The sequence below is a fragment of the Dermacentor variabilis genome, chromosome 3 (genome assembly GCF_050947875.1).
Source record: "Dermacentor variabilis isolate Ectoservices chromosome 3, ASM5094787v1, whole genome shotgun sequence".
Taxonomy (NCBI): domain Eukaryota; kingdom Metazoa; phylum Arthropoda; class Arachnida; order Ixodida; family Ixodidae; genus Dermacentor; species Dermacentor variabilis.
Genome location: NC_134570.1, coordinates 130,893,837 through 131,015,732, shown reverse-complemented (window position 1 = coordinate 131,015,732; position 121,896 = coordinate 130,893,837). Strand labels below are relative to the sequence as shown.

Here is a 121,896-nt window from a genome sequence, read left to right as displayed (position 1 = left end):
TTTTTCGCACCGAGTTTTTAAGAAACCGTGCCACAGAAGCAGCTTTTTTAGTGCCAAAATTGCTGGCGATTGGTCTTCCCCTATTTTCAACCGCAGTGATATTGTGCGGTTGCTGGAACCCAATTTCGTAGCGCATTTCAGGACCAGATCTCGGTTCGGTGAAGATGACCGCTTATCTTTTATTCGCTTGGTTCCTTTCAACATTCCTCCCAGTGTCTGAATCGAATGGTGCAATTTTTCTTACAGGCAATTCGCACGTCTGCAAGCAGTCTTACTAGAGATGCTGAATAATATCTGCCACAAGCGAAATTAAAGGACGTCTGTTCGAAGTAGACAGCAAACTGCGTATGCCGTCCTCGCAGTTGCTTTCTGGATAATGTAAATTTTTGGTTCAATTGGTGTTTATCGTATTATTGTGCCAAAAGATGGACGAATGATGTAAAAGGGAAGACACAGACACTCATGTCTGTACTTTCACGTACTCAGAGAATTTTCTGCCAAATACCTTAATTTCCAAAGTTCCTTTGGGTGCTAAAGGAGGTGTCCTTACGCGTGAAATGTGACACACAAAATCAAATTTCACACGTTTTTTATTACCAGTTATCATTTATAACTAAGTGCACCCACGAGGCATGGTTCAGTCCACGGCTTGCACCTAGGCGGGAAACAGACTGCTTGTGGGCCCGACCCTTCCCACGTGATCACGGCGAAAACCATTGCTTCCCTGATGGCAGAGCACCAGGTGGGATGGGGGCCCGACCTTCTCTATGGTGCCCTGCAGAGGGCGCCACGTGGGACGCTCGTTGTACGCCGCGCCTACTACGCAAGCGGCCAGGCACTGCATGTTTTGCTCGAAGCTCGCTTCGGTCGTGGTAGTTGCAGCGTCGGCATAAGGCTCGCGCATCCCGGATTGTCGCACCGGAACAATCTTGGATGCCTCCAGCTCCATACCAGGAACGCCACGGTGACGGAACGCGACGGTGGCGTGGTCGAAGCCACTGGCGATGTTGTGACCATAGCCGTACCTGAGTGGTTCGCCTTCGTGGCCTGAAAGGCTTCCGTTTTTGGAGGAGCCTCCTTCGCCTCCTGGGTTACGGGATAAAGAAAATTGCCCTTAGTGAGACACGTTATGCACTGCTTTTGAAATAAAATATCGATTGATTTTCGTCTCTTTATATTCTAGGAGAATCAGTGGATTATATGTCACTTGCAGCTATTAGGTGCAGCTGCCGCAAGGGATGTTTGTTCCATCCTTTAACGAGAAGGTTAAGTTCTCTCTCTAGGCAAGTGTGCACGGTCATTGCGCTGATACCCAACCAGTTTGCGCGCTTGCTCCTTCCACATGGACAATTAAGTCTTGATGTCGGAACTGAGGAGGAGAAATAAACATTTATTGACAAAAAAAAAGAGAGAAGGGAAGGGAGTGGTGCAGGGTGGGTCCCTATTCCAAGGCTCCAGTGGCCATCCCGACCCGCCCAGCTTGATCCAAGAGGACCGTCCGGGTCTCGGGGTCAGCAAGAGCGAGGATGGCCTCCCAGGGCTCCCTTAGCAAGTTGAGCACCAAATGTGAATACTATGAGGTCTCTTGGCGTACTCCCATGTTACGTGAGGCAATGACGCCCAGAACACGCACCACGGACACGAGTACTTCCACAAGGCTGTGTTTAGTTATGCTGTCGACCTAAATATACGTAGGTATGCGTCTGACTTGTTCTATATCTCTGCGCCTCCTTCACATTAAGTAGTTTGTGTGGTAGGACCTACTGTTGTCGGTTCATTGTTGGTGCTGTAGTATATTGCGAATCAGTAGGGGATGGTCTTTTTGATCGTTGTATCTCCAGCTCGGTTAATAAAGCCTCGCGCTATAATGTGTGCCTGTTCGTTTCCCGATATACTCTCGTGGCCAGGACACAATAAAATTGCATGATTTTTCAATGTGTCGCCTATGATTTTAAGGGCAACTTGTTGTATGTTGCCATGTAGATACATTCTGCATGCCACTTGTGAGTCGCACATTATTAAAACTCAGCTGTTATTCTGAGCTGTCGGGACACAGAACTGTGAAAACGCTGCTCTGAATACTGTGTGGCGAGCACAAGCTCAGGGCTTTGCCACTGGCGTTCCGGACCGAGGACATCGCCTGGAAGACGCGGAAGACACCGTCTGAAAGAAATTTATTCCAAGAAAAATAAACTTTTTTCTATTTCTTTCTCTTTCGCGTTCTCCCGGTTCTCAATCCGCGTTTGAAACCGATGCACCCTATCGGTCCCCGCTCGGTTCCTTTCGTTCACCTGGGTCCTCCGATGTCTTCGACATGCACTTCTGCTGCTTCCCAGCGCCATTTACGGTGCCTTCCTCGTCGTCCGGAATCAGCTTAGCCGTAGAACTGGTAGCCGCGACTTCACGGTTTCCTGGACTTGAGCGTGGCGTCGGGTTCTTCGACTCGTCGCTCGCCTGCTGCCTCGAGGAGCTGTCCGGCAACTGACGGAGTGCATGAAGGCAGTGTGCCAAAGATTAGGTGGTGGTGCTTCACTTTGATTTATTTATTTATTTATTTATTTATTTATTTAAAATACCTTACAGGCCATATGGGGGCATTGTGTAAGGGGGGTACAAAATCAAGGGGGAAAAGAAAGAGTAAACAGCCTTCTAAAGTGTAATACAAAAGATACGCCTCAATGCAGGGCTCATCAACATTACTACCAAAAACATGCAAAAGGAACAACTGAAGTAATGAAAGGCCACAAAGGTACACTTAAGGAAATAACACGACTAAAACTCAACGTAAGGTACTAATACTATAAAGTAAAATACACGAAAAATGAACCATATCAGGGAGTACAATTCTTGAAGGGATATTTAGGGAAACAGACGCAAAAAGCTATAATATACACAGGGCATACAAGTGAACACGTGACGCAGCATAAAATAGCAATTCATAGGAGCGAGATAGCAATGCATCAATAAAAAAAATCACAAGAAGTTCAAAGCACATTGCCAAGTGTAAGAAACAAGATAAAGGGATTTGTAAGTGCTACTATGAAAAATGCTCGTGTAGGAGATGACGAAATTTTTCTTGATCTGACTCGGAAGCAATGTGATCAGGCAGATTGTTCCACAAGCGAATGGCCGTAGGGAGCGCGGAAAAGTTAAAAGCATGTGTCGTACCGTATATGCGCGCAAAACTGAAGTGGTTATTTAATCGGCGAGACGTGTTCGAGGCGATCTGGATATGTAGTGTGGATTGTGTGGCATTGTAAACATATTTGTGAAACAAGGATAACAGAGCGATATTACGGCGAAGAACTAAAGGCTGTATGGAATGATCGAGTTTCATTTGCGTTACGCTGGAGTGATGGCTATAATTACGTGTAATGAAACGGGCAGCTCGGTTTTGGACTGATTCAAGCATGTAGATTAAATATGTAGGATGCGGGGACCAAATGAATGATGCATACTCGAGCTGTGGACGAACAAATGTCTGATAAGCCAATTTGCGAATGTTGGAAGGTGAATTACCCAGATTACGACGTAGGTAACCTAATGTCCTTGAAGCTTTTGCGCAAACGGCTGCAATGTGGTCTGTCCAGGAGAGGTTTTCGGTTAGGTGAACACCCAAATATTTATACGATACTGTATGTAACAATTCTTTATTATTGACGTTGTATAAAAAATGTGGGTTGTCACGCTTACGACTAAAAGAAATTACCTGACATTTTGATACATTTAAAGCCGTTAACCAGGTGCTACACCAATTATGAATTAGGCTAAGGTAATTTTGAAGGGCCAGGTGGTCGTCAGTACTGTTAATTGATCTGTAAATAATGCAGTCGTCAGCGAAAATACGTAAGCGAGAAGAAACATTAAGTGGCAAATCATTTAGGTAAATTAGGAAGAGTAAAGGGCCCAAAACGCTGCCCTGAGGCACACCAGAAGTAACGTAAGTAGGAGACGAAGCGATATTGTTAACTACTGTGAACTGTTGACGATTCGAAAGAAAATTACGAAGTCATGTTAGAGTGAAGGAGTCAATTCGAAGTGCAGTTAATTTTGCAATAAGGCGACAATGAGCTACACGATCAAATGCTTTGGAAAAGTCAAGAAAAATGCAATCGGTCTGCTGGCTATTGTTCATGTTAAGGTGCAGGTCAGTCGTGAATTCGAGTAACTGTGTCTCACATGATAATCCTTTCCTGAAACCATGTTGATGGCGAAAAAAGAAATTATTGGACTCTAGCTGATTATAAATATGAGAAGCAATTATATGTTCGAGCATCTTGCAGCAAATGCAGGTCAATGAAATTGGACGGTAATTTTCCGGGGACTTTTTATTCCCAGATTTAAATATGGGTATAATTTTGGCCATATCACAGTCATTGGGCAGCTGTCCCGATGACAAAGACCGCTTGAATATATGGTACAGAATGTTACTGGATATAGAAATGGTATTTTTCAATATCCTGGAATTAATATTATCAATACCAGATGAAGTAGATAACTTCAAATTATTAATAAGACATGCAATTCCCTCCACCGAGATTTCAATACTTTCTATGAATTGCCAGTCATAATCAGCAACATCAGGTACATTGGTATGATCCTCGCGGCTGAAAATCGACGAAAAAAAACGTAATAAACGCAGAGCGGCATTCATTGTCAGAGAGAGGAGTATTTGTATCGCTATGTAAGGCTATCCGGTTTGAGTCACGGTCAGGTGATATAACTCGCCAAAACTTTTTCGGATTCGAATGCAAGATAGAAGGTAAATCTGTGAAGAAATATATATCTTTAGCTGCAGCTAAGGCGGAGCAGTACGTTTTTAAACAAATCCTGTACCTTTCCCACGAAGGAGCATTATTGACGCGTTTAGCGGTATTGTACAGACGTTTCTTTTTATTCCTGAGCTTACGTAGGGCATTAGTAAACCAAGGATTTGTTTTGTCATTTGTTATCGAGATCAACGGGATATATTTTTTAATTAGAGCAGACATTTTATTCTTGAAACATACCCAGTTATCTTCCACCGAGCGATTATAAAAAGAAGGAAGTAGCGTGCGGTTGAAAAATACGTCAAGTTCATCGTTTATTTTAGAGTAGTTTGCTTTGTTATAATCACGTATTATTTTCTTTGAGATCCCTGAAAAAGGTAGTGGAACACTGATTGTTACCTGAAGTAGATCGTGATCACTAAAGCCGTTTAGATGAATTACGGATTCAATCGTTTCAGGAGTGTTGGTGAGTATAAGGTCTGGAATGTTAGTACCACGGGTAGGTTTGTTATCTCCTTAATATATGCAAAAAAATTCTGGGGGCTCCTCATATGCTTGAGCGAGATATATACGAAAGCACAAGCGATGCCCCTATCGCTGTCTGTATAGGTCACTGGTATGCGTATACACGTACTGCTTGAATTTGTCATTGTGTACACTATGTGTACTGGTTATGGTTCATCCGCAAGCTCCATATTGAGCAACGACCGATTATAGTGCACGTTACTCGCCCAAAGGGGCCTCCGAGCCCCACTCCGGTGCACGCAAAGAGACATTGGGTGATTATACGCACGGATTAAGTTGCCATCATGTACCCTCGCTAGGACTTGGCGCACGCTGTTCTATGGGGGTCCCACTTCGCCACTATCGGCGTTTCCGAATGAGCAGCGCGTTGCTAGGGCGTTCCGGCGGCATGAGCCTTCGTACTAATTCGGTACTGCGACAGCGTCCACCGACATCTCGAGCAAAACACTCCTGAAAAGCAATGCTTGCTATATTACCGGAATTTCTTGAGCCATGAGCTACTTAAGATTATGAACCCAGACAGGATGCATTGCCAGCTGCTGGTTTGCCGTGAGAGTTGCCATTTTCCTGTAAATATGCATTTCTTGAAAAACAAAAATTGTAGTCCATATTGGAGGAGCATGAAGCTACAGGTAAAACCTTTGGGTAAATTTGTAAACAGTAAACAGTAAACAGGTAAATTTTGCGTGGGTTCATGTTAGAAAGTGTAACCCGGACCATTCGATGCAAAACACTAAATTTCTGTACTAAACATTAAAATAAATTATTTCTAGAAATGCCACACTTGGCTGAATGACAATTTTTCCCTACCCATGAAACTTCTTCCTGCATTCCCATTTTCGCAGAACTGATTTGCCATGTTCAGTGCGCCGGTGCATCGAGTGGTCGATAAATTAATGTGTTGCCATAAGAAACTGGCATTTTCTTTCTTTTTCTGCCGTTTTAACCACGTGTCATTTTTTCTGTAAACCATGTTTTTGTTGTATATAGTGTTGCTCTGCGAATCTGTTACAACCGTCCCGTTGCGCATTTTTTTTTTACATGCACGGTTGATTTGTTACGAGTGCAAGCTCCATACAGCAATTATGTGTATTGGCAGTGGATAAGCGCATAGGGAGGGCCCGCTATGTCGTGTACGTATTTAAGCACAACACCTTACCGTTTCATGTATTCCCTGACGAAGGCAAGACCACGAGAGAAATATAGGAAATAAAGCATCGTATTTTTACCTACGTGCATCCTCAACCTACAAGTTCACACACACACACACACACACACACACACACACAGACACACACACACACACACACAGACACACACACACACACACACACACACACACACACACACACACACACACACACACACACACACACACACATATATATATATATATATATATATATATATATATATATATATATATATATATATATGTACACATACCATGGGTCCCAGCTAACATTAGGCAAACTGACTGACGTAACTGACTGACGTAAACTGACGTAACGAAAAAAAAAGGAAACGGTACGCGGCTGAAGGCGCAGTTATTAGATATACGGCGCTCGGTCCTCAAAGTCGGACGACCGAACACCGTAGGTCTTAAAATCTTATCCTGCACCGTGTTTTCGCGAGGCCTTTTTTATTTGAACAGTTTGGATAACGCTAGCTGGCATACCCTCTACAGACAGAATGGTCTGTAGGATACGCAGGTCGCAAAATCATTAACCGTCTGCTGCAGAACTCCGATATGATTCCTAACAACTATTTCCTAGCAAATCAAGCATGGTTCGCACTACGCAAGTGTCATCTGGAGTTGAGTCTGCTCAATTTTTTCCAAGTCAGTCCCCTATACTTATAGCAGCAACTATGTCGTCGCACTATGCAAATAAACGACGCTGTGGTGAGACATGTCGTACGATCGAAACTAAAGTCGGAATGCTACGGAGCACCTTGACTCCGTTCCATATGGCGAACAGGTGACCCTTGAACCAAGCCGTGGTCACCGTGGGGATGATGGTGAAGGGCACGAGGTAGAGCAGCGCCGGCTGCGCGTTGTGCATCAGCTCCAGCGCGGCGAAGGTGGCCACCATGCCCAAGCCGTAGGCTGCAGAAACAGGACAAGTGAAAAATCCATGTAGGGGCAGCTTGTTCGATTACGGCTCATGCTCTCCTCTGGAATTCACTGTGTCACCGTATGCCTGGAAAGTACTGCAATGTTTGCCTTCACGGCAGCTCACATCCCACTGTTGACTTGCTGCTTTCTGGGAGACACCAGAATGCCATACATGCGCGTAGTTTCCATGGTGAAGAACGCTGCGTATGGCAGATCGGGCCTACTATATTTCGCGTGAAATAGTCAAACTGTTTTCTCTAGATCTAGATATTGGGTTAAAAAAGGGCCAAGACTTATTTTGCGCGCAAGAAAGAAAGGGAACAAAAACTTCAATGGGTCTATCAGAGGAAGGCCTCTTTAATTAAACCATCTACTTTTACGTATTTAGATATACTACCAGTACATCTTTAGGCTATTACACGAAGTAGGCGGCAATGCGAGTAAGCACGTTTTTGTTAACAAGACAAAATTACTTGCGAACAGCTGTAGTGACTACTGCGAAAAAGTCAGTCATTTGCTCTTTCCAAAGTTTGGTTTGCGGCCTCTAATCTTCCGCGAAACTTATAATTTACTGGCACTAGTAAGCTATCACCTTCCCTGTAAATGATCAATGCCTTGTCAGTAATATGTTCTTCAACTTTGTAACCACTCGTTGACCATGTCGGCGAATACTTATCAATCTGAAGCTTACTGCGAACTGACACAAACTCTGTGCAGAGTAAATATCTGCAAGCGCAGCCATGTTGGATGACGTCGCAAGTGGCACCGAAATTACAGTAATCGACTTTCAGGTGTGTCGTTTTGCTTCGATTTGTTCATTGCATTTAATCAAAGCGATGTCTATAAGCCACCTGTCTTTTGAGCAATAGTGTAGGTCTACGTTCAGAGGCCCTTCCGTACGCCTTGCTTTAATGATTTATTCTTTCAAACGCGTAAAATTTGCTGCACAGTATTTGCTTGGTTGTTCTTGAACAATAAACGCGACATATTTGTGCCGAGCCTTCTGTGGTTCCCACGGCTGTCGCAAGCAAGCGCACATGCATTATTTAAAAACTTTTTGTGCGCAAACAGACATGGACAAAGAAGAGGGGCCACTCAAGGACGAGCACTTTCTAACAGATGGTTTTATTTTCGAAAAACTTCCTGCTTAAGTACCCACAGGTCTGCGCGATCTAGTCAAACAGAGCACGCCTATAGCGCGTATAACTCTTGAGATAAAATGCCGTGGACCAAAACCATGCGGTCAACATAAAAACTTCAAGGCGCATGTAACAAACACTTACGACGAAAATACGTTATAGATGTGATGACAACAGCCAATTTTCTTTATCCAGCAATGAAACAGAAGGATGGCTGATGCATTTTCCTTTTGTTTTTCAATCCCGTGCGCTTCCACCATTTCTCTCGCGGTTTGATTCTTATGCCTGTACAAAATTACGGTGCTACTAAGACACGGTGAGCAATCGTGTTCTTGACAATGCATAGCCAAATGCGTACCAGGGCGACCTTTCAGACTAGATAAGTGTTCCATTAGCCTCGTGTTGATGCATCTCGAAGTCTGCCATACGTATACCTGACCACACGTCTAGGAATCTGATAAACAACGTTTTTCACGCAATCAACAAATTGGTTCTTACTCGGATGTCTGACGCGAAATTCATTCTTTGCATCATCCTTTCTTTCGAACTTATTTTTAACCTTAGAACACACACTACCTATTTTGTTTTTTGCCGAAAAACAGGGAGCGCACATGATGCCATTATTTCTTATTCTCGTAATCACTTAGTACACAAAGTCTGCCTTTCTGGGAAGAGTAAGTCGGAAAGAGAGGTAATCTGACGAAAAGCATGCCAACCCCCCCAAAATATTGCTTTCCTCAAGTGCGCCCTAATATCAAGAAAGATGGTTCAAGCTGCGACGACGTATAAGCATTTTCACCATTTTGTAGGCGCATTTCACGTGTCAGCTTTTTGTTAACCTTGGTGTATCGACAACCAAAAGAGATCGTAACAGCTGCTTGTGTACTTGTGAAAAATAACGTTATCTTGCAGCCAGTGCTCCACTATGCATGGTTAAGAAGAGTGTCATCAGTCTATATCAGTCTATATCAAATCAAACAGACGATATTGTTTCACGTACATGTCATACACATCGACAAATTCCAGGAAAAACACGGGGAATGTGGCAGATGGAAATTCAAGACGACAAGCAAAACAAGAACAAGGTGAAAGCAGGAGCCAACGTTTGGACTAGTGGCCTTGTCTTCTTCAAGGCGGTGCTTCAAGACCTTGCAAAAGACAAGTCCACTTGTCGAAACGTTGGCTCCTGCTTTCACCTTGTTCTCGTTTTGCTCAACATCTACAAAGCGTTGTATACAACGATATATCAAACTAGTATATGTTTGCGACAATCAATCAAAGTCACAGCTGCGACAACGCCACACGTGGCAGTGTTTAGGAATGTTCCCACTACTTACAAGCGCTCGAAATGTAAAAGTAGAATTTTTTTCCAAGGGCAAGAAGATCGAATGCGTGGCAGTAGGACAAAAGGAGACCTGCGATGAAACATAAGAAAGCAGACTGTGGCTAAACACCGCAAACAAGCGAACATTTATTACTGTTATTGCTTGATATGCAATGATTATAGCGTGAATGCTGTCATCTTTGTTAGGCAGTTACTTTCTCATCTATCCACTACTCTCCCTGTAAGAAAAAGCAGCTTGTCCCTTCCCTGATTGCGAAGCCCTGGTCTTCATAGGAAGCTTTGGATTTGTAACATTTTTTATCCGCTTGCCGCGATTCCGTGACGTACCGGTTCTGAGCTACCAAATTAAAACTGGACATGAGCGAGCGAAAGCCGGATTCCGACGACATGTGTCAGCGTACAACAGACATATCGGCGCGCCAACACCTCTCACTTGAAAAAGAAAGAAGAAAAAACAAGGCTCTACAGATGAACTTCTCAGCGGAGCGTCTCCGAGAAATTCGATTGCGCACATTCACTTGCATCCGTTGTCGCGTGCGCATGTAATGTCTGTTTTATAGATCGCCAAGTACGCTCCACACTAACACTGTCTTCGGGAAACTCACTGCTATCTCCAAGTGGTAATGGCTTGCCGCAGCCTAACACGTGGTCGCGTACTGGGTTGCCGGCCGCAGAGGCGGCATTCGTGGGGGGCGCAATGCTAAAAAGGTTCGTGTAGCGAGCAACGGGTGCATAGCCTGTTGTTTTTCTCTCCAACTGAAGTTACTCGCCTGGTGCCAAGATGTCACCGAGACCCAGGATGGAGAATTTGAGCAGGAAGCATTTCTGGTAGGGGCCTCGCACGATCCGAGGAAATTTGATGACCATGGGCAGCGTCTCCATGACGCTGCCTCCTTTGGCCACCTCGACCATCACGCTCTCGCGATTCTGCACGCCGTTGGAAAAAGATGGATTGTCGCACTAGGTGCGGGACGCGGAAAGGTTACCACGTTGTTCACCAGGGAGGAAACAAAGCTTCGTAGGTGCGCCAACAGCCGAGGGATTAATGAGTTCACGTCGCATGTTTAGTGACTTATCTTGCGTCACGGGGATAAGTGTCTTGTCCGCTTGTTTAGTAAAAAGGGCGTTCATGGCTGATATCGCGACGAATACACCAAGAAAGTTATACACGGGGTTTCCTAGAGCAACTAGTCTGAGTGGTGTGCTATAAAGTGACGCGAAATGTTACCACGCATTAGGCATAGAATTCTACCGTGAGGTAAATGACTTGCTTTTACCTGTCAATAAATTAGTGCCGGACGCCGTAGTCAATAAATCAGTGTTACCAGCTTTCAAGGATAGCGCTACATTTCTAGAAATGACGTGACCTTGCCTCCAGCTTCAAGTGGTTAAAGGAAAGTCGCTGTTACGTTCGAAGGGTGAACCGCAGTAGAATAACATATGAAGTAATTAAGGGTCACACTTTTACTCGCAGGTTAAATTGCGGCCAATTGAACTTTCGCAGCTGCTGACATGAAGTTCCAATTGGCCCGGTTAGCCATCATTGAACCATATGAACAGAGCGTAGTCGATAAATGGGAGCACAAGTGGTAACAGGGCTTCATTCGCGTTCGTGCCCGCGTTCGCGTTCGCGCCCACAAGAGCTACGCAAGCTCACATGACTTCGCGCTCTAGTACGAAGCTGCATGGCGGAATATAGAACTAGTGCCGCACAGGAACACAGAAATGTTGTGGCTGCAACGCCAAGTGTTCTTACCGCACGTAGAAATGGCGTGATGAACACGAAAAAGACGTCGTAGATGAGCAGCAGGCTCAGCAGCAGCGAAAGGAGCTGCAAGAGCAGAAAAAGAAGGGAAAGAGTAAAAGAACATGAGAAGGAGTCGGTGTGAGCAAAAATAGTGCCTCTTGAACGCGGGAATCAAAATCTTTAGGTGTAGCACCGGCTTCTCTGGCGCATGATCAAGGGCAAGGTGTGGCGAGTTGTCGCGCATGGCGCATGATACTATCAAAAAGAAACTACGTATAGCAGTGCTCTTCTCAGCACAATGCAAAGCCAGACGTGCATGCAGCCGGCACTCATTCGGCGGGGTAGCGGGTCTAGGAGGGTGCTTTCATTGCTACGGGCCCATTCTCAAGAGTATGATTTGTATGCATGTAGAAATGCGTGACCGAGGACGGGTCACGTCTTTCTTTTTCTTTTTTGTTGCGAAGACATCAAATGGCCGCTGGAGCGAAATAGCCGGTGTCCGTAGCAGCTAAATGGCACATAATTTCCCATTGGCTGCAACGCCACGTCACCAGCGCGCGCCTCGCTCTCGAAAGCGGGCGCGCGGAGCGTCTCTCTCTCACCCCCGTGGGCTTTGCGTAGCTGCTGCGTGGGCCTGCCGGCCTTGGTGGCCGCTGCTGCGTCCTCTGTTTCTCGTCGGGCAGGACGCCGGTGTCAAGCGGCGTTGGCACCACAGTCTGCTGCTGCCTGCTGGCTCGCGCAGCACGTACCGCTATGGTAGATTACTCGCAGCGCAAACCTCGAAAGACACCTCAGCGGCGTTCAATTGGACATTAATGTTTTCGCATTCGCAACTCAAAAGAAAGGCTTAAGTGTCCGCGGATTAATTTGTTCGAATAGAATTTTCTTGCATGTCATGTTGCAGATAGCATTCTAAGTGCTTTATTTAAGGGGCGGGAACATCCTGTACAAGAAATTGCAATGTCTAGTTATCTAATCAAATCATCCAGTAATTAACTTCAACAGAATTGCAAGACATGCGTTTCAAATGAGACATTGCAGCAGAGGTAATAATGAAGTCATGCGGCTTAATCGAAATTCTAATATGTTTAAAAACAGCGCTAGAAACGTACACCGGACAATAGAATAGAGGATGGGACGCAGACGGCGAGTTTTAGCGCCGTTTTTAAACGTTATAGAAAACCACCAACTCGCCCAATCAGCCGTTTTTCTTCAGTTTGAAATTGCAAGACCAGCACAAATCCGATACGAGATATCCGCCTCGAAAACTAAAAAAAAAAAATGTAGTGTGGTGTATCTAACTGCCAAGACCAGGCTTTTGGGAAACCTAACTACAACGCCAATGTATTTCGTAGCACATTTTAAGGACGAATGTCTGTAAACTGGGCCAGTCTTGGATTATAGTATTCAGACGAACTTCCCCGTTCACTGCTGCCTGGCCTCAAATTCGAAATTTCAAGCGTGTGTTATTAAAGGGGCCCTAAAACAATTTTCTAACTAATCAAAGAATGGCCTCCCTATTCACGACCGTCGTCCCACGAATTCCTGGCCGCGAAGTTTTTCGATTCCTTTAAGTATGAGCGGAGTTGCTGCACCGATAAGCGCCTTTGTCTCTCTTTCCGTCCTCGCTAGGGCATCGGAAGTTACAAGGGAGAAAAGAACCACGGTGTCAAAGCCCCCCCTCCCCCCCCCAAAAAAAAATTTGGGCGTCTCGGCGGCGAAATGATTGTCTCGATATGTAATCGATACCGCTCTTCTAACGACGGGAGGCGGCGATGACATCGAGGCGCCCTACGGCGAGAAAGCTCGCCGCGGCCTCCCGTGGCAGCCGCGGTACAGGATTCGCTGCGCAGCACAACCGCTGCTATCTCACAGCCAACGCGCAGCCTACGCAACTACGCGCACTTGTCATGTGTAAACGGCAGTTCAAAAATGAGACAATGTTTCGCTGTTTTCCTATTTTTTGTTTGAGATTGGATACACATGCATTTACTAAGTATTTACTAAGCTAATTGCAAATAGAATCAGGAACACCTTAGACTTCTGTCAACCGAAGGACCAGGCGGTATTTGGTAAATGCTACTCAACAATAGACCATATTCACACTATCAGTCAAGTGATAGAGAAATGTTCGGAATATAACCAACCCTTATATATAGCTTTCATTGATTACGAGAAAGTGTTTGATTCAGTCGAAACCTCAGAAGTCATGCAGGCATTACGGAATCAGGGTGTAGACGAGCCGTACGTAAATGTACTCAAAGATATCTATATCGGCTCCACAGCCACCGCAGTCCTCCATAAATCAAGCAAAAAAATCTCAATAAACCAAGGCGTCAGGCAGGGAGATACGATCTCTCCAATGCTATTCACAGCGTGTGTACAGGAGGTACTCAGAGACCTGCATTTGGAAGAATTGGGGATATGAGTTAATGGAGAATTTCTCAGTACCTTGCGATTCGCTGATGATATTGCCTTGCTTAGTAACTCAGGGGACCCATTGCAATGCATGCTCCCTGACCTGGACAGGCAAAGCAGAGGGTAGGTCTAAAAATTAATCTGGAGAAAATTAAAGTAATGTTTAACAGTCTCGGAAGAGAACAGCAGTTTACGATAGGTAGCGAGGCACTAGAAGTTGTAAGGAAATAGGTCTACTCAGGGAAGATAGTGATTGCGGATCCGGATCAAGAGACTGAAATAATCAGAAGAATAAGAATGGGCTGGGGTGCGTTTGGCAGGCATTCTCAGATCACGAACAGCAGGTTGCCATTATCACTCAAGAGAGCAGTGTGTAACAGCTGTGTCTTACCAGTACTCATCTATGGGGCAGAAGCCTGGACGCTTACGAAAAGGGTTCTACTTAAATTGAGGACGACGCGACGAGCTGTGGAAAGAAGAATGATGGGTGTAACGTTAAGGGGGATAGGAAGAGAGCAGATTGGGTGAGGGAACAAACGTGAGTTAATGACATCTTAGTTGAAATCAAGAAAAAGAAATGGGCATGGGCAGGACATGTAATGAGGAGCGAAGGTAACCAATTGTTATTAAAGGTTACGGACTGGATTCCAAAAGAAGGGAAGCATAGCAGGGGGTAGCAGAAAGTTAGGTAGGCGGATAAGATTGAGAAGTCTGCAAGGACAACATGGCCACAATTAGGACATGATCGGGGCAGTTCGAGAGGTATGGGAGAGGCAATTTACCTGCAGTGGGCGCAGCCGGGCTGCTGCTGCTGATGATGATGACCCATATACGCTTCCATTATTTAACTCAAGATTAGCGAATATATATTGCTGCGAACGTTCTCGCAGTCACGAAACTAGCCATTAGCGTGGGTGGGCCCAGCGGCTTGCGATGACGCTGCATGACGACATTGCGGAAGAGATAGCGAGTTTTTTTAATGTTTTGAAGCGTTATTGCAAAGTGCCTGCTTCAGGCATTACGACATTTGGCTCACATGTATACAGCAGTCTCTACGACAAATCGGCAACGTTTCCTACTACGCGTATGTTGAATAAGTGTTTCCTGATCCCTGTATTTGAGTATTTAAAACAGTAATGAGTGAGTTCTCTAAAGTAGCCACCTGAAAATTGCAATATGTCATGCAGGCAATGTCCGCATCTCCCGATGATTAAGCTATCCTTTGAACATTAGCTACTGCCACATGTGCGTTCCATAAAAAATATCTCAAGATAAAGGAATATTTCCATAACATATATTTTTTAGTCCTGTTCACGTTCCAAATGCCATCATGTTTCTTCCTGCACCGAACTGTTTAAAAGCACATGGTTTTCTTTGCTGGGTGAGAGAAGTGAAAGAATCTGCAGCCTTTGATCATCATCATCATCATCATCATCATCATCATCATCATCAACACTTATTTATGCGAATTGCAGGACGAAGGCCTCTGCCAGCAATCTCTAATTAACCCTGTCTTGCGCTAGGTGATTCCAATTTTTCATCAGCGCGCACCTAGTTTTCTGCCGTCCTTGACTGCGCTTCCCTTCTTTCTCACCCATTATGCAACTCTAATGGCCCACCAGTTATCTGCCCTAGGCAATACATTGCCTGCCCAGCTCCATTATTTTCTCGTAATGTCAACTAGGATATGGGCTGTCCCCGCTGCCTGTCTCATCCGTACCGCTCTCTGCCTGTCTCCTAACGTTATGCCTAACATTACCCGTTCCATCGCTCCTTTCGCGGTCGTTTGCTTGTTCTAGAGCTTTTTTGTTAACCTCCAAGTTTCTGCCTCATATGTTAGCACCGGTATATATAGAATGTAACGAATGTACATTTTTCTTCCTAACGTACAGTGATTAGCTCCCACTCAGGTTTTGGTAAGCCTGCCGTTGGCAACACAACCAGTTCTTATTCTTCTGTAGGTTTCTTTCTCATGGAGAGGGTCCGCTGCGAGTAATTGACCTAGATAAACGTATTCCTGCATAGACTCTAGAGGCTGACTAACGACCATGAATTCGTGTTCCCTTGCCAGGCTATTGAACATTACCTTTGTCTTCTGCAGAATAATATTCAATATCAGTTAAGGGCCACAATCATTTGTACGATCTCATTTCCAGGGTTGCTGAACAGGACAACCCAATCTGCCAACCGAAGGTTCTTGAAATAATCCCCATTGACTCTCACTCCTAAGCCTTCCCAGTCTAATAGCTTGAATACTTCTAAGCACGCCGTGGATAGCACTGGAGAGGTTTTGTCTCCTTACCTGACCCTTATATTGGTAGGTAACTTTCCATTTTTCATCTGGAAAAGTAATGTGGCCGTGACATATTTTACTGTAAATTGATTGTGCGCACGGAGGAGTGGTTGCGAATGTTTTGTATTGAAGACACGATTGTCGAGGGTGATTAGTGTAGATTGGCCATGGGTGACCCGGATACACGGACCAAGTGGGTCTTGCACTTCGCATCGACTGTTGTGACCAGATGAAATAACCCCCCTTTGCTGACGCATTTACATGCTCAACTGTAACGTTGGTGTGTACCTTCAAGTTGGGAAGGTGGAAGCTCTTGAGCATGTTTATGCAGAATGCGATGCCCAGCACGTCTTGCAGAATCCAGCCGAATGTGTCGTTGCGTCGCAGTAAGAACCAGGATATGGCCACGAAGATACCAAACGCCAGCAGCGCCACCTGCCTGACCTCCATGGGCGTCTGGAAGCAAGTTGGGAACTTATTGGGAACCCTGGAAGACAAGAGTGAGTAGAATGCATGATGAATGAATAAACTGATAGCAACAACGTGCCTGCTGACATGGTACACGCACCAGCATTTACCGCACACGAGAGTAGGAAAACCACTCTCCTGGAAGGAAAAGTTGAGTGCGCTGAGACAACCAGTGAACACACCTACACGGGCAACATCAGGGCACCTTAAACATTTCGATTCTAGCATTACATTTTATGAACTTTCTTCGCAACTCCTTGCAGTGCTAACACTAGAACGGTATTTTGGTATAATCGCTTCGCTTTGTTTTGATAGCTCTCAGTAGCGATGCATTGAATTCTGTGTCGCCATGGTTCGACAGGCTCGGCTACCTATAGGCATTACTGCAAAATGACGCAAAATTGCATCATATTGGCGGGTACCTAAATTTTTTCACAGTGTTGTAATATTGACATACGTGCATTGTTTGCCTTTCTCCGGTGATCGAGTTTCACCGGCTAACCACTGTTACAGAGTTATCGCTCGGTATTTAGGCGCGCCTACATGCTTCTGAACTCACTCGAATGTAGTGGGTTATTCTCGTCTGGTCTAATCTCGTCTAATCAGAATGCATGAGCGATGTGTATAGTGCTGTGCATTCTGGAACGTACATGAGCATCAGTGATCACAATGCAATGTACAATAAGTCATGCATAGATAACCGACGCACTTGACATGTAGATAAGGATTCGGCGACCTACGATTGTGTTCGTCACCAACATTTCGTGGTCGGAATGTTACTCTTCTTTCGGGGCACAAGTTCGCCAAATAGAGAGTTCGTTCGGTGAACAACAGTTTAACTACTGTCTGCTTGTTCACCATCAACACAACCTGGCAAATAAAGTGTCTGGATAAACATTATAAAGTAGGAGGAGAATAACGGAGCTAAATGCAGAAAACAGCTGCGTGCGCTCCTATGATTCAATACATTATGCTTGCTATCCGACGTTGACGGCTCCTGTGAAACAAAGTCTTTTGGGGCACTGTCGCCGCTATACGAAAAACGACCACATACTTCGACGTCCCGATGTTGATTCGGCTGACGAGAGGTTCCAGGCAGGAGATCAGAGCTGCCGCCGATGCCAACGCGAAGAGGACGACAATGAAGTACACTGCATGACACACCGATATGTAAGGGGATTGCTACGACAGCATTTGCGAGCACATTTCTGAGTATTAACGGAACCGCTGATCAGAAAGGCCGCTGATTAATGGGGGATATGTTACTCGAAGCCAGGAAACATTAGACGGTTGACTTGTCGAAGGCGGTTACCAGATTTTTGCAATAGAATTGCTCTCGACATGTTTAAGCTCGTGTACTGATGCCTGACACTAAGCCTAAATTAATGAATTAGGTCAGTCAACATATACCTTGGGGTGGGCAATCCGGGCGAAGGACAACAATAAGTAGACGATACCAGCGCTCGTATGCACTATAGTATCGTCCACTTCCGTTTGTCCTTCGTCCGGGTTGCGCTGCCCACCCCAAGGAATATGTTGCGCTTGCTCTGTGAATTCAGGTCATTAAACTTGTCTCGAAAGAAAATTTCACGAGCTTCTAAGCAAAGGTAACACAATGGTCACACACGAGCACATAAATTGACTACTTTACCGTTTTAACCAATAACTGTCGCAGTTTTGGCCGAGAGGCAGAGCATCGATTGCGATAGCAGATTAGTAAACCGCTACACGAAGTAAGGATAGTAGTTTTATCGGCCGTCTCAAATTGGACACATTCGCTTGGTAACTGAATTATCAAGCGCGGTGTGAGAGCGCCACAAGCGAACATGAACAAATCACACTCGATGAGCGCGCACACACGCTGTCAAAACGCTTGTTCAAGCGCGGCAGCAGCAGCGAGTGAAGTGACCTTCATGCTATCTATCGCTTGGACGCAAAAGTGGCGAAAACACTGCGCGCACAAAGATATGAGATGTGTGCAGATCCCTTTGAAGATACGGCGCGCGCAGCCGCGCAAAGTATGCACTTGGGTGCGGAGTCGAAGCCGGCCCCTCCTTTCCGCGCTGCCTTACAGCTTTCCTCCCTATCGAACGTGAGATTGAGCCGTGATCGTCAATTCGCCTTACGCCCGGCCACGAAATACGCAGTTGCTGCCCCAGCAGAACGCCGTCCTCCATCCCTCCCTCACGGCCTTTCGCGCAAGGGAAGATGAAGGAGGGAGCGTTTGTACTCCCCTTTCGTTCTGAGCGCGCACCACATTGAGCAGCTATCGCCCCCCTTCCTTCGTGCGCTTTCACTCGCGCATACAGTGTACGACGCGCGGTGTTATCGCCCTTGGACTTTACAGGGAACGAACATCACGGCGATGCCGAGGGCGACGGCGACGGCAGAAATGTGCCTGGAGTGTCCATACCTTTGCTTTCGCCATTAAAGCTCAGGAAGAAATCTGCGGGTAATAAAAATTCTACAGTAAAGACTAAGGAGCACTAGACATTGCCCATTTTCGCCGTTGAAGCGCACTTCAGGCTAACGCAGATCACGCCATAATTTTACCACGCGACCGCCGAATGCACGGCGCGCCAGCAACCTTAAACGGCAAGAAGCGTAGCGTAGGCGACAGCATACGCGAGACCGGAAAGCCATCCTCCAGTGTCACCACTGTGTATACGCTGCTGCCTTCAAGATGACATAGGTATTGCCAGAGTTATCTGCGCGGCTTTGTTCAGAAAAAGCTGCTGTGAAAACACGCGTACGTCAAAGATATGCCCGTCTGTGGGACGCATTTAATTCTTTGGTATTCACTCTAGCCAGCGTATGCGCCTTATAGTAATTCATCGGCACGTATTATCTACACGCAGCACGCACAGGGACGCACGTCCGCGAGCGCGCACATAGACACAACACATGGTCTGCTACATGTTTGTGGTTGTGCATGTTTGTGGTGTGGTAAAAAAAGAAGGGCCTAGATAAGAGAAAGTTTTGCGTCAGGAGCTGCTATCTAAATGCACTTGAATGAGAATGTTGTTTTTGCACCGAATTTGATGGAACTTGCTGCACTGAAAAGATAAAGCAAAATGCATCACCGATTGCAGGGAACAAGTTGTTTTATTACTAACATTTTGTTTACTAAACGGCTAGAGACTGTATTCCTTCGGAAACCGGATGACATTGATATTATTTACTCGGAATTTAGCTTTAATGCATGAATATGTTTTTTCGACAACCTACACAGAAATTGTATTAATTACGTGGAAGCTCTTAATACATAATGTCTGTCCGCTTTATACGGTCTAACATATTTATTCGGTTTACGGGATTACGATATCTCATTTGGTCCAGAGTTAGCATATGTTAGTTCACATTTATTGATAAATATTTAATTTGACAGTTTCGTAAACGCTGCAAAACTTAAATCAAAATTGTACCTGTTACGAATCTAGGTTTTCCTAACAGGGGAAACAAATTGCGTCGTAATGAAATTTCTTGCTGTCCAATTAAAGCTTTTTCGCCGTTTACATACGTATCTGAACAACAAATTTTGAGTTGGAGGAGAGCTAGCGCTTCATGCCTTCCACGAAGCACGACTCGCACCAGCCACGCTATTATTATCTCACACTGCAGTAGTTCTTTCGCGACCGCACTGCTAAATTCGGATCGGTGCCGTATGCTTTTGTAGCAACGCGCAACGGCAACGATCGCAATCGGGTGGCGATGTTCTTACCAAGATATCGATAGAAGTAGTAGAGCATGAGCAGCATGACGCTCATGTGCATGACGAACATAACGACCAGCTTCGGAGAGAGGGGCACCGTAAACTCTTCCTCCATGTCGGCCATGCTCTCCGTGAAGTCCGACTGTTCTGGGGGCACGCCAACCGACACGGTCGCCTTCCTGCGTTGCAGTGCGGCGGAGGTGCATCCCTGCTGTGTTTTCTGTCGCGTTTCATTAGAACCTTTATTGCTATATTGTTACGCTAACTACCACTGTACGTAGCGACAAAGACGTTAATTTTTTGCCCCACGAATACTCTAACGTCACTTGCTTACGTCGACCGCTGAATCGTGAACGGCGCCATCAGCTTTGAACCGAAACGCTCCTGGGCGCTGGACGTTCCCTTAAGGTTCAGTAAGTGGCATTCTGCTGGATCAGTAAGTGGCATTCTATTGAAACGCGCCGAAAGAACATAAAATGATAGTGTTTGAAAGGGTCTCCAATCGGACAGCACAGCTTTCGCTTACAGCGCAGCCTGCTTCACAAATGAGTGACACTCTTGACTCGTCGCTGAAGTCCGAAGGAGAACACTGATGTATACGTGTACATTGCAAATATGAGATAGATAAGACTTGTTAGTTTTTTGTATCATGGGCTAGTTGACTGATCGTATGGCGAACAAATTTGCGAAGTATGAAGCAACTCTAACGCTTACTTCTTTCTGTCTGGTTCGCTTGGCCTCCGCAGGCTCTTACTAATCTTCTTCGGCCTTTTGAGTGTGGTAGGCGCCGACGGCTTGGGATAGTACCTGCGAGAAAGAATGGGTGGTCGGCGTACTCAACGCAGCAGTTTCAAACACTTGCTATATGAGTTGATCGAGCGCAATGTTACTTCTTCAAAACCATTCTTTTTCTCATGTCATTCACTATAACTAGTGCTTGTAACCACTGTTGTTGCTTAGTGCTTATGGCTTTGTGCTCCTAAGGTTGAGGCCGCGGCTTCCATCCAGTCCGCGGCAGCCGCAGTTGAATGGGGGCGAAATGAGAAAACTCTCCGGTACTTAGGTTTAGGAGCACACTAAAGAACATCAGGCGGTTAAAATTAATCCGGAGTCTCTCACTATGGCACGCCTTAATATTCTAAAAATGCCAGGATATTATTATTTTTTTTTGTACTTGGGATTTGTTGCTTATATACGCATGGTTTTGTGAATCCGGTCTCATGGTTGCAAACTGAAAGACGACGCCAACAAGGATGCGGCAACCAAAGGCTCTTCTTGCCAACCTCGCCTCCCGCTAACACTGGACATCCGAGCTTATTTTCGGCTGCGGAAAAGAAAGCATAGCATAGCGGCAGTCCGGAAGATTACGGGTTTCACAGGTTGCTTTTGTTCAAGAACTGTAGCAAAAGCTTCCGTTTATTTAAAGGGTTAATTAGAGGGTTAATCAAGATGTTAGAATTGCGGTGCAGCGAAAGACGAGGTACGATAGAAGCTACACACTCTGACGCACGTTACGGGGCCCTTCGGAAAGTCATGGACGTTGCAAGCTAACGAGCGCCGTACCTGGGAAGAATCGCGTGTGCATAGTATTTGCACTGAGTTCTCAGGTAAAATGGCCGAAACTTCTAACGAAAACACGTGCTCCCTTTTCCTCATATTTAGCCTCGCCAACAATCGTGACGTCCCAGATCGTGGCTGCCACGTGAAAGCTCCCGCCTGCAGCTGGCAAATATTCAGCAATGGTGCGAATGACATACTCGGGGATTTCTGCGAACTGCAGAGTGCGCAAGATAGCAAGAAATGAAATGAAGTTGCTTTTCATGATGCAGACGTCACGTGACTTTCGTGCCTTTCAAAGGAGTAGGCACAGGGACGAATTTCGCTCGCGACCGCTGGTTGAGACAGTGATAAAAAGCCTCATACTGCGGGAACGAATAGCTCGCTTCCTCGCCATCATCTCGCAGCATTTCGCTCGCTTCTGTCTCCGCTATTATTAAGTTATGCTGAAAAACGAAGTCCTGCAGAAACCATCTACGATGATTGCCTAAGTAATGGGGGACGCATCGCACAGAGCGTACACGCACGTTATTCAAATTCTATTACATCATCATTGACTTCATATGTTGTGCCCAAGACGGCTATTAAGAGACAGTGCGTGTTGATGTACCATACCTAGAGTTAAATGCCCTTTGTCAAGTATAAGCGCAGCTTACCATTCTGATGTCCCGGGTTAAGTTCCTTGCAGTGTACTAAATTTGCTCTATTCTATGTTTTACACCGTCATCATATCGAGGCCAGACAGGTACGCAGCCAATCCAAAGTGGGAAGCGGTAAGCAAAGAATGATGTCGCACTAAAATTTTGCAACCCACCGTAGTTGCTCAGTGGCTATGGTGTTGGGCTCCTGAGCACGAGGTCGCGAGATCGAATCCCGGCCGCGGCGGCCGCATTTCGATGGGGGCGAAAACACTCCACGTACCTAGATTTAGGTGCACGTCAAAGAACCCCAGGTGGTCGAAATTTCCGGAGTCCTCCACTACGGCGTGCCTCATAATCAGAAAGTGGTTTTGGCATGTTAAACCCCACAATTAAATTTTTTTTTTTAAATTTTGCAGCAGAACGCTTTCCAGCGCGGCAGCGATTTTGCAACTTCCATAGTATAGGAGAAATTTCCTATGAGGCCTACGAGGGGCACATTAAAAAAAGTCGCCATCCCCACGCCGTTTGTGAATGCCGTCACTTTTACACCACAAGCAACGGAACGATGGGTACTTACTTCCCTGTTGCTTGCACCACTGCTAAACTCACCGATACAGTTTTCTAAGCCTCTTTCTGGCATACCTACATAGGAAGCGCCATACAAGAGGACTTAGATGAGTCATACAAGTGGTTAGATGAGTCGACATGGTGTCCACGCTCTATGTCTGTTTGTGTCGACGACGTCTCTGTGGACTAACTTACACTTCAGCGCTTATCAAATAGACCGCAAATGCAAATATAGGTAGACCTAAAGTTTTAAACGAGTAAATCAAGACACCAAGACATCAAAACATCACTCTTACTGATTAAATAGACATCCGATAAGTGAGGATATGATCAACAAGGGAGGAACGAGCGCAGATTGGAATGATTGACACCAGCACTTTGAAACTACAGATGCGGCTACCGATGACAATTTATGCGCATTACAGCCAAGTAGTGATCATAAAATCATAGCGGGCTTATCACCACTCATCGAGCATACATAACATATATAAGACGCATGCCCCATAATATATAACCGTATCGGGCTTACATGCACGAGAGCACGGCCATAGGAATCTGGAGCTATACGCTGTGCGATCGTGGTATACATCTATTTCTGCGTTAGGTCTGGCGCTCCTAATCGTAGCATGCAATTTTGAAAACAAGCAGCAGTGCCTATAAAAACTGCACTATATATAAGACTTTGAAAGCGTTTCATTCCGAAACCTTATTGGTAATTTTATTCCAAACTTCTCAAATCGTGAAGCACACTTCTAGGCCATTATGTGGTGCTTGCGCACACTCGGACTCATACAAACTGCTCTGTTACCTCTGTCACTTTACACACTTTGATCTAGCGTGGCGCCATCTTGTTGTAACCTACTGAACATACATATGGCTAAGCCCAAAGGAAAAGCTTCTCTGACAAGACCGGCGGCGAAGCGCTCCTTGCGAGTTCGTTTTGTTGCCCCCGAGGGCAAATGATCGTAAGCGGAATGAGATCAACCGCGAACGTTTAGAAGTTAGAAGAGTCATGTTAAGAAACTTCCATGGACCGTCCATAGGGAAACTGGAAGGAACAACCGAAAGATAAAGAAAAAAATCGAAACTACGAAGGAAGCTGGGAAGGATGGAGATAAAAGGAAGGAAACAACTAAGCACAGCACGCGAAACGTAACATAACTCTCTTGTATGGCTCCTGTGTTGGCTTCTATTGTATCGTTCATGTTGCTTTTCCGTGACATTGTCACTGAGGTTGTGCGGATAATATTTGGCAGTGCTTAAATTGGTTTCCAGCTCCAAATAAAAGTGGCACGTAGAAACTCTTGTAGATGCCTCACGAATGAACTATTTCGGGGTAAATAAAAAAGATGAGTGAACACCAACGTTACTCAAGTTGCTCACTGTAGAGTTCAATTTCTACGCTATACCGAGGTGTGGTTAACGTCCTCATTTTACACATTTTTGGCCCAGTTGGTTTCACACAGTCATAGGACGCGCATCCTCTCGTTCTTCCTTCTCGGCGTCATCGAAGCGTTACGTTAGCTATAACTGCCACCAATTCGTAGCGCTGGTTTTCTTGGACGCTGTAATTTATTATCCGAGAATTCTTCCCGGAGACCTAATAATCTGTATACCAGGATCTCTTTATACCACATCAGAGATCGCCGAGTATGACACATCATGGGAGCCAAATTGACGTGAATATGCGCGCGCACACAACGGACGGATACAAGCTGCACTCGGCTTTGTCGACGTTTCCTCCGAGGATAGATACCGGATAAATAGCGCCACAGAGGCTAGGCCATGGGCCAAACTGTTGCACAATACTTGCAGGTGCTACGTCTCGCGAAGAAGATGTCCACTCACTGGTTGTACTGGGTGATGCCGGACCAGTAGGAGCCTGTCATGACCGTGCAGACAGCGATTAGCCAGATGACCAGGAAACTCCAGTCCAGAGACGTCGAACGCGTGAATAGCTTGGCCATCACGGTGCCGTTCGCCTGCTTCTCCTCATATTGCTGTGTGACATAAAACGCAACGTGAAAAGAAGCCACCTGAACTTCATATGTACTTGGCACAAGCGCTACTTCTCGATACCCTCACGTCCCCCACTATAAACGGTCAACTTTGCACAACACCTTGTCTCTGCAGTACCGGTCACTCAGCATTTTCACCACTATCTTCCGCAGCCATCAATTACGAGCAACCGCACGCCGCCTCATCGTTCTTTTATTCGTATCTTCTTTTGCCTAGCGAAATTACTTTTCTAAAGAAATCACAAAAAATTCAGGCTTTCCCTAATTTACAGAATGTATTACCATATGCCACAGCTCCGATTTCATCTACTTTCCATCCACTTACTTCTGCGCGACTTGACCATAGTAACAAAGTCGGTGCCAACACAAGTGGCACTAGGGCTTAGCTGTATTCATTAATCCCCTGCAATTCGGAGGACCGCAACTACCTTCGTTGGGTCTACCGCCTTTACACAATACATTGTTCGTTTTCTTGAATCAGTAGCTGTACTAACGACACTGGGCAGTGGGCACGGTGCTGGTGAAAGAAGACGACGAGAAGCGCTGGCTTGCCCGTTTCGCTATAGCGGCGACTTGTTTCGGTCTACCGCTGCAAACCTACAACTAGTGCTGATAGCCCCAATTGTATTTGGTGCAGGTGCGCGGTTTCTCTTCGGCGTTCTGGAACTCCGCAGTCGGACCACCAGCTATTGAAAGCGATCACCCGGGACTGCCCCAGGCTGCTGCTCCCGTGCCAGCTTATAACCAGTAATTTAAATCGCTTCTTTTTTCAATCCCACAACTCCCTTGTGTAATGTCGTTGGGCGTTGAGGGTACAAATAAATGAAATCAAATGAAACCGTTCAAGAAGAACCTGAGAATTTTTTATGCACCTGGCACTTGCTCTTTTGTTGGTGCTCCCAGAAAAATCCGACTTCGTTCATTGGGGCTCTTTCACATACATTAGAGAATATAGTGCAGAGCCATAGCTAGCCTTCAGCACATAATATGGTTTAGTTGGTTAATAATGTAGCAAATTATTGTTCATAGGCGTAGCTTTGTTTTTAGTATATTGTTGTAGTACATTCATCTTATCCTTAATGTCCACAGGACAGAGACAGCAAAGCCACTCACCGCTATCTGGCGACCCGTAGAATTCTTGACAAACGCAACAATTATGTCTAGCTTCTTTATGGTGGTGATCGTGTCCCTTACCTAAAAAAGACGCGAAAGAAGTGATTGGATGAAGCTAGATTACTTCGATGTGCGAAACGTATTTTCGCGAGTACAAGAGAACGCCATGTATGCTGTCAATGTAAACAAAAAGCAACGAAATAACAAAAGCAGTGCAAAGAAATTAAAATAAAGAAATAACGAAAGAAAGACAGTCATGCAGATTTCACGCGCAATGGAAATCACTGTTATGCGAGGCAGTTGATGGGAGCTGGCTCGTATCGATGCATAATCCTTCACTGTCGTGGTAGTACATAAGAGTTACCGCCACTTCACAAACGACGTTACAACGAAGGGAATGGGCTCTCTTTTGTTCATCATTCTGGAAGTTTTGCCGTAGGATCACACTCAAACGCACGCGCTTCTTTACGAGTCATGGAAGCCTCACGAAAAGGAGAAATTCATATCAGTTCGGGAGTTTAAATATAGTCTCAGTGGTAAATCTGCAAGTCTCTGGAAACAACTATAGCTCATCTTTGATTTCGTACGGCCGTTTCTGCAATTTCGTCACTTTAAAGCTTTGCAGTACAGAACTTCTACCGGCCGGGGTGGATCTGTGTCTACGGCATTCTGTTGCTAAGCGCGAGTTCTTGAGTTCGATGACTGAACATGGCGGGGGCCGCATTCTGGTGGAGGCACGATGCAAGTTTGCTGGTATGCTATGCTTTACGGGCACGCTAAAGGTCGTTACGTGGCCCTAATTTATTATGAGCCTCATAGTGTGCGTGTTTCCCTGGGGCGTTAAACTGTAAAAAGCCAACCTAAAAAAAACTTGCACAGCTTGGAACACAGTGACACAAACCAGAATAAGCAATCGCGTTCCTAGTGTCAATGCCCAATGGCTATGCACTGCCCCTTCGTTACATGTCCGCAAGTTTTTTTTTCGGTCTTCATGGTGTGGATGGCAATAAATTCAATTTTCAGTTCGTTTAATTGGCAACTTCGGAAGTACAGCCCATGCTTACAACTGAGGTGATTACGACAAAGAAGCCTTTCCGATTTCGTGATGCTTGAGATTGCGAAATGACGGATGAACTGCAACGTCCCATAGCGTTAATAACGATACTATAAGGTAAGGTAAACTTCAACGGGCGCGATTCTGACGCGCGTTCTACGACAGTGCCTTACCGGTCGTTTTTCGTTGTAGGCCATGACAATGGCCGCGGCCTTGGCACTCTTGGCCTTCTGGACGATGTCGTCGTTGGAGGTGTTGTCGCAGCGTTCCATAAGCACCACCTTGCCCTCGAAGCTACGCCGCTCGTAGTCACACTCGGTGTCGTTGAGCACGTTCAAAAGCGGGCGGTATTCCTGCAGAAACAAAGCCCATATGTCTCCGGTCGCTTGGTTGTTTTCGGATAAATGAGGCCTGCATTACAATATCTACTTGACGCGTGAAGCGAAAAGTAACGAAATCTGTAGCCCAAATTTGTATAGTGCTAGTCAATCGCTGTGCTAAATTGCATAAAACAAAATTAAAAAAAATAACAATCTTATATGCTGGAGAAATACACCATGGGTTCCTGATTAATCAATGCGCTCCACTTGTCGAACAAGCGTTCCTTATGATCTTGAAGTTACGTGCTGTACGATTCACATGTACAAAAACGACTCGCACACAGAAAAACGTCAGACTAATGTGGTATGTATTCTGTGCATATGCACGGAGATCAGCTACTCCAGGTGCCGCTTTCATGGAATTTCCTGGTGGAACAACACGGGGTGGAACAACAGGCCGTTGAGGGCTGCGTTTACGCTCGTCGTTCTTGTCTCTGCTGTGGCCAACTTCACTCTCCTCTTGTTTCTACCTTTTGTCCCACGTAACTTGAGCCATACTTTAATAATACGCAAATGCTACGTAGCTGGATAGAACCAAGGTAATCTTGTTTGCCTTCGCATGGAGATACTGAGATTATTTTTTGCACTCCACCTCATTTCATAATTTGTCTTAATTAATTATTGAACTTTACAGATACTACAATAAGATGAAAAATGTCAATGAGAAAATTGCAGAGCAACATGAAAAACTCCCTATACAGCTTCTCTTGCACAATACGTGCTGCATAAAAGTGTACTTCCAAGCATGGGAGAAGCCCGCGAATACACGCACAGTGGCTCAAGCGGTCAATCGCACGGAACTTTTTCGTGTATTCGCGGACTTCCTTGTGGCGAATGGGTCAAGTTGTTCTTGGAGTGTGCCCACTTCGCCTGTCAGTCGTGGAACGTCAGAAAACCACCAAAACACACCACATCAAAATGACGTCTACGCATTGAAGATGCATTAATATGCCCAATGAAACTGAGCGTTTTTTCTGAATAGCCAGAGGTTTCCCCGCTCCGCAAAAAATAGATCTCTACCCACCGATTGATCTACCACTGGGCACTCGGAGTTGCTCTGAGAATGGATTGATTTGCGTTTATTAAAAATTTTTGCGTGGCAGTATGAGGCTGTCTTTCGCCATGCCGGGTTTGGGAAGGGAAATCTTGATCCAAACACCATGACGTCCTGGAGCAGAGTGCACAGGCCTGCTATCTAGGAGGCCTTGGCTTGGCGCATTTTGATTTGGCCTTACCGAGACACCGTTAGAGCGCAGGTGAGAGCTCGCGCGGGAAGAAAAACGCGCGTTACACAGGCTTTCGTTGATTACGAGAAAGCGTTTGATTCTGTCGAAACCTCAGCAGTCATGGAGGCATTACGGAACCAGGGTGTAAACGAGCCATATGTAAAATACTGAAAGATATCTATAGCGGCTCCACAGCCACCGTAGTCCTCTATAAAGAAAGCAACAAAATCGCAATAAAGAAAGGCGTCAGGCAGGGAGATACGATCTCTCCAATGCTATTCACAGCGTGTTTACAGGAGGTATTCAGAGACCTGGATTGGGAAGAATTGGGGATAAAAGTTAATGGAGAATACCTTAGTAACTTGAGATTCGCTGATGATATTGCCTTGCTTAGTAACTCAGGGGACCAATTGCAATGCATGCTCACTGACCTGGAGAGGCAAAGCAGAAGAGTGGGTCTAAAAATTAATCTGCAGAAAACTAAAGTAATGTTTAACATTCTCGGAAGAGAACAGCAATTTACAATAGGTAGCGAGGCACTGGAAGTGGTAAGGGAATACATCTACTTAGGGCAGGTAGTAACGGCGGATCCGGATCATGAGACGGAAATAATCAGAAGAATAAAAATAGGCTGCGGGTGCGTTTGGCAGGCATTCTCAGATCATGAACAGTAGGTTGCCGTTATCCCTCAAGAGAAAAGTGTATAATAGCTGTGTCTTACCAGTACTCACCTACGGGGCAGAAACCTGGAGGCTTATGAAAAGGGTTCTACTCAAATTGAGGACGGCGCAACGAGCTATGGAAAGAAGAATGATAGGTGTAACGTTAAGGGATAAGAAAAGAGCAGATTGGGTGAGGGAACAAACGCGAGTTAATGACATCTTAGTTGAAATCAAGAAAAAGAAATGGGCATGGCCAGGACATGTAATGAGGAGGGAAGATAACCGATGGTCATTAAGGGTTACGGACTGGATCCCAAGGGAAGGGAAGCGTAGCAGGGGACGGCAGAAAGTTAGGTGGGCGGATGAGATTAAGAAGTTTGCAGGGACGGCATGGCCACAATTAGTACATGACCGGGGTTGTTGGAGAAGTATGGGAGAGGCCTTTGCCCTGCAGTGGGCGTAACCAGGCTGATGATGACACAAGCTTCTGAGAGTTAATGCGAAGGTGACGTGGCGTTGCGCTGATGCTCTCTCCCCTTCCACAAAAACTGACGCGCTACTGCTGCAGCAGGTCTACCTTTTCACCCGCTCTGCTCCGTCGAGCTGCACTCGTAACGCTACGTCTTAGCTAGGAAATTTAGGTGCCGTTTTTCGCTTTTCCAGACGGCAGACGCCGGCTTTTTCGCTCAATGGGCCGTTTGGTGTTTTCATATCAAAAATATACTCAGCAGAAACAAAATAGCCAACTTACAAAAGTATTTGAACGCAATACGAAATACTGTGAATAGTATTTCGTTAGTTTGAAGGCACTTGACATATATTACGTATTTCACCATCAAAGGCAAGCTCTGCATCACTGAAACGCTTTATTCCCTTATGCAAAGCCATGCATCAAGCTACGAAAAGCGGTGGTACACCATGGAAAGGGCTGTTTTCAAAATATTGCATTAGACAGTTTGCCCCTCTTCTTTTTGAATACATCTCCGCGGAAGCTGGAAAGCTGCTCTTAGAATCCGTTCAACGCCACAGCGACATCATGCTTGACAAAAATCTCTGAAAGACAAGGTGACATTTGTGCCCCATCGTGATCGCCCCTGTCGTGCTCAAGGTAGGCGTGTAGCTCGTGCACAGCTACACTTTCACTGCTACCCGCGGGTGGAAGGTGAACGCGTGTTGCACCGAATGCTGCTGCTTCTTTTCATTCAGTGTGGAGCAAATCAGCTGAATCAACGATGCGCTCATGCCGACAAATCGCCGACAGTCCTCACACACACACACACAAAAAAAAAAATGCACAGAAATAATCACTCCATTCGTGTTCCGTTTGTGGGATATCTGTCACATAATCGAAGCCCGATGATGGTTCGCAAAACGCGAGTACCTGTCATGAGCCAAGCATTTAACGAGGCAATGGATTTTTGCATCCACAGGCATTCAGTTCATGTTGAATTATCTGCAAATATGTGTTAGAAAAGGGCACAAAATAGCTCGACATACCATTTAAGGTTACAGTAACAAATATTTCGCAAAACTATTCTTAGAACACGGAAACTGTAGAAAACTATTTATAATAAAGAACATTGAGGACACTATTTACGACGCGTACAAGTCTGTTCCTAACGAAACTGCTTCTACGGCGACTCTGCCATTCCTGAACGCGCGGCACCGCCACGTATGTGTAACTAGGGCGAAGAAGGGACGAAGCGGCAACAGGCATCGTGCAAGAGCTTGTTGTCAATCTCAGAGGCCAAACACAAGACTTCGCGGTTGAGACTACGTGCACCAGATGTCGCCAGCTTTACAAGCAGCCGTTCTCAGCAGTATACTTTTCGCGAGTCTCGGGGTGTTGCGTTAATACAGACGCCGGCTTTGGACTGCAGCATTGTCACAAATACTATTGCGTTTCTGATATTTCTAAGAAGTTTTGTTCATCGATGAGAAAGAAAGAAGTCATTGCTTCACCGAACGCGTGTTTACCTTTCGGGCTCTGGGTAACCTACTGAAATATTGAATGTCAGAAATCCAACTTTGGGCCCTACGATCAACACAGCCATTGGCGCTTGAAGTGGCGTAAATTCATCAAAGGCCAGAAAACGCCACAGCGCCGTATGACACGCATTGCCCCTTTGCTTGCAAATGAATAATAAAGTAAGCACAAAGTCTGTTTATAAGCTAAACGACCGCGCCAAATTTGCATTGTTTTAACTCATGATCCCTTGCGCAATCCTAATTTCGCGTTCACCTACAACCGAAATACCATAATCACGCGCCCCCTTCGAACATACATAGTACCTTCTTTGCGTGCCTCTTAGCGATGCTTCATTTCAGTACTTTCCCTTCGTGCCATTTCTTAAACTGTGTCCTGGGAGTAAATACGCCGTGTGTGGATCGTATGAGGAGGCGGATCCGTCCGTTTTCTCATCGACCAAACGATTTTAAATCATAGATAAAATAAAATAAATACGACAACGCCGTGTGCATTCAAGTGCAGTTCTGTTCTTCCGAGATATGCCTTCGCGTTGCTTTGGTGTGTTCAGTAAGATTCTGTCAGCTCCTGCAATGAACTATTCTCGCAACCTGCACAGCGGTTGGCTGTGGACACAGGGCATGTGTCATGTTCACCGTCTTGTTTTTTCTGATCCATTCCGGAGGCTTCCCGAAGGAGTAGCACACGGGCTACAGCTTCGGCCTGTTCGAGGTCGCGGGTTCCATTTACAGCCCCAGTGTTTGCATTCCGACATAGTTAAATGCAAGAATTGTTTGTGTGCCCAAAAATGGGCGCACCTTAAGCCCATGCGGCCAAAATTAATCCGGCGCCCTTCACTGCTGTCTCTCTAACAGAGCCTGTTTTGCGTTTGGGCATTAAAATCACTCACTAAATCGACTGATTTATCAGTGAATAAATAAATAAAGAAATCACGTGGCCACATATTCCGTCAAGTTACCTAGGACGTAGATAACCGTCACATTGGGGGAAAGTACAGCGCGAGAATACCGGTCTGTTGGGGCGCGAAGAAATAACGCAAGACGGTCTCATCAGAAAGTAGCAAAATGATTTCCTGCAGGAAATGATGACATATAGAGCTGCAAAGAAGGCACACGACACTGTGCTTTGTGTTCGATCGCTCACGTTAGGAGGGGCGGGGGTAGGCTAGGACGTGCCTGGTTGAGATGCTCGGTGCAAACAGCGCTCTTTGAAAAAAAAAAAACGATGGTTGGCCCTCTATTACACTGCACATCTATAACATTCGTATAAGCTTTCATAAGCGGGACGAACCGATTAGTCGGGCTCCAAATTTATGTCGCAAGGACGTAAACACTAAACCCAGCCGGCACGAGAAAGTGTCATATCCGACGGAGTCAACCTGTCTGCACAACGTGTAATTTAATGCAACCATTCTGTCTCACAAAAGTACGCGTAAGTGTGGTCTGACTGAGCTGCGACAGAGCAGTCGATTGGCATTTCTCGAAGACTTCATGCACTTTTCGTTATGTACATCCGTATCTTACGTCGTTCACGCCAACTTAGGCCACTGGGCACGTGCCCGAATAGACAACTTGAGAATAAGCAACGCAGGTCATTGGGTATGTGCAACTGGGCACGTGACGATAATCACGTGAACATTGTTGGCCAATTTTCCAGAATGGGTGTGAGCTCTTGGTAGGCGCCCATATACAGACAAGCAGAACAAGAGGCAAAAAGGGAAAACCGGCAACAGAATATTGAAAAAGTCAGCTACAGAGACGTGAAAAAGTGGGCAAATCACAGCCGAGTGTACACAGTGAAGTGCGAAGTACAAAATGGGATGAAATCTTGCACTGAGCAAGACGCGTTAAGCCAAAGTAAAGTGAAGAAGATGTCAGCAACAGGAAATTGAACATGTCTGCTGCCCAAAAGGGAAGAACTTCCAACACGGTATGTCGCTATATTTCTTAAATGCTAATCGCATTAATGTCAGCGTTAATCGTGAGATGGCCTATGGTGTTAGCCAACCAGCAGTAATTGGGAACTGTGTTTCGAAGTGTCTATTGTTCGCTCAACCATTTCGGCTGTCAGTGCGATGTCGACCGGGCAGAAACGCTTCATGCTGACATGGTCATGCCGCACTTTGTCAGCTCGATTATTGATGCGACCCATTAGTCCAACTGGTGTAGAATACGAGCAAGAAATTAGTCCGCTCTCCGGCACTTGTAGAAAGGAGAATTAGGTGCTTCTCACTAGAACACATGACACCTGCTGTCTTTGTCATCATTGTGCCTGTTGAACAAGCTACAGAAGTACACTTACTACTCTGGAGATCCATTCCTGCCTACCGCACAGTAACGGAGCTCAGAGCTTTGTACTGCTGCCGACCATATCATTTCCATGTTTGAACGGGTGGCAGTTTGCACGCGTTTTCATTTCACAGGGTGGACTGAAAATGAAATGGAACTGGGCACAGGCAAAAACAAAGTAGGCTCATACATACACACCTAGCTGCTTTGCGTGTATGTGCCTTATTTGTCGGTGTCCAATTCGCCTTCTTTAGTCTTCCAAGTTTCTGGCGACATGAGGACACAACTTTGTTTTGCCAATGCACTCCAGAACATGTACGAGTTCTCACCGCGGTCTGTGCACGAAGGCGTCTCGAACTATGAAAATATAACTTTTAGCAATGCTAGTAGTACATGGCAAGGGCAAGCCACCAGTGCTTCTGAGGAGTATTCATTATTTTGTTCGCTGGCGATTCCAAAAGACTTTTTGCTTTTCTTGATGCAGTATCTAGGCCTTGTATGGGTGCTGAACACCACAGCTACAACTTTCAAGTCGAGAAGAGCCGTTTGCAGTGCAAGAAGTGTGCACGCGTGGAGACATCGGCGGCCGAATTCACTAAGCGAATTACGAATTTTGGTTTAAGAAAAATCTTACGAAAAAAAGGGTATTCACAAAGCTAAAGCTGTTCGTAAGATCAGCAAGCTTGCATTGCTCACCGCTCCAAAAACGAGCGCTGTGGTGCAGGTGCGAACTTCAGTGTCCACGCCAACAGTAAGCGTTAGTTAATCCATAAAACCTAAACAGTCGTCGCAGCTGCCGACATAAGAAGAAAGTTCTTCGATAACCGGGTAGCTTACGAACCTAATTATGCCTGTCTGCAAAGCTCGAGCTGATGCGATTGAGTGATGGAAGGCGCTGTAGTGGCTGATTGGCCAGAGACTATCTACTGATAGCAGTGGATGGCGCGTGGTATTTGCAGCATTCGGCTGACAACTAAAATATCATTTCATTTATGTGTAACTTTCATATTTAAGTTCAGTCCCAGCGCACATATCCGCAACTCTTCAAACTTGGACTCTGCTTCAGTGACAGTTCCGGGTTTACATGCTTTAATTATCCACAAGGAAAGCGGAAAAATACTTATCGAGAAAGCCGTCAGCCAAGGAGGCACAATTTCTCCAATAATATTCACTGCATGCTTAGAAGAAATATTCAAGTTGCTACACTGGGAACGATTAGGAGCCACGATTAATGGCGAATATCTCAACCCCTTTCAGCGTGGCGATGACATTTGTTCAACAACTCTGCGGACACAGTGCAACAATTCATTGAGGACGTTAACCGAGAAAGTATAAGAGTAGGCTGAAGATTACTATGCAGAAAACAAATGTTATGTTGAATAATCTGTCAAGCGAACAAGAAACTCTAACCGGTAGCCAGCATCTAGAATCTGTGCAAAATTAAGTTTATTTGGGTCATTTATTCATATGGAGCCATGATGATGAGAAGGAAATTTACAGAATAATGAAGACGGGTCGTAGCGCACACGGCCGGCATTACCAAATCACGACTGAGAGCTCACTGCGTACGTTGAAAAAGATAGTCGACAAGCATTACATTTTTTCAAATACTATTATATAGGACAGAAACTGAGAGGTTAACAATGAAGCTTGAGAATAAGTTAAGGGCCGCCCAAACAAGCGATAGAAAGCGAATCTTGAAGAGGCAGCGCAATATGACGAAGACAGAAGGCAGGAACACACAGGACAGCGCTGTGTGTTACTGCCTTCTGTCTTCGTCATATTGCGCTGCCCCTTCAAGTTGTTCAACCAGTTCCAACTCGCCCAAATGTCGATCCTTCTACACGATAGAAAGAGAAATGGTAAACCTAACACTATGGCAGAGGAAGAGAGGGGTGTGGATCAGAGAGCAAAAGGCGGTAGTGGTAATTGAAATTAAAAAGAAATGATGAGCTAGGAAGGCCGCGTAATTCACCGGGCTTAATATTGGTGGTCCATTAGAAATACAGAGTGGGCGCTAGGGGAAAACAAACCTGAAAAACAAACTCTTGGCCTGCTGCGCTGTTGAGGATGGCGGGAAATTAGGCGGAGTAATGAAATGAGCAAATCTAGACATAACTTGGAATCAGCTAGCGCGGATCAGGGGTGGTTAGTGATCGCTGCAAGAGGCCTTCGCGCATGTAGTGAACCCAAAAGAACGCTGATGGAGTTTTACATCCAAAATTCGCGCGGAATTTTAACCGGCTGTTGCTCTTGAGCCACAGTTCGCTTCGTACTGCGAGGCCACGTTCACATGTTTACAGAACACCGTCAGGCGTCGCTTGGATATCACCACTCCCACCTTGGTATCGTACTATGTGCGCACTGATTGCTCAGTGTGACAAGGTCAACGACTTAAGCCGATTTGATGCGAAACTAGCGAGAATATTGAACCGCTGTGTGCTTCACATATGGTGCTGTGCAGTATTCTGACGTGCACTTGAGCGTGTGTTCTTATCAGGCTGGTAAACTTATGGCAGTGTTGGCACTGATAATTGTGGTGGCGTGGACTGATTAGCCTTGACTTCTGCGAGGTGCCACTTGGGCTGTGACATACAACGTATTAGGGGCTGCAGGCCCTGGGGTCATCAACTTATGAGTTATTACCGGTCTCTAAAAGTGAAGTATGCGCTCCTTTGTGCATTTTGCCTGTGTCGGAATGCGGCCGCTTGAACCTGAAAAACAAACTCTTGGCCTGCTGCGAAACGTCATAGTGTTTTATCAGCTGAGGAAAAGTCAAGAAGAAGCGATAAATGCTTATGCGATGTCAAAGTGTGATAGGAAGCGAAACTTGCACCTGCGGATGTTACGAATTCTGTCATAATATGGGAGCGTCGGTAGTCACGACTTCTTTCTGCACTTTTTCACGGCTGCTGTCATAGCTCTTAGTGCCCTCGCGTTGACGCTCGACGGCCTCGTCGACCAGCACCTCAGATGGTGCCGGCTGCCGAGGCAGCTTATATTGAGCCTATGCGCATCATTAGAACAGCACCGCCAGCCCTGTACAGCGCGGGCACATACCGTGCCGATGAACATACGGGTGCTGGTCGCCTTGCCTCGGGGCCACGTGAACTATATGCAGCTTTATATTTACTCTTTCCGTTATTAGTATCGAAATTGAGACATATACTGGTTTCGTAATATGGTGGTGGTGGCGGTGGTGATGCTACTACAGGCGGGTTAGCACTGAAGACTTGTCCGGTAATTGCTCCACTGAGCGTCTATTCCTGCACCAAATATGCCACGATGGGTCCATTAGTTCCGTGTCTCGCAGAAATGCAAGAAGAATGCGTGACACTTTAACCATGTATACCTGGTAACGAAGCTTGCATAGAGGACCATACGTTCAAAACATGGCGGTTCATTGGCGGTGCATGGGGCTTAGCGCGATCTGTGTGAGGCTGGAACACTTCCGGCGGAACATAAAATAATGTGACGCCATATCCGTTAAAAACAGAAACGACTTCGATTTGTTCTCAAAGGCGCGAAATTTATTTTGGTAGCCTGCCATTAAAGCTGCATTTTGAAACTCCCCTCCATTCGACATGACGAGCATACCGAGATTTCAGCGCGGAGTGAGATGCAGTAAAAGGTCAGTCGTACCGTCGAAATCCTACCCCTGCACAGAACGTACTTTCTTTGGAGGGGGGCGAAAGCTTTGGGTGGAGAGTCCTGATCCCACCGTCAGACGCCACCCCGTCCGCCACCGCAGCCGCACCGAAGCAGCTAAAGTAAACAATTATCTGGCGGTCGTAGCTCCCTACTTTTGACTGAACAGGTCAAGAAACGATGATGCTAACCGCGCCATCAAATTCAGACAAACGTCGACAAACAAAACAACACAACGTGCGAAGGAGGCGTATTGTAAACGGTGAACTTTACGAGCGCGCCTTTCTGCACACCAGGAGAGATGCATTGCATTGCAAGTGATAGCGGCGTCAACGACCCGCCCGCTCTTACGGTATAGGCACAAAAAAAGGTATTTATTGGTAATGATTAAGCAAAATAAACCTGTCTTTTCTCGTCACGCTCTCTTAAAATTGAATAGTAATCTTATTTTCCCTGAATGCATGCTATGTCCTTTTGCTAAATGTGTCTCGCTTTAAGAAACGCCTTTTTTCCCCCAATGTTTGTTTCATCTTCACATAGTCGCGCTTCAGTCGCTGCTCCCATAACCAACCTTGCTCCTGTGAGTGACAATTCGTTATGAACCGCGTTTCGCCCGAAGCTTCGTGACGTATTCAGATCGACCTTGCTTCAACTGTCATTCTTTTGACGGCAGTGACGTGAACAGGCGAGCTCGGTTGAGTTTGTCGGCTCTGAAGCAGACGCCGGGAAATGAAAGCTGTCTAATAGGGGTGTGTAGTGATTTGCCGTAAGAATATAGCCTCAACTACACATGCGTGATGCGCGATCACGCTATCAGTTGATCGCGCTTCTTTCATTTCTTGTCGTTTAATCCGAGTTTCGCTTCCTGCTCGCTCTCGTACGACGCCGCAAGTTAATTGTGCTGCCACATCGGATGCACGCTTATCTTATCGTAAGAACTTTCTGGCCAAGAAAATGCGTGCGAACAGCGCCGCTTGGTGAATTCCGCCCCTGATTTCTCAGATGGCGGATGTGAATAGGCTCGACACCACCAGAAGCACGGTTAGACACGGGTCGGTCAGTGCGAAGAAACCTGCTGAAACAGTGTTCTGTTTGTAATGTCCCTGCCGATATGTATCGTCTGCTCGAATAAATATAAGAGCGGCGCAAAGAAGCGCCCTGGCGGACGCGCATACTCACGGCATCTTCTTCGTTCTTGGCGATGTCCTTGATGGCCGGCACGTAGAACGCGCAGTGCACCTCGGGAGCGGATGCGTCGGCCGCCTTCACCAGAAGCACGGCGGGGGCACCGGGATTTGCGCCGTGCGCCGGATGCTGGGCGACCGTGATGAAAACGATTACGAGGAGGATCAAGAGAACACGAAGTACGAACGACAGAAAAAAAAAACAGACTGGGACACCACAGGGCGCATTCTGCTTTAAAGCCTGCGAAAACTGTTTGCCGCATAGCTTAGCTCAGACGTCACGTGATAAGCGTCTTACAAAACAGATTGATATCGCGGGACGCATCAAGAGTGTATTTCGCAGGAAGATCGCCGCATTTTATGTTTTTTGCTAGCCGTAGCAAGTTGTACGAAATTTTTTACGAAACCAAAATTGTCACTTCTTACGGTGCATTTAGACCTGGAGCGTGTTGGGCACTGCGTCGTGTCCTCTGAGTGAGGGTTCTGTTGGTATAGACACATATTCGGCAGAACTACAGCTAAAAAACACGTGCTGATGTAGCTCTCCAAGTTGGTCTAGAGCCACCAAAATTAACGTGGCATCTTGGGAAACTGAAGTCATTCTTTTCACTATAGAATTGTTACTAGCCTATCATTCGACAAATTTTATTACAGTACACTATATCACGCGCCGTATATTTTACAACCGTGTATCCGTCCGCCTCGGTCATTCACTATATGCAGTTGCTGCTCATACGCATACTGGCACTTTTGCATCCTATATTTATCCTCAGACAGAGATGAGAAGGACCATTGGCACGTTATTGTGGCCATTGCCAGTTCATTAAGGTGGAAGAAGTTATCTCGCATCGGACATTTTAAAACAGTAAATACCATACGATATGTTCAATGCTGCGACCCCGTAGCTTATCTAATAGTTTATCTCCTATAAGTGCCTTTGAAGCAATAAAGTGAAATGCTGCAGTCTTCAATGATGCGCTAGCTAACATTTGAAAGCTCCACCTTTGGTTAGCCATAGATAAGCGCGATGTCTGAGTAGTGTTGTAATCGCGCCGCTGGCACGAGTTGTTTTGGTCGTACCGTTGGCGCGAGTTGTTGGGAACTCGGCGCTGACGCCCGTTGTTGCACCTGGGTCGCAAGCCCCAAGGGTAGCGTTGGCCTGGCGGCCTGGGGTACAACTGGAAGCATCCGAAGGTCCCGGCAAAGCATGAGTCGACTGGTAACAACAAAACAACTTGTTTATTCTAACATCGCAAAGAGTTGGCGGTCAGGTTGACCGAAGTAGAGAGACGGGAGTGCACTTTACTCAACAGAAGAAATCGGAGCCCTCCTTTGGCGTCCGGGGGCAGCTGCTTTTATACTCTCGCAGTTGAGGGCAAGAAGGAACCCCTCAATAGACGAGCACGTGACTGTGCCGCTCGGGCACAATGGGATAAGGTGACGCATACTGTCGTGTCGCCGCCGGTCGGGCACATTGGGGAGGAGAAGGTGGCTCACACTGTCGTGTCGCCGCCGGTCGGGCACAATGGGGAGGAGAAGGTGGCTCACACTGTCGTGTCGCCGCCGGTCGGGCACAATGGGGAGGAGAAGGTGGCTCACACTGTCGTGTCGCCGCCGGTCGGGCACAATGGGGAGGAGAAGGTGGCTCACACTGTCGTGTCGCCGCCGGTCGGGCACAATGGGGAGGAGAAGGTGGCTCACACTGTCGTGTCGCCGCCGGTCGGGCACAATGGGGAGGAGAAGGTGGCTCACACTGTCGTGTCGGCGCCTGTCAGACCCCTTCGCTTCACAGTTGTTGGGGGCTCCTCTCCCCGGCTGCCGCGCTTCGACAAGCGTGGGCACCAATATGCACATACACTCACACACGCACATGAAGACACGTGGCATCGGAACATGCCTGGACGCGCTTGGCGGGGAGGCGTAGCGGCGACGCCGAACGGGCCAAAATGTCTGCCGCTTTGTTGCAGCCGCGCCGGCTAAACCGCGCGTCGTAGGCGAAACGTAACAGACCGCCCCGCCGGGGGAAGGAGATCCCGATGGACAGGGGACTGCATCCGCTGTCCGGAGGGATGTCGCTCGATGATGCTCATAACCGAAGTCGGGCGTCCCTAGACGTTTCTTGAGCGCAGCGCACAGAGAAGGCCTCGTTCTCTCGTTCAGGTTCGCACAGCACACTGCAAAGTGACTTCGGGAGAGTTCACATTTTTGTTCTCGTTCCCGGCAAGCGTTAGAACTACGCTGAAACTCAACCGCTCAGTCAGCAAGCACGGCACAACCCTCACTAAGCCCTGCCAGGCTCTTTCCCCTTCTATACCACTGCCTAGTTCCTTACAGTAGTCTAGCAGCACTTAGAACGCGTCCACAAATTGGAAAATTACACTAGAAAGCATGTCATCACTTTGAAACACTAAACAAAAGCAATATGTTAAAAATCCTGCCTCAGGAAGAAAAACATCAGTAACAAACAATTTTGAGGCTGATTCCTACGTTAGGGGCTTCGACTTAAGCCATCGGCGTTACCGTTGAGACTCCCCTTTTTGTAACGCACCTCAAAGGAATATTGTTGCAAAGCGAGGCTCCAGCGCAGGAGGCGGCCATTTTTGGGAGAGATGGTCTGCAGCCATTGGAGAGGGCAGTGATCCGTCTCAATGATAAACCTCGAGCCGGCTAGATAGCATGACAATTTCTGAACGGCCCACACGAGACATGCACACTCTTTCTCGGTGGCGCTATACGCCTGCTCACGACTGGTCAGCTTACGACTAGCATACAGGACGGGGTGTTCTACTTCTCCATTTTCCCGTTGGCACAGTACAACGCCCATGCCTCGCTCACTAGCATCGCACTGAACAACGAACCCTTTTGTATAGTCTGGCGATCGTAGCACAGGCTGGCTTGTTAGGGCACTCTTTAGGGCGCTAAAAGCTCTTTCCTTTGTCTCGTCCCAGACGACTGTTTGAGGCTCTGTTTTTCTTAGAGCATCCGTCAGGGGAGCCGCGATATCAGAGTACCTGGGGATGTACCTCTGATAGTAGCCGGCGACACCTAAGAACGACCGAATATCGGTCTTCGTGCGCGGTTGCGGGAAGTCTCGCACAGCGGCCACCTTTATTTCAGAGGGGCGGCGACGACCCTGACCAATCACGTGACCGAGGTAGACAACCTCGGCCTGTGCTAACTGGCACTTGGAGCCTTGACTGTCAAGCCCGCTTCGCGCAGGCGGGTTAGCACTGCCCGCAAGTGTGCCATATGCTCAGACCAGGATGCGGAGAATATCGCTACGTCGTCTAGATACGGTAAAGCGAATTCTTGCTGTCCCCGCAACACTTTATCCATGAGGCTTGAAAAACAGTATGGCGCGTTCTTCAAACCAAAACTCAACACTTTAGGACGGAATGTTCCCATTGGTGAAATGAACGCCGCATACCTACTAGCCTCTTCTGTAAGTGGAACCTGCCAATAACCCCTGACAAGATCTAGGGTGGAAATAAACTGAGCGCTACTAACTTTCTCAAGGCGCTCCTCGATGTTAGGGATCGGATAAATTTGATCCTTAGTGATGGAATTAAGCCTGCGGTAGTCGACGCAAGGACGAGGTTCCTTGCCCGGTACCTCAACTAAAATCAAAGGGGAGGTATAATCACTCTCACCTGCCTCAATAACACCGAGCTGTAGCATTTTCTTTACCTCAGCCTCCATAATATCGTTCTGGCGGGGTGACACCCGGTATGCCTTGGATCGTACTGGCTCTGGGGAGGTAAGTTCTATATCATGAGTAAGTACAGAAGTCCTACCAGGCCTCTCAGAGAACAGACCTTGAAACTCTTGTAAGAGCTGGTGTAGTTCGGTTTTCTGTTCACGCGACAGCGATGCTCCACTGACTAAGTCACTAATGACTTGACTGGTGTCTTCCCTGTTCGTCACTGAGCCTAGTCCCGGAAGCTCGACCGGAAGCTCTTCAGGAACGTTTACCATCATGCACACCACTGCTTCCCGTTGTTTATAGGGTTTGAGCAGATTACAATGGTGAACTTGCTGTGCTTTCCGCTTTCCTGGCAGACTCACCACGTAGTTAACGTCCGACAGTTTCTGAACAATTAGTGCTGGGCCCTCCCACTGCACGTCTAGTTTGTTGTTTAGCGATGTGCGCAATATCATGACCTCATCGCCCACCTCAAAACGACAGGCCCTGGCGGTCCGATCATAATAAACCTTGGCCCGCTGCTGGGCCTTTGTCATTGCTTCACCTGACAACTCCTGTGCCCTTCTTAAGCGTTCGAGGAGCTTAAGCACGTACTCCACCACGACTGGGTCGTCGCCCCTGCCTTCCCACGATTCTCGAAGCATGCGAAGCGGAGACCGAAGCGAGCGACCGTACACCAGCTCAGCTGGCGAAAACCCCGTAGCCGCATGCGGCGCGGTCCTTAATGCAAACATCACCCCAGGCAGACACAGCTCCCAGTCAGTTTGATGTTCAAAACACAATGCTCTCAACACGCGCTTCATGACGGAGTGGAGCTTCTCAACGGAATTCGACTGTGGGTGGTACAATGAGCTGTGTAACAGCTTTACCCCACACCTTTCGAGAAAAGTTGTCGTCAAAGCGCTAGTAAACACTGTGCCCTGATCTGATTGGATTTCCGCAGGGAAACCAACTCGCGCAAATATGGACAGTAGTGCATTGACTATCTCAACTGAGCTGAGTTCTTTAAGCGGCACTGCTTCAGGGAACTTTGTCGCTGGGCAGATCACAGTCAAAATGTGTCTGTACCCCGTGGCTGTTACCGGCAGAGGTCCCACTGTATCAATAACGAGCCGTCTAAAAGGCTCCGTAATGATAGGTACCAACTTCAACGGCGCCCTCGATTTGTCCCCTGGTTTGCCCACCCGCTGACAGGTGTCACATGTCCTCACGAAATGGTCTGCGTCCCGAAAACACCCTGGCCAATAGTACTCTTGCAAGAGACGGTCCTTAGTTTTCTTAACTCCTAGGTGTCCGGACCACGAACCCCCATGCGACAAGCGCAACAGATCCTGACGATAGCATTGAGGAACGATCAGCTGATCGAACTCCACTTCCCTGCGGTCTAGATACTTCCGCTACAGGACTCCACCTCTTTCCACAAAGCGAGCATTTTTCTTGGCGATACCTTCCTTGACATTGCAGCGTATGTTTTCTAGGCTGCCATCCTTCTTTTGCTCGGCTATCAAAGCCGACCGGCTGACTTTTAGCAACCTATTAAGTCCGTCTGACGTAGGCGCGATGAACAAATCGGCAGATAGCTCTTCTAACTTTCCCGCATCGGGATTTTCCTCTCCAGTATCTGGTGCCTTTAACGTTGCAGACTCAAGTTTATTCAGTTCGGGCGTGCTCTGAATATCAGCTTGCTGCGCCTCTGACCCTTTCTCATTGTTTGATAACGTCGGCCCCGCAACTACCGCCTTTGCAGCGAGCTCCCGAACCTTCGATCTGGTTAAGGCCTGAACGCTAGCCTCACCAAACAAAAGCCCCTTCTCGCGCAGGAGGTGATCGGACCTGTTTGAAAATAGGTACGGGTACTGGGGGGGCAGCATAGATGACACTGCCGCCTCCGTCTCAAGCGCTCCGAAAGGTCCTTCAATAAGCACTTTTGCTACCGGCAGACACACGCTATGAGCTTCCACGGCTTGCTTGATCCATGCGCACTCGCCCGTGAACATATGGGGTTCTACGTAAGACGGGTGAACTACATCCATTGTAGCTGCGGAATCGCGAAGCACTCGGCACTCTTTCCCGTTCACGAGGAGGTCTCGCATGTAAGGCTCGAGAAGCTTCATGTTCTCGTCAGTGCTGCATATTGACAAAAACACAACTTTTGGTTTTGTTTCCGGACACTGCGCCGAAAAGTGACCCGGCTTCTGGCACGTATAACACACGCGCGCTTGCCTCATCTCAAACCGCTTTCTGTCCGGACACTGCGCTGAAAAGTGCCCCGGCTTCTGGCACGTATAACACACGCGCGCTTGCCTCATCTCGAACCGCTTTCTGCGTTCGGCTTCGGCTGCCGCCGTCTCCTTACGTTCTGTCGGACTGCTTTCACTCGCATCCGCACTACGTGTGTTCCCCTTTGCTCTCATGGGTGTGAACTTCGGCCTCTCAAACTTCGAGCCAAATTCACCCTTTTGACCGTCCTTAGCTCCGCGAGCCCGACGCGTCACAAACTCCTCGGCTAGCTCAGCGGCTTTAGCCACCGTACAAACGTCTGGCCTATCCAAGACCCAGTACCGCACGTTCTCAGGTAACCGACTATAAAACTGTTCTAGCCCGAAACACTGCAGAACTTTATCGTGGTCACCAAACGCTTTCTCTTCTTTGAGCCACTCCTGCATGTTTGACATAAGCCTGTACGCAAACTCTGTATATGACTCACTTTTGCCTTTCTCATTTTCCCGAAACTTCCGACGGAACGCCTCCGCTGACAGCCTGTACTTTTTTAGCAGACTCGATTTCACTTTGTCGGAATCCTCTGCCTCCTCTCTATCCAAGCGAGCGACTACGTCGGCCGCCTCGCCGGGTAACAAAGTGAGCAAGCGCTGTGGCCACGTTTCCCGAGAGAACCCCTGCTTCTCGCACGTTCGCTCAAAGTTAACCAGGAACAAACCAATGTCCTCTCCAAGCTTAAACGGCCGCATCAGGTCAGTCATTTTGAACAATACGCGTTCTCCTGCACCGTGTGCCTGACTTCCATTACGAGCGCGTTCCATGTCTACCTCAAGACGCTTCATTTCCAAAGCGTGTTGACGGTCGCGCTCTTGTTGCTCTCGCTCTTTCTGTTCTTTACGTTCACTCTCTTCTTTTTCTTTCTGTTCTTTAAGTTCGCGCTCCTGTGATTTTGCAGTCTCCCTCTCCTCAATGGTCTCAAGGCATTCCGACAGCTCGTCATCCTCAGCTTCTAACTCAAGAATAGCCTTTAGCAGTTCAGGTTTTCTGAGTTTGTCTGAGACATCCAGACCCAACTCTCTTGCAAGCTCCAGCAATTTCGGTTTGCGCAACGACTTCAAATCCATGGCTGCTCTGAATGCTGCTTTCTCTACTGCTTACTATTGTCTTGCCGCAATCTAACCCGGCAGCAACGACAACCACAATTACCAGCTCTGTTTCTGACACTAACAAAAGCCTGGCAAAGCTCAGAAGAAGAAAGTCCCGCACTCACCAAACCTCGTAGCCAAGAATCCAGCGCAGTCGTTCCGCTGCAGGCAACCAGTCATCACACAGGGCTCGTTGCACTGCTCCCGGATGGTCGTTGAGCTGCTCAGCATAGAGTCAACTGCATCTCTTCGCTGCTGGCCTCCGTTGTCGCGATCTCACCGCTGGCAGACAGTTGTTTGAATCCCACCGATGGCACCGGTTGTTGTAATCGCGCCGCTGGCACGAGTTGTTTTGGTCGTACCGTTGGCGCGAGTTGTTGGGAACTCGGCGCTGACGCCCGTTGTTGCACCTGGGTCGCAAGCCCCAAGGGTAGCGTTGGCCTGGCGGCCTGGGGTACAACTGGAAGCATCCGAAGGTCCCGGCAAAGCATGAGTCGACTGGTAACAACAAAACAACTTGTTTATTATAACATCGCAAAGAGTTGGCGGTCAGGTTGACCGAAGTAGAGAGACGGGAGTGCACTTTACTCAACAGAAGAAATCGGAGCCCTCCTTTGGCGTCCGGGGGCAGCTGCTTTTATACTCTCGCAGTTGAGGGCAAGAAGGAACCCCTCAATAGACGAGCACGTGACTGTGCCGCTCGGGAACAATGGGATAAGGTGACGCATACTGTCGTGTCGCCGCCGGTCGGGCACAATGGGGAGGAGAAGGTGGCTCACACTGTCGTGTCGCCGCCGGTCGGGCACAATGGGGAGGAGAAGGTGGCTCACACTGTCGTGTCGCCGCCGGTCGGGCACAATGGGGAGGAGAAGGTGGCTCGCACTGTCGTGTCGGCGCCTGTCAGACCCCTTCGCTTCACAGTTGTTGGGGGCTCCTCTCCCCGGCTGCCGCGCTTCGACAAGCGTGGGCACCAATATGCAAATACACTCACACACGCACATGAAGACACGTGGCATCGGAACATGCCTGGACGCGCTTGGCGGGGAGGCGTAGCGGCGACGCCGAACGGGCCAAAATGTCTGCCGCTTTGTTGCAGCCGCGCCGGCTAAACCGCGCGTCGTAGGCGAAACGTAACAGTAGGTCTATGAATCTAACACAAAAGCGGGTACACAAGAACGGTTCTTGCCTAACTGAGTCATTGTGAATAGACACCTTTCAACTCGCTTCAGCAGTGAACGTTATCTACAGTAACATTGTGTTTTCCTTCATTCACTTTGCTATTGCCCGAGCAGGGATTCAACCACTTCTCATGCAGAGTAAATGCTCTGTTCTAACGCGTAGGACCGCAGATCGTTACTTTATCGCTTTACTCACCACTGCGAAGGCTGCAGTGAGGATTTGGACGCAAGCCGCCACCAGCAAACGGGGAGACATCTTCTAAAGTACAAAGCAAATGCGCAATGAAGATCGCAAAAATGACCAACGTTCCACTCGACTAAGAAAGGCCGTCTTCTTTCTCAGCAGGGAAGCGCGTGCTTACCGGCACGCAGTGCATGTGGCTGATATCACAATGATGATGATCATAATAACCTTAAGTCTATAGGGCACCTACCCACTCTGGGGAAGTGGCCAGGAATAGGGCGGATTTTAGAACTGAGTTTGCGGTAAAATTTTAGAAGTATTTAATAATTGCAGTAATAGAGAGCGATTAGGATATATAAATACTTTAGCAACCCGTCATTCTGATATGAAACAGAAAAGGAAAGACAGAAAAGAGACAATGAGCGATGAATAAAATGGCCGGTATCATTCTCACATTTCTAGGCTAGCTGTGCGATGCATGGAGTTCTTCCCTTAACCCTGTAAGGTCCCAACACATTTACTCATCAAGGAGCATTAGGGAAATTTCTTGCTTTGTTGCTCGCAATGGAAGGTAAAATCGTGCAGAAAAGTGCAATGAAATGTTATATATGACCTAGAAAAATTATTTTAGTAATTAATGAGTCAATAATTGGTTTGCTGAACTATCCTCAATTGGCAATCCGGGCGAATTTGCTCTAGAGTATCAGAAACACTGCTATTGGTTATGTGTCAAGTTCTCCGTGCTTAAGTCAGAATTTCGAGGCGTTAAACTCAGTGTAGAATATACGCTTTATTAGGCATTCCTAGATTAATGTTGAATGAATGAAGGAATCAATCAATCAATCAATCAATCAATCAATCAATTGTTTACCGTGCCCATGAACAGCCATAAGGTGTGAGTGCTGGCGCACGCATAGATGAAAGTAAAATGGCAGGGCAATATAAGTAACAAAAACAATGAATAAAAAGAACAATCTTCAAAAGAGAAGTGCACATATAGCAAGGCGTAAGGTGAATACAAAAGAAAAAGGAGGAGAAGGGCAGCTGAACAGTATGTGAATGTATGACTCAACAACGCAAAGCTCGGTAAATAACATTGACAGCGACTTATGATAAAGACTAACGTCACGAGAATAAGCGTTGCGAAGACTCCCTATTCTCTGGACAGTTAAGTGTTTATGATGACAGGTTTGATTGTTGTATTCATATAGCAGGTTCCGGCCAAGTACTGCACCAGGGTGGCCAATCCTGCACTGGTGAGGGAGTGCGTTACTGGTTCTGCGGGATCAGGCCGCACTCCAGGCCGGTTTGTGCAATTCTATCAACCCGCGGATTTTTTTAATCCGGTGTAAAATCGCGCGGCACCGAGATTTGAGCCATGGTCCCCTTGCACGCGAGGCGGATGCTCTACCTGCAAAGTATTTGCTAAGGTAATCGCAAATAGAATCAGGAACACCTTAGACTTCTGTCAACCAAAGCACCAGCTAGGATTTCGTAAAGGCTACTCAACAATAGACCGTATTCACACTATCAATCAGGGGATAGAGAAATATGCAGAATATAATCAACCCTTATATATAGCTTTCATTGATTACGAGAAAGCATTTGATTCAGTCGAAACCTCAGCAGTCATGCAGGCATTACGGAATGTAAATGCCGTATGTAAAAATACTGAAAGATATCAATAGCGGCTACACAGCCACCCTAGTTCTCCATAGTTCTCCATAAACAAAATCCCTATATAGAAGCGCGTCAGGCAGGGAGATGCGGTCTATCCAATGCTATACACAGCGTGTTTACATGAGGCATTCAGAAACCTGGATTGGGAAGAATTGGAGATAAGAGTTAATGGAAAATACTTTAGTAACTTGCGATTAGCTGATGATATTGCCTTGCTTAGTAACTCAGGGGACCAATTGGGGACCAACTCAGGGGACCAATTGCAATGCATGCTCACTGACCTGGACAGGCAAAGTCAGAAGTATGGTTCTAAAAATTTATCTGCAGAAAACTAATGTAATGTTTACCATTCTCGGAAAAGAACAACAGTTTACGATAGGTAGCGAGGCACTGGAACCGGTAAGGGAATACATCTACTCAGGGTAGGTAGTGACCACGGATCCGGATCATGAGACTGAAATAATCACAAGAATAAGAATGAACTGGGGTGTGTTTGGGAGGCATTCTCAGATCGTGAATATCAGGTTGCCATTTTCGCTCAATATAAAAGTGTATAATAGCTGTGTCTTACCAGTACTCACGTATGGGGCAGAAACCTGGAGGCTTACGAAAAAGGCGCTACTTAAATTGAGGACGACGCAACGCGCTATGGAAAGAAGAATTATGGGTGTAACGTTACGTGGATAAGAAGAGAGCAGATTGGGTGGGGGAACAAACGCGAGGTAATGACATCTTAGTGGAAATCAAGAAAAAGAAATGGGCATGGGCAGGGCATGTAATGAGGAGTGAAGATAACCGATGGCCATTAAGGGTTACGGACTGGATTCCAAGAGAAGGGAAGCGTAGCAGATGGTGGCAGAAAGTTAGGTGGGCGGATGAGATTAAGAAGTTTGCAGGGACTCCATGGCCACAATTAGCACATGACCGGAGTAGTTGGAGAAGTATGGGAGAGGCCTTTGCCCTGCAGTGGGCGCAGTCAGGCTGCTACTGATGATGATTACAGGCAGGAAGATCGAAAGGTCTATGTTCTCTGGCGACCCTATGCGGAATACGAAACATAGTACAACTGAGCAGTTCAAGATAGATAAGGATGCCAGAAGAAGTTCGAGAACACACAGAATATCATCGCGATTACGTCGGCTGCGTAGTAAGGAGAATCACAATAATGGAGCAGTGCTACAACAAGGTCCAGCGATGATGATGATATGTACTTCGAAACTCTTTCTGGACCCGATCGGTAGTTTCGCTGTTTCATGTAGAAGTGCCATTCCAGACGACCGACGCGTATACGAGTTGAGAGAGAGAGAGTACACTTAACAACAACAACAACAACAACAACAACAACAACAACAACAACAACAACAACAACAACAACAACAACAACAACAACAACAACAACAACAACAATAATAATAATAATAATAATAATAATAATAATAATAATAATAATAATAATAACAATAGTAATACTGTTTATTTTACGCGCCCGGAAACAACCTTAATGTCTGAGTGCTGCCGCATGCATACATTAAAATAAAACAAAAACAAAAACGGCAATATCACTCCCGAACAATATAATTTAAAAAAGCAATGAATAAAAAGAACAACTCAAAAAGGTAAAGCTCGGAAAGCAGCGATGACAGCGAGTTATGAAAAATATCAAGATCATGAAAAGCTTTATAAAAACACCGTTTTCTGTGGACGATTGCGTGCTGTTGATGACAGGCAGGGACATGGAAAGGTGTATGTTCTGTGATTATCTTGCGCGGAATGCAAAGCATGATACAACGCAGGAGCTCGGGACAGGTAAGGATACCGTGAAGAAGTGTGAAGAGAAACAAAAGGTCAGCACGATCACGTCTGCATTGAAGTAGGGGCAATGACTTTAATCGAACAGTGTTAGAATAAGGTCCAATGTCGGCTGTTGCAATACGGTGAGCATATATGCTTAGGAACATTTTTCTGGGCTAGATGAATAATGTCAGTGTTGCATCAGGAAAAACTATTGCAACGATGGACGCATATTCAAGCTCCTTCGATATTCCTCGATATTCCCTCGATAGTCTGCAAACAGAACCAAAAGAGCGCATACCCCGCGCTGCATAGTGTTTAGTGTGAGCAGAAACATTGTGTGCGCTTGATCACTTTCGTCTTGGCTGCATTCAAGGAGAGGTTATTATCTTTGCACCATTTAGAAAAAGAAAGCAGGTCCGACTGCTGGGTGCGACAGCCATTAACCGCGTGAATTAAAAATTTCGATATCATCGGCATAGAGAAGCAAGGAGAAGTTCCGAATAACGGAACGAACGTCATAATTAAAAATTAGAAAAAAAAAACGCGCCGCCACGGTTTTTATCACTTGGTTAATTCCGACGGTTCATTAAACGACAGCTCGGTAGGCTGCCGGATCGTCGGTACGCAGTTGCTGCTTGTGCTCGGTTGCACGAGCCTGTTCTCGTGCCCGGGCTGCAGCATTGGCACGGCGTAGGCGAGCTCGGTGCCGGTTCTGCTCGTGGCCTACCCATTTCGGAGTCGGAGAGAAACTGCTGCACGCGCGCTCGGCTATGACGGAGAGCAACAACGTCACCACTTGCGCAGCCAATCGCGTGGCTTTCTTTCTCTCTTTTCTTTTTGCGTTATGCACATGGGACTACGCCGTAGGAGTTTTCAGAGTACAGGCGACGGACGGACGAGTAGGCTAGCCATATACAGCTTCGCTCTAAAAAAGAGTGGTCCTAATACTGATCCTTGAGGTACGCCGCTAGTTGCCATGTAAAAAAAGAAAAAAAAAACGTTTGGCCATTGAGGTTGTCACAACATGATCGATCAAGAAGATAGCTGCGCAAGAGATTGGCAATTGGCGCGTCATCACAGTGGCGTAAGCTTGATCAGAAACAGTGGGTCGCAGACTACATCAAAGCCTTTGCTCAGGTCACAGTTAACGGTGTCGACTTGCCCCCTTTGAATGATCGGCACGGATATCTGATTCGTGATAGTGGTGCGGCCGGTGAGAAATTCATATGCTGGTTCGGAACAAGTGAGTTATTCGCTGTAAAAGAAAATATGTTGTATATAGAAGCTAATAATAATAATAATAATAATAATAATAATAATAATAATAATAATAATAATAATAATAATAATAATAATAATAATAATAATAATAATAATAATAATAATAATAATAGTAATAATAATAATAATAAATACATGTATTTAGTGGAATGATTATTTTTTCTGTAGACAAACGGTAAATAGCGGTAGGTTATATCAATATGATTACTATTGCGTCAACTCTTTACATGATCCTGCCAGGGCGGGGTCCTCCCTGTGGACATTGGCGCGAACATCCTAGTGTAAGTTATCTGGTGGAATTATTATTATTTGGCGTTATCGTTCCGCCTGTTCTCGTTAATGATTTTGCTAAAATGATACTGCTCAATCAAAGGTGCATTTTAATTTCCTTGCAACAGTACACAGTGAATCATGGGACAGCACGCGATGGCGTTTATGAGGCTGCTCTCATGTTCCTCTGATGTTAAAATAGCTATCAAAGTGCATGAAAACAACACCAACGAGGTAGTCATCCCATTGATGGGTGTATTCTCTGCGCACGCCGTTATTCAATATCCGGCTCCGGCGAAAAGGCGCGCGCTTAGCGCAAAAGCGACACGCTTAACTGGCGTTCAATCCAAGGGTTTTAAGACTACTCACAGCATATTTTTACGTGGGTACGGTAACCGCCATGGCCGCGTATGCGCCAAAAATCTTTGGATAGCTGTTGCATGACCTCCAAGGTGCGGAGTGTGCAGACAGGCCGATAATGTCCGGGGCCTTATCGGAAGCCACCTGGCCCAAGTTTAGTACGAGCGTAAATGTGAACCAATAAATTAGCCTATTGATGCGGGAATTTATACATAGATGATCAGCTTCTGTTCAACTTGCTTGTTTTGTTGTTTTTGTTGTTGTTGTTGTTTATATTGTAACAAGAAGTGTCCGCAGGTCATCCAGAAAGGAAAGAGGTATTGAGGCAGGGCGAATAAGCCGACGGCATGTACCAATTCTAAGAGGCTCTGGACGCAGGAGTTGGGACTTCGCTTATGCATGCTATGCTTCCAGCAGTGGTAGTGCTAGCACTAAATGCTTACGGTTTCTTCTTTATCCGCGGCCTGTTTGTATTGAATGCGCACTTATTTTCTAAAAGTCACGGATGTCGAAAAAAAAAGGCCACGAGAGCGAAAATTGCATTTTTACGCTTGAGGAAGCACTACGAAAAATCCCGGAGTATTTTTTTTTCTACTTATTAGTTGGCGTAGGCTTACACCTGCAGGTATTTTTGCGCCAGGCAGTGCTGGTCCCAGAGTTGGTACCAGCACGTGAAACATGTCGGAGAATTCTTGCCGCAATTGCATAACCATATATATTCTTTAAGAATCTGTGGACTTCTTGCGTGCGCTAATCGAAAACATAAAGCCCGCTGTGGTTCCTTGTTGGCTGCGGAGCTCTGGTACTAAGCCCGCAATTGCAGGTTAAATTCCTAGCCGGGAATTCACCGTGCCGCAAGGCAATGCTGAAAATGCTCGTCTATCGTGCTATAGGTGTAACTTAATGAACCTCAGATTATCTAAATTAATCCTGCGGCCTCTATTACAGCGCATAAGTTGCCTTTTGCTTTGGAATACGGAACCCCGTAATTCAATGTAATTTAACGACAACCGTACTTTGGTCGCCTAAACGGACACTAATAGGAACGTACAGGCCATACCCAGATTCTCGACGTCCTTCTACATATTTAAGGAGTCGTGTTTAGAACCTTCGCTGGCTTTGGATATGCGCGCAAGCTTCAATATATTTCGAATGGCATATGATATTTTTCATCCTCTTTGCGATAGCCTCGGCCACGCTCTTTATATCCCGACCGTTTCGCATAATACCCGTGAGAAACTTTCGGGGTTTTTTTTTTCTAGAGCTGCTTCCGCACGCCGTAAACTGGCGGCTTTCATCGTTTTCGATTGTTCAATGACGATAAGCGTTCTACTTTTGTTTCGTCGTTCCTTGACCTCTTCTATCACACGTGGGCCAGGATTATAAGGACAGAATACGTTAGCATTGGCGTCACGTAACGCCGAGTATAGTACGCGCACAAGAACACATAAGAGACACTTCTTTGCAGATCCGCGGCAACGCCCTTAATGTCAGGTTGCGCATTCGCACACCTCTAGCGGCCTGGACGTCCTCTTGCAGTTCATAAAAACGCAGGTCGCAGTGAAATTAAAGAATGATGCGGTGAAATGATGCGTTTGCCCTTGTACTCGACTGTACGACTAAGATGCCGGTTGTCGTCAAAAAGCTCGGGGAAAGCGGTTCTTTTTTATATCCAATGTACTTAATAAAGCTCCTCTCCAGAGAAACGCTTTCTCCCTGCGTCTGCGATCACTTGGCGCGCAGGCGCGACTACAGCGGTTCTTGATTTTTTCGCTTTCATAGTTTTCGATAGTGCATATGCGACAAAAATTCTGTTTTCTCGATATTCTTGTGATGAAAAAAGAAAGTGATTGCATCGTTTGTTTCTTTCAAGTATGTCGTTTCAGCAGTACTTTTCTACTGCTGGCTTCACCTTCTTCGGCTTTGGTAACAAAATACAGAAGCCACGCGAACCTCAGCGATCCTAGGCACTTTGACGAGTTTCCTGGCATCATCACCGTGCTTTCCCTACTGCAACGAGAAATTCGCTTACAGAAAACTCAAGGCAACAGTGAAACTCGCACACACGCGACATGTTCGCCCAAGATTATAGCAGCAACGGATAGGCACGCAGATTGCCCTGAAGAACGTTGAGATTAGGACACGGCTTGCCAATGATACATGTCCTGTTTATGAAAGAGAAATGTTGTTATCCACGAAACAGCAGCACGAAGCTGCACATGGAACCTATATACGTTTCTAAAAAGAGTTTCAGAATTGACGAAAGAATCGTGCTGCTCGGGTGATAGAACCTGGCACGAATGCCTTTTAGGGCAGCCGCTCCACCTATACAGAGAGAGCCTGGAGAATATAGCACGTCGAAGAAAGGAGCCGGAATGAATCGGCAACTACAAGCGCAGGAACCAAATTTATGGCTAGACCCGGAGTGCCACAACCCCGGAAAGGCGACGGTCCCGAGCTTGATCCCCCGAAACACAGTGAATCTCCCTTCTACTGCAAATATTTATATCTGAAGAACCCATATGGATTTTCTTAGTAGCTTCAAGAGAACTTTTATAGTGTCCCTGTGAATCCTGCCACATGCACTCAGTGATTAATCACTTGCTTTCTTTACTTTTTCTATTACCCCTTTCCCCACACCCAGTGTAGGGCAGCAAACCGGGTGCTCGTCTGATTGGCCTCCTTGCCTTTCCTGTCCTTACTCTCTCTCTCTGCATGATGGCTCTTTGGTGGATAGGAACCCTTCAATTTCATTACACTCCCTCCACCTTGCCGGCTTCCGCAAAACTGATACGCGATGCTCTTTTTATGCATAGCACACAACGCTAGCGTATATATGACACCGTTTACTTTCTTGACATATTTCTAAGTAAGTGCAGCTCCCACTCTCTTCCGCAATTGCGCCATAGACCTAGACGCCACGTACGCTCGCGTGCCAGCTCGCTTCTTCGTACCTATTCGCCAGCCAGGCCTCTCAAGAATTGGCGCTTAGCACCTACCAAAGACGCGCGCCCGCGTACACTCACTCTTGGTTAAAGAGCTTGAGAGACGTCGCTTGCGATTGAGGTTAACTGTTAGGGCTTCGTAATGCTTATCAGAGCCATTAAACGCATTCGCTTTCGTTCGGGAGTCGTAAAACCAGCGTAAACAAAAAGAAAGCAATAAACGAACAAAGTAAAACCAAATAATTAAGAAAAGGAAGAAATCAAGGAAGGAAAACAAAAGAAAGAACTGCTTCACGTTTAGTGAAAAAAATCGGACGGGGTTGTCATTGCAGGGCACTTAATTTCACGTTATATCACCTGGAGTTGTCACTCGGATACGAGTGGTGAACTCCTGTGGTCACACCTATCATCAAATAATGTTCGCTGCTGCACTAGAGGGACTGTGACATGCACCAATATTCAAGGCTCGTGATTGACTTAACTCTGGCAGATGCTGTACTTAACGTGCCATCACGCAAATATCTAGTTTGTGGGACTTCCAGTGATCATTTACCTGTACTTTTTTCTGTCATGTGGCCCTCGTGCCTGCACGACACGCTGTCGGCTGCTCGGCCTAACGGCTGGCAGGCCTAGCGCGGCGAAGCGCCGACGACCCCTTCGCCGCGCGCCACTTCTCGCACTTGCAAACCTCAGACCGATCTCTCTGACGTCGTGCCTCGGTAATGTCGCGGAACATGTCGTGCTCAACCGGTTCTCGAACCATGCGGAGGGGAACGAACTTTTTCCGTCGACCATGATCGGATTCAGGCCAGGACTTTCGACTCAGGATACTTTGCTTAGAGATAAGAAGAGCCTCCTAGAGAGGGTCTCTCGCGATACAAGGATCATACTCGGTCTTGATGTGGAGAAGGCTTTCGACACTAAAAGCCGTACGGCAATTCTTCAGGCCACTTCGGATCTTAATCTTGGTGAAGGCTTTTTCCGATATGTTCAATCTTTTCTGAGCGGCAGAACCGCTTCCTTGCACATTGCTGACTTAAAATTTGAACTTTAGGAGCTAGGTGAAGGGGACTGTCACTGAGCGGGGTGACACCCAGAGGGCTCGGTATTGTCTCCCTTCCTCTTCAGTCTGGTCACGGCCAAGCTGGGCAAAACATTGTTGGACATTGAGGGGTTTGAACAGACCTTGTATACCGATGATGTTACCCTATGGAGCACTGAGGGCAGCGACGGAGAGTTGAACGCTCTTATGTAGGAGGCTGTTAGGGTAACGGAACTCTGCCTCTGTTCAGCGGGCCTCAGATGCTCGTCGAGGAAATTGGAATTGCTCCTTTACCGTCTTTCCAGGCAAGGACGGTAACAGTATTAAGCCCAAGGGCTCGTAGCAAGGTAGTAGGCGTCATATCGTGTTCTTTGACAATAATGGTAACCGCATTCCTGAAGTAGGGTCGATCAGAGTCCTACGACTAACTATTCAAGATATGGTATCCAATGGCTTGATGATACAAAAAATAACTAGCGAAGTGGACAATGCTTTAATAATGTTTCGACGCATTGTCAATAGAAATAACGGCATGAGCGAGTAATGCGCCATGAGGCTCATTCATACTTTAGTTCTTTATCACATTGCTTATGTTGCGGCTATGCTCGATTGGAAGAAAACATGAGAAATACTTCGACACCACCATCCGTCGAGTCTTCGAGGTAGCAATGGGGCTACCGTTCAACGCATCCACCGAGCTCTTTTCGAATCTAGGAGTACACAATACCCTTGCTAAAATCGCCGATGCTCAGCGCACAGCGCAGGTAGCGCCAGAGCGGGCAGGAACATCCTGGTCACTCTGGAAATTTTCACTGAACGCGCAAAGGGTAACGGTCAGACATCTTAGCAAAGAAATCAGGGACGCGACTGTGTTTCGTCCCTTTCTTAGTAACGTCCACCTCGTCTTTAAACAAGGGAGAAGGCTCGCCCACGCTGGAGGCTCTTCTTGCCGAGGCTACGACGGACGCTGTCTTCATAGACGCCGTCCAGGTGGTCAGTCGCAAAGCTTTTTCGGTAGCCGTATTAGACGCCCACGAACTAGCCTGCAACGCACTCTGTTTACACCATGAATCCGGAGGTGGCCGAACAAATGACTATTGCACTCGCTCTGCAAGGTCCGCCGCGATCGCTAATCTATAGCGATTTTAGGGCAGCCACTCGTGCCTTTACTAGGGGAGTGGTTGATGCGAAGGTTTCCAAGTTACTAAAAGGTAGATCCATTAATCTCCACTCTATAGTTTGGTTCCCAGCCCATACAGGTGATTTCGCGGTAGGACAGCGGAACCTTAACGAATACGCTGTGGGGCCGCGCGAGGAGTTGCCAGCCGCGCTACCCCGCAGACCCCCTCTTCTGCTCCTAATGCCTTTAAAGATCAACTTCAGACATCAACTGAGCCCACCGAGCTATTTTATTTAGGAGGTAGAGAATTTTCTCTTTCAAACAAGGCACTTACCAGGGCGCAGTCAGTCACTCTCCCCTTGCTACAGACGAACTCGTACCACAATCCTTGGCGTATATGAGCCGAATCGACGCGTACTACAACAGATCAATTGAATACTACAATTCTGCACAGTGTGTTGGACATGTGAACTCGTGATACATGTTGTGGGGATGTGCGATGCAGGCCTTCTATCTGGAGGACAAAAACAAGGGGGACGACTATGTTAGGAGCAGCGAGCTACGAGACCTACACTGGGCTGTCCAGAAGGCCCGCGAAGCGGCGGAGAACATAGGGCTCCACGTCGAGACGTGGAAGGTGCCCTCTACACTTTGACGAACAGTCGGGTGTCCTTCAGGACCCTTTTGTGAAATAAAGTTTCACCACCACCATTACCACCCCGCAGAGAGTCAGTGGTAAAACGATGAAATTTTTCTACAGCCTTACATATAAAGAGATTGTGTACTGTACTATTAACTCATTACCTTCGCGTGATAAAGCTGACGGTGCGGAGCAGGTTCTAAAATGCCTGATCGACGCAACCGAGAAGTCCACGTTCACTATAGGAAATTCTACTAGAAACAAAATAATTCTCCAGGGTGGAATGAAGAATGTGAAAGGGCATATCGTCGTACGAAAGCTGCATGGGAGAGCCTTCTTGATTATCTGAGCCCCTTAAATGGAATTTACTAATTTTATGCTACATGTTCTAGAATGACAACTGCGAAAGCTAAGGGTAATTATAACGCTAATGCAAACACTTGCTTATATGACAGAAAAAAATAGGAAATCCCTACACACATTCAAGGGGCACAACAAGAAATCTTCTCTCAGCCACATTTTGAACTCACTTGTACTGAGCCCAGTGTAAGCTAAGACTAATCTTGATTGCATAGCACGCGGCTTCGCGTTGCAATTTCAGGCACAGTGCTTAGTTGGGTTCAGGATGCCGCCTCAGTGCAATGACTATCAAGACCTCAACTCATCGACACTTCTAGCTGTCGGTGGTTGTATGAGATAAGTAGATCCGGCTTATGACGATATCCGGAAATCTGTTAGCATGGTCAAATTCTAGACACCTAACTTTACGGCAGAGTTTCTACATATCGGGCTAAGAGAAACTTCGCGATTTGGGCCTTCGTAACCCTAGATTTTACAAAGACTCGTGAAAGCATAGAGTATAGCCGTTCACTGAATCAACTTGCTACCTTAAACCCTCCATTGTATATCGTTGCTTCCATCAGGGATTTTTGCACAGAACATTTTTCTGAAAAGATGGAAAGCACCCTCATCAGTGGTTCTTCAAAGACCAGAGATTTTCATCAGGGCTCAGTGCTTTCTCCACCATTGTTTAATATACTATTACAACATCCCACTTGAATCAGTATCTTGTCATAAATGCCTCAGAGTGCACATTACAAAATTTCCACTCGCACCTTCTTCCCTGAAAAAACAGTTATATGTCACCTACATTCAGCCTAATCTAGAGTATGCATCCTCAATATGGGACCCTCATCAATTAACATCAATTAACAGATTAGAAGCTGTGCAGAATTGGTCCGTTCGTTTTATTCTTAACAATTACCAGCACACAGCAAGCGTAACTAGCATCAAACTTGCCCTCAACATATCTCTCCTTTCCAAACGCAGAAAAATCGCTCGCCTTTATCTGTTCCATAAAATATACCACTTAATTCCTACACTGAAGTCACGCTTTATAGAACCAGCCTCTTTTATTTCTGCGCGCTTGGACCATCGTCATATGGTGAACATCCCGTTCCACAAAACGTCTACCTATGGTAATTCATTTCTTCCAAAATCATGCCAGGATTGGAATCACCTACCGGATCCATTAGTCTATATAACTAACACAGCTAACTTCCGTTAGGCCCTTACTAATATTAGCTAGTATGCCTTGATGTGAATCTATAACGAAGCAATTCCGTTTCCCCTTGATCAGTATTGTTTATAAGTTTTCTTTTTCGTTATCTACCTAATCTACAAACAGTGTATTTTGTATTATGCTTTATTTTCTATCATTCGGTGCTTATTGTCTCACTCTAACTTGTCCTATATACCATGTATTTATATTTAATCTGTATTACCGAAGTTTCCCGTTTTTCTTTGTATAATTATATTTTGTTACCGTAATATGCTTTTTTGTGTCGCTCTCGCGTTATTTTTACATTGTACCATGCATTGTCATCTGATTAGTATTCGTGTTTTCTTTTCTCCTTTGTCGCATACCTATCTCTATATATTAGCTCCTCCCCACTGTAATGCTTCATTGTAAGCCCTGAGGGTACTATAAATAAATAAAAATAAATAAATATTCCAATCATGCAGAATATCACGCTATGTGTCTACGCAGGCGACATTGCATTCTTTGCTTCCGCAAAAGATATTGACATGCTTTACTGAAAGTTGCAAGCGTATTTCAGTCTTCTTGTGGTCTGGCTGGATGACTTGAGCATGGTCTTTAACATTAACAAAAGTGCCTTTCTTGTATACCCTACGCATCGATCGGTCCCCTTGTCCCTTGGTTATCAGAATCGACTGATTCCGCAGGTAGACAATATAAGGCACCTGAGAATCGTTTGCGGCCCTGGTCGAGATTGGCAAGTTGACAAGAAAATGCAACAGGAAGCTTAGTATTCATGAATTTGGTTGTGTGTTGATATCGTGCTCTCCAAACTATAGGCTGCAACAATTTTTTTATGTTAGCGAGACGGGCCCTAGACTAGTGCATTGGTGTATTTTGCAAACTCTGTGCCGTATTTAAAAGCAAACACACCAGATTTAGCGTCGAGATTTCAGCTACTAACAGTAAGAACCTTTATTTTCCCGGGACCAGTTATCCGACGATGTTCGCAGAGCTAGCACTACTTTTTTATTCTGTAGGGCCAAAATACAAGCTTCATCAGACATGGTTCACGCAGAGCCTTTTAGCAAAAATAAACGTTAAGCTACGATCACTTCAACGTGTCACTTCAGTAAAAGGATGTAGTACGTGTAAATTTAATTACGTTTTTCAAGAGAATGCTAAGTTATTAGCCAAACACACTAGTCAGACCCTTGGATAAGAATATGGAAGATTTGCCCTGATACACGGTAGTGCCCATGGACGCCTCACCGAGAGATGAGAAGTAGGCGATAGGGATTTGCTCAGAAACACTGTGATGGAGCTTTGCTACCGTTCTTCAGGGTCTTTGTGAACGAATTCATGGCCATTTGCTCGGACCTATACAACATTCCCAAGAATGTGTAACACGTAATATTACTAGCATACTGCCTGTCAGTTCTCGCTCCAATAGAGAGCACAAAAACTAAACTATTGCACCGGTCGCTACACTTATTCATTCCACCTCATGGTAAAGAAATTCGACTATTGATGTTATATGCACACTGCGGACAAGCACCTAATGGAATTGCAGACAGCTTGACAAAGGCTGCACTTGTTGGGCCAGTAGATTCTTTTTATTATCCAACCCTTTTTATTACCCTGGTGACGGCAACATGATTTCGAAGACAAGTCCTAGAAAGAAAAAATGAGCCCCTCCTTGCTGCACCGGATTGAGGACATTTAGCGTCCCCCTTGGCATGACCGGTCATGTCTCTCTCGGTGATGCGAAGCTTCCGTTACCCTATTTGGATGTCGTTTACCGCAATTAAATATGTGGATGAGTAGGTATAACTTCCCGTCATTGAACATTTCTGCGTCATGTGCGGGTATAGAATCAGTGGACCATTTACTCCTCCATTGCCGAAAATGTAATTACGAAAAAAGACCTCCTTAGAGCAGCCCCTATCGCGTATTGACCTTCCTCTCTCGCTGATTAATATTTCATCTTTGGGTGCAACCACCCTTGATCGAATGGGAAAGGAAGTTTCTCAGACTGTGCATGAGGACGTAATCGCTACAAAGAGACTCTCATGTTGCACCTTTTACACATTATTAACATTAGCTAGCATTTTTTTCATAGTGTGGGAGCGTCGTCAAAAATTGGCATGGCCCCTTTTCGAAACGAAATAAAAGAAGTAGTTTGTGATCATAATTATTTAGATATAGGTAGTACTGACGAATAGGTTAACAGGAAACAAGGGATTAAAAATATTGTGACACTGTTAGGTCCATAGTGGGTTTACGCCTCGACACTATGTGGGGCATCCAACAGAGGTGAAGGAGGAAGATGACGTGCGGCTGGCTAGCTGAATCTCGACAGGCGCTCAGATGATCAAGGCCGTCGCGGCGTGTAATTTTACCTGGCTTGTCAATAAACGCCTTTCGTGGGCGTAACGATGTTTCCGTTGCTAACCATGCCCAATCCCCTCTCGTGGATCGTGTCATAAGTTGAAGGCGACGACATCAACAAAAATTTATTGCCATTCCTCCCTGCGAAGGTGGATGCCCAGCGAAGCTTAAACATTGTGATAAGAAATGTTAGAAACCACCGGTAGGTGGTTTTCCGACCACAAGCGGTTACACACACGACAAATAAAGTCGAGCACGCCGCTTACGGGCAGCCTTTCGGGGCGATCTTCGCTGCTGCTCGCCGCCCGCTTCTTAGCTTTCCTCTTGCTACGCCAGGTGTCAGCGCATGCCTTACTGGTTTGCTTTGCCTCCTCATAAAGGGCGCGGAAGTTTTGAGTCATGGACATTGAAAAATCTCGGGGAGCATAGGCATGTACAGCTCCGCTATGACAACAACATTATTTGAGCCGGGGAAGGAGAAAGGCGGCCTGCACCACGCCATCGCTGCGTCACTGTGGCGGCTGGCACGGCGAACCTCGGAAAGTTAGGTCACGGCTGTGTCAGCTGCTATTGCCCCAGCTAAGCGGGAATTGCGTCACGAGCGCCACTTTCTTCCCTGGTTCCTGGTAGGCCACGCTTCGAAGAAAAAGGAAATACAAAAAGAAAAGATCAAGCGTGCTGTCATGGCAATGATTTTGTTGATCCGTGAGGGGGAGACAGTCATCCCGCTTGTCGTCTGCTATGCGCTCGACGAGCGCACAATATTTTCGGCAGACGCAAGAGGTAACGAGCACGTGTTTGTTTCCTATTGTAATCTTTTTTGTTCTCGCGGCCGTTATTTTGAGCCTTTATTATGTAATAATTTTTGTGTGTGTGTGGTTGCTCACCTAATAGTTAGGTTCCAGCAGCCACATCTGTGTTTCTCGTAACTTTAACCTATTCCGTCCAAGACACACGAACCAGCACGCCATCACGGGCGACTATGTGTTTCGTGTTATGCTTTTTGTCGTACTTTAGTTTGCTGACATTTTTTTCAACAGGTGGCAGTACAGTAGTTTGTGTAAGAGCCGAGGCGTTTAGAGTATTGGTGTATAATACGCAGAGAAGGAATCGATAGGATCGCAGTCGTCGTAGGCATAAGCAACTTTGCAAGGCATGTAGAGAAGTTTTAAGAAAGAAAGAAAACGTTATAGAGACATAACCAAAATGATAGACTGATAAATATGTATAGATTATATGATTAACTCAAACAGACTAGGCAACCATTTGTCGCAGGCCCGTTCCAAAGGGTATGCCAATAATTCATCACCCCCAGCAGCGAAAGATAGCGCGTGAAGCTGCACTTCTCCATGTGGGAAAGGGCATTTCTGATTGTTTCGAACAAATCAAGCGACTACTTTGGCTAAAATGTCGTTACATTGTAATCAAAACAACCTTGAGTATTATCCCTGAGAAGTCTGAGTGGCGCCCACTGTTATGCGACCTCAGCCGGGGGACTACGCTGCCGCACCACACGCACGCTCGCTACATGAAGTCTGCTTGACGCGGTCGATTGGCTAGCCCTGCTACAGTTCTTGAAAAGTCGTGAGTCTTCAGGTTCGTAGTATGGTATGTATGGAATATTCCAGAATACTATTCCTTGCGTAATCGACCGCAGTCACCGTCGGAACACCGCTTAGTTCATATGGATTGCTCCTGGTGTCGTTTGCTTGACATCAGACAATATACGTACGTGTATGTGGGGTCGATTTTTTGTCAAGTCTGTTCCGTGCTTATGGAGCAGTCAAAATAGTTCGTCGGCCCTTTTTTGACTATGAACTGCAACATTTGACCTTCGGCTGCCATGTTTGCGCTGTAGTACAGCGTTCGCTTATGCCCAGCGCGCCCTACGGGCTCGTTCGCGCACTCTGCTGGCCAAGACACTTCAAGCTGGATGCGGCCCAGCGCTCTAAGCATATTACTAAAGACCCTCGATGCCATCCTCGAGAAACGAAGTGGTCACTGCAGTGGGTTAATGCATGCAGTGTTTTAGCGGCTCTTCAGGCAAATGCGTTATTTTTCTGCAGGGCATCATTACCGCAATATGTGCCATCGGGTAAGTAAGTGACGGACCAGCAGCTTAGAATGGACCAGCACGATGTAAGCCAAACCTGCCCAGAAAGCACGAATAAAGTGTGAAAACAGAAACTGCGCGACCCATTGTCAGAGCGTAAGTATTCCGGACATTTCGCGGCGCTGGCGCAGAAAGCAATGAATGCGTCGTCGTAGTACTGGAAGTCGACAGGCTTCCGCGACAGTTTGTACAGTTAGTGTGCTCCTTCAAATGGTGTTCGCGGCTAGTGATCTCTCTCCTTCGACCCCTTCACCCGTTCCCCAAGGTCTGCGGTACCAAACAGGACGTGTGTCTCGTTATTATGCCATGCTTTTCCTCGCTACTCTGTCTCTCTCTCTCTCTCTTTTGTGGATTTTGCACTTTACAATGCAAAGATTTTCCGCTTTTCATGAAAGAAGCAACTAATTTAAGAGAACAGTATATTATGATTTCATTGAACTTAGAGGGTTATTTATTTATTTATTTAGGTACCATAAAGGGCCCTGAAGGGCATTACATAGGGGGGGGGGGGGGTGGAGTGCAATACGAAATCATTGTGTCAAGTAGAGAACCACCTGAACAAACAAGAAAAAAAGAAAGATATGAGTTGGGTAAAAGAAAAACACTGTGGTAGAACGACACTTTCAGGATTTTATTCATATTTAAATCAAGCGCAACGAGAAAAATATTACACAGCTCTGAATGCGCATAAATGACAAGAACACTGAAATGGATTCCGGAATTGGTAAGCACCGTAGAATAATATGAAGGTTGAGTGATACATTTAAATGTGCACGAGCAAACAAGAAGATTATATAATTCTAAGAGACACATACAAACAAAAATTGCCGTTATTCATGGAGATGCTCCAGAAGTTCCCTTCGAAAACTAGTTGCATTAGTGCAAGCGACAATTCTTTCTGGTAACGTGTTCCATTCGCTTATGCATTTCACTATAGGTGAATATTGGTGTCTTAGTGTAGGAGCAAATATGGGTTGCACTTTGTGTTCATGATCCCGCCTGGATGAAATGTGATTTGCCGGATTAATGCGATTGGTTGCAAATGTTGACTCCCCGTAATATAAAGAATGAAAGAAGGTTAATCACGAATATCTGCGTCGGGTGTTCAGAGCGGAAATGTTGATGCTGCTTTTTAAGAATGATACGCTCGTGTAGGGTGAATATGAGAAAAGTATGAATCTTACCGCATTGTTCTGTAGTGACTCGATGCGGTTCTGCAATGTAATAGTACCTGGGTTCACTGCAATTCGGGAAAGTTGACCAAATTCGAATCGGAGCTCTCTCGTCTACATTTTGATTCGTACCGCCAACCACCCAACCTCAGAATTGTGGTGCTTATGAAATGTCTGGAACGTCTGCTTTTTTTTTCTGGTTTGTACCCACTGTCTACTGGTACATAATCGTTCCCTACATACCTGTAGCATAATAAAAGGGCCTACTAGCTATCTAACACATTGATCCTGTGTGACCTTTTTGTATATGTATATCTATCTGAGTGATCTGTGTGCATGTGTATGCATCTCATACTTGTTATCTGATGTATTAGAAGTCACTTTTTTCCTTCTTCGGCTGTACATTGAGTGCAGCTGCAATTTTTATATTATGTGCACTTTATTGTATACGTTATTGTATGCGTAAATGCGGTATGAACTGAACGGGGGCAGCGGCCCAGTCAGGCTGTTTCAGCCTTTAGTCTCGGTCTCCGCAGGAAATGCCCTGAAACAAAGTAATTTTTATATTTTTTTTTATTCTGAACAGCGAACAAAATTGTTGGACAAATAAGACGGCTACATAGTGTTGTGCTGCAGTGCTGACCTGCTCACGACAGTAGAGTTTGATTACTTGGACGACCACTCAACTCTGCCAATACACGTTAGTCTCCTACGCGTAGACTAAATATTTTCTTCTTTTTTTTTGCTCCTGCCATGAGTAACGGGCACAATTTAAAGGGGAGGTTCATTCACCAATGTCAATTAGTGGTACCACGAAACAAAGACAGGCAACAACGTTTGCTAAACATACTAACATGATCGATTTGAATATATTTTCTTTTGTATGCACGTCGCATATATCTGAAGCTAAGAGGAGAAAATTGAGAAATTTGGCTTTCCCGGTACACGGGAGGAGAGAGGGGAGGCAGGTAGGGAGAACCGAGTACGTAACTGGAGCTCTAAACAGGCGGGGACAAAGAAGGAGACGTGCACAAGCGTAATAAAATGTTCTGCGCGGCGCCAGCCAATGGGGCCTTGAACTAAGGGCTCCGCCCTACGAGGAAGTCACCCCACCTAATCAGAAATGGGGATGCGAGGGCAACCCTCCCCCACAATCATTACTGCCAGTTCCCTCCGAGGAGGGTTGGAACCAGCTTCCGACAAGAGCAGACAAGAAAACCCAACTGGCACTCGTCTCGTGGGCCCAAGACGTCGCCCCCACCTGGGAGCCACACTAGGCCTACCTGCCCTAACTTCCTACCCTGCAGTGGCAAATAAAGTTATTTCTCTCTCTCTCTCAATAGAAATAAATTTTTCTCTGTCTCCACGACAGCCTTCAACACAGGTTTCACTCAGTTATTTTTACAACGACATTGTTATGGGGAGTATATAAAAAGGACTTGTCTACAATATTTACACAGTGGCAGCGAGTAGCACCACATCAAGAAGATGGCGGGCCGGGGCACAGCTCGTGCTCTTTCTCGTCTGCTATGCAACGTCTTAGCGGCTATGCGCCAGCGTTTGTAAACGAAACGAGACGCCTTCTTCGTCCACAGGATACGTGGCTCGTAACGTTACCCTCCGGCGGCAAAAGCACCGAGTCGGTGCTGACGAAATGCGACGGCCCGGAAACGGTTCGTTGCGCACATGGTAGAGCAGTATCTGAGACATGATAGGGCTTCAGGCGGATGACATCATCATCATCATCATCATCAGCCTGGTTACGCCCACTGCAGGGCAAAGGCCTCTCCCATACTTCTCCAACAACCCCGGTGATGTACTAATTGTGGCCACGCCGTCCCTGCAAACTTCTTAATCTCATCCGCCCACCTAACTTTCTGCCGCCCCCTGCTACGCTTCCCTTCCCTTGGGATCCAGTCCGTAACCCTTAATGACCATCGGTTATCTTCCCTCCTCATTACATGTCCGGCCCATGCCCATTTCTTTTTCTTGATATCAACTAAGATGTCATTGACTCGCGTTTGTTCCCTCACCCAATCTGCTCTTTTCTTATCCCTTAACGTTACACCTATCATTCTTCTTTCCATAGCTCGTTGTGTCGTCCTCAATTTGAGTAGAACCCTTTTATTAAGCCTCCAGGTTTCTGCCCCGTAGGTGAGTACTCGTAAGACACAGCTATTATATACTTTTCTCTTGAGGGATAATGGCAACCTGCTGTTCATGATTTGGGAATGCCTGCCAAACGCACCCCAGCCCATTCTTATTCTTCTGATTATTTCCGTCTCATGATCCGGATCCGCCGTCACTACCTGCCCTAAGTAGATGTATTCCCTTACGACTTCCAGTGCCTCGCTGCCTATTGTAAATTGCTGTTCTCTCCCGAGACTGTTAAGCATTACTTTAGTTTTCTGCAGATTAATTTTTAGACCCACTCTTCTGCTTTGCCTCTCCAGGTCAGTGAGCGTGCATTGCAATTGGTCCCCTGAGTTACTAAGCAAGGCAATATCATCAGCGAATCGCAAGTTACTAAGGTATTCTCCATTAACTTTTATCCCCAATTCTTCCCAATCCAGGTCTCTGAATACCTCCTGTAAACACGCTCTGAATAGCATTGGAGATATCGTATCTCCCTGCCTGACGCCTTTCTTTATTGGGATTTTGTTGCTTGCTTTATGGAGGACTACGGTGGCTGTGGAGCCGCTATAGATATCTTCCAGTATTTTTACATATGGCTCATCTACACCCTGATTCCGTAATGCCTCCAAGACTGCTGAGGTTTCGACTGAATCAAACGCTTTCTCGTAATCAATGAAAGCTATTTATAAGGGTTGGTTATATTCTGCACGTTTCTCTATCACTTGATTGATAGTGTGAATATGGTCTATTGTTGAGTAGCCTTTACGGAATCCTGCCTGGTCCTTTGGTTGACAGAAGTCTAAGGTGTTCCTGATTCTATTTGCAATTACCTTAGTAAATACTTTGTAGGCAACGGACAGTAAGCTGATCGGTCTATAATTTTTCAAGTCTTTGGCGTCCCCGTTCTTATGGATTAGGATTATGTTAGCGTTCTTCCAAGATTCCGGTACGCTCGAGGTCATGAGGCATTGCGTATACAGGGTGGCCAGTTTCTCTAGAACAATCTGTCCACCATCCTTCAACAAATCTGCTGTTACCTGATCCTCCCCAGCTGCCTTCCCCCTTTGCATATCTCCTAAGGCTTTCTTTACTTCTTCCGGCGTTACCTTCGGGATTTCGGATTCCTCTAGACTATTTTCTCTTCCATTATCGTCGTGGATGCCACTGGTACTGTATAAATCTCTATAGAACTCCTCAGCCACTTGAACTATCTCATCCATATTAGTAATGATATTGCCGGCTTTGTCTCTTAACGCATACATCAGATTCTTGCCAATTCCTAGTTTCTTTATCACTGTTTTTAGGCTTCCTCCGTTCCTGAGAGCATGTTCGATTCTATCCATATTATACATGACATGCACGATGTCAGTGCGGGGTTGAGTCGATGGGGACGAAGACAGTGCAACGATTTCACGTGTTACGTCGGTCACTTGGGGGCACAACCGATATGGGCCGGTGTATGGGACCAGCAGCTTTTCAGAAAGCCCGACGCGGCGCTCTGGGGACAAACGGAGGATAAGGGACCCATGGGTAAATTGGCTAGTCTTGTGTTTGCAATTGTGCCGAAGCGAATTGCCGGTGCTCACCAAAGCGAGCACCGGAAACTTGACGTGCATGGTCAGCACGGGCAATGGCCTCTCGAGCATACTGGGTAGGTGGACACACGGAAGAAGGCACCAACGTGTCCATAGGCAACGTGTGATTTTGGCCGCAGAACAAAAAGAAAGGTGAATAACCAACGGTCTCAAGTCTTTACGTGTTATACGCGAATGTATCGAAGGGCAAGGCAGTGTGCCAATCCTGGTGGTTGGCGGACACATGCGTTGCCAGTATGTAGGTATTTTTCGGTTCAGTCGTTTCGTCAAGCCATTTAACTGTGGACGGTACGCTATAGTCAGTTTGTTTTGCGTCGAGCAAGACCATCAACTGTCCTCGATCACCTTCGCATGAAAGTGTCCGCCTAACTAGGTTAGGAGTTGCCAAGCTGTACCATGCTGGAGAATGACTTTGTGGAGTAAAGAGTCCACAATTTCGGTCGCGCAGCTGGCGGAAAGAGCACGTGTGATCGCGAATTACGTCACATAGACCGTAGCAATGGCGACATATCTGTTTCCTGAAACAGACAGAAGGGACGGGCCAAGTAAGTCGAGGCTGACGCGATGAAACGGCTCATATGGAACGCCGAGAGGCTGAAGATGGCCAGCAGGCGGGAGTGAGTGAGTGAGTGAGTGAGTAAGTGAGTGAGTGAAATAACTTTATTAGGTCCATAGAAGACGCAAGGGAGACTCCACGCCACCCAGCTAGTCCCGCCGTGGGAGTAGTGGCTTTTTCTTGCTCTGACAAAGGTCACAAGAGGCCACGTAACGACGCATTGAGGGAGACATGCCTGGCCAGTAGAATCGGCAGCTTGCGCGATCATACACTCTTAGGCAATGTTACACCCTTTGGAGTGCCCCTTCTGCCACACAACGATAATCGTCATCTGCCTTGATGCGTTTCCTTTCTTTAATGCTGCGAGCCCGGTACTTCTCAGTAACGAACGGCATGCGCGTTATCAGCATGATAGCATTCGCGACAGGAAAGTAGCGGGCGCGGCGTTTTCAAGAAAGGAAACACATCAAGGCAGATGACGATTATCGTTGTGGGGCAGAAGGGGTACTCCAAAGGGTGTAATTTTGCCTAGGAGTGTATGTGCGCGAAACGCCGAGGCACCCTGCTGTTGGCGCATCGTGAAGCTGGGCTAGAACAGTTGAGCGGAGGTGTACCGGGTTCACAAGTAAGAGGTGAGGGCCATCAAAACGCAGACTGCGACGATGTAAAATGTCCTTGGGCAGACAAAGAGGCGGAGAGCGGCATCAGGAGCCTGGTAGTAAAGACAATCGGTAATCTTGCGTTGGACCGGGGCACGGCATTATTCAGCATCAGTGTTGACGTGTTCAGAGATGGTATTCACACGAGGACTCTACTCGCTCGGTGCAGGTTATGGTTGGTCGACGGGGTACCGGGAAAGGCAGTCGGCATCCCGATGCAAACGGCCAGACTTGTAGATGACTTTGCACGTGTATTCATCATCATCAGCCTGGTTACGCCCACTGCAGGGCAAAGGCCTCTCCCATACTTCTCCTACAACCCCGGTCATGTACTACTTGTGGCCATGTCGTCCCTGCAAACTTCTTAACCCCATCCGCCCACCTAACTTTCTGCCGCCCCCTGCTACGCTTCCCTTCCCTTGGAATCCAGTCCGTAACCCTTAATGACCGTCGGCTGTCTTCCCTCCACATTACATGTCCCTCCCATGCCCCATTTCTTTTTCTTGATTTCAACTAAGATGTCATTAACTCGCGTTTGTTCCCTCACGCAATCTTCCCTCACTTGTTCCCTCACCCTCACCATAGCGGTGGCCGAGTGGTATGGGCGTCCGCCACGGCTACGGGAGGTGGCTGGTTCGAAACCCACCGGCCAGCACCTACCGGTTCAATAAACCTGGGCACAGGTGTCCCCCGACCCGGCGCTCGGTTTTCGCAAGGGTGTTAAGACTTGGAAGTGATGCGTAGAGTCCCGCCGCGGCCTACCGGTCAACCTGTTTCGGCTATTAACCTGGAAGGGCGGTACTTCCATGTACGTGTTTGTCCCTGTGTTTGACCCGTATGTGCACATCCGCTTAGCACGCACATGCCTACAGGAGTGCTACGCCAGCCGTACCTCCTCGCAGTGCATGTTGCCTGCAGGCTTTCCTCTAACCACGCGTATTCTCGAAGCCTTAATTCCAAGTGACCAAGGGGACCCGCGGGACCTTTGAGCGAAGACGGACAGGAGGGAGGAAGATGGTCAGTGAAGACGGTTAAAGGTATGCAGTATAGATAAAGGCGATGCTTTGCGACGGGCCACACAAGAGCGAGGCACTCTCTCTCTCTCTATAGTGGAATAATTTTGCTCAGCGGCAATAACACAGTCCTGACCCACGTTGGCATTGAGCCAGAACAGTGTCGATGCCATGGCCACTGGCGTCTGTACGGACTTCTGCGGGAGCAGAATCGTCGAAGTGAACCGCCACAGGTGGCGTAGTGAGAAAGTAGTGTGATGAGGTGCGAAACGACGGACGCTCGGGCGGGTCTCTAGGTAAAAGGAACGTTTTTCTTGCGCAGGCATGTGAGTGGCCGCGCTATTTCTGCAGTCTTTCACAAAGCGACGAAAGTAAGAGCAGAGGCCAAAAAAACTAGCGGTCGTCTTGCTAAGAACGAGGTGTCGGAAAGTTGGTAAGAGCGCGTACTTTGGCAGGATCAGATCGCATACCGGCCGCATCAAGAAGATGGCCGAATACGGTGATCTCTCGGTGGCCGAAATGGCCTTTCGAGGTAATTAGTTAAAACTAGGTGAAAACCAGACGTTGCGAAACAGCCGAAGAATGGCCGACAGTTGTTGGAGATTACTGGGGAACGTAGAGGAAAGAACGACAACGTCGTCAAGGTAACATAAGCAAGTAGACGACGTGAACCCGCGAAGTAGGACGTCCACCACATTCTTTCATATGTTGCTGGGGCATTACACAACCCAAAGGGCATGATTTCCAGCTGGTAGAGCCCATCCTAGAGTGCAGCAACGAATGAAAGGCGGCGATGGCGAAGACAGTGTGCAAGGAGGAAAGCGGGGGAGAAGGGGCTGGCGAATGCGTGAGAAAAAAAGCGTAGTGCCGCACAAACACGCTATGCGGCGACGATGGCTTCAAGATGGCGCCAGAGGAAAGCGCATCAGCTGTTCACCGATGACGTGCCCGATCCCGTATGTGGAAACAAGGATTTGCATGAGTCGAGGTCTTCCACCCACGCCTCACCCAGCCACTGCCACTTGCGATCTCCCGATTAGAGATGCAGTCGCGCCATACTTCGCTGAGATTGCAGCGTGCCACACGGTACAGTTCGTCAGCGCCAGCCAATATACCGCGAATGAAAACACGTGTAGAGCTGCGCTCTAATTTCGCATTAAGGCATATCATAATAGTAGGTGAATTTTTGGGACTCTAAACATACTCCAAATATGATAATAATAATAATATTTGGGGTTTTACGTGCCAAAACCACTTTCTGATTATGAGGCACGCCGTAGTGGAGGACTCCGGAAATTTTGACCACCTGGGGTTCTTTAACGTGCACCTAAATCTAAGCACACGGGTGTTTTCGCATTTCGCCCCCATCGAAATGCGGCCGCCGTGGCCGGTATTCGATCCCGCGACCTCGTGCTCAGCAGCCCAACACCATAACCACTGAGCAACCACGGCGGGTTCCAAATATGATGAAAAACTACCATTTACACGTAGCACGTACGTATGGAGAATGTTTAAAGTTTGTTTCTTATATTTTCATAAAAATCTATTATAACGGCTAATGGCAAATGGCTATTTATAAAATTTTGATGTAAACCTTACTGTGCGAGAAAGGATGCGTTGATAGGCGCCTGAACTTGATGATGCCGCTATACTGGAGGCTCGAGGGCGTGCTGACTGCACATCTCGTCTCAATCGAACATTGCCCATCTCCGCGCGCCACTACAAAGTATCAATATGGCAGCGCCCAATGCATGGGCGCTGTGGAGTCTTTTCCTTTCTGGAGTTGTTGTGCATAATGCGGACTGAACGAGCACTGATAGTTTGTCAGAGACCGACCGTGGTTCTCAGAAAAATGATGTGCCGCTTTCGCTCGCAGACATAAGGGTAATTACGTGCTCTGAGTAGTAGATCCTGCAGTAACTTTACTCTACATGGGGAAAATATTATGCATCTTTAGTGGACATAGAATGTAGTAATGCTCATAGCGATAGGCACTGAAGCGGTGGGGGGCCGAATGAGGCCATCGGTAAATGCAATGGAGTCAGTAAAGCGCCCCGTTACTTGCCCACCCCTTCTCGCCTTGAAAAACTTTGGTGAAATACCCTTTTTAGGAAAACAAAGAAGTGCATCTGTTTGGTCACTGTCCTTAGGTAGTGTACTGATTTTTCTGCTTTTTTGGAAATTTACGCCCAGCATTGACGACGTTTAACGAAGAAGACGACGGGTGAAGATTGAGAGGGCCGGGCGCCTTACAGGTACGACGTTTCGTTTTTGAGGACCTGGCTTGCCTTGCCTTGCCATTGCCTTGCCTTACCTTGCCATTGCAGTGGTCGGAAGGCGAGAACATCGTCACTAACCTTACGCTCGTCCAAGTGTAGCAATCCATATGAATGATACTACGTGCCGAAATGAAAAGCCTGGGTGCTTGCAGGCATCACAAAGCTTCATAAAACCGGCACGTTTGGTGCTACACAACTCGGAAAAAACTTCGGTGACTCCAGCATTAATGGCTGATTGGTGAAGACGAGAGGAAGAAACCTCGTCTAGAGGACAGCAAGTGCGACGATACGACATCGAATTAAGAGCCAAGGTGATGAAGAGAAGGGTGAAGATGCACCAGTTACTTTGGTCACGTATAAGAAAAAAACTAGAAGAGGGCATCCCAGTTGTTTTCCGCCCAACAAGTTAGGGTACTACTTTCTGGCAAGTGAATCCAAACCGAGTGTCTGTCGAAATAGTCTCCACTGCCAAAGAGGGGGGGGGGACGATGAAGTTACTGTGCTTGGTTGCTGGTTTTCTTCTGGTGCTGCAGTTTTTCTCCATTTATATTATTTTCGTGCATCAGTAACAGGCAACGACGTTTGTGTTGAACTCTGAAGTCTCCTACTCTGCTAGGAGATCCTCCTCGCGGAGCTTGCCATGGAAGATATGGTCTTGGACGCGTCTGGTGGTCAGCCTAGACCACCCGCGGCTCGGAATTGACTCAATTCGGCAGTAGGATCCGACGCTACTGATTCCGATCTTTCTGACTCAAGATTGGAAGATTCGGATGCTTTCATACCTGTCAAGCACCGTCCAAGACGGACGTCTCCGACATCGTCCTCAAGTGAAGGGACTATCATACGCAGCACCATCAAGACTACGACAGTAACTTTCATGCCCGTCGACGCGATGATAAGTCTGAATGCTATCTCTCGACAGAAACTAAATGATTTCTTCTTCAAACTTGCCCCTGGACTAATCCAAGAGGTTCGCGGGAACCCCTGGAAAAATGCCATTGCTGTTGACACAACTGATGACAATATGGTGCAAACTCTACTTGGTTTGTCTGAAATCTGTGGGGTCCACGCGCCTCCCAATATACCACAGGGTACAAATATAGCAGCTGGTGTCCTATCTGATGTGGACTTGGATCTCGAAGACGACGTTTTGAAGAACATGATAGTTTGCCCGCCACTATACAAAATAATTAGCGTGTGAAGGCTGGGCTGGTCAAAGTGTATAAAGATACTTTTCGCCTCTGGAAAGCTGCCTAGTCATATAAAGGCTGGAATTGTGCGCTATCCTGTTCGACCTTTCGTACCATGGCCTTTGCAATGTCATAAGTGTTTTAAGAATGGTCATGTTCAGTGCTTTTGCACAAGAGATCTGGTATGTGCCAAATGCGGTGGGAAGCACCATGTAGATTCCTGTGAAAGTCAGGCATATCGGTGCCCTAACTGTAATGGCGAAGATTTGGCAACGGATAAAGGATATCCCTCATTGAAGAATGAACTAAAGGCAGTAAAAGAGAAAGCCAAAAAGAAGGCAGCAGGGGATGAAAGCTCCCGTCGCCGTAGTGCTGCCCAGAGTGACAAAGAGTGACAAAGACACAACGCATCGGAAAGTAGGGGGGCGGACCTTATGCCTCTCAGACACATCGTGGCCAGCGCTTCCATCGAAACTGCCGGAGCAAGTATTTACAAAGACTTCGACCACAGTGGAAAATACTGCAAACACAGTACCTAAACCGGTATCAGCCAACGACGACGTGCAATTTGTCAATCTTCTGAAGAAGCTTGTCAGCGTCATCAGATCTCTGATCGCCGGTCGCCAGACACCAGCAGCGTCAGCAGCAGAGCAACTTTTGGAGGTCATCGTTCCTGTCCTCGACGGCCTTCACTAGACGTTTTACCGGAAACAATCCTAACAGTTGTCAGCAGCCTCGCCCCTTTGTGCTGCAACGGAATGTCAGGTCGATGCGACTGCGGCACGCTGATCTAGTCCTTCAACTCATCGCTTTGAAGACTCCACCAGACGTTATAGCGCTTCAGGAAACTAATGTAAGGAAAGACGAATATCGATTACCAGGCTTCGTGGGTGTCAACAGTAACACTCGATGCGCGGAACCAGCTTGTGGCTCTTTCCAGTGTGTAGACGCGGCGCTTACGCGCAATGCTTCAAAAGCATCAGTGTACGTTCGCGCCGACTTGGACTTCGCGGTTACTGACACAGACGGCATCTGTGACTATGAGTTTGAGTGCGCAGCTGTTACTGTGAGCCTCAGAGGTGTGTGTACGACGGTGGCAAGCATATACAACAGGCCTACACGTTCTTCCGATACCTCACTACTTGAGTGCTTAGCGTCTCGGTATGGTGCATTGTTTGTGTTATGCGGAGATTTTAATGCCCACCATCCACGATGGTGTAGCCGTCCCCAAGACAATCATGGGGCTGAGATTAACGAGATCATTATCAAGAACGGTCTGCAAATAGTGAATAACGGTTCACCGACATTTATAAGTAGAGGAAAGGAGCATTCCACTATAGACCTTGCGATATCAACGAGAGATGTGTGCTTAGCATGGTCATGTGAACCCGACCCGTGGGGCTCAGATCACCTACCCATTTGGTTAACACCAACACATACTAAGGGTCGCCAGGATGTCGTTTATACAGTGACTAAGTGGGACAAGTTCCGACAGCTGATCTCAGAGGCACCATCTCAAGACAGCCTATTTAAACTTATGAGTGAGTGCTTACGAGAAGCTACAGTACAACGACGATGGAGTATCGGCAAACCAAACCCCAATCTAAAGCTTTTGCGGTTCCGCGCAAGTCGACGGCGCGCTTATAGACGGGTACAGCGCTCGAAAGGAGGCACCAACTGGACTATATACAATCGCACTGATGCAGCCGCACGGCGGCATGCAAAACAGCTTCGTCGCAAGAGCTGGGAAGCTTTGTGTAGTTCGTTGCACACTGGAAGTGGTTTTGGAAATGTATAGCACATACTGAAGGCTCTCCGCTCTCCTGGAAGCTGCAAGAACCCTATGGCTGCATTGAGCATCGCGACTGGCTAGTCAACATAAGAAATAGCGGAGGCATTTGCAGACCTTTTCGCCGCTCCTGTATTCAGTGACACCACAATTAGCGACCCTCCTTCTTTGACAAGTCACAGCACCATAACCGCTTCCTATGGTCCAGCCTGCCAGATGGACGAGGCAGATTTCACTCTTGAGGAGCTGCGACACGCGCTGAGCCTCTCCAAATGCCGCATTGCTCCAGGCGAACATGGTGTGACGTATCAAGAATTGCGGAACGTTGGTACGAGTTTTCACAACCGTATATTGCATGAGCATAATGAAGCATGGAGAACCGGTGTAATCCCTGCTGAATGGAAATCGTCCGTGGAAATACCAATATTAAAGCCCGGGAGTCCTGCAAGGCACCTCAAGTACTACCGGCCAATATCCCTAACTTCAAATGTCATCAAGTTAATGGAGCGAACGGTCTTGTTTCGCTTAGATGTCAGGCTAAACAAGCTGAATTTTTTCCCAGATGTCATGAGTGGCTTTCGTCGACGCCGTTCAGCTCTGGACAGCATATCAGACCTTGTATCAGCACTCCAATTTGCTAAACGAAACAAACATTCCATCTACATGCTCTTCCTAGACATACAGCAAGCTTTCGATTCTGTTCCGCATAAGGCGATTATTTTCGCTCTTGCAACCGCGGGAATTTCGGGTCGTCTGCTCCACTTTGTGCATAATTTTTTATCGGAGCGCCGGAAGAAAGTGCGTGTCGGAGGAGTAACTAGTGAATACTGAAATGTGAAGTGCGGTGTTCCACAGGGCAGCGTATTATCGCCGCTTTTGATTAACACCGTACTCGCCGCGCTTCCAAGTCGTTTGCCTCGGGACACTGACTTCCCTGTGGGCATAGCTGTCTACGCAGATGACATTGCTCTGCGGATAAGCGGCCCTTTGCACCTTGGTCCGCGGCTTCGTGCAAGCTTGCAAAGAGCTCTAGACGCTACTTCAGAGTACTTGGGTGAAGTTGGCCTGCTCATATCACCTGATAAGTCGGCTGCAATAGCATATCACCCTAAAGAACGCGCTCGTCGAGCAATGAGCCGACCGTATCTTGGCGACACGCCTCTAAACTGGGTGCGACAACACCTTTATTTTAGGTTAATTGTGGATGATCGTATCTATTGGCGTCCTGGCAATAAATCTGTACGGCGCAAATCGCACTCCCTCCTTAAGTATGTGGCCGCCTTGACTGCTAGAGGTGCTGGCTGCGACCAAACAACGGCTCTCCAGGTGTACCAGTCATCTGTACTCTCAGGCATGATGTACCAATTACCAGTTTTGAACGTACCACCTAGTTTGATGGCCCAACTGGATTGAGATCATCTCGTTGCCCTTCGACTAATGCTTGGATTACCTCACGAGGCGTAGTCTATTGCATTACTCACTGAAGCACATCAGTTACCCCTGAGGCTGGAAGCAGACCAGAGAGCTCTGTATCATATTCAGCGTCTGCACCGCGCATCGAATGGTCAATTGCTCCTTCATCGTCTCATTCCCGGCCCGTTATCTCGCATGGGAAAAATGGCGGTATTATTTATGAATACCAGCACCATTTCTGAACATATTGCTTCAGATACGTCTCCGCCTCCAAAAAATATCACGAAACACACATTCCCCATTTACCTCACAATCCCTGACATGCACAAAAAGTCTGATATGCCTGTTTCGGCAATATTCAAATTGGCTCAGTCTCGCATGTTCGAAAAGTTTCCAGATTATCTTCAAACGTATTCAAAGATGCATCTGTGCAAAACAACGGTCAAGGCGCCTCTGCAGCTTTTTCTGCCCTTCAACTCAAGTACGGCGTATCTTTCAAATACCTCATCCAACTTCGTCAAAAACCGCGGAGCTAGAAGCGATGAATGTTGCACTGAAATACGTGCGAGAGGAGTTAACTACATCGAAGGTTGCCATCTTTACAGACTCCCGTGCTGTCCTTAGGAGGTCACAACGCAGTGAGATCGATTGTCCACTTGTGCGCAGCATTACTGACTCTGCGAGCAAAATTACATCACGTGGGGTATTTCTCGTTGCTCAATGGATATCTTCACACGTAGGAATCGCCGGAAATAAAGAGACTGATTGGCTCGCTTCAACTTGCGCTCATAACGACTGTGACTACCCAGAAATTTTGTGCAGGCTTGAGCACGCTCGTCTGCTGATTCGTCGCCACCCTACTCAAGCAGCATCCAGACCAGCGCGTCGCAAATGGATCGTTCCCGCCCCGTGTTCGCGGTCGAGGCTTGCCTCGTCGCGCTAGAGCACAACTACTCAAGCTGAGGGTTGGTTGCATTAATGTGCAGGAACGTTTATACAGACAAGGACGTGTGGGAAGTCAATTGTGTACGTCCTGTGGCTGCTGCGAGACACTTGAGCACCTTATATTTGATTGTCCCGCTTTCAGTGCGTAGCGCGTGTCGCTAGTGAGAAATTATCATCTCCTTGACCTGCGGTGTGCGACACTTGAGGAATGTTTGTACCCCAGTGGTTGTGCGTCTAAACGTGATCCGCCCATCGCACCCTGCTTACCTTTCAAGAGTTAACTAACTTAGGTTCACGTTTGTAGCGTCGAAATTCTTCTATTCAACATTCTGTAGTAGCGTGACATTCAGTGACCGGCACTACGGTGTGTGACCTGTACTGTGTTCTGCTTTAGTTTTTAGACTTGTCCTGTTGCTCTACCTTTCCTCTTTTCTCCCCTGCTTCCTGTCTTCCATTTCTGTGTTGCTTTCACCTCCCTTCAGAAGGGTAGGCAGGCGTTGTGCCCCTTCCGGTGGTAACTGCTCCTCGCTTTCCCTTTCCTGTTAACTGTGTATATGTGTTCAAAACAAATAATAATAATGCCAAAGAAAAAGCGCAGCCTTTCAGGACGATGAGAGATGGAAGTTTCAGTGTCAGCGTTACTTCCTTAGCATCCGCGAAACGCCTTCGGTTGCTTTCAAGTGTAGGTGGCCTTGAAATCAAACCATTCATCGCAGTGTCATACACGCGAAACACTGGGAAAGTAACATATGTGCCTCTGCAGTATACAAACGAGCAACTCCTAAACTTCTTAGGATGCTAAGCACGAGGTCACGGGATCAAATCCCGGCCACCGCGGCCGCATTTCGATGGGAGCGAAATGCGAAACCGACCGTGTATTTAGATTTAGGTGCACGTTAAAGAACCCCAGTTGGTCTAAATTTCCGGAGTCCCCCACTACGGCGTGCCTCATAATCAGATTGTGGTTTTGGCACGCAACACCTCATAACAAATTTTTTTCCCACGCTTCTTGAAAGATGCTGGGGTTATATCGACATGCAGACAAAATATTACCGCCACAGGAAGAAGGAGCGGTGAAGTCGCATCCACGTCGCACAACAGTTCTGACTTGCAGAGACGATAGCCCTATTTGAGCAAGAATTTACTTAGGTTTCACCAGTCATCCTGTCGAGGAATATCTAGGACCCGCATTTCGCTACTATAATTGCCAGCAATTTCGGAAAATGGCGAAAAGCTGCCGCGACACTTGTAGAAGCAAAATCTGATCAGAAGATCATGACCACAAGAAGTCAAAGTCACTCCTTCAGCCTATATGTGCGAACTGTGTGGGGAACCATGCCGCCTTCTACTCAGGCTGCCATCACAACAAGGGAGCGGCACAAATGCATCGACATGAATTTATCCATGGAAGACAACCGTGACGCAATTAACTCTCCCGAAACGTTCACATTGTTCATACAGTGCAGGATCACCCTCCTCAGTGGGCACTGGAACCTCCATAGCCAAGAGAACGAACGAGCTATTCCTCTTCAAGAGAACAACCAAGAGTGCAATCAAGAGACCAATCAAAAGGATCACAGCCAAGAGCCCAGTCTTATGCTTCATTGCTTCGGATTCCCACATGACAACAGACAGAAAGTAACACACCAGAAAGCTCCAGCGACCTTACATGCCTCCGGCAGCAGTAACGACAGTGGATAGCGACCACACCACCGCATCGGTGACGCAACTTATTTTTCCAATGCTTCTTGCAGCTCTTAAGGCAATACTATCTGCTCTGCCGGAAGCAAACAACCTACCGGAAGTGAAAGTCTTGTTGCCTCTGGAAGCACTATTGCGTCAACAATCCGGGCCAAACCTGCGGCAACCAGTACATAAATAAGCAGGACAAAAATGTCGTCATATTTCAGCAGAATGCCTACACCCTTCGAAGGAAGTTTGCTGACTTTCGTATCTGCTTGTGCAATACAACTTTCCGGTACCCTGCATTGAAGAGGCGGAAATCAGTGACGATTTTCGTCTCTCGAATTATGTGATATACAAGACGTCTCGTCAAGGTGATGTTAGCAGAGTGCTCTTGAGCCTCGGAAAGGACTTACCATCTTATGAAATTCAGTATGATGATTAAAACTTTCCAGAATTCAATAAAACATCGGTTGGGGCCAGTTGGTGCATAGTATCTTGAAGATGAAAAAATTTAGCGCAATCACCCAAGACAGCCCACAAAGAAGAGACGAAACAAGCACTGGCACTGACTAACAACATATTTATTGTTCTTGCCACAACGCGTATATATACCCTTAACCACTCAACCATTCATGCGTTCACAACAAAAGACAAGGAACTATACTGATGCCACACTAGAGCCAGTTACTGAATATGTGCGCGCAAGAAAATTCTGGTGAGTACAGGGACAGCGAGGTATCAGTTATACAGTCGTCTGCTATTTCGTTTATCTGGAAAGCCTCCAAGACCAGCCACGCATGTTCATTTGTGCTTCTACCGAGAATCGACGTCTCATCAAATCGCGATTTAAAATTGCGGCAAGGATTAAGATGGGGAATAAGAAGTCTTTTGTCCCGTACTAAATCATTTGTTAAATTGCGCCAGTGCTTCTCTCATTTCTTCTTTGTGGGTTGTCTTGGGTGTTTGCACTGAATTTTTCATCTTCCGCAATTCATCGCATATAAGTTATGCTTTGATAAGCTGTGCATAAACGTGATTTATCTGTATCTACGAACTTCAGACCATACTTCAGTGGAAGCACTAGTGAATAACCTCAAACGCTCATTCTAATCCATTTATGTTTGGAGACTTCGATACTCACAACATTATCTGCGGGCAGGAATCGTTGTAATGCGTGCGGTAATGCTATTGAGTGTGCCCTAGACAAATGCAACTTGACTGTTTTAAACCATGGATCACCAAGATTTCTTCGTGGATAAATTATTCAACCTGCGTAGATGTTATCCTGTGTTCACAAGATCTAGTGAATGATGTGGGATTGAGAACGGATGGGGATACGCACGGAAGGGATTGTCTTCCCATTCTTGTAAATCACCGTAGCATGAACAATGACGTCAGGCGTTATAGCAGACTAATCAACTGGAGAGCTTTTCAGTATGGCTTAACGGATCAAATTAATCAACATACAACGATTGGAATATCTACTGAATTTTGCAGGATAATCTGAACATCAGCCCAAAGAAGGTCTCAATTCCGAAAGATTAGGCTGCAGTTGATGGAGAGTATGAACACCTAAGAGCCAGCAGATGCCAACCCGAAAGAGTGTACCGAAGGAGCAGAAGTTTAGAAGCATGCAAAGACGCTTAGCAAATTCACAATGTAATGCGCAGACGCATGAAAAATTTAGGCAAACGTCGCTGGCGCGATTTCGGCGGCAGGCTGTCTGTTCATGCGTCTGACCCAAGCATTTTTCTAGTAATTCGTGGTTTAAGGGGCCCCGTAACACAGAGCTTTCCATTTGTGCTTTCGATGTATCCTGGAACACGTGTGAGAAAATAGATGCAGATGAATTTTGTGAGCTTATTTCCAGTTTTGTTTGTTTCTTTCATCACAATGTGCAGAATTTGATAATCCAGTAGTGTTAGCTAAGCAAAAAATTAATGGTTGCTATTGGGCGCAGTATTCTCAATTACATCCTGCTTTCATATTGAGCGAGCTTCAATATGCAATTGCATCATGTCGCCAAAAGTCTGCTGCTGGGCCGGACGGAATTACGTACAATGGGTTAAGAAAACTTAAAAAAGCCGACAGGTACAAATGTTCTCTTAGACATCTATAATAAACTGGATAGAAGAAACAATACCTGACTCTTGGAAAGTCGCTTGAATCATCACAATTTTAAAACCGGGTAATGCGCCCTTGTGCCTTGAATCCTTCCGCCCAGTTAGTTTGACAAGTTGTTTATGCAAAGTAATGAATAAAATTATTGAAGCGCGACTTCAATGCTGGTGTAATGAAACGAATGCGTTGTCGTACTACTTAGAAGGTATTAGAAAAGACAGGTGCGCAGTGGATGCAATATTCGATGCAGTAACCTGTGTGGAGCACGATCGTGCACGTGGAAACTTGACGATAGCAGTATTCCTAGATATCAAGGGGACATTTGACCCTGTTAGTCACGTTCATGTTCTCCTAAGTATTTTAGAACTCGGAATGTCTGGAAGGTCCTTGCGACGCATTTATGAATTTTATCAGCTCGTACAATAGTTGATCAGATGAGTGAAGGAAAGAGTGCTGAACATGTTGTCAAACAAGGAGTGCCACTGGGAAGCGTACTCAGCCCTTATGTTTCTAACTACGTCATGGCTGATTTAATAAGAAGACTGCCGTCACAGTTAAGATTTTCGCTCTATGCAGATAATGTGTGCATTAGACATCTGGGACTAATGTTGAATTACTTCAAATTGTATTGCAATACGGCACAAATATCATTAGCCAATCTTAAAATAGACAGGCATGGTTCTATCACAGGCGAAGACAGCTGTATTGCTCTTTACTCGGAGGCAGTTAAAAATTTTCACTGTTCATCTGGAAGGACACCCTCTAATGACTCTCACACAGCATCGATTTCTTGGAATAATACTTGATAGGCAGCTATCCTGAGCACCCACATAAAAGAACTCTAAAACGAGGTCATTGTGATAGTGACTGGACTTCGCAGACTTGCAGGCATAGCATGGGGCGGATCAGTGTCGTTTATTCTGACTGTTTAGTGTGCATTAAAACGACAAAAAATTGCGTACTCCGCGCCCATGCTACACAGCCTTTCCCACACGTCAGAAGAACGACTTCAAAGACTTTCAGCTAGAGGACTATGCATATGTTTAGGAGTTCCACGAGCGACTTCTAGCTGTCTTATAACAGCAGAGGCTCGCCAATCACAGCTTTTCTGAGAACTACAGAAACATGCCGACATTATGGTTGTCTTAAAACACAGAATAAAAGCCACTCGTTGACTCTTGAGACTATGAAGCCAGATAGAAGCGATGTTCATAAAGAAATCGAAGAAGATCTCCATATATCGCCAAGAAATCAATTTTATAACTAAGACGTCTAATATCCTCCATGGCTGTTTACACTTTCAAAAATCGAATTTCAGTAGACGGGATATTCAGAAAAAGAGACATGTTCATTCAAGCTGCTCAACAACTTGCAATTTACTATTTATATATGCGGTATTCAAGATACCGACACTTCTATGCAGATTGCTCCAGTGCAGCAGAGTTTTTAATTTCAGCATTCCTTATACCGCACCTCGATAAGCAAGAATAATTTAAGTTATCTCGTGCGACTTCGTCCACAACGGCTGTACTATTTGCAATACTAGGAACGATCAAAGTTATAAATTCAATAAGTGATGCACAAAAATGGGTAATTTTCAGTGATTCACAGGTGACACTAACATCACTCTGTAGCACAATAGGAAAAACAATCAATGATAGTATAATATACGAAACACTTAAAGACCTCACAAAGGCAAGCCAGGCGAAACATGAAATAGCATTCCAGTGGATACCAGGACATTGTGACATCCCTGGCAACACAGCAGCCAATGAAGCAGCACGACAAGCTCATCTCAAATATTACGTGGTTCCGCTCACCGTATCAAAGAATGAATTACGCAAAGGGCAAGGTCTTTCAAAATCTGAAAAAATACGGGGTTTGACCAGAAATCGAAAAGCCCTGATTTGTATCATATTCGTCCATTTATTATTCTTGAGTTTCCATTGTCATTAAAAAGAAATATGGAAGCCATTATTCATCAATTAAGGCTAGGGATTGGCTACACAAAACATTTCTTACTTAGAATCGGCCGTGCCTAAACTCCCGAATGTGATGGCGGATTTGTAGCTGAAGATATACATCACTTTCTTTCTAGATTGCCCATGTCAAGACACACCAAGATGCCGCCTCAAATCAACTATAATGACATTCGACCGCAGACTCTTAAAATTAAAGAAACTTTTGGGCCCTTCGCCAACAACGGCCTTGCGTTAAAGCGCTTTAAAAGCGTGAAATACTTTTCTCGAATACAGCGGAATTGTTCGTCGTTATTAACGCTTTTAATGTTCCTTTCATTTCAATTGCGCTGTACATATGTGGTTCTGGATTATGTTATGTGAGCTCTTCTGTTCTGAGTCTGTGTGACAATGCATTTACAGGATGTATGCAACACCCGCTGACTAGAGAGTGTATTATTAGGTGACAGTGTTATGCGTGTTTTCGAGACTTTCTTGTATAGCGCTGTGGAGTTATTTAACATGTATATTGTATGTACCATGTAATTGTACGTCATAATGTTACTGTGAAAACGTTGCTTGACAAGTTCTGGTGCTAGCATGAGAACGTTGCTTGACGTGTAATCTTGAACTATATATGTTGTAAGTTAGACCCATTCAAGAGCTAAGAAATAGCTGGCGCCTAAACTGTGCGCCAACGTCTTCTTATATCATATCAACAAAAATACTTTCTTTAGCTTGCAAAACTTGTAAAAAATCACCTCACTCACGTCACTTGATGCAACATACTTGCCATTGATAACTTAAGCCATCAATTGAGCTCGGCAGCGATTCCTACTAGTTATGGCGTCTCTCTTGTGCTGAACATTATTTTTGCCTTATTTTTGTACACTGAGTTTGGTTAATACACCTAGAATTTCTTGTTAGCTTCCTGCCTGCTTATCTGCTCTTGGACGTGAAAGAACCCCACCAAGGAGATCATCCATTATGGCTATCTTCGACCCTGTTGATTGGTGATAATGCTCAATTTTTTTTATTGTTTCCCATTTTATTGCTTAACATGACGTTGATATTCAGTCTCGCCATGATTGTTGGTAATTGCGTTCAGATTTTTACCACTCAGCAGCCGCTCTTTTGGCATGCCAACGTGCCAGTGTTTTTCACTGAGTGCGCTTACTGCCATGCTTAGGTGTATTCTTGTTGCTTCGAGTTCTTGTTGTCTTTTTACTTTTAAAATGTTCTGATAAAATGTGACTTATTTTCTTATATGTTTATTAGGGTCATTTCATTCTGCTTTCGTTTTTAAAATAAACTTTGATTTTCTTTCTTTGACATTTATTTGAACATGATGTTCAAATACTTGACTACGCATCAAACGTCGCTCTAAATTTTCCCTGAGTATATAATTTAGGGACGGTGCAAATCTAGCTCGAAATAATTAAATTTGACACCGTTGCCACTGTTTCCATCAACGAATGAACGTCAACCAATTATAAAGTTGATAGCGGCTTTCCGAAACGGGGTGCAAACGACGAGTTGACACACACACACACACACACACACACACACACACACACACACACAAACACACACACACACAAATATATATATATATATATATATATATATATATATATATATATATATATATATATATATATATATATATATATATATATATATGTGTGTGTGTGTGTGTGTGTGTGTGTGTGTGTGTGCGCGCGTGTGACAAGACAAATGTAGGGTCGGCGTCGTATGGTAGCGCTGGAATTTTGCAGGCACAAACACACGCACAGACATGTATGTATGTATGTATGTATGTATGTATCTATGTATGTATGTATGTATGTATGTATGCATGTATGTATGTATGTATGTATGTATGTATGTATGCGTGTGTTTGTGGCAGCCGCATGCATATAATGTCCGAACAAGTCTAATTGCCTCATTGGGGTATTGGTATATTTGCGGTGACTCTTGCGTGCGGTAACACACAGCGTCGCATAAGGACAAAGCATTTTCAGTGCGTAAGTGCTCTAGCACTGCGCAATTGATAGAAACATTTTCGAAGCGCTTGCGCAACCTTTTATGGCATACCAGACGCTACGTTTTCTAAAAAATTGAAGGCACGCGGGTGTTCAAAACAACTTTATTTTGTAACATAAATCACAACCATACGTTACGCCACTTTGACTGCATTCACACATAATTAACACTCTCGCGCTCAAAAACATCCACTGTGCACAAAACAAAACAATGCGCGACAAACTCATTACCGGACACGTTGATTGTGACAAGACGATTGCTACAAAAAAAAATATGAAACAAGAAAACAGCGGCACAAAATTAAAGACCTTTTGCAGTCGCAGCTTGAACAATCGTCATTGCGCCGAAACACTACGTATGTGCCTGTTTCTAAAACCAACAACATGATGCTGGCTTTATCTTTAGTATAGTGTGTTCCCGAGTCACACGGCAGATATAGCATCTTTCCCTCGTCTTTGTTTCGACATCCTAGAAATGTCGTGTATTCTAAATAGTCTAGTAAAACAATGAATGAAATACCGTTAGGAATCTTAAATATGCCAGTGTTTTGTTAGAAGTAATATTACTCTAATTTCTTGTCGCCTTTGTTGCAACCTGAAAGAGCGGCCACTGCGCTTCAGACGTTTTGGAATCTGTCACGTCTAAAACAGGCGTTACTCTTCTGCCTGAAGACGTAAGTAAATACGGTCACAAAATCATATTGGCTCAACATCACTTTTGCTAACCGCACACTTCCATTGACATTGCGCTGTGCAGTTGGGCCTCTTCGCTAATGTGTGCTTCATTCCGTCGGAGTTTATTTTAAACACTTACGTGTAACGGGCCTCCGAAAGGGCATAGTAGCCTGTCATGCATACACTGACCAACGAGCAGGCACCCTCTCATCCAATGCTCCACGCCCGAAAGGAACGCTTGTTGGAATTGGTCGCGTTTGCTGCTGCATATTTCAGGACATCTTTCACTTGTATACTCAACATTTGATCGGAGCTCTTTTCGTACAGAACATTGTTCTCAGAAGAGCGCTTAAAAAACGTTTTACCTAGGACCGTTAACACGTGTCTAGCCTACGCTTGAGGTCAGTGGCTGCCGGAGCTGGTTTACGGTGCCTGTCAGTCTAGGCGAGCTTTGAGTCAGCTGCCGCGAAGATGCCGCCACATATACAGGTTGCTGAAAGCCATAGAACGGCCTTCTTTCGATCAGTGTCACGGGTGGCCTAGCGTACACTATCGGTGAGAAGCCCTGTGCGTTTCCTGTCGGTGCGACAGCGGGTTGTAAGCTGGGGTTTCCACTTGACGCGTAAACTGGCTGCGACGTCCCGAGAGTGTTGGTGCCCGACGTTCTTACAGACTGCGGTACCGCGTACACGGTTTGGAACTGCTGTGGAGGGTACTGCCTGATGTGGCCTATGACGCCGGCGGCACTAGGGTAGTAGTTTGCTGGAGCCGACGGCTGTGGGGCGGCAGCATAGAAGACCGGCAGTTGCAATCCCAGTGCGGGCTGTTGGGCTCTTGAGTAAGGTTGCTGCGCAGGAATTTGCTGCAAGTAGGCACGCTGTGGTTGCTGGGCCTGCGGGCTTCCTTGTGGCACGTATGAAGTTACTTGCACGACCTGCTGTTGCGGCGATTGCACGAGACCCTGCGGAAGGTGAACGTTCGCAGTTGGCTTGACCTGCACTTGGGCGCTGTCAACCACAGAAGCGGAGGAGGGCTGCGCAACGGTAACCGGACCATTCAATTGTTGTCCAAGTGCACCGGGCGCGCTTACTGTTCTTACGACGGCACCCTGAGCGCCATTTTGGGCAACCTGACTAACGCTGGAATGCGTTGGTTTTGCAACAGACGTGACCTTTAGAACCTGGCCATCGGGCGTGGTTGGTACGTATGAAGTGGCAGTGAGGCCAGGCCTTCCTGGCAGAGAAGCTGATGCGACCGGTACGTACGTGCTGACTTTGTACACACCTTGAGTTCCTTGCTGGGCAGCTGGTTGGCTAACAGGCACAATAGATTTCGGCTGGTAAGGTATAGGTCCCGTTGCTGGGCTTAGTATTATTTGCCTGACTACACCCTGCTGCTCAGTGGGTGGAGCATAGTTCAGGGAAAATGAAGGTCTTCTTGCTGCTGCAATGGGAGCAGATACTGCCGCCTTCTGTGATTTGACGCGAGTTGGGTTTGGTGTTTGTGGAATCTGAAGAAGCACTTCAGAAGCGGCGCTCGGCTTTCTAGGAACTGCGGCTGCTCGAGTAGGTTGCGCTGTCTTCTGTACGGGCAGAACAATGTCAGCCGGAATCATTTGCTTCAAGTTCAATGTCTTGCCTATATCAGGGAAAGGACCATTCTCTTGCACGACTTGATCATGTCGAATGCTCAAAAAGAAGGGCGAGATTGGTAGCGGAGGTTGCTTCGAACCATTCTTATTCGCGGGAACTGGAGGAGAAAAGTATATCCGTGTGTGGGCCTGTCCTATGTGTGCCCTCTGACCTTGTTGCCCTTGAGGAAGGCTGAATGGCCTGGGCTGCTGAGCGGTTGGCAAAGTTTCTGAGGGATTGCTAGCTCGAGGCGGAACCTTGGCCGTGGACGCTCGTTGAGCACCCAGTGTGCTAAGTGGTGCTTTTGGCTCAACGAAGCTCTGGACTTGCGCTACAGTGGGATAACCTGCAGCAGAAGCTAAACCAGCTCCTGCTTTATTTTGACGTATAGGTTGTCGCACCCCAGAAAGACCTGCGTCTCTGAATGGAATCCGTTCAGCTTGCTGGACAGGCGTAAATGTCTGCTGCTGGCTCTTTATAGCTGGGACATGCGGACGTTTCAGTGCTGCCTGCTTTGGAAGAGCTGGCTGTACATTTTGTAGCACACGGGCTCCGGACTGAGAAAACCCTGAAGAGGCTGCGGCGTTATTGGCAGAATTGCGCTGCCCTTCTGGGAAATACGCAACCTGCAATCCTAAGGGCTGAACATATGCGGGTTGTGTCTGTGGGCCTTGTGATACATTTGGTTGCCGTTTTGGTTGGCTTAGATTTGGTCTAATTGGTGCGCCATCACTATACGTGGGTTGATTCGGTCTTGTAACGGTGCTAGATGTGGTACCTTGATGGGTTTGTCCACTAGGCCCACGCGAACCTTGGACAGGTAACGTCTGTGCCTTGCCGTCAGCGGTCTCTCTGTGCTCTGTTGGCACAGGTGGCAGTTGCACAGTATGGAGTTGATACTTGCTCAGCTCTAGGCCTAAGGAGTGCAGATAACTTGCTGGCTTCCGAGATTGCGAACCTGAAGCTTGGTTCTGGCTTTCAGGGACAATAAACGGACGGACTTGGAGACCGAGAGGCTCCAAGAAAGCAGGCTGTGGAACGTATGAAGTCGGCACGCGAGGTCGGCTAGTTGATGAAATTGGAAACTTGGTAGTAGAGGCCGATGGGCGAGCTTGCTGTATGACACTTGCCCCAGTGCTTGGTGGAACGCCTCCATTGCTTGGCTGCTTCGCCAATGTTCCTAGTGGTCGAGTGTTCGAAGCACCATCCGAATAGACAGTTGATAAATAATTTTGGGGTGGATGAAAAACAGATGGCGGAGGCCTTGGTCTTGTTTCATTTAGTACGGCACTGCCTCGTTGTAGTGGGATAGGAAAACCACTGCCTGACGTTCCCGACGCAGGTTCACCGACGTATGCTGACTGAGGCCTAAGTGTGCTATATGGGGCTCGACTTGTCGCAGTGCTAGACGAAACCGCGGTGTTCTGCTGTTGAGCTATGTTCACTCTCGTGCCAGGCAGATAGTCATTGCCTGGAGTGTTCGGGACCACTGCTGCTGGGTTAATTTGCGCCAACCGATCCGGTTTTCTGGTTTGTCCATATACAGCCGCCTGTGGTTGCCTTGCGTTGTTCGGAATAAGAAAACTTGGAGGAACGTCTAGCTCCGGCCTTCTCGTCGTAGAGAATGGAGCAACTTGTGAAATTCGAGGTGTGTCAGATGGCGGTGGCCCTTGTAGTGGACGTCCAGCACTATAATCTTCAGATAATACTGTAGTTTGAGGAGCCTTTGTCGTCTCAGATGCGCCTTTCTGTGCCGGCGTATTACTTTGGTCTTGTCCAGGCCCTCCGACCAAAAACACGGCCACTGGGTTAGCCGGCTGTTTTGGAAGAGGCGGGTAAGATGGCTGCTTTGTCGTTGTCGAATGTGTCTCCTCTACAGGCTTCGGTGTTGTAGTGGTTGTAATTCGGGATATGTCGAAAGCGGTAGTCGATGGCAAGGCTTCGTTTGCCGTTGCTGCACTGGTAGGTTGGCCTGCCGGACTCTTCATCGCTGTATTTTCAGGTTCTTTTGCAGGTTCCCGTGTCGGCAAGCTCATTGTGGGGTGCTGTAGATGGTAACGGTTAGGGTTGAATGTACCATCAGTACCAAACTGTTCACCGACTCCTCTTTCGAAATCGCTTTGTGTTGCACCTGACGTGCTTGGCCCAGTGTATGGGGCTTGTGTTACAGCCTTTTCTGAATCATTTGCGATTTCCCCAGCTCTGACTAGCACGGCTTGAACTCTTTCATTGACTACTTTCTGGACTTCCGCTGGCAGGCCATCCGTCACACTGGACTCGGTATATTCGACACGACTCATTCCTCTTCCAATATCGCTCGGAGTTTCAGATGTAGCAGTGGGACCAAAGCTCAATTTCGAACCGTACGGAGTTGTAGGTTCCAACGTTGAAAATGAAGGACCGTTTGAACCCGAAGAGCTTCCAGGTGCCACCCTATCTTCATTGTCAATAACCACTGGAGGCCCATTGTTGCGACTTAATGGGCCGTCAGTTCTGGCATCAGGAGTTTCAGGAACTTCACTTATTCCCTTGGTGACACCGCCACGAACATTTACGTCATGCTCATTCTGCAGTAGCTGCTCGCCGAAGGATTCGGTCTGCGCTGGGACAGTATTAGAATGCGCAGATGCTTGTTGGTTAGGCGCCGCTGTGTTTGGCACATCTGGCTCATCGTTTAGAGGTTCGTCGTACTCCACCGTGGAAACGGCGTTTCTGTCAGCCGATTCTGTCGAAGGCAGCGTCACTTCGGCAACAAGAGGCGACTTCGTGCGATAAGTGGTAGAAGCTGGTGAAACATCTGTAATGTAAGCCTCGTGTGTTGTCTCATAGGCTGCTTCCTTATCTACAGAAACTCTAGTACTGACAAAAGTCGGTGTAGTGTATGTGTACCGAACATCATTGTATTCTGTACCAGGCGGTCGCGTGACGGGCCGTGTCTTAGGCCTTTTTGTCCTACGTGGTTTCGCAGGGCGATTGGTGTTTATATCTGTGGGTACTGGTTCTGAATCTACGAAAGCTTGCTGCGTAGTCGGCACAGGTCTGCGTGTGCCCTGCGGCACACGAGTACCTATACGTGCTCCAAATTGCACACTTGCGGAGTGTCCAGGATTGGTCTCTTCAAAGTAATCAGTTGCCACTGTTGTAGTGCTTTGTGGTGGTGGTGTCGTCGTGGTTCGGCGCTTGCCACCTCTACTGCCAGGCTTACGTCGCCTGCCTGTATGTCTTCCGGGAGCTTTGCCACCGGACGTGACATGGCGATCACCAGTTACGGGTCTCCGGAAGTGGGGTCGTCTTAACGATGTGTTCGGCATTTCAATGACTGGTAATCCTGTATGTTCCTCTTCGTCAACAGGACGATTATTTGCACTGCTTAGGACTGGGTGGGAGATTGGAGCCTGAGTACTTGTTGGTTGGGCCTGGTTGCTTTCGCTGCTAGCCCGATCCAATGGACGTAACCTTCTCTGTGCAACTGTAGTGGCGAAGCTGGATGGCCGTGCTGGAAATAGTGGTCTTTTGGGATGACCCAATTGCGTAATGTGCGGTCTTCTTGGTAAATGTACAGTCGGCAGTGTAGGGGTGGTTACAGTTGTGTCAGGCGAAGATGCGCTTTCCGTTGTGCTTGAAACTTCCATGGTGCCTTCAGTGGCGGTCTGCATTGTGGCCTCATCAGGATTTTCAGTCGTAGTTGGTCGAGGAGTTGTCGAGCTTGAGGGCACGGGCGTGCTTGCTGGTGTGGTTTCCGGTCTCACATCCACGTTTGTAGAAGTCGATGGCTTTTCCGTCGTCAGGCTCTCGACAGCAGGCGTGCTATTTTGCAAAGCTAGCGTCTCGGCGGGTTTAGAGCTTGGCGCATGTGATGGCGCCTCAGTATAAGCGACTTCTTGAGGAGTGTCTGTGCTTGTGCTGATTTTTTCAAGCAGCAAACCTTCACTTACAGAAACCACGGACATTTCAGCGGAGGTACTTTCATTCTGTGGCACATTTTCTATTGACGCCTGCTGTGCGACTTCACTAGAGTTGATTACGACATTTAAAAGAACCCCTTCAGGGGCGGCACCAAGTACAAATTTGGTTTCATTAAGAGATTGTGCAGGAACATCTTTTTCAGCGGGAAGAACTGGCGTTTCTGTAGAAACGGACAGTAAGTCAGATGCGTGGTCCTTGGGAGGCTGTTCTGCAAATACGCCTGAGCTACTGACAAATAATGTTGGTTCGGTAACTGGGTTTTCTACCAACGACGTACTTGTTTCAGTGTGTGCGACAACAGTGTTCGAACTTGTAGGAGTTGATGTCAGTTCAGCGGGTGCTCCATGAGGCGTGGTTGTCTCAGTGCTAACCGTGAGATCACTTCTACTTTGGTCAACAGTGGAGATGGCACCAGTTGCCAGCGCAGATGGTGTGGTGACAGTTTGTGCGGCTTCTATGCGTGGCGGCGTAGTCTGCGACGCGTTGTCTTGCTTTATAACGCGTTCGACAACTTCACCTTTATTAAGTTGTTGGCCGCTTTCCTGCTCATTGTCAGCTGAAGTGCTAGCGCTTGTCGAAGGAGGTCCTTTTAGCTTAGGCGCAAGTGCTGGCTGTGAGGCGATCTGAATTTCTTTTACTGTAGCGTATCCAAGGGCTGGAAGCGTGGCTGTCGAATGTCCCACTGGAGAAATGCTTACGCTTGAAATGGGAAGCGGTGTGTGCTTAACGGATGCCAACAGGATGCTGTTTTCACTCTGAGATGAAACGCTAGCTGACTTGGACGACTCATTCGAACCCATCATCTGGCTGACGACAGTCGCAATACTTTGCTCTGTAGGTTTGTCTACGTTACTCGAAATGGGCTCAGGTGCATCTACACCTCCTAATTCTCTATCATTGTATTCGCTAGTCATTGTTTTTGCAGGAGGAGGGGTGACCTCTGACGCTGATGCCACTGAAGACAATTTTGCTTCATTGCTTCCGGGTATTGACGCCATAACTTTGTCCTCCGTCGTGAGTGGTGTTGAGCTTGTGCTAGTTTCGTTGTCATCAGTAATTGTCAACTTTATTTCAACGGCATATCCGGTTCCAAAACCTAGGGACATCTGCTGCGACTGACTTTCACTGCCATTAACCATGGAGTTCCCTTGGCTTGGTACTGAGGCATTGGTAGCACTCTTCTCAGTCGGTTCATTAGAAGGCGCGTTGTTTTGTTCTGTACGGTTCTCTTTCGATACATTTGCTGTCGCACTACTCGATAGAACTTCTTTTTGAGAAGGTGAAATGTGCTCGTCAGCAGCAGGACCAGAAGCTCCAACAGCCGTCGTTTCAGGAGCAGCACCGAAAACTACAGGCTCCCCGTGTGGACTTTTGGCCGTACTTGACCCAGCATCATCATCCTTGCAATCATCTTTTGTTTTGGTGGATGCACTGTTGTCAATAGAATACAGCCTTGTTTCATTTTGCAGAGGTTTCAGGGCAACGCTACTAGCATCTGATTCTGTAGATACTTCACTGGGTGTCTCCTTCTCATCGGTTGGTGTCTCCGAGGAGGTAGCTATGCCACTGACATCAATAGGTGCGTCCGGGTTTCCGCCTTCAACGACAACAGCTGTCGTGCTGTCAGTGATGGTCGTGGAAGGCTTCGGGCGAGGTGGCGTACTGCTCTCATTCTCGGCGGATGTCATAACAATCCCGCTCACGTCAATCGGAGTTTGAGCGTCCGTAATATTGATGCTTATCCCTTGAAATCCCGGTTTAGTGCTTATGCCTGTCCGCTCTCCTAAATCATTAACCGGCAAGTTCTTTTCACTCGGCATGCTCGCTGAGTCTGTACCGGCAAAGAACGACGTTGATGAATCGTCCACAACAGTGTGCGGCATAGTTTCTTGCACGGCGCCTTCATTGGTTCCACCGAGAGGCAAAGCCATATGGTACGTCTCTTGGCCCGTGGAATTTTTGCCAGGTCCTTGTAAGCTAACCTCCTCACCTGTCATCTTCGTCGACACATTTTGTGCTGTTTCGTTATTTAAGGATCCCAATGAGAGAGTTCCATTTTGTTGGTTACTGGCTTGCGGCAGCCCTACAGCGGGTGTTTCTGCCACAAATGCAGCCGTGTCAGATGGGAAAGAACCATGGCTTGCAATATTGCCTAGGGAATAAAACACTCCCACTCCATCTGGACTGCCGTAGTCAGAGATGACGCTTTCCGGCACAGCATGTTCACTAAAGTCTCCCGTGCCTGACAGTGGCACGTTTCCTTGTCCTGCTTCTGACGCGGCGTCACGATTTGGAACTACCACACTGTCACCTTGACCAGAATTTTCTGTTGCGGGATCATAAGTGCCAGGTCCTTTCTGATTCATCGCAGGTGGCATGTTCATTTGTTCGTTTTCGACGGTGTGCATAGAAGCATCTGTAGAAACACCAGCGCTTTCCCTTCCGGACTCACTTCCACTCACAGTATCTGACTGCGTGCTCGGTTGTTCTGATGTGCCGTTTTTTCCAGCACGCAGCTTTAGGATAGCCAGTATCTCTGCTTCTGCGGCTTCACGGCTGACACCATTAACCACTCGATGTTGCAGGCCTTGCACGTTTGAGTCCACTTCTATAGACGAAACTGCGGGGGTAAGCTCCTGTTGTTCCTGAGGACGAGCCAACTGGCTGCCCTGGCTGCGGTCTTCTGCAACTTGTCCACTGACCATTGTTTTACTTTCTTTTTCTTTCACATCACTGGCGTTAGCACTTTCTTTGCAATCTTCAGGTGATTTTTTCACAGGATTGCCGTTAGCAGCTCCTGATACAATTCTGCCATTGCTGCTTTCATGGCCGCCTTCTAACCCACTGAATTTGGTGGCAGTCTGAGACACAGCCGTCAGAGGGGTAGTTTTACTTGGCACTTGCGCATTTATTTGTTCATTATGAACAAAGCTGCCATCAGGTGCTTTGCCACCTTCTGGGTGTGTCGAAACGTCTGGTGATGTAGCAAGGGAACCAACCAATTCTCGGGCGCTGCTGAAATCGGAGCTGGTACCACCACTGATGGAACTTCTACCCGGCGAAACATCCTTTCGCTGTGAAGAAGGTGGCGCAGTAAGCAGTTCCTTCGTTATCACATCTGCCTGAACGTGACTCGGTCCAGAAATTTCTCCTTCTACAGCACCCGAACTGAGTGGTAGAATCGAAGCGGTAGATATTGGCATACTAGCTGGCGCCTGTGTGCCCGGGCTCAGTTTTTCTGTTCGCTGCGAGGTCTCAACGTCATCGATGCGAGCGGAAAAAACAGCAGCGTTATCTTGGGCTGGGGTCAATGTAGCTGCGGCGGACGGTACATAACTTTGCTCATTCTTGGCATTGGTAAGCTGAGAACTTTGGGAAGCCTTCGAAACTGCATCGGCTCCTTGTTCACTGAACGAAAGCCTTGGTTCAGCATCAGGACTTGATGTTTCGTTTATTGCAGTGCTCACTGTTGTAGGTTCGAGGGTGGCGTCGTGAATGTTATCCTTTTTGGCGGCATCACCAGTTTGTGCGTGCTCTTCGTCATCCTCGTAATCTTCTTCATCGTCCTCGTAGTCCTCATCATCCTCATCGGAAACATGCTCACGTACATCTGGTGCGCCTTTCGAAGGCGCTGGCTGTTGATTTGACGTCTCAGATGCCGTGGTTCCGGCAGACGCACCAACTTCCGAATGCATAACGGGTGCATGGTCTACGGTGCTTGAAAGTACTTCCACATCTTTTTTTGTAGTTTTGTTCTTGCAGTCTTTCGAGTCTTCACTCTTGGCCGTTATAACCTCACTCAAATTTTTGTCATGCTCAGACGCGCCCTCTTTGATAGGCTTGTTGGAGGTGGCGCCTTCAGTAGCAGCCTGCACGCCAACGGTACTACCTCCTACGAGTGTTGCACTTGCCGGTGGGACGCTGGGACCAAAGTCTGGCTCCGACAGAAGGGCTTTATAGTTGCTTTGCAGCTCCGGCTCCTTGCGGTAGCTGCCCCCGTAAGTGGGAGTCCACGCTGGGCCATCGTCGGACACGGAAGGCTTGCCGTCAAAGCCTGCGCCAAGCAGCGGGCTCTTTGTACCGGAGGAGCCCGTGACGAGTTCGTCACCATCTTCAGAGACAGCGTCGTCGTCTCCTAGTCGGCGCTTCTGGTTTATCACGCCTCCGAAGCGGTTGATGAGACTGGCCACAGCGTCGTCGGAGGTGCCTTCACTGGAAACAGGATCCACTGACGCAGCTACCTCGGGCCCAGAAGGAGCAGACAGCCTCCTGCGGCCACCGAAGTTGGACAAGGTCTTGAACAGGACACCCTGGCGCCTGCCGGCGGCACCATTGCTGACTCTTTGGGCCTCCAGGAACAGCGCGGGTCGTCGGAGCTCCCTGCGACCTATCAGGCTGCTCGGCTCGATGTCGCCGAGAGACGCGGCGAGGGAGACACCCAGGAGAGGGACCAGCAGCCACACCTGAAATAAATGCGAAAGATTTATTAACTTTAGATGTTTTAATTTGCTGGTGCATGAAAGCTGAGGCAACAAGAAAGCGCAGGATAGAGTAAGGCTAAAATGAAAATATTGTAGTGAACTTGTCAATGTGTATAGTGTCTAAATAGTAACTGAAAATTCTGGCTGCAGTTCCTTTGTTTAGAGCAACACGGTTTACCTGCAGAAAAACACCTTGTGCGAGAGAGTTTCATTTTTTAGATATAATTATAAAAATAACCAACCCTATTTTGCAACCGCCAGAGTTCTTAAAGTGCTTTGCCGTGTCTACAACGACGAATAACTCCACAAGAAACTGTTTAACGCTTGTGAAGCTTGTAACGATTGTAACACTTGTAACACTTGTAATACTTGTAACGCTTGTAACGCTTGTAATGCCTTGTGAAGTTGAGATGATAAAAGAAGTGGATAAATGGTACATGCCAATTCCTAAATATTATTTCTGAATTGATATGATGGCGCATATGCTAATAAAGTTACAAGTTGAAAGTCTAGATTGGTATTTGCAGTACCCGTGGGAGCACAGTGCTGTTTATTGCAACGCAAGCCTTAGTTTGTTTTCCATTCACTAACATAAAGATGCGGTCAGACCACTACTAAGTTACCTCTGTGTATGTCAACTCCACCAAAAAGGCAAGCTAGTAGTTACGGCCCGTGAAAGCTACTCATAGTAGAATGAAGTGCGACATTACAAGCCTTGCTACAACATAGCTCTTCTTTAGCAGTCAAGCTTTCTCAGTGAGATGCGGTTTGCCTGTCCTAGACAGTCTTGCACGTGCTTCACCATGTGCTGGTGTGCCTTGAAATTTGTGGCGGCAATCGTGGCAATGATCCCAAGCGTAGCTGCGTGAGCGGGATGGCGCTATACAAGGTTTGGTCTAACGTACTTGACGTATCACTGGACCCTATAACGTAAAACTATTCCTATATGTTTTTATTGCAATCTCCTGACGTCAAATTTGTGTAACCGCGGACGCAAGCATCGGGCGGTAACCCGCAGGTTGTCTTAACAAACCAATCAAATGCTCCCCTCGTTCATAGGAGGACACTTTTGTTTGCTTGAGGAACGAATAACATTGCCTACACTGAGCGGCTTGTCTTATCTAATTGGCTCACAATAGGCGAGGAGCATGTTCAAGTAGAGAGAGATTCGATGGGGCCGAGCCACTGCACTGAATATCGATAACCGGACGAAGAGGGTGGAGCCGCGTCTGCGATTGGTCCGCTTTCTCTTACATAGCTTGAAGTGGCTCGTTGACAATCGCAGCGGTATGCAACGGTAGCTTAAGAATGGCACTAAAACGGATCCTCAGGAAAGAAGAGTTGGCAGAACGTGGTCGTAAACTTGCCGAAATTTCTCGAAAACATTACACGGCCACGCAAAAAGTTTTATTATACGCAAATAAAACCATGCTCTCCGGCAGGGGCGAGTAGCCAGTGCCCGAGCGATTGGCGGCAGCCATGTTTTATTCCTTTCGGAACGGGGCAGCCTGCGGCAATTCAGAAGAAAATTCAGTTTTGTTCGGCATATTAATACACCTTTAACGCGTCGCGTCACTTTGACGCGGTGAGTTCTTGCGCTTTTTTGACGTCGCGTGAGAGGCAGGTGAAGTGGGTGCAGCACGAAAACTTTTGACCAATAGCCGAGGGCTAATGGCAAAAAGGCGTCGAATCAGAAATAACTATCTTTGATTTGTTCGGTCAAATTATGCATAATCAGTGTGTACACGTCATATCAGATGGGGAGCTATCGCGGTTTTCATGACGTCGCGTGACAGACAGGTGAAATAGGGGTGGTCCAAAAAAGTTTTTGACCAATCGCGGTTGGCTGATTGCAGAATTGGAATAGAAAAGCTTGGAATAGTTTTACGTGACAGCGCCCACTGTCTCTTCCCTTTGTCCTCGTTTTCGTCCACTGTGTACGCCGAATAAATACAATGTCCGGTGCATCTACTGTCTTTTTCACCAGCACTTCCCACCCTCATTGCTCTGTGACGCCGGGAAATTGACAAGTGGATTATTATTTTGTTACCAGCAGTTGGGGCGAAGGTTAGTACCAAGTGTGACATCGACAACATTTCGGTGTAAAGCACTGGTGCGCAACATGCCTGCGCTACCCGAAGGCCTACGAGGGACATTCCAGTTCGCTAATGAATTAGAAGAGGGTTTTGAGGTAATTGCGAAATCATCTTCAAAATAGCTCTTCACTTGAGCCACACTTTTTGACGAGGCACAGATAACGATTATCACCAACGCCGTCAGCCTAATTAGGCCTGCTGGAAGAAGAAGGCTTCTCTTAGCGATATGCAGTCATCCGGCCCTGTCTTGCGTAGCCTGCATGCTTGCTAACTTTTTAACGTCATTACGACACGCAACCTCCTACCGCCCTCAACGGCGTGTCCTTTTCCTTGGCATTGATCCTTCTTAGCATATATCAGAATGCATGCTTCTATATAAACAATAGTTAGGATACAGGTAACTAAGTTTACATTTCATTTCGAAGTACTAATTGCATGTATACTTATATTGCAGTTCATATCGGAATGATTCTAATTGCTTGATTGCGAATGAAACCAAGTGGTGCGGATTTTACAAAGTCGTGCACGTGTATCATTATCTGTTTTAAACACTACTCGGATGTTCTCAGTCTGTGAAAGCCTTCGAGATCGACTTACTCAATATCTAGCGTTTCAAGTTGGGCGGCTTGTTCAGGCTACCCTGTGGAATGAACCATAATTTTAAATAACTGTATAATTATGTCGTTCCCATTGGTTGCTCTTCTCTACACGTATGTGCTCAAAATGAATTCAGCAGCGGTGACTGCAATTTCAGCGTTTCTTAGGGTAATCAGCAAAAGAAATGAGCTCTCCTGTTGCGCATGCAAGCAATAGTGCTTTTAAACGCAGGTGGAATATTGCTGCATTGTAAAAAAAAATGTAAATCAGAACCACACGTAAAATATCGCTCTTAAAAACATAACCTCCAGCTCCGCGGCTAATTGAAAAGTTCTAATTAAACTGCCACTTAAATTTCATATTTATCTTCGAAATCTCCATTATATGTTTAAAACTGCTATATTCCAATGATTATAATTTTGTTTTCTTTAAAATGATATAGGTAAGCGGCTACTCAGGACTAGAGCTTGCCTCGGTAATTCAGAATGTTTTGCTTTTTTTGAAGTTGCCATCACTGAATAAATCCCGCACTTTCATGACATAACAAGGGCGGAGAAGGTCAGGAAAATCGTTGGTCTTCAACCAATTTACTTTAGAGTAAACAACTGATAGGCGGATGCAGGTATTATCGGGGCCGGGACATGTTTAAACTTAGTGCAAAAGTTGCCTCGCACACATTTATTCGAAGTCACACACGGTATGATGAAGTATAAAAGCGAGAAATCGAGAACAAAACGCCAAACGCTGGTATTAACAAACAAGCTGAAACATTTCTGAGCCCGCCATGCAACACAGTGTAAAATAGAGTTGGACTGAGCTTTGAGCACCTTCTGAGCATTCACCCTCAATGTGCCTTTTTGCTTTACCACATGATCTACAATATCATTAATAGAATCGGCTGAAACAAGCGTTTATGAGGTTCTATTCGTTCCTTTCACTTTCTTTACCGACCAATGGAATTCAGCAATAATGTTTGAGAGTGCCTGACATGGGTGTTCAAATCCCTGTTAGTTGTCCGGCTGGTTGTTTCCTTCTCATAATCGAGGATCGCTCTGACAGTTTAGCAGTCCTGAGCACTCGAACTCATGACTCTTAGATTTCAGAAACCCTTGCAGGATTATTGAGCAATACTCTAATTTTGCGCGAAGCAATTCTGAAACATACACTGAGACATTGCAGGTTAAGTTTCTCAGTTATTGCTGGTAAGTACATTCTAGCCTTGCCGAAGTGGAGAAATTTATTTCGAAACATTATGTTGCTAAGATATTATCAGTTTATCCTTGCAAGTAATATCTCACGGGGAACCCATATGGCAAGCAAGATCTACTGAATAGTCATGGAGATACCATGTCTCCTTTCCCGTCATTTTGGATGGACATGTAAGTAATCAAAATAGGTATTCACTATATGAAAGTCGGAAACGTTTTTCTTTTGTAACCTTCGACGAAGCTGAAGACGCAACGCGTGGGTACACCACTCACTATTTGCGGCCCTAGAATTACGCAGAATTCCTTGCGAATAGACATAAGCTTCGCAGACCTTCAATATGAGCACAACACGTTTTTATTATTCATCTACCAGCAGAAAGGAAAATATTTTGAGAGCAAATACAAACAAACGAACGAGGTAGAGATTTTATTGCTCGTTCACCAGCCGGTATTTGTAACAACGGCTACGCTTTTCACTCGCCAGCCATTTCGAGCTGCTTACCCTATTCGGTTGCACCAACTATAGAGTGTTTTAGTTGAGCGTGTTTACGCTCCGCTAAGCCGCTAAGCGGAGCGGAAGCGCGAATGCGCATGCGCCGTCCGCTTAGCCGTAAGCTGGCTAGCGGAGCGAGGAACACGGTCCGCTTAGACGCTACCTGAGTGGAGCGTGCCGCGCAGCGCTTTGGCTAGCGTAGGCGTCAGAAAGGATTGGATTGAATGCAGAAAGCAAGCGCGCTGGCTAAAACGTGTCGTTGCCCAAGACGGCGCTTTATTTTCCATTGGATAAAATGGACCGGTAACGCATTACAAGCGCACGTCTACATACTTCATGGAGAAATAAGTGATATATATATATATATATATATATATATATATATATATATATATATATATATATATATATATATATATATATATATATATATATATATATATATATATATATATATATATATAGAAACGCATAACGACAACGTGAAAATCGCCCGCCGCTCCGCTATGGCTTAGTGGGGCAGCTCGGAGCGTAGCGTACCATAAAGACGCTCAAATAAAACACTCATATCTCAGTATCAGCCCAATAATTGCGCACAGGAGGAATAAGTTTCTCGAGCAGATACCGCTGCCAGTTGACTTTCGTACCACGCGCAACACATTACGTGATCTTACGTCGAAGGCATCTGGCGTTTGCGGCAACGAGGCTGTGAATGCTTTGTACCAGGTCGCCACTGTCATTACGCGGCTCCGTGACTGCGACCGAAGGTCTCGACTCAGTGCGTAGGCATCAAATTGGCCGTTCAAACTCCTTCCATAAAGAGGCAGCAGTGAGCCCGATTTCGTCCTTTTAAAGTCTTAATCGCTTCTTGTGAGTGCGCCCATATCCGCCACGCTCAGCACCGCATGCCGGCCGCGTGCCCTGCGGTTTCCTTCATCTTTCTCACGCCATTGTAACGACTCGTCGTGAAAGCGCTGTACGCCAGGCGGCGCGTACGCGTAGTGGGGTACGTTGCACGTGGCGACCTTGCCTCGCTCGTGACTTTGCCGAGCAAGTCGACCGAGCGACGCATCAATTACTTTTGCCAGAAGCGTGCAGCGAGCGCCAACCTGTGTGCATTCCCCACCCACGACATATAGGCAACAACTCCCACCACCTTTCGGGCGCTTCGATAGCCCTTTCATCTATGCCAATAAGACACGCAGTATCTTCAGGGTTAACGGATTGTTTGGTATACGCACACCGGTACCGGAACGAGTGAAGTACGGGGAGGACGACGGGCGGGTGGTTGCCTTGACTGCTTTTGTGTTGGAACAATACTACGCCCCGCTATGTTTGTTCCGCTCATCCAACCCGCGTGACCCCTTGAGCAGGATCTTTCAGGGACGGTCATGAAGCTGGCTACAAGTAGCAAGTTGTTTTCCCTTGACATCGCAAGATGAGGTTGCACATTCGGATAAGGATGCTGATCCAGTGTGGATGGTCCTACTTTAGAGGGCCAGCATTGCAAGTGTATCAGCACAAGAAAAGAAAAATAGACGTTGGAGGATCTCTCTTTCGTGCTAATAAATTTTGCTGAGTATTGTGGAATTTTCCAAGAGCCTTTAGTAAAAACTACGTCAAAGGTCTCAAAGTGATGCTTTCTCCATTAACTGGGTGAAGCTTCATTTAATATCTACCAGTGTACATAAATATACGTCCAGTGAAAACTGGAATTTTGTAGGATGTCATTTAGTTCTTATTTCTCGACTTTAACATATGACCGGGTACATATCTACGCTAACGCGTGAAAACGAACCATGCCTCTGCAAAAAAAAAAAAAAAATTATGGTTGCTTCGCTTTTTTTCCGTAAACCCAAATACATGGGTATTTCATTTTATCGCCAATGCGACCTTTTCATCAAGATGATGTCAATAATACACTTGCCGACTTTCTGACCTCGAGCACTTACCAAAATCATGCGGGCACTGTAGGCAACGTGACCGTTTGCCTTATGGGAAAGAAATTTATTATAGCCTATCGTGGTCCGTTCCAGCTTCTCTATATGTTTTTTTTTTTCATATGGCGCACGTAATTTAGTAAGACCATTGCTTTTCCAGACTTAGTGTTTGTAGACAGTGTTTGTACAAAATGCAAATGCTCACTGGAAACACCTAGACTGCGCTAGTAAAAGCCCCATAACTTCTTCAAGGTGAGACGACATGCAAGTGAAGCGCCGAACTTCGGTCACTAAGTATACTGTACTCACCAGAGATGTCATCTGGACTTTACTGACGAAACGTAGCTTTATATATGCAGGATCATGTAAACTACCGCAAACACTTGGCAGGTATCGAAATATGGTCGCTAGTGTTAATTAGTGCCAGGTACGGCTTCGTCGATTTTTCGGATTAATGGCGAGATAGGAAAGCGGCAAGACACATCAGCGCAAATATCTTTCATTAGAAACTTCGTTTGCAGGGCTGCAATGCCAAATCTAAGCTGCGATGAGCACCGGAATACCAATGAGATGCAAGTGCGAACTACCCTGCTAATGTGGTATGCAACTCTCGACGTATGCCGTTGACGTGGCTAGAGAATAAAACATATGTGAAACAAGTTTCCGGGCTTGCATTACGCCTCTCCATGTTCTTGAAGACTAATAGACTTGTGATCTGCCTTAGCCTAAACATTTGGAAACGCACATGGCGCAGGCTTTTTATATGATGAACATTAGAGTTTGAAGGGCACCTAAAGTTTAGAAAGCCAGCCACTTGATTCGATGAAAGCAAACAAAAAATTGAGTGCTAGATGTAGCATTAGTGAAGAGTGTCAGGATCCTAATATACACCTCAGTATAAGACGGCCTCGAGCGAGTATTGCTACAGTTGGCTTGTATCTGCCTTGTCATCTTTGTTCGCTTTGCCGTTGAGTATAATGTGTTCCATCACTACCATGGTGCCAGAATTGTCGAAAAAAGACCTCTTGGTTTTGGCCAAGGTGCAAGAAGGGCCTCTTCGAGTGCGCGACGTTAAGTTGTAGCCGATGGTAGAGTGTATCCAAATCTCGTCGTAGTCGATAAAGATGACAAGTTGGACTCCAGTTTCAAATCAAGCCATCAAGATGTATTGTTATTTTGACTTCATTTTTTTTTCATGCCATCTTACAGGGCCTTTCTCTCCCCCTCCCCACTTGAAAGGAGTAGCATGTAGGCGAATATGCCTACGCTAGAAAAGCTCCCTGATTGTAAATAAGGAGCTCGTTCTCCCTGAAATGCGCACACTGTTGATGTTTCGTTAGGAAAAACGATTGAAGACACGCACACGCAGACACGCACACGCCGTGTGAGTTTGTTGCGCAAAGATCAATTTCATTGCTACAGAAAACTGTCTTAGGGACTCAAATAACCAAAAAGGTATTTATTCAAGCGAACTTGTATTGCCTCACTAGTGTCGATGTCGGTGTTACCGTACGAAAAAACTCAAGTCGCGCGAAAAGTTGCGTGTTGGGTTGCACGACCACCACGCTAACCGATTCGGCCACTGTCGATTCATCATACGCTTCCCTAGAAGCGGGGTTTTCTATGCATGAAAAAGTAGACGCAGCACAAGGCACGAGCCAATCAAAGGCATCCCCTCCCTATGGAGGAGGGAAAGGGCGTTATCATCTGTTCGCTCGCCTTGCGCCCGCTCTATCCCGCCAGTTGAGGCTCGGCAATCATATAGGGAGGCCACGTTTGGCTCGTTCTGCCGAAGAGTAGGCTGCGTTGAAGGAACGGCAGTGGGAGCGGCCCACGCGTTTTGCGTTCGGTTCGAGATCAGGCGGCGTTTCATGAACGCGACCATGAATCGCTTGAGAAAGGGCTCGTCGTCGACGTGGCGATCTCGCCGTGAGGGAGCGCAAAGCTGAGGCGTTACAATGAAGGGCCGCGGATCTCGAGCTTCGCTTGCACCCCTGTTCCCGGTAGGGTAGGGGCTACCATTTCTTTTTTGTCTAGAGACCTCTGTAGTAGTAAACAACAGCTTTGGCGCACTTACGCACTGCTTGTGCTCTTTTATGGCTGTTATTCTTTCAGTAGCCGCGCTCTCCAAATAGCAGGGAAGGAACAACTAGCAATGGCAATGATTTGCTGCAAAAAAAAATTCTTACAGGTTTAGGTATCAAAGAGGCTTTAGATTCCCGCACGATAAGTGTCATAGCGTATTTTCATGGACAACAATTTTCCCCTCTTTATTGAAGTGGTCCGATAAACTACAAAAATTCATAGCAGCTATCCCACAGTCTTGCTCAAAGTACATGAACAGAAACACAGCCCAGTAACCTTAGTAGCAATTACAGCGATTAGGTGGATGTCTCATTTTCCCTTCATTATTATATATTGCAGCTTCAGCTGTTACGGGCTCATTCTAATAATCGCCGTTTTGGTTGGCCTTAGTGGCCCCCGCCACTGGTGCCTGTCGCAGCTATCGCCGGACGTGAGACAAATATTCCCACTTCCTGCCGGCATCGAACCCGAACCCGCTGCGTGGGAGTCAGCTACTCCACCACTGAACAAGGCGAGCGCTTGCTAGCTTGTAACAGAAAAATGCCCTATACACGCGTCCTAGCGTGCCAGGAGGAGAAAAGAACCTTATTATAGATACGAAAAGGGCAAGTGGAATGCCAGGCCGGGAAGGAGCTAGGTTGGAAGCCATGTGATCGCACGCCATTCTTCAAGCCATTCTGGCCAGCCATCCTGCCTGTCTGACTCGTTCTTCATATACTAGGCTCCTTAACGGCTTATCCCACTCTTCGGAAAAGGGGGCTGGTCGCATGAGTTCTTTGGGTGGCGGGTTAGTGGCACAGCCCAACGTAATGTGCTCCTTGCTGGCCCACTCTAGGCCACAGGGCCTGCAGCTCGAGATGCTATCGTCCTTTAGAATGGCAGTGAGCCGTGTAGTCCTAGCGTGCCAGGAGACGCGCGATGCTTGATGCTATATGACATGCGCGCCGCATAGCCCTGATACGTGCACCCTTTGCGTTGCAGTTGCATGATATAACACCAGGTGGCACGCCATGTAACAGTTGCACAAGTAGAGGTACACCCTTGGGTCCCAACCTAGCTCCCTCACGGGCCTGGCATACCATTTCCCCTTCTGCTATCTTTAACAAAGTTGTTTCCTCCTCCTCCTTCTCCAGTGCTACAAGGTAGCTAGAAAGGTCTTGAGGAAGGAGAATAAGATTAAGGAGATGTATAAAAAAATCCTAGAATCAAAAACGTGTATGATATACCTGACTAAATCAAGCAGGCTAGGCAACACGTTGTCGCAGCCCCGTTTCAAAGAAGATGCCAATCAATCATGGTTACCATCATCATCATCATCCTTTTTATAACATCGTGCCACTTCTCTTACGATGTAAGGTGCGCGCCGCGCGGAGTCGATATGTGCACACTTCGCATTGCAGTTGCTTATCATTACACCAGGGGGCAGGCCATGTAGTTGTAGATAGCGGTACAAGGCAGATAGAGTTTGAGGAATAAAAAGAATATTAAGAGATCCATACAAATATGCTGGCGCGAAAAACATGTACAGTATACCCGATTAAATGAAGCTGGCTAAGTGACTAGTCTTCATTGCCCCGTTTAAAAGGTAATCCCAATGAATCCTTCATCATCATCATCATTAACACTGTATCGTCGCACTTGTCACGAGAATGATGACGACCAATCGACATACCCTTTGAAACAGGCTATTGACAAATAGCCACCTAGCCTACTTGATAATAATAATAATATTTGGGTTTTACGTGCCAAAACCACTTTCTGGTTATGAGGCACGCCGTAGTGGAGGACTCCGGAAATTTTGACCACCTGTGGTTTTTTAACGTGTACCTAAATCTAAGCACACGGGTGTTTTCGCATTTCGCCCCCATCGAAATGCGGCCGCCGTGGCCGGGATTCGATCCCGCGACCTCGTGCTCAGCAGCCCAACACCATAGCCACTGAGCAACCACGGCGGGTTAGCCTACTTGAGTTACTCAAGTTTGCTATATATCCTGGTGTTAACAGCGTAAAACGTAGACGGAACACGAGGCGAGAAGACGACACCAATAAGCCCAAGCTGCTATTCTAGCGAAATACATTGCTCTACAAGCTTGTCATTCTAGCATCTTCGTATGCATCTCTTTAATATTTTTTCTCTTCATCAAAACTTCTGTATCTACCTTGTGCCGCTACCTACACTTATAACGGATACGGTCGTACCCATCTATTCTCTACTTTTTTCTCACCAATACTCCGAACGCTTGTTGCTTATCTCGACTGCTGACCGGTTGATTCTTCTGTCGATTTTAAATCCAAGCGCTGCTGGAAGGTGCACGTTACTTAAGGTCGCAATGGCTGAATCCCTTCACTTTCCACTAGCATGCGCCGAATGGTCTCTAGATTGTTTCTGCAACATACAGATGTCTCGTCTAGTTGCGAATATTCGCTCTAGTATGTTTTTACCCTTCGGCAACTAGCTCGAGCCTCAAATAGCCTTCGTGTTGTACAACGTTCCCCATCTAATTCCTTGCTTCCTGTTTTTGGAAATCTCCATGGCCTTTTTTTCCCATTCTTTGTAACCAATTAACGGTCTCTGTTTCTCTCACTTTCTTTATGATGACTACTGGTTACCTATTTACACTTTCGATTACCCGGTACTTGGTTAGAAACTCTCACGCGATGTAAGCTGCGCGCCGCGTAGCGTCAATGCGTGCGGAATTTGCATTGCAGTTGCATAATATTACACCAGGTGGCATGCCATACAGAAGTTGCATAGCTAGCTGTACAAGATAGATAGAAAAATCTTGAGAAATAAAAAGATTAGGGAGCTCCATAAAAAATCTTAGAAGGAAAAACATGTATCGCACATCTGAATAAATTAAGGAGGCCAGGTAACTGTTTGTCTCCGCCACATTTCAAAGAGGATGCCAATAAATCATCATCATCAGTGGCATCATATTGTGCCACTTTTCACGCAATGTTAGATGCGCGCCGCGTAGCGTTGACATGTCCACACTGTACATTGCAGTCGCGTATTGTTATACGAGGTGGCACGCCATGTACAAGTTTATAGGTAGCGGTAAAAAGGTAGAGAGCGAAAGTTTCAGGAAGTAAAAGAATATTAAGGAGTTGTATAAAAAATGCTGGAATGAAAAACATGTACAGTGTACGGAATAAATCAAGCAGGCTAGGTGACTGTTTCTCAGCGCCCCGTTTCAAAGCAGGCGCCAATAACTCATCATCATTAGCATCATATCGTGTTAATTGTCATAGCACTTGCATTGTATTCCCCCAATTGTCCCGACATGTACCAGTTGCAAGTAGCAGATTCATGTTGCATGTAGCTGGACCTGGTAAACTAAAGCAGGCTAGTTGACTTTTTGGCACCGTGTCGTTTCAAAGGGGATGCAAATAAATTATTATCATCATCAGCAACAGCATCGTATCGTACAACGGGTCAAGAGATGTGACATGTGGGCCTCGTAGTCTCCGTGCCTGTGCTTACTCTGCGATACTTGTTATGGCGCCTCCTGCCAAGTTACGAATGCTCTAGCGCATGCTGCCGAAAATGGAGCTCCTAGGAACGCGCTCCCCTAGCTTACACTGTGACTGTGCTGCGTGTGCCGCATATGTCTGTGACTTTCTTTTTAGAATGTAGATAATTTTTCCGGAAAAAAAAGCCGCACAGTTTGGGGATAAAGCTAGTGTAGTATCCAGCTAGAGTATGGTACGTGGTTGGAGCAGTATTCGCGGTTCCCAAAACAGAACACATACACAACACGACAATATGTTGGGAAACTTTCGCCTCTGAAACTTTTTCGCACGCAACTCCGCCTACTTACAAAGCTCGAGTGAGCTATAAGAATCGAAAAGCGATGCTTGTCTTCTCTGTGTAGATGCTTCCATTCACTATGCATTTCGTTTCAGTGCCTTTTTGTCACAACAAAATAGAGTACTGCCGATAACGTACTAAGTTCGGAAAATCCGAGCTAATGGGCAAGTGCTCGTCGCCAAGTGTTCAGTGGTATTTGAGGAATTACAAAATCAGCGTGTTTTTGGAGCTCCGCAGAACGTGCCATCAGTTTGCGTGCCATCCGAAAGACGAACATCACGAGGCCGTTTCCAAATACCGTTAGGGCTTGCTCACGAAATTTCGTACGATGCATGAACATTGTGCTTATCGCTTGCTTCCAGCGCTCTGGTGCATTCCCAGATGCGGTACTATTATGTACCGGAAGCTACACGGCGATCTCATCCTTCCATCGATGCGCACGCATATAGGTCAACTACTACGGTCGCTTGCGAGCAGCGGTTCTTCCAGGTCAGAGCAGTACACCCGTACCTCGCGTCGGGAATTCCTTACGGCGCGAGCTGGCGAGCTTGCTGATATACAAGTGCGCGTACATCAACCTACAACGTTGTCCTCACGTTGGGCACAAGGTAGGAACTGCGAGAGCTGTGGAAGCCGAACCACATGAGAGCGCACACGATCGAAGCTTGTTGTCGCAGGGCCGAGAAAACAAGAATAGAATTACTGCACATCGAAACACGACACGAGTGGTCACGTGACGATGGCGAGCGCTGTCTCTTCCGCAAGCCTCTGGGAAAGTAAGGGCGTCGTCAGTGCGCCTAGGTCGCTTCCATGACAAAAGGGAAAAGCACACAGAAAGCAAAGTAGCCCAGCGTGTCATCGCACTGCTCTCCCCGATTCGGACAAGCTGGATCACGTATGTCTGTCGACCACCCCTTTCGAAGAGGAGTCACGCGCGCGCAGAGGTCAGGCGCGGAAGATTAGTTCGGTAGAGGGCACACTGATTTCTCGGCGCGAGTGATAAGTGCTTTGGTTTGTCTCGGTTTACGTAATGGCGACTGGGACAGGTGCAGTGTTGCTTCCAGGGATGATAAGGAATGATAAGAAAACAGAAATGGTGCGGGCGTTGCATTCGGGGGATCAACCTGGTTGCCAGTAACCCGGTATTTGGGTGCGAGTTGAAGAGAGAGAGAAACACAGGTAAGTTAGCCCGTGTGCATCGGCTGGTTGTCCTGCGCCTGGGGTTAAGAGTAAAGAGAATGAAAGAGGATAAGAAGTGACACAAGCAACAATTTCAAAGTAACTATAAGACTGCTGGCGCAAGCATGTGCGTCCCCATAAAATGTTTCCGGGAAGAAAGCAAGGCAGTTTTCGTGATAGGTAGGCGATCGTTTCAGAGTTAAACTATAGGAAACGGACAGCTTTGAATTCTGATCGTTTTAACAGAAACGCTAGAGCGGTGTTCTTCTTGGCCAAGATGAATCGAAAGAATCGGTACATGCAGCATGCACGTGGCTCCCAATACGATCGGTGGAGGAAGTACGCTTTGTTTGGTTTTCTGTGTTTGATGGTGAGTTCGAAAGGTTAACATTACTTATCGCTTTCACCCATGCTCGTTTCTAACTGCTAGCCTGACGTCTTACCTATGCCGTGCAGCGAACTTGGCATGGCGGAATGCGCATGCGCTCCGTATTGCAGACACGCAGTGCTTATTGAAGAGTGCGAAAGAGCCACTGAGCGCAACCCGTGCTAACAACTTATAAATATACGTACTGCTCTTTGAGATTTCTTTTTGCAAGTTTTAACGAAGGAGACGTGCTGCAGCATGAGGGGCGGTGCGGACTGGCTCAAGGTGAACTTTGACCCATCGTTATCTCGCCCGTGAGTGTCCCTACGAGCATAGTAACGCAAAAAATTAACAACGAATGCGGAAAACAGGCATGCGGGCAACTGACTAGTACTGCGATCGAGACACGTGGTTACCATCCGGTTTCTGAGCGGCTGCTTGCATCCGCTTCCTTCTGTTGGTCAGCCGTGACCAGTCGTTATTCGTTACGCCACAGACACTCGCCAGCACGTCTGCCACGCAGACAAAGTTTGTTCGGCTATTTGGCCAGCGTAAGGCGTGAACAGGCCACAAAAACGAGAAAGCCGCCTTCCAAAAACAGACTGGCCTGACCCGTGCTTGCTCCAGAAAAAAAGGAAAATAAAGCTTATAGTAATGCGGGACGCGTATGCGCGCTCGCGTTCGATATTTCATTTCACCCTACCTGCTTTACAAATTCTTTTATTTCTTCATTGGCGAGAGTCCAAAGAAAGTGAGAATGCGAGGCAGCAGGGGCGCAATTGAAAAGGCACTCAGTGCTAAGATTGTAGGGAAGCGTGTACAGATGCTGTAGTGTATAACTACTGGGTAGTTTTGTGTCGGCTCGCCGAGCCGGTTATCGCCACACCGCGAGGTATACCGGCAGCGCGCGAACGGCCATGTCGCACGTATTACGGCATTCGCGTCCGGCGAGGGCCCGAATAAGAGCGTATTTCAGGCCTTCCTAGGAGGAAAACTCTGGCCGATCTGATCGCTGCGTGCGCTACATTTGACCCACGCGGGACCTCAGAAGAAGCCCTCGCTCTGTTCCTACAACGCCTCGCACTGTGGCGTCTTCCGCGCCTGCGTGCGTGTTTTTCTTGCGTTCTGTTCGATTGCGAAAGAGAAATGGGGCCCTGCGATTCTTATTCGACGGGGAGCAGGTCCGCCGCGTCGGGCGCCGACCGGTATCCCGCGACAACGGCTCACCCCCGGCGCTTCGCTATCAGTGCACTATACTCCGGGCTGCTCGAGATCGCGACAGGCTGCCGTCTCCGGAATTCCCGATGCGCGGGCTGATCGAACACTCCGAGACCGCGCCGCACTCTCTCACTCCTTCGCTTGCTCAGCGCCTGCCGCGTATTGCACCCCATCGTCACCACCGGCACACCTTCCTGCCAATTTAAGACTGTTCCAGAACACTTTACGGGTTTTCGGCGACTCTTGCGTCGTGTGGCTTCTTTCTTGTTGGCGGCTCTTCCCGGATGCTAGCATTCGAAGCGGACAACTCAGTCTTCCTGCATGGTGGTGCCTCGAGCGTGTGGCTGCAAGACGGCGTGCGTTGCGTGGCAAACCAGGCCGCTTTGTGGCGCACGTGTCGATTCAGTACCATATGTTATGCTGTGGGCGGTGCCTCTGAAACAAGATCGACTTGCGCTTGAGACTACCGGTCGCAAAGTTTTGAAGGGGTGCTAGATTGCGCATCGTCTAGGTATTTTGCGCAATGCACTTTATCCTGGCACGCCATGGGGTTATTTTCAAGCACAGAATGCGCGTAAATATATATCGTGATCGAAACGAACTTTGCATAGTGAAATAGCACTAGGCGCTTCTGTACTGCACGCGCAACATTTTGTACATTTGCCTACTTTATTTCTGTACATACAATTTAGAATTTGATGCAAGTGTTGTTGTTCCGTATCCGAAAAAAAAGAAAGACGCCTTCGAGATACGGCATATTGCACGTGCGTCCAAAAGCTTGAATCAGTGCGCTTAAGCACGGATTCATCCAGGCAGTTTCAATGACAAACTGCATGGCGTATGTCGTTAGGGGTTTTGATGGCGTTGCCCTAAATGTTCGGTAACTCTCGCAACATGTCACCGGAACAGATGCAAAAGCGATGGACAATTCATAGGCTTTTGCTTGCTGTAACGACTTTACCATCCGGAAGAATGGAAGTCAGTGAGACGGCGAGCACAGAAAAAACCGTTCTGCTATCGCCATTTGCTAAGTTATGTTGATTAGTATGCTAGCATATGCGCATATGCATAAATATTTTAGAATACAGAGGGGGCTGCTGGCCGGGCCGTCCCTGCCCTTGGAGAAGGTAACATTGAAGATGACAAGCGTGCGTTAGTGTGTGACAGATGCTTAAAGCGCCGAAAGAAAAAGTTGATGGTGACAAGGTGAAAAACCGTTCAAAGATTCAAGGGGAAAGAAATGCGTAGGAATAGGTGAGCTTTCCGTACTGCTGTGATAGTTGCACCGTAGCCAGAATGGAAAATAGAACAGACTCCGCAGCGGGGTATCCGCGACCACCTCGTCGGGATTTCTGGACCTGGGTGAGTCCCCACTGACGCCCATCGTGAGGTCCCAGGAGGTACTTGTGAGATCTTACCAGTAGCTGAAACGTTCGCAGCCCTGGAGGGCTGTCAAAAGGTCCACACGGAATTTATACAGCTAGGAATGCGGACAACTGATGTATTTAGCCTCAAACTAAACGGGTATGTGCGCTCCTCGAGGAAATCGGCACTGTCGTTGACTGCAGTGCTGCTCATTTCTTGGTGATCACGATTAAAAATACAAGTGCTAGTGGCCTTCCCATGCATAAGAACATGACCTGAATTACTTTGAATAAATAATTGGCAAAGATAAACCAGAAGAGGAGCATCTAGATATCATCACGGAGTCACGTTCCATACTTTTAGCATCAACCACCATGGCTCATTGAGTATAGCGTTCTGCAGCTCATTGCAGTAACACGTGTTCGAAACCCGATCGCGGCGCCAATATTTAGATTAGATTGAGTGAATTCCCAAAGCTATCGCGCGCTTAGGTATAGGCTCACAGTAAAGAACCCAGGCGCCGAAAAGTAATCTTCAAGCCTGCCCTACGGCCTGTAATAACCTAATGCACAGTTTTTTTTTTTTTTTGAAGTTCGATTCCATAATGCCATTTTTAACAGCTTAAACAGGTTAAAAGATAAACGGTGGGGTTTAACGTCGTAAACTGCACATGCTATTTATGAGCGACGCTTTAGTGGTGGGATGACCCCAGGTGCCCACCTGGGGTTATTTTTGCACGCACCTAAATCTCCTGCATCGCCTGCATAGAAATCCGGCCGACGGGGCCCGCCTCATGCTCTGCAGCAAAACGTCATAGCCAGTCAGCCACCGCGACGGCTCGTTAAACATGTTAATAAGTGAATGATTCTGTGCCTCCTATTCGAGGCAGCTCGCGAGCTGCCTCGAATAGGAAACGTGGCCGCCGTTCAAGCTGTGACATCACTACTTCGATTAACAGTGCACCAGGCTTATCGCTTACCTGTAGCACAGAGCACAACGCAGGCAGGCACTTCGCGAGCTCCGCGACCGGGGATTTTTACTGCCGAAGCCAGCTGCGAGCGCGTGCATTGCAGATCCTGCGCAACCTTTCCGAGTGAAGAGAAACCTTGATGCGCGGGCTGGCCGCTTCACGGTGGCATTTTGCATGTAAATATGTCCGGAAGTCGGCGTGCCTGATGACGACACTTTCATGAGGTTAAAATGGTGTATTGCCTGCGCGGATCTTTGGCATCAGAAGAAAAGAGTCCTGAGTAACGTAGTCGTGGAGACCGCGGTGATTTGGCTGAAGCTTCTGTGTCTGCGGGTCGAAAGAAAGGAAGGAAACACAAGAAATGTCTTAACTAGACTGGCCTTGAGCGTAGAAAAACAGGAAAAAATGGAGTCGATCTGGCCATGTAATGCGTGACGCAGATTACCGGTGGCCTATTAAAGTTAGACATTGGGTGCCAAGAGAGGGAAAGCACAGTTGAAGACGTCAAAGTATTTGGTGGGGTGATTAAATTAGGAAATGTGCCTGCGTAACATCGGATAAACCGACCCAAGAAAGGAGTGGTGGTGAGGGTTGATATTGTTGGGTGATGCCTACGTCTTGTAGGGAATATAAGTTGCTCATTAGTGTAACGAGACGTTGGGCAATGGAGTGAGGAAGTGGAGGAAAGCCTGATCCCTGTCAAGTACCAGGCGAAACACTTCAGTCGAAGAACAAGGGCAGAGGTACATAACTTTCATGACGGAAACGTATGTCTGGGAGTTGTAATTTTTGGTTGGATCGGCAACTTTGCAACTTCCCCGGCGTGTTTGTAAGAAGCTTCTGACGGCTGTCTGCGTCTTTTATTATTACACAAATGTAACTAGGGTGTCGTGTCAAAGATTGTGCATTTCTCAACTCTGCCGGCAAGCGGCCGCCATTTAAAGTACTGGTCCATACGCGGCGATGACACTTGCCCTCGTCACCGCAGAAACACTGACAGACTATGTTTCCCTCGCCCACAGTCATAATACAAGGGCTAGGGAGGTTTCCGAACATAAAAAAAATAAACGCCTTCGAAATGGCGCCACTGCGCATCTGGAGACATCTTTTCCGAGGGGTAAGTTTTGCTGTTTCTTCTCTTTGGCCACTGCGACCGAAGCTCCCTCCGCCTGAATATTAAGCAGTTCCGTCGAAAGCGGAGGCCTGTCCTATCGATTCTACGCCGTCGGGTAAAGGACGATCGGCGAAAAGCACCTCCGCTGCACCGAGAAGCGAAAACTGAGCCAACAGTGCGCGGCGTAGTATGCGGCTTGCAATCTGCACTCATCGCAGCGTCGCGCAGTGCGCGCGACGCGAGCGACGACGGACGATCTGGGCGCAGTAAGTGGGTGAAGGATCGCAGCGCCGTACGAACACGCGCCCGGAAAGCACCCCGCCGCCGTCTTCCTCCTCCCAACATCCTGGCAGCCACTTCGTAACTGCCTACTTTTTATTTAAATTTTTAATACAAGTTTTTGCCAGTTACCCTTTTTACCTAACGTAAATGGACGACACCCGGTAGTCGGGTGTGCGTGACTTGGTGCGTGGTGCGGAAGCCTCCCTTCGAAGGAGAGAGGCTGTTCCTGTAAGGCACCCGTTGGAGTCTTCCACGCGTTCTCAGCCACGTCGCAGTTCTTGTACGGGAGGCAGGCAAGCCAGCGCAGGCAGCGGTGCCGGATCTCGTCACCAGCACGGACAGCTTGCCGCGCAGGCTTGTTTACGCGCGAAACGAACGCGTGCACTGCCTTCTTTGCGATGCCTATCGCACGAAATGACGGTGGCGGGGCGGGGGGGGGGGGGATTAAAAACGCCATCCCTTTTATCGCAACTGGAAGGCCGCTTTGCGAACCCCGCGGAATCTGCCTGCCCTCACGGCCACGGAGCGATAGAAGCGGCGCCGTTCGCACGGGCCCGTATATGTGCACTGCAGCCGTGTCGCCAGTAGACACTCTTCCTTCGTCTCGCTTCGAAGAGGTGGTCTGTATAATGGCATATGGCAGGCTCGGCTCCACGCTGTATGGTAGATCGCAGCCCGGTAAGGGCTAAAGAAGGGCAGTGAACAGAACGAAAACGGTGTAGTGTTGTGCAACATACGAGGAACGGCCCGCGCCAGCAGGCGGAAAGAAGTGTACCGGTAGAGTTCGATGTGGGGAGTTCGATACACGTACCACTGGAAGGAGCGCTGGAGGCTCTTCCCCCGGAAGGGCCGTACGACGGAAATCGCTGCGGGTCGGATATGTAACGGAAACTCGCCTCGAAGATGCAAAGATGAAAAGAGGCGAAGTTGTAGACGAGACGAAACTGGATCGCGTAACGGGTCAACACCTGCCGTGTGCGTTTTCTGTGTTTTTTTTTGTATGGTTTATGTTTCCAAAAGTAGGAGAAGAAGAACAAGAATGGTTCTTTACCCGCAGAACGTGCCTGTACTTGCTTAAAATAGCGCGGCCGCTCGCATTTGCGTTGGCTTTAATCCGCGACGGGCGTGTCTACAAACTAAGGACGGTCCCGAGAAATTAGTTATGCGTTCCGAAAACAGACTGGCCAGCAGTGACACTCATGATTACTCACGTGAAAGAGTTCATCGCCATTGCAAGAGCAATTGGCGATCTTTAATATGCTTCGCACGTTTTATGTCTGACGCGTAAACTTTCGAATATATAGAAAGTAGCCAAAACAAGAATGAAAATATTCCACGTCCCAAGGGGATGCGTCACGAGCGGGTGATTAGGCTAGAGCGCGTAAACTTTTTGACCGATATTTCATTTCGATAACTGACTGCTTATGGTACAGAAAATGTCAAGATATACTTGGCGAGAATGGCACTCAACTGCCCTCGAAGTTAACTGCCTCGAAGTTTTCTACTTCGTGATCTCATAATATTGATCATTAATATTACTCATTATTAATGATCAATTATTAATATTAATAATTATGTGCAAGGCTGCGAGTGTATTAATTTTATAACTGCGTTGATACAGTATGCACATTAATTCATGTGTTCACTAGATATATTTATTGTCCTTCCTTTCCGGGTAAAGCTCGATAGTTGCTGATTTTATTTGCAGCCATAATACGTTCATGAAAATTGGGTAAAACAATATTTCTCCCCGAAGTTTGGCGTTTCGTAAAAGATAACAATAAATGCAGGAGTTACAAAAGTTATGAACGCTGCCCACCCATGTGCGACCAAGTTTTCAATATATGTCGTATTATTAACGTTATGCGTACATTAGCAAGATATATGTCTCCTTTTAGCTTAATACTCAAGTGAGAGCCGGCATATGTACAATATAATCATCGCTTGGCGGCCGCGAGTGAATGAAAGTTTGTTGCTTTTTGAGTAGCTGCGTTTACATGAACACAGCAATGACACACTGCATCGCATACATCTTAACGGCAGTGATTCACTGAGAAGCGATCGCAGCACTGACGTTACTCTGCACTGAAAACGGTTGCTGCGACATTGACAAGGAGTTTACTCGACTGTCTCACGTTCAAAGAATGGTGGCACGTTCGACTAGCTTGTATTCCATTAATGTGTTATCTGAGCCTAGGGCGTGAGTCAGTAAAACAGTACGGTGACGGACAAGGAACGCATGCCCGACTAGTCTACGAACATATAAAGGCTCAAAATGCATTTGATGCGCAAGATGTGCGAAGAAAAAAGTAAAGGAGGATTCGTCAGGCACGTCTATGTTTCTTTTTTTAAGTGGTATGTGTTAAAACTATGAATTTCGGCCTGCAAACTAAGATTTTTTTTATAAAATAGTTCGGTCGCATGAACTGCGAGCAGCAACCTTTTCCTTACATATTCGCGCGATTGATTTGGATTGTTTTTAACAGAACTTTTGCGATCGCAAGAAGACCGAAGCTGCGGGAACTAATTGTGCCTGACAACTACAAGAAAAAAGTTCGCACATTGGGCTACCAGGCAATATAAACCACGATTTCCCACCGGTACTGATATTTAAACAGTACATTCAAATTTTGCCTTTCCCCCCCCCCCCTTCCGATAATAGTAAAACGAAACAAAAGGCCCTAGATATATTCTGAGGACACAAGGATGAGAAATACCAAAAATAATATGTTGCTCCTCTTGGTTCACCGTAATTTTGCGACAGGAATCCTGATTGCAGCGCTAATGATGCCAAATCAATGGAACCCTTGAAATGTCCCATGACAAGGCAAATGAGGCCGAAGAAATTGTATTGTGAAGCAGTTTTCTAAGTCCTAATAAGTAAGGAAGACCAACGTTTCAGTGACGTCACGCTTTTACCGCTGCGTCATCGGACAGCCGTCTCATTATGTTTTTCAGTTTTCGCGGCAGAATCGGTGGCATGCTAAGTTTGAGTGCGAACCATCAGGAAGCATAAGGTGATTCAGAAGGTGGTGGATTCAGAAGGTGGTGGATTCAGAATCTGGTGTTGTCCGTCTCTTTCTCTAAAAAACAAAAACAAAACAAAACAAACAAACAAATAAAGCAAAACAGATTCGTATCGTGGAAACGCCCATAAAGAAGGATCCGGAGACGTGCAAATACAATAATCTGGTGTTGCGATACTGGGAGGCTGATTGAGAAAACAATTATGTATTAGGTGCTTAAAAATTGTCTAAGGCAATGACCAGTAGGCTTCTCTAATGATAAGACGCAGGTTGCACTGTAGTACTTCACCCAAGCGCAGGGTTGTTTACGACTTCTGACACTTATGAGTAAGGAGTGAAAACTGAACAGTGACATGCGAGCCGTGTATGTACGGACAATGTAGACACGCTAAGTAAAACGAAAGTAATCTGAGAACATAATAAAATACACTTAGCGATGACTTTGGAATAAGCAAGCGTCACCGATTCTCGCTGTGCGCGGACGAGATTATATTTTGCGTGGTACATTTATTTATTTTTATCTTTAAGGAGGAAAGCATCAAATGGTGTAATAGTTAAAGAATACGGTTAAACCTAATAATTACGATAGGTGAATGACAGACTAGTCAGTACTCATCACACATGTTGTATGTGGCGTCGATTTTCATCATAATTGGTATGGGAGACACCGAAACAGGGGGGGAATCTAACTCGTCCACTGCTAGATTAAGAAGCTAGCAAGAAAGCAAAATAAACGCTATCTTGCAGGTTCGCCGAATAATGCAATTATTAAAAAGGAAGAAATGTGTGTTTAGTATGGAACCTTGCCTCACGGTTTACTTTTTTTCATTTTGCATTCATTTTATTAGCAGGAAACATTTTCATTTATAAATTGTGTTTAAATTTGATAAAAATTTGGAATACACGCGCCGTGTATTCCAAAGTCCTGACCTCTCGCACAGCATGTAATGCTGTGCGAGAGGTCAGGACTTAGTCGCAGGGGATTCAGGTAGCTGGCTAAGCCGAATAAGGCCGAGCAGATCTTCCCGCAAGGGTTGATTGCCGATAATGAAAATTTACTTACTGCGCGCTGCTCGATAAAAGGCATCGCCACTCTGCTTACCACGCGAACTGCGAGCCTGCGAATAAGTAATCTCGTGACCTTCCTACTTCCCTGCTCTCCGGTAAGCTGTGTGCCCTGTGGGGTAAGCACTCATACACGGTACTGCAAATCCACTGCGAGCCAGAAGCGAGCGAGAGCTCGCGCGCTTAGATTCCGGGAGTCTTTTTTTCAGTTGATCGGGTAATAGATGGCATTCAAGGCCCTCAGGAGGTGCGAAGAAGAAAAGAACAGTGCGGATTTGCGCTCCAAGTCGTACGCATGCAAGACAAGAAAAATTCTACTTAGTGCAAAAGGGGATCCATCAGACGTTAACTGAAAAAAAAGTAGGAAGCTAAAGAATCTGGGCCGAACGTGTCTGTGAATAATCTTAGCACTACCGTACGGTGCACTGAAGCTGGCTGGCATTCAAATGAAACATGTCTGGGCACGTACTTATAGCACAGCGTCGCGCAGTGACCTCAGTAAGCGTTGCCCGTGTATCTGCGTTCAAGGACACAGGCGACACCTTTGTAGAAAAAGGGCAAGAGTGTAGAAGGTGAAGAAAGAAAAATTGTTAGAAACGAAGCAATAGGGCAATGTATCTGGGTGGACAGTTGCTTGAAATTAGTGAGGACCGTGACTATAACGCCTTAATGACTGCATATAATATGACTGGCGACTAACATCATAAATAAGAACTTGTTAGGCCAGAAGCATGATTGGTTGTTTCCAAGTTTAAAGAAGAACGCAGTACGGTGAAACACCGATATTGATAAGCCGGATAACGCGAATTTTATGTCATCCTTCCATCGGAGATTGCTATAGCTGCTCTCACCTTTCGAAATAGCCTTGCAAAACGTTTAATGCGAATGCATTCTATACCCTATTACGCGAAAATCCGGCGTTGTAGTCGCCGGCGTGACCGAATGATGGTACCAAAAATGACCGACGGCAAAGGGTAAAAAGACGTCAAAAAATACTTGGACTGACTTGAAATTTCACAGGGAGGTTACTGCAGACAAAGTAAACTAATGCCTTCGAAAAAAATGTTACGTAAATTTAGCTCTGGGTGGGAATAGAACCTGAGACGACCACACTTCCCCAACGCCACTGCATCTTTTCTTTATCTTTCTTTTTCAGGCGTCTCCACGCCCCTGATTGACTACATGTGTGCCTAGTGTGGGCGTCACTGCGCACGTCACGTTTCAGCCAATGGGTAGGAGGTGGCGCCACGTCATGATTGTATAAAATGAGTGTATATAAAGGAAATCGCAGTTCCTCCCGAAAGGCG

At 46.8% G+C, this 121,896-nt stretch overlaps 1 protein-coding gene across 1 annotated transcript; it reads right to left on the bottom strand.

Annotated features, from left to right (window-relative positions):
* Positions 1-641: 641 nt before the first annotated feature.
* LOC142574757 (signal peptide peptidase-like 2A) lies at positions 642-69,417 on the bottom strand. Its single transcript, XM_075683774.1, has 15 exons — positions 69,358-69,417; positions 38,853-38,987; positions 27,656-27,835; positions 26,429-26,509; positions 25,146-25,297; positions 21,247-21,339; positions 20,542-20,711; positions 17,875-17,971; positions 16,641-16,839; positions 11,651-11,725; positions 10,665-10,821; positions 9,887-9,964; positions 7,247-7,401; positions 2,292-2,481; positions 642-1,086 (listed from the first exon to the last, which is right to left on the bottom strand). Exons 1-15 carry the CDS (start codon positions 69,415-69,417, stop codon positions 656-658), a joined length of 2,253 nt encoding a protein of 750 aa, XP_075539889.1. The 3' UTR covers positions 642-655.
* Positions 69,418-121,896: the final 52,479 nt, after the last annotated feature.

Coding starts and splice junctions, on each gene's coding strand:
- LOC142574757 (XM_075683774.1), bottom strand. CDS start 69,417: ATGCTCGAGAGGCCATTGCCCGTGCTGACCATGCACGTCAAGTTTCCG. Junction 26,510..27,655: donor CCTACAACGAAAAACGACCG/GTAAGGCACTGT, acceptor CGTCTTTTTTAG/GTAAGGGACACGATCACCAC. Junction 2,482..7,246: donor CCATATGGAACGGAGTCAAG/GTGCTCCGTAGC, acceptor GCACTCCGTCAG/TTGCCGGACAGCTCCTCGAG.